The sequence below is a fragment of the Pipra filicauda genome, unplaced genomic scaffold (genome assembly GCF_003945595.2).
Source record: "Pipra filicauda isolate LSUMZ 115617 unplaced genomic scaffold, ASM394559v2 scaffold166_size2123106_pilon, whole genome shotgun sequence".
NCBI classification, from domain to species: domain Eukaryota; kingdom Metazoa; phylum Chordata; class Aves; order Passeriformes; family Pipridae; genus Pipra; species Pipra filicauda.
This window is the reverse complement of record NW_024104173.1, coordinates 130,213-274,391: the sequence shown is the minus strand read 5'-3', so window position 1 is coordinate 274,391 and position 144,179 is coordinate 130,213. Positions and strand designations below refer to the sequence as shown.

Sequence of the window (144,179 nt, the reverse complement as noted above, 5' to 3'; positions counted from 1 at the left end):
TTGCAGCCCAAGGCCTGAGGGAGATGCAGCGGTGGAGGAGGATGGAGAGTCGCTGCAGAAACTCACAGCCAGGGCAAAGACATCCACGTGGTCTCCGTCAGAGGTGGACACGCTGTGCAGTGGCCAGTCCTCCATCACCCTGAGCAGCGTTGGCAGCACCTTGTATGCTGTGGTGGCCGAGGAGGCGATGGTCCTCCACAGGATTGCAGCAGCTCTGTGGAGGCAGAGCTCTGGGTCAGGGGGTCTGGGTCTTGACAGCTCTGAGGGCCCAGGTGACAGAGCCACAGTGCCTTGAGGGGCAGGGAGGGCACATGGCAGTAGGATCGGGGACTGACATGCCAGGGCTGGGAACTGGAGGGGCCAGAGGGTCCTGGAACTGAGGGTCAGTCTGGCAGAGCAGGAGGGACAGGCTGGCCAGGGGGCTGGGTTGTAAAGGCTGGTGAACCCTGAGGCAGCAAAGCAGCTGGGCCCTGTACCTGTCACACGCTGGGGCACAGTGCAGGAGAGTCGTCACCACGTGGCCAGGGTGTGTGTGGGCCAGCCTGCGGATGGCAATGGGCGACCTGACCTCTGCAGACTCCTGGCGCGTGAGCCACTGGTGGATGGGGCTGACACTGGCCGGCACCTGGAGGGGAGTGGGGGACACTTGGAGAGCTGCCAGAGCCAGCAGGTTGCCCAGCTTGCCACGGAAAGGGCTTCCCTTCCCACCACACTCTACTGGCCTCAAAGGCTCAGGCGGCCACAAGACCCCTGTGGGACTCGAGCCCTGACCACAGGCTGCTTACTTCATTTGCACTGGAGACGGTTTTCTGCTCCAAAACATCCAGACTGGGAGCATCAGTCACACTGTGCATGAGCGTGCAGTCAGTGTTTGTGATGCCCTCAGTTGCGGCATCAGCCTTGGCCCCGACATCAGTTGGTGCAGTGTCAGAGCTTGTCTCGGTGTCAGCCAACACGGTGTCACAGGTGGCTGTGCCATCCATCGGTGCCAGGTCAGAGGTTTGTGTGCCCTCGACTGGTGCCATGTCAGAAGTTTCTGTGCCCTCGATCCATGCTGTGTCAGAGGTGGCTCTGCCATTAACCGGTGCTGTCTCAGAGGTGTCTGTGCCATCAAGAGGTGCCGTGTCACAGTTGGCTGCGCAATCGGTTGCTGCCACGTCGGTGGTCTCTGTGCCATCAATCACTGCCACGTCCGAGGTTACTGTGCCCTCAACTGGTGATGTGTCAGAGGTTTCTGTGCCCTCAATCTGTGACGTGTCAGAGGTGTCAGTGCCATCAACCCATGCCACGTCACAGCTGGCTGCACAATCGGTTGCTGCCATGTAGGTGGTTTCTGTGCCATTGGTCACTGCTGTGTCTGAGGTTTCTGTGCCATCTGTGGGTGCCACGTCACCACTGGCTGCACAATCAGTCGGTGCCATGTCCGAGGTTGCTGTGCCATCAGTCAGTGCCATGTCACCACTGGCTACACAGTCCATGGGTGCCATGTCACCGCTGGCTACACAGTCCCTCAGTGCAGTGCTGACATCAGCCTCCGCCTCAAGCTCGGCTGCACTGGTGTCAGGCTGTGCCATGAGCTCGGGCGGTGCGGTCGTGGCTGTTCTGCGCCGAACACCCATGAATTTCAGCAACCTCTGCAATAGAAAAAAGGGCAGGGAAGAGAGGGAAGTGGCATGGAGTGCTCTGACAGCAGTGCCAGGCAGAGCAGGGACAGCAGGCCCAGCCCAGGGGGGGATGGCTGCAGGTACCTGAACTGCCCTGCGCAAGCGGCCACGGGCGCGGTCCTGCTCTTCTGGGCGGTCCCGGCCTGGATCTGGCAAAGAGCGAGCGTAGTCAGAGCTGAGGGGCCGCAGGAGAGGCCAGAGAACACAGTCCTGCCCTGCGCTCCACAGGTGGGATGCCCTGGGATGCCCAGGGGATGGAGCACGGATGCCGGAGGGATCAACCTTGGGCCCTCTTTTCCCCTCCCTTTCCCTGGCCATGTTCAGAGGGGACGGCAAGGGGCCCAGCTGGCTGCAGCCACCATCCCTGTGGCCCAACTCTAGCACTCACTCTGCTGCAGTGGCTGGAAGTGCTGCACCTCCTCCTCTGCTTCCTGTGCTGGGCCAGCTCCAGGGCCTCTCCTGTTCTTCCTCTTCCTCCGGAGCAGCCGGCACAGGCCGAAGCATCCCCCCGCCATGGCACAGTCTGGTCTTGAGGGCACCTGCGGGAGAGAAACCTCGGAAAAACCCCTGGTGGCCAAGTGTCACTCAATGGCCTGTGGGGCTCCTGCCACAGGGACTGGGGATGGCTTGGAAAAGCCCCTGGTGGCAAAGTCTCCAAAAATGACCTCAAGGGCCACTGCCACAGGGACTGCTGATGGCTTGGAGAAGCCCCTGGTGGCAAAGTCTCAAAAAACGGCCTCAAGGGCCGCTGCCACAGGCACTGATGGCTCCTCGGAAAAGCTCCGGGTCACCAAGGCCCGTGGCCTGGCCTCGAGGGCCACTCCCACAGGGAGCGGGGTCACCTCAGAAACGCTCTGGGTCCCCAACTCCTGTGCTGTGGCCTCGAAGGATCTTATTCGAAAGAAAGCTCTCAGAAACGCTCCTGGTCGACGAGAAAGGAGTTGGCTGCGAGGAAGCTCCTCACAGCACCGCTCTGTCCCGTCCTGCCCAGTCGCCCGCTCCGAGCACGGTGGCGTGGCCGCGTTGCCACCAACACCTTTATCACCATGGGTCACAAAGGACACCATCCCATCCCCTGGGCGACGGCCACCGTGTCACAAAGGGCCCTGTGACACACTTCCATGGGCCCTGGGGCCTCCCCCAGCCCGACCAACCTGCCCCAACTTGGAAGGAATCCATTCCTGAAAGCGGCTGCAGCCACTGGGGGTAAGGCTTGGCATCTGTGCCAAGCCGACCTGCTGCCCCTGAACCTGCCCCTCAGCCCCATTTGCAGCCCAAGACCTGAGGGAGATGCAGCGGTGGGGGAGGATGGAGAGTCGCTGCAGAAACCCACAACCAGGGCAAAGACATCCACGTGGTCTCCGTGTATGCTGTGGTGGCTGAGGAGGGCCATGTGGCAAACATGTACCTTTGGTTTTACCTGCTCTGGACCCTCTGACCATCCCCTCCAGGCCCTCTGACCCAGCAGCCACTGTGGGGCTTCCAGGCCGGGCTGAGGGGCTGGGTTCTCCCTCTCCCTGCCAGTGGGAGCTGGGTGTGGGGCTGCAGGGGCTGTGACTGGAAGAGGAAAACAATTTGTTTGAAATACAAAAGTTTAAAGACCTTATTATGTCACCCTTCAAGGTGGGAACATAATTTGCACATGAAAATAGGGACATATCTGGAACTAAGTTAATTTAAGTGTGATAAAATTCTCTCAAGTGAACAAATAGAAAAAAACCAGCAATGAGAAACCTCTACAACCTTTTGCCAGTTGTAGTACAGAAAGAATTTTTTTATTTTTTTTATTTTAAATAGAGTGATGGATTACATCTATATTTTACATGAAAGTCATCTTGAGGCCCTAAGATTATCTCCCTGAACAGTTTCATCTTGCATTCTCATAGCCTAGCTTTCAAACACACTACCCTGAGTATTTTAAAGTTCTCTTGGGCAAACAGGTTCACAGGTTAGCATACCACTGAACATACCAGATGGACTATCCCCAGGCTACCTCTGAGTAGTGTGGCAATGAGAAGCAGTCGTTGAGATAGGATGTGATCACAAGGCAGGTGGAAATACTTGAAATGCTTACTGCTGTTGGTTTGAAAAATACTATTCAACTGGGCACAATTGTGCACCTGCTCCTCAAGTTACCATAACAGGACATAAACTAATTATATTTGGCACTCCTTGACTTTGAATTTAACTGAAATGGAGCTAGGAGATTTTTTGTTACTTTAGAAAAGATGGAATTTGGGTTTAAATTTGTACACAATTTATCTAGTATAACAGCATGTCATAGGGATGCAGTGCATTGTTGTATAAAAGCTAGCTGATATATAATTTAGAACTGAAATGCAAAGCTTACACAACCTGAAGTGTCATCAGCTGATGCCTGACCAGCCTAATCTCTTTGTTTTCCAAAGAATTTACACTAATTTCTGAAATCACTTTTAGACATATTGTGTTGGTGTTGTTTACGCCCTTAGTGAATTCATGGTATTCCCTGACTCGTTGCTATCATTGCTGCAATTTTGGTTGACAGTAGTGATGTGTGTTTCTTGTGGAGCACACAGCCAGTCCAGGAAGCTGCACCATAGGTCAAATCCCCAGTGCTCTTACTCTGCTTTGATTTTGAAATTAATCCAAGAAAAAATTGGTCTCGGTCAAGATTTACTAAAATATTGATCGCTACTTTGTAGTTTGTGGTAGTCAGTATACTCCAGCAGTTTCTTACATTATGATATTTTAACAAGAGCACTGGAAAAGTAACAAAATTTTAAAAAATAACTATAGATAGATTCATTTCACCTCTTACTTTAAAAAATATTTATGTAATAATCACCTATCTTTGGTATAAAACTGCTATTAAAAATATCTCATGAATAGACAGCATAGTCCAGCTTCATTAATGAAAACAGAAACTATCTTCTATACTCTTTATCTCTGTGGAATATATTATATATATGAGCACTCTGTACTTTAGATTTGGTTTGCTTGTTTGTTTTGTTCACTACTGGTTTTGGCTGGAATAGAGTTAGTCTTCTTCGTAATACCTTCTATGGTGCTGGTTTGGATACGTGACCAAAACTATGATGATAATGCAGCTACTGCTGAACCATGCTTACACAGTGTCAAGGACTTATGTGCTTCTCATGCTACTCCACCAGTAATTACTCTGGGGATGCACAAAAAAGCTGAGAAGGGACAGAGATAGGACAGCTGACCCCAGCTAACCAAGTGGATACTCCATACCATGTGTATGATTGTAGCATTAAACCTGCATTAGATGGGAAAACTGTTGTTTAAACATGTCTTAAAATGGCTCTTTGTGGTGTCCTTGCAAACACATGTTTCTTCTTCCCAACACCCCCCACGACAAGTGTTATCTCAGGAATGTCCTGGGAAGGTGTCCTGAGGTGTTTCCCATTGGACCTTGTAAACCCCTTCCTGTGATTGGGTGTTCCCTTGAGACTTCTAATTGGTTAACCTGTGATTCTCCCTTACCCTATAAATGTAACACCCCCAACAATAAATGCTCTCTTGCCTCCTCTCCACACCCGGTGTGCTGTCTCTGTGCCTGCCATGGGGCCACGTGCATGGGAGGAGGGGGGGGGCACCTCTCCCCTCCAGGTTCAGGACCTGAAACCCCTGAAGAAAGCCCTGGAGTTCCCTTTTCCCATCCTTCAAGACATCGGAATGGTTCTTCAGATGGAGATGGAACTAGAACTGGGCCTCCCCACGTCGTGGGTGGGAAAGGGATCCAGATATGATGTCCTGCTCAGCAATAAAAACTGGGGAAAGAAATGGGTACCTTTGAAGTTAGGGCATTTGTCTATACAGATAACCACTACGTGCAAAAGAGTCCTGCTTTCCTGGAGATGGATGAATACCTACTGCTGAGAAGTAGTGAATTAATTCCTTATTTTGCTTTTTTGCATGTTCACCTTTTGCCTTACCTATTAAACTCTCTTTGTCTCAATCCACGAGTTTTCCCGCTTTTACCCTTCCAGTTCTCTCTCCCATCCTGCTGTGGGGCAGTGACTGGGCAACTGTGAGGGGCTTAACTGTCTACTGGGGTTAAACCACAACAACTAGATAAGTGTTTTGCTCCATTGCATAAAGGTAGTTGAGCACTGACAGGGTCTAATGTGGTCAAGGACAAAATTTTAGATTCTCTATAGTAATAAAATGGAGATATTGATTATTGCCATAAGGATATACACTCACTTTAGTTGAAACGTCATTGCCCTCTACACGGTGCCTGCCTTTAAGCAACTTGTCAGACTACATGACATGAAAATGTTATTTATATATTCAAATAGAAACAGAGACTTGCTTTAGTCTATAATATGCTCAAAGGGTTCTGTCAAAAAAAGAATTTTGAAAAATGTGTACTTACCAAAAGTAAGCCACTCAGATTATTCCAGCTTTTGCTATAGATACAATAACCTCATGGAAGAGTTTACGTAGCCATCTCTTGGCACCACAAATTTGCCAGAGGCAATTTTGGGTTCAGAAATTATTACAGTTAATGTCTGAAAAGGGAGCTAAGACAATTGCCAAGTAACAAATGCTTGCCTGGAGATGTGTGAATGTAATCTCTAAAAGTAGTATAAAGAAGCAAATAAGTGGAGATTAGGAACTGAAAATAACATGAGGAAGGAACAGGAACAGAAGATGAAAGAGCCAACTGAAATCATTCAAAGTAATATTTCATTGCAAAGCCCATAACAAAACACTGATGATACAAAGCTGTCATGGTAAATCAAAGCTGATGTATGCATTAAGTGTGTTTGAGAGAGAGATGGTAAATGAGGTATGTGTGACAGTAAATTGGGATTCTGGCCTGTAGGAAGAGGTGGCAACATTCTGAATCCTCTGCAGAGTGACTGTGCCAGAGGAGGAGAACTTATCTCACATGAGGAGCCTCATATGTTCTGTTATTATTCATAACTTGTTGGGTTTTTGCTGTTTATTTTTGCTCAGAAAATTGGTGCTCTTCTATGACAGCATTACAGCATTGGTGGATAAAAGAAGGAGGGTCTGACATCATCAACCTGGACTTGTGCAAAACATTAGACACTGTCCCACACAACATGGTTGTCTCTAAAACTGTGACACATGGATTTGACAGGTGGACCGCTTCATGGAAAAGGAGTCATCTGGATGGAGACATTCAAAGAATTGTCAACAGCTTGATGTGTGGGTAGAGACCAGTGACAAGGGGTATTCCTCAGGGATTGACACGGGGACAAGTATTATTTAACATCTTTGTCAAGGATTGGACAGGACTATAAACTTGAGCGAAGGGATGCCATCCACATGGACCTTGACAGGCTTGAGGATTGGGACCATGGGAACCTCATGAGCTTCAAAAAGGGCAGGTGCAAGGTCCAGCACCTGAGTCAGGGCAATCTCAGACACGGTTACAGGCTGTGTGATGAGTGGACTGAAAGCAGCCCTGCAGAGGACTTGGGGGTATTGGTGGGTGAGGATCACAACATGTCTCATCAATGTGTGCTCACAGCCTGGAAAGCCCACTGTATCCTGGTCTGCACCAAAAGTGTGGTTGACAGGTCAAGGGTGGTGATTCTTCCCCTCTACTCTGTTCTTGTGAGACCCCACCTGGAGTATTGTGTCCTGCTCTGGGGTCCCCAACACCAGAAACACATGGACCTACTCTATCAGGTCCAGAGAAGGACCGTGAAGATAGAGCACCTCTGCTCTGAAGGCAGGTTGAGAGAGCTGGGGCTGCTCAGCCTGGAGAAGACCTTCTAGCAACCTTCCATTACCCAAATGGGGTCGACAAAAAATGGGGTCCCTTTATCAGGGAGTGTAGTAACAGGATGAAGGGTAACAGTTTAAAATTGAAAGATTTAGATTAGATGTTAGATATTAGGAATTGATTTTTTACTGTGAGAGAGGTCAGACACTGGAACAGGTTGCCAAGAGAAGTTGTGGATGTCTTATTCCTGGAAGCGTTCAAGACCAGCTTGGATGGGGCCCTGATAAACCTGATCTAGGGAAAGGCATGCCTGCCTATGGCAGGTAGTTTGGAACTAGATGATAATTAAGGTCCATTTCAACCCAAACCATTCTATGGCTGTATGATTCTACTTTGTTTTTACTGATTAGTTATTAATGATTAATTAATATTTTAATTAATCTGGGGCTAATCTATCTTTCTAGTATAATCACACTCACATTACCTGATGAACCGTCACAGCCTCAAAGTGATAGTGTATGGAAAAAGGAGTTGAAGGGATTGATAGCCAGCATCACGGCTATCATGTAACAAACATGGAAGCTAAGCTATCAGACAAACTGACACCTGTAAATATGAACAGAGTCACTATAAGCAAAAGGGTTTTTTTAAGTAAAAGGAGCATAAGGATGCAGGTCTACTGTGTAATCTAAGCAGAAATGTCTCTTTCAAGAGAAGTTTGAGTTTCTAAAAACTCAAAGGTAATAGAGTAAAAACTTTTTCCACTTTCCCTCCATGGTTCAAAAGCTGGAATTTGTTTTTCTTGAAGGAAGACTTCACTGTTTAGCAATGAGTTGTGAGTGTCAGCAAAATATTACAAGATTTATCTTCTTTTTTTGGAGGTTATCTTCATCACCTTCTCCATATATTAAGTGACAAGACAGAAACAGCAATAAAGATATCTTTCAGAAAAATAAAGAAATTTGCATCATGAATTCTGGTTCAGTTTTAGTGGCTTTCTTGGCATGGACAGGAAGGAAAACAGTAAGTTATGAAACAAGTCTGTTATGAATCAAGGACAGCTGCTATGCAACTGATTATCCTAGTTGCTAAAACCTTCTGTAGGTGTAGAATGGCAAAGCTCATCACTGACGTAGTAAGGAAGAACCAGTATTAAAGAAAAAGCAACACAGACTAACCTGAGAATCTTTAAAAGGCTTGCAAAAATCTGCCTACAACTCAAGTGTCTGGTGCAAAGCCTTGTAGAAACCTTTTTTACTGGGCCTTTGCATTAGTGTTCCAGGCTATGAAAATGACCATTTTCATCCAAGATGAGAATGATGGGGGAATTTGTTTGGGTCTATCTTCTTTTTTTTTTTCAATCAGCACTGTACAATTTGCTATATATACAAGAAAGACCAAATGGATGGAGACAGTAGCATCTTAGATCACTACAGTTCCATTTTCTGGGTGTTTAAGATACTACTATTACCAGGTATAATCTTCCTCCCCTTGTGATAAATGCGGCCTAAATTTTAGCTGTTGTGGCTTTGTGATTTCATTTGCATATTTAAAATTTCATCAGTAATGATAAATTCCGTCATTTTCAGCATTTCTGCAAAGCCAAATCGTTGCCATAATTTGATGATCATTTCCTATTGACGGTCATGTTTATTAGATAATTTTAATATTTAAAAAAAACCAATATGGCACACTTATAAACATTCAAAATTCTAATAATATTCAATTTATTTCATTTAGATAGCTGAATTTGTAAACCAAACTTGTAATTTCAGTACGAAATGCAATCAGCCTGAAAACTCGTTTTTCGTGAAATTACATCAAATGTCATTATTTATATTAATACTCTATATTTCTTTACAAAATAAACCACACATAATAATTTCCATAGTTTTGCCTAGAAACTGGTACAAGACTATCTAAATGTCACTGGAAGTTTTTATTGGTAGTACATTTTTAGTAACATGTAGGCCCAGATGTGTGCTGGAGGAATGTGGCTTCTATTCTGAGACACTTGGCAAGATTATATACGTGCTTTGGTTCATATAGTAAGCTGAGGGTCTACTTATGTTTTTACCTAGTGAAAGACACAAGTTCTTCATTTGCTGAACAGTTCTTCAGCTTTTTTCTTGTTTCCTGAATCTGGTTCGTGGGACAGAGCTGAAAGTGAGTTCTCAGGGCGCACTGCGAAGAAGAGATAAATTGCCGGTGTCACAAAAAGGGAATGGTCAACAGATCTACCACCAGAGGAATCTCTGCAAGTGTTGTTCTCCATACCTATGTTCAATAGTTTTAAGCAATTTGAGGCTTTCTAGCTTTAATTACATTTACATTTGTCAGGAGTTCCTACAACCCTTAATCAAAAGACAAATGTACTTAAGCAGTGTGGGATCCACCTTTACAAAAAAATGGTTATCTGCAATTAAATGCACAGATCTGTGCTGGATACCCTAGACACTGTTTGTCCCCATTTTTTAAGCAAGTAAATGCCACGAAGCTTAAGTATATTTTCTATGAAAATTCATAATTTATTTTAGTTTTAAAAGCCTAGCACTAAGCAAAACTACCTAAAAAGCACAATAACAAAACATTCACAATGAGGATCATTTATTTTGAAATTATTTCTGTATCACCATAATTTTCTGCAGATTTTCTGATGCTGATAAACTTACATTTCCATTTGTCTATGGTATTTTTCTCTCACATGAGTAATGCAAGTGAGAAAGTGATGAGACATCTATTTTGGCTCTATACCAAGACTTGAGAATTTGTGCTGTATGTCTGACAGCTTTTAATAGAGGCTGGATTTAATCCAATTTTATAGACTAAGAAGAAAAATGGAAAGTGTTTTTTTTGCTTGAGTTAGCAGTCACAAAAGCACAGTGTGAGCATTTTGGTTAACATTATTGGCCAGTGACTTCTTAATTTTACTCATACATCTAGAAGCAGTGGCAGTTCCAGTTTTGCCATTTGGCCCAGACTCTATTCTGGAGAAAAAAAGAAAAAACTTATAAAACACAGAGATGTTGAGCTATCTCAGAGGTATTGAGCTCATGGTCTCTTTTATGAATTTGTTAATAGGAAGACTAATTAAAAGAGTGATTCTGTATCAACAAGTCAAATAAATTTCAGTTTATATAGCTCCATCCATAATATTTTTTTTGCCAACTCCCAAATATTTTAATCTAAAAATTAACTGTATTGGCTCATTTTTCTTGTGACAGGTTGTTTGTAAGGAAGAAATCTGATGCAACCTCCAGAGAGCAGAAGTATTCCTGTACGATACAACAAACTAACAGAATGATAATATTGTTTTAAGCTTCTGTACAACTTTTAAGCATTACCCTGTATTGAGGTAATTGAGAGGCAAGGAGTACAATAATGACAGATGTATGGAAAAGGCTCAGAAATAAATTTTCATTACTGATACAAGTATAGGTTACATATTTATTCAAAACCATAAAAACTGTACCTCTGTCCTTGACTCTTCGCATCAAATAGAGGATGATTGTTTCAAATTCAAACACCAGTTCATCTTCTCCCCATCCCTTCTGGTATCTCTCTAAGTTGTCTCAACGGAATATCAACAAATTAGTCTTTTCAGTTTCCCAACTCAATCAGAAAGTAAGGACCAGACATGTTAATGGGAGTTAGCTATCACAATAACAATATGTCACAATATATTTTATAGTGTGGCCTAAAAGCTATATGTATATGTAAAAAGGTGATTGTGGCAAAGTATGGTCACTGGATAAATTCCTTAACTGAAAATGCCATTCAAAAACAAAGTCATGGACATTCTCTGTTACTTAGTAAGAAATTGTCATTTCCATATGACATTCTTATCTCCAAACTGGAGAGGTATGGATTTGAAGGTTGGACTATTTGGTGCATAAGGAATTGGCTGGAAGGAGTTGTCGACAAATCTCTATGTCCATGTCTTCAGTGATAAGTGGTGTCCCTCAGGGCTGTCTTGGGACCAGTGCTCTTTTGTATCTTTATCAATGACATAGATGTCAATAACGAGTGCACCTCAGCAAGTTTGCAGATGACACCAAACTGAGTTGTGTGATTGACACATCTTAAGGACAGGATGCCATCCAGTGGGACCTGGACAAGTTCATGAAGTGAGCCCATGGAGATCTCATGAGGTTCAACAAGTCCAAGTGCAAGGGTCGGGGCAATCTCAAACAAAAGTACAGTCTGCGACAAGAACTCATTACGGCCAGCCCTGCAGGGAAGGACTTGGGCATTCTATTGGATAAAAGCTGGACATAAGCCAACAGTGTGTACACTTACAGCCCAGAAAGCTAACAGTATCCTGGACTGCATCAAAAGAGGTGTGAGCAGCAGGTTGAGGGGGGTGATTTTGCCCCTCTACTCTGCATTCATAAGACCCCACCTGTAGTACTGTGCCCAGCTCTGGGGTTCTCATCACAAGAAAGATGTAGACTTGCTAGAGTGGTTCCAGATGTGAGGGGCACAAAGATGTTCCGAGGACTGGAGTACCTCTCCTATGAAGACAGGTCGAGAGAGTTGGAGTTATTCGGCCTGGAGAAGAGAAGGCTGTGGGGAGACTTTACAGCAACCTTCCAGTAGCTGAAGGGAGCTTATGGGAAAGACGGAGAGGGACTTTTTACAAGGCCAGGTAGTGATAGAACAAGGGGGAACAACTTTAAACTGAAAGGGTTCCTAATATCTCCGAACAAGATATTAGGAATAAATTCTTTAATGTGAGAATGGTGAGTCACTGGAATAGATCTCCCAGAGAACCTGTGGATGCCCCATCCCTGGAAGTGTTCATGCCCAGGTTGGATGAAGCTTTGAGCAACCTGGTCGAGTGGAAGGTGTCCCTGCCCATAACAGGGGCTTGGGACTAGACGATCATTAAGGACCCTTCCAACCCAAGCTATTCTATAATTCTACAATTTTATGATTATTCTGTTCTTCCTCATTATACTCTTCACTTTCCATTTTCCTTTCTATTTGGTCTTGTTAAGTTATACCAGAGGATGCATTAAAAAGATATTCAAATTATATCTGCACAGCAGTGACAATTTGTGACTGAAGAGTGATATGACATGAAGGACAAGAAATCCCAGCTACAGAAGTAAGACAAGCAGGCAGCTGGAATACCAGAGGCAGAAGGCCTTCCTGTAAAGGAAGAAAATTTCCCTCGGCAGTGGGACAAGTAACACCCCAAACATTCTCTTGTAGCTGTCTGTCAGAGACTGAAATGGTTAATGATTTATGCATTCTAGGATTGCCAGGGGACTTTTGCAGGCCAGGAAGAGGCCGCTGGGCCCATCCCCCCCTCCAGTGCTGCTGAAGGTGTCAAGTCCTGAAAAGGCAGGAAGAGCCATGTTTACCACGCCCTTCACATGGACTCTGCAGTGGGCTGTTGGAGATGTTGGAGGTTCATGGCATGGTCCATCAAAACCCATCCCCCTGCCAATCCTGAAAGGGAAAAACACTTTTACCATGTCCCTCGCAGGAACTCTGCGCAGGCCCAGGAGATGCTGGGGACTTGTGGCATGGCCTGTGACACTATCCATGGATATAATAACTCATAACTTCTTTGAGTGTGTGGGCTTCTCTCCCCCACCCCCAGTAGATCAAGACCACCACTTCAACTGACAGACATGGAAGCTGCAACTGCCAGGTTTCATCACTGGACCCTGTGGGCGGCGACTGTATACATGTTTCTACTCTCATCTTTTCTTGCTCTTACTCTCCCTTACCTTTATCCTGTCTTTCCTTTCTCTCCCTTATGCATTTTCCCTAAAGGTTATCTTCATACCATGAGAGATATAGATGATAACTCCCAAAATGGCAACATATCTGTTTACTTTTGAAGCAAAATGGTTCTAAAATAAACCCGACATATATATGTTTTCAAACACCAATTATTCAGTGTTGTTTCACTCTAATCCACCCCAAGGGATTTATTAATTATCATCATCATCATGGCTAGGCTTCGCGAACGAAGATTTGGGAAGGGCTCTACTCACGTTTGTTGCAAGTGCGTTGAAATAACAACTTGGGTTAATACCCACCCCCCGCCTTTCTGGAGCGAGTCATCCATTCCAGGTCCTGTCCTGGAATGGGATGGCTCAGAGACCACCTTTGGGCAGCAGAGCTGGTGCTGAGGGGTGGATCTCTAATGCAACACTCACTGTATCAGTGCTGGTGTGTTTATAAGGAATTGGCTCTTGACACATCTTTGCAAACTCTGTAGAACTGCTTATGGCAGTAGGACCTGTGCAATATACTGAGGTTTTTTTGTTTTGTTTATTTTTTTAATATACAGTTAAGCAGAAACATCTGTTTAATTTACCTCAAGGAGTACAATAAAATTCTCTTTCTTTCTTTGTTTCCCAGTTTCTTTCCATTTACTCTCCTCAAGCCTAGTTATTCTGAACTAGGATTCTGGAAGCAAATAATAGCTCTCCCTTCAATTCTTAATAAAGTCTGTGGATGTTCCAAAGTTAATTCCATCTTTGAAAATGTCTAATATTCATCACAATCATAACAAAAAATGCTTTCCATACTGACATTTGATTTTTGACACAAAAATTAATCTGATTTTTATTGTGCTTCAAAGTCACTTAAGTACAACATGTTATTAGTTAGATCACTTTGTTTGTGGCTTTGTTTCTTAATTTAGGATTATTTGGCTAAAAATATTATGAAATTCTAAAAGGATTTTATTAAGAACAGATAAAGAATTTGTCACAGATTATGCTACAGAAATACAAACAACTCCTAGAAACACAGTGAATTTTGTTGACTACATACTTTTTTTCTCCTTCTACTGTAGTTGCAATTCCAGAGAATTTTAATATTGTTGGATCTGTAGGCTCTGATCCTTAGGTTTTTACAATTCAGTCTATATTACTTAGGTATCCACCTATGCTTGTTTAGTAATTTTCATACCAGAGAGAAAAGAAAACTCCATATGCAGGCACAAATTTTCTCCTACATTTACCCAATGAAATTCTGACATCAGTTTCTTCAGGGAGGCAAGTGTTATAGAATGATGTATCAAGAGTGCTGTGGACTACCTGTTCGTCTCTTTCTTCTCCTTATTTTTTTTCCTTCTGTGTGTGATTTTCTTCTATAATCTTTTAGTTGTGTTTGTCTGTACATGCTGGGTGACAATGACCTAATCCATCAGTCATCCTGGAAGTAAAATGAGCATTTTTCTGAATATACCCTTTTTGATATTTCTGTTATTCAGAAGATAGACATGGTCTGAACTATTACATTTACAAATAGGCAAATTTAAATTAATAAAGGTTTCATTTGGAAAATACTGAGTTTAATCCTATTACTTCATAAGCAATAAAAAAAAGTAATTCTAGATATTGTTCATTGTTTTCGCAGTGGATAAACCAGAAAGATTCAACCTTCTAAAGTTATGCAAACAACATGTTTTATCATATTTGTTATGCTTGTGCTGTCCAATCATATGTACATATTTTTCAGGCCTTCTGAACACACACAAATTACAAATTAATGTGCTATACCAGGAGGAATAAACTGCAGGCACTAAGCACTTGAGTCCTTTCTTCTTTTCACAGATGTCTTCTCCAGAGTAAGTCCATATATGAGGGTTCAGAACATGGATGCTTTTCTCAGATTGTCTTTATTTTAATCACTTTCCAGTTATATATTTTTGTCTGAGCCTTAAGGTATTGCTGAAAAACCTATGCTTTCCTGGGATATTTTAACCTTAAGTTGGATGGTTTTCATTGGGTGTCATCTTGACATGTATGAAAACAGCCCCATCAACAGTCACAACAGTGACTTTATCTTCTTTTCTGCTGTCAGTCATAAGTACAATGGGAAAATAATATTTGCATATCTGTTTTACCTGTGGTCACACAAGATGGTTGGAGGAGCTGAGGTTTATTCTTAATGTTGTGAAGTTGTAATGATGAATAATAGTCAATTAAGTGTTATTGGTATTCTTTAAAATCTTAAGGGCATTTAATTCCTTGCAATTATGCAAATACAAACTTTTGAATGTGTATCTCTTAAATATTATAGTGTGTATAGTTTATTGTAACTCATTTATGATGCTGCAGTCCTTGTACTCAACAGAAAGGTAGGGCTTCTTCAATAAGGGGTTATTCTACCCATTTAGTCAGTTTAAAACAGTAATTTAAGCTTCTATTGTTCAGATTTGCCAGCAAATATGACAGATGACAGAAAATAGTACTCAGCAGATTTAGCTTTTATTTTTGATTTATCATTTTAAAGGTCTGTCAATGGCCACATCATTGCTTCCTAAAAAAATCTTTAATTTGTTCCAAATTATGACAATTAAGGAAAGGCTTTATAGCTTACGACTTTATAACTTACAACATTATATGAAAATTTAATTTTGATTCATAGTAATCTACTTTGATGTTTTCAAATTTGATACTTGTAGAGTATTTATTTTGTGTTGAAGTGGTAAAACTGTATGGTAATTGGTCATTGTTTGCACTGCTGTACTTGAAACATTTCACTGCTGCCATTATAATCCCAGTATTGCTAGACCTGTATAATTTGTCCGTGAAATTCTGCTTTGGGCTGAAACTTGACATGCAATTGTGTGTCTGTTTTCAGATTACATGAGATTCAAAAAATTTAGAGCTGTTATACACTTTTTTTTTTACCCTTATACTTGATAACTAAAAATTAGTCAATACCTGACATTTAGAAAGCTGAAAGACAGTTATAGCTCTGGGATCAAATCCCATGAAGGGATGCAAACTGAAAGTATATTTGCAAGAAGGCATGCATAAAAGCTTGTACACCCTTTATTGTGTAAAGCTCCCACTGTGTGAAAAATAGATTTAGTGCATGCATGATGCTGCATGCAAATATGACTGGTAAGCATATAAACAGTTCTCTGGTTATTTGAAGGTTTGAGTCTTCATTTGCAGCACTCTTTAGTGCTAGCTAATGATTTTTTAGTACCAGTGCTTTAAAAATGCATAACAAACAAATCAGTAGGATACTGACATTAAAAATCAATTATGGCAGAATTGCAACATCAGAAAACTTATATACATATATATATATCATACTGATGTTGAATCAATGACTTCCTATTACAACATAGATTTTAGGTGGTCTGTTTTGTCGAAGTATTACAGTTTTCTAGAAGATGTCACAATATCTTCTAAATCCATGTCACATTGAAGAAAGTGTAAAATAAGAAACAGTTTGAATTGAAAAATAAACCATTTCCTAAACTACCACAGAGACTTGTGTACTGCATTGTCCTCCAAACACCAGTAATATCAGTGCAGGACAATTCTGTGGCAAAGCCTAAGGTACTTCATTTCTTTGAAATGAAGCATTGAAGTGTATAAATTTACTTGCCACTGAGTAATTTGATATGTGTGCATATTTATATGTTAAGGGCCAGCTACAGACAAAAAATAGTAAGTATCAGCATAAGGGAAAATAAAAAGTGGCAGAACTTTGAGCATTTAACAGTGCTTTTATAAGTTTATCATAATTTCTTTTGTGATTTTTGGTTTTTTATTTTCTCTCCAAAAAAACCCCTTTATAAATAAGGCGCCCCGGTTTTCCCATTAGTCTTTGGCAGTTGACATATTTATCTCAAAATTAAAGATAAATCAATATCTGCAAAACTCAGCCAGTCTCCCTGTATCAGAATAACTGTGATCCCATTCAACATTATTTTTAAGGTAAGTTTAAAAAATAACTTCTAATTTGGGAAAAAAGGAGCAAAATATCAGATTTATCTGTTTAGATAATATCCTCCAAATTGGTGTTTTATCTCAACCAGTAACCATAAACAAATAGCTAAGGAAGAACATTGATGAAACAAGCATATATTGTAGTGAACATTCTTCCTGCCTCATATTATTTTCACCTCATGGGGAGTCCTGAGGTTAATTAGCCATATCTATTGAGAAATTCTCATCAGAGCTCTCTTCAAATGCTTATTCAATGCCTCTCTGAAACCATACAAATTGTTTATATCTACAACATCTTTTGGCAAGGAGTTTATCTTTTGCATTAGTAATGGCTGCTTCTACTCCCTGTGTGCCTAAATCTTACTAACATCTTGCAGCCTTTAAGAAAAGATAATAAATTTTCCTGTCCACTACCTTTATGCTACTCATTATTTTATAAACCCCTTTTTTTGTTTTCAGGCAGAAGGATCACTGCACTGTCATTCAGATACTATTGCCTGGTTTTGGACATCCTTTTTGTTCTTCTCTGAACATCTGCCAGTTCAAATTGTTCTTTTGATACAAAGAGACAAAAATTGCATATAGTGTTCTAGATGTCAGCAGAAAAATGAAAGGTATTAAACTGCGTTAAAAATTTTGTATTACCGATGTTTTGTAAGAAAATCACTTTGCTTTGAAGAAAACCTGAAATATTTGATTTGATGAGATGGTGCCAGCTCCTTTTTTTTTTTTTCCTTTTCACCTTTACATCACATTGGTTTCTGTAATTTCCACAAAACAGTAACAAGTGCAATATGTCCAAAGCATTTGATATTGTCCCACACAACATCCTTATCTTTAAAATGGAGACACAAGGATTTGACAAGTGGACCAGTCTGTGGACAAGGAATTAGCTGGATGGTTACACTCAAGGATTTAGGGTCACCAGATGGATGTCTAGGTGGACACCAGTGCTGAGTGGCATTTAAATGTTACTTACATGTTACTGAAATTTTAGATTCTTTTAATGTGGACTGAAAACAGTACGGAAGATGAAATAATAGCTCATCCTTTACTCCAAATAAAGTATATCGTGTATAAGGTGGTGAACAGAAGATTATTCTGTGTAATTTTTATTATCCTGGAAATACCCAGTATATTATTTGTCTGTCAGTACTAACAAAAAAAAGCTAAACCCACTACCACCACCACAACTCTTTGTTGGAAGATAAGATTGTTTTGATTGCTTCTATATTTTTAATATTTCTTTTAAATCATAAATCATAACGTAAGACTGGACAATGAATGTGATTTGAATACTCAAAATCCATAATTATATAAATGTGTACTAAACATCCTAACATATTGTAGCTGTAATAATTTCCTTTTAATATGTCTTCAATGTAAGAGACATTTTAAAAACCATTAAGTCAAGGATTTGCCCAACAACCCATGATGATCCATTATTAATGAAATATGTATAATCAGGATTCTTTTACGATACAACACAGATTGAGAAAACATATAATTAGGAAGCTATTAATTTTAGCAAGATAGAACCAATGAAGATTTCTGTATTCATATCTAGGCTTTACTAGCAAATGACCAGATACACCTCTACAATTTTTCCCATGTTATGCTCTCAGTTTTGATAAAAGTCATCCTGATAGTGGATTCAAAATGCTTATTTTCTTTTACTTATAATGACGTATTCTATGTGGTCAATTAAAAAATGGATAAAAAATTGATTTGTGCCTTTTCTATATTTTAAGACATTCAGTTCAGAGCAGGCCAACCTATTCTTGCTGGTTTATTGGTGGAAATAGTGAATGAACTCATGGTTTTCTACCACGCGACTCAACTTGAGGACTTCAACATGAAAATTTCAACCTAACAGCTCTGAATATAAATTTCTGTAAAACAGGTGAGCCATTCTACATGCAAGGGGAAATGAGTGATATTACCTGAAGGACAGACTAATCATCTATCTGAACTCTCATCTGTTTATTTCAAGCCCACTTGGAATCTTGTGGAAGTCACAAGTGATGTTGAATCCAAACACAGAAAAATTACATGAATGGAGCTTAACTACAGAATTTCTAGATCACGCAACTCATCAAAGGAGATGATAGATTTCTGTACATTCCAAAATAGTAACTGTTTAAAATTAGTTTATTCTATTTTCAGAGTTTAATTTTTATTATTTTTCTTCTGTTAGTAGTTTTAATAATTTCTATATCAATACATACTTCTTCTCTTAATGGTAAGCCTATTATAATAATACTGAAATAATTTGTGAGAGTCGTATCTTTTTAACTGTTTCACTAAAATAAAGGCAATGAGTTGTGTCTATTTTAGCTTAATGACAGGGCTATAAAAATACAGTTACACTATTTTCTAGTTACACCTGGGCTTGGGAGTCCTTTAAGTTATTTTGGACTGGATAGGGGCCAAGTTATTAAATTCTACTTGACTAAAATAATCTCCATGCAACACTACCTGAAGGATGAAAAGCTCAGTAAAAGTTGCTGCATTGTGGTCTCCTATACTTACAGCTATTATTTTGAGAGCAGCACAGCATTAATACTAGACTGTGTTCATCTGTGTGCTAGCATAACAATCCCTTCTTGGAGGAGGATGCGGTATGGAGTCATGTGAGCAATTGTACTTGGTCCAGATTTTGTTTAAGAAGGATTACAAACATCAACTCAAAGACAGATACACTAGACCCATAACTGCAATTTGTTCATGAGTCTCGGTATTAGCAGGCTGATTTAATTCTGTGGCTATACTTCATAAAATGGAGAACCAACCGTAGTAAATTTACTTTAAACACAATTTGTGTGTTGTTAGTGAAAATGCAGCCATTCCAGTCTCTTTCAATGCTGCACAATGCTTACAATGGTGATATTTAATGTAGTGTTAAATGTCTATGGTAAACTGAATGTAAATAATCTCATATTGTAATTGCTATAACAATTCTTTTCTCAGTAAAATTAGAAGAGAGTATTATTAAATTCAAAGTGAATATCAACACAGTAAATAAAACTTTATTAAGTATTTAAATGTGTCTCCATATTTATATTAGATCTTATTGACAGAGTGGGTAATGAAGATACCTATTACTCTTTTGTTGTATAGTTCACCGAGAAATCGTCCTTTAATTTATATCTGTAGATATATAAAGTGAATTGTAAAGCTTAAGGTTTGCAACTCAAGAAAAGCGTGTTTAACAGCTAAAATCAGTGCTATTTGACTCTATACATCACAGATCCCCCCTGAAATTTAATCTAACACACCTATACCAATTAACCGGTGAAGCAGATCCTATCAACTTCAATAAGATTTGTGTTAGATTTAAAGTTGTTTTGTTTTTGTGGATTTTTTAACAACCATGAGACCTGACTAGTGCTTAAAGAGATGTTTTATTAGAATTGCAGAAGGAAAATAGAAAAAAAAAAAGACAAAATAATGAGAGTAGAATCTTATCCATCTATAAGCTGAAGAAATGCAAAAGATGTTAGTAAAGAGAATTCTTTAAAGCAGAAACAGAAGCTTTATTCTTTATTTTTGCAGAAATAGACACGATAGAAATTACATACTTAAAAGAGAGTGTCTGGCATTTCATCCACAATTGCATATCTACTATGAGTAAAAAAATGAGAAAAGAAATACATGAAAAGTTCTCATGCCAAGGGGTCATTTTCTATGGGAATAGGACTTGGGCTTTCAGATGTGTTGCAAATGTAGTAAAACCAAACATGAACAAACAAAAAAGATGGAAAAGGAAAAAATAAACACAGGCAGGAAAGAAGTGAAAAGGAAGATGGTGAATCAGAGTAAAACAGAATAAATTACCTAAGTTTTTTAAGTTTGGCTATACAAAAATTTGTGCACTTACCATACAGTCTCTTTATGTACCTGTCAGTAATGGGATGACATAGACTCCCAAAAGATAAATTGTATAGTCTTTGCCTGGGGTTCTCCTACTTGCTTTTTTCTGGGTCACTTTGCCAGCTGTAGTTACAATGTCTGTATCTTACTCAAGTTGCCTAGCACTTCTCTAGGTAAGATCTTTGCACAGTCACAATACAGACAGCAATTTTGTGAAGGGAAAGCAGAAGGGTTATTTACATAACAACACTTTGAGTACTACCCAAAGTGTTGTTATGTAAATAATGGAGATATGATTTAGAGATGCACTGTCCAATGCTACTTTGAGAAAGGTTTGAAAGAAATTAACAGCCCCCAACATAAGATCCTAATAGGCTTCTGTGCAAAACCAAGGTTGGTCATAGTCATATAATCACATGTGAGTCATGTTGCTGCGTCCCTGATTGAGGATAATAGCTAAGTCAGACCTTGTAAGGAGAGGGAAAATGTTTATTACACTAGATAATATATCTGGAAAAAGCAGAGCTGCTTATCAGTTGAAAACTCTTCTACAGGTGTTATAAATGTATGAAACAGATATATACCTGAAACGGGGCTTTCGTGCATGAGAACTTTCTGGTTTCTGCTACTGGAAAACATGGTGTAGCAGACATCACCTCTCCCTATAAACCTGCCTAACAAAATAACTGACTTCATGACTGAATAAAATGACCTGCTTTTTTATCATCTGTTGCCTGGTGGCCAAAGCTTTCTATCAAAATGTCACTATAACATTCTATCTTTTCACATATAATCTAAAAGCTACATATAGTTGTAAAATGGTCATAAGAACAAGGTCTTCATTTTCTTTATAATCCTTATTTTGATAAATGGCTTAAAGAAAATAGTAGGTAGGTTTAACTCCTCCACAGTTTTATAAAAAAGGAGGGTACATTCAGAGGACTATTCCTTCACCTATCATTATCAGTGACTCATAGTGCCATCAAAAGCAGAGCCATATGGAAATTATACTGTACATACTGAAATAAACACATTAGAAATAGAGTTCAGCATTGAAGCAACTAGGCAACAAAAAACTGGGAAGAAAAATAACCCCTGTCTCTGAGAGTGAAGAAAAATAAGTGTACAGCATTGTTACACATAGAGCAGTTGCAAGGCTAAGAACTTTGGTGTGACAGCACAAACAACTGCTGTCTGCTTCTTAAACCTTTATGTGACTCTTCAAAGTGGTTAACACCTAGTTATTAGATCTTCAGAAAAAATAGTTAAGTGCTTCATGTTTCAGCTACACCTATAAATGGCACAGAAACAGTCACTGATGAAAAAAAGTGTTATTTACTCTGTTCATAAGTAAGCTTTAATGTGTATTAGGCTCGAAAATCCATGCATACTGAAAAGAGAGTATACTCTATGGAGTCACATTTAGCCATTATAGTCCACTGGTTACAGTCTTTCAAATGTTTGTGGATTTAAAGAAAAGAATGACCTCCATGGAAAGCCAATTAGTTGTCTTAGTCTTACATATTTTTCTGCCAAAAATGAGAAATTGTTCTCTACAAAACAAACAAACAAACAAAACTGCCACCACAAAACAAACCCAAAAACATCACACAAACAAACAAAAAAAACCCAAACAAACAAACAAATGAACAAAACCACCAAAAACCCCACCCACAACCAAGCCCAAATTCTGGCTAACCTCTGTTTTCATCAATAGATCAAAGTTCCTTTTGTACCTTTACTTTTTAATAACAAATTAAAGAAATATTACTTTGGTGTAATGCCAAACCACTGTATTCTGATTAGTAGAAAGTAGAGTAGAAAGCTGGATTGTATCAGGGAGACAATGGAAGAGAAAAGGAGGGAAATTCCACAGCTTTTCCCACTGCTCTCTGCAAGGGTGTGTGGAAGGAGACTGTCTGCTTCTTCAAGTATACCTTGTCAAAGGGGCTATAAAACAGAAAGTGCAGAGACAAACCTGACCAAGCCGCATTAATTGGTAAGAAGATGCAGACTGTGAAAATCTTTAAATTTTCAACTGAGAGGATAAAGATGGGGAAAGAGACAACCTAACCCTTCCTAACTTGACCGATTAGCATTAACAAAAAACCAGAAACAAACCTGGCCTGAGCAGGAGTGCCAGGAGGGTCGAAGGACCCTACTGGGGCTCAGGAGATCCGCAAATGTGCCTGTGCTTGTAAACTTCTCTAAAGCTCTTTGTTCAACCTTCTGGCATGCTGGGAAAAGAAATACTCTAATGCCAATCAAACAGTTTACAACTTCAGAAGAGACTTTCCAGATTTAACACTCTCAAAAAGTAAATGCTTCATCCTTCAGAATATTTTCTGGTCAACGTGTTTACTTTTTTTCAGCATTATGAAAGAGATGCACTGTTTGTAGATAATAGAAAAAAAATGAATCTTTCTCTATGTCAGTGCTGACTTCTGTCTTTCACCAGTCTATTTTCAGATGTGCTGTTAGTTGTTTCTAAAATTGTGATGTGGCTTGCAGATCTGAATTTAGTTTTTTGAAAATTATTGATATTTTTCCTGGGACCTATGAATGAAAAGATGTTTAAAATCCCCCTTAAGAAATTTCTTAAAGAAAAAAAAAAAAAAAAAGGAGGAGACCCTGTCCAAGCAAAAGGTTTCTCTTCTACTTAATTTCTTAATTTTGATTTCCTTTGGTGTTCTGGAATTACAACTGTTTAGATCAGACCTGAATATGTTCAAGGAAGACATTAGCTTTCAGAGGTTTAAATACATTCTTAAAATAATCTCCTTATAAAAGGATTTGTTTGTTTTTTTATTTATTTCTTGCATTTTTAACTGAAAGAAAATGGTGGTCTGGTTAAAACCAGGCACTGCATGATTGTATATAAACGATCTGTCAGAATATAAAATCAACCAATGTGGAATGTTTTGAGTATGCTTTTAACTGCTTCATAATGACTGCTTTCTAAGTTTGCTGAATAGAAAGCTGCCTCCTACACGTAAGATATTAAATGAAAAGATTTTAGGCAATAAAATGGATTAATTTGTCTGTAACCACTTTACTACTGGGATTATGAAGAAACTATGGTTAGGAATTATTGTTGCTAAACTTCGCAACACTGATTTCACAAGGTCCACTATCCATTAAATAACGTAATCTACCCCACTGCTAAAATGCCGCCACTACTCACCAAACTGCATGCCTTCCAAACCCAGGTCTAATCAGAATGCCAGAAGGAAAGCCAGTGAGAAGTGAGTTTATTTAATCCATAAATAACAAATTGTTTTGTTCAATGAATGTGTAATACAATGCATTATCTATATGAAAGATGATATATTGAATGCAATAAAATACCTTAACAATTATTAAGGTTGTAGAGTTATGTATTTAAAAGTCAGGAACAGTTATAATAATGTCTTCTAATGTGCTGCATATCTATTATATATATGTATGTAAGTATAAAAAATCAATCACCAGCATTTTGTGAAACACGTGTAACATTTAAATATACTGGAATTTGGGTCACTAGAGAGTGGTTTTAATGTATCCTGAGGAATCATTGTAACCCTGTTTTAACTATGCATAATTGCTAGTTTTTTTCCTTGTAACAACCTATTTGGACCAGACTGTAGCTTGTAGAGATGCTGCTATTTGTTTTTTGTCTTCTATGAAGTAGGTAGATAGGAAGGAAAATGAGAATGGACAGTGCTAGCCGCAAAATTTGCTAGCTGCAATTTTGTTATACTCGCCAGATAGAATGACTATGGGGAAACTGGAATAATACGAGGTTTAACAAAGGAGAGTGAGTTAACTTAGAAACAAATCTGAAATGTGATGTATAATATTACAACTCTAAATTATTAAGATTTTAATTCTGGGAAAAGAAGGTGAAAAAAGAAATTGAGAATCCTAAGACATATTTTTCCACCCTAATTTTTTCTCTATCCATTCTCTTTAACACATCTTAAGTTAAGAGTTCTTTATAAAAATAGAGTTTTACTTGCCTTCTCAAATGTTTATTCCTACTGTTTCCCCTGTGCTGGCACTGGTATTCTCATTGTCTTGCTGGGAGCTATATCAAGTAATAATTTGGCTGAAAATTAACCCTGCTCCTCACTTCCCTAAAATATCAGCTTTTAGCAGCACCAGTATACATTTTACACTGAATTGTGACTGTGGAACACAGAGGCTTATAGCTGAATGCTTGCAATCACAGTTTAGCTAACACATTCAGAGTGAACAAGTTCCTCTTTTTGCACTACACCATTAAACTCAAATTAAGAAAATCATCCTCACTTTATCAAGTAAATGTGGGAGAAACAACACTGGATTGTAAAAAGAAAAACTATTAGGCATTACAGCTGACTGCCTAAATACATTGCATAAAATAATGCCCTATTCTTCAACTAGCACCAATACATCAACACCCTGCAACTTAATCCTTACTTACAGCTGTTGCTCTTGGTTGACCTGGGCACAAATATTATGCCACTGTTTTCATCTCCCTCATCTGTAGCAGAAAATAAGGGAAAAGAAAAATCCTGTTTTATAGTAGAAGGTGCTCTATATGTAATGTGTAGGCAGACTGGAACAATGAAAAGTCAACTATGCAGTTGTAACAATTCTTAGCATCAGCTGCCTTTTGTACATACAGAGATGTGGTACAAATAAGGCTTTTCCACAGTTGTTTCTCAATATAGCAGGGAAGAGCATGTGACATCCCAATGAACTCAGAGGCAGAGATCAGTTTCTTTGAAGTACCAGTCATCAGAATCAAACTCACTTAGGAAGGTGTTTTATTCACTAGAATACAACTGCAAAATACCTCCCTAGATTTTCTTCCCGCTTGAATAGGAAGCACAGCAGTGCTAAGGGTGTTTGGTTCCCAATCCTAGATCATTCCTTCATAGAGTTACTGTTCTGTAACCTCTGAATCATCAGTCACAGGAGTTTTTACTTGAAAGATCTTGTAGTTCAGTTTATGTTAAGGAATAAATAATCCACAGGACTACTCAAAGGAACTGAGGTCCCTCATGGAATGATCATTGTTCAGAATTCAATTCTCCTAATCTCCAAAGCAGGTTGGCCACATCCAAACAATCTGTGTCAAATGTTCCCTAACCCAGAGATTCTTTGGGAAAGTACTAATTAGCCTAGACAAAATGCATGATGAGCACTGCTCTAAGTCCCCATAAGTACAGCACCTAATTTTGTCTGTCTGTCAGGAGAAATTTGGTAGAGCTGAGGTTCTTTGGTATTTCAGAAGTCCAGAAGATGAACCAGTCTGCAACAGCAACTCAGCTCTTGGTTAGCGCCAAAAAGTCTGGATGCCCTTGAACATTCACAGATCCAGGATTTTCAGAGTTTTCAGACTCCAAGACTTAGCTTGGCTGTAGATCTATAGTAAATCTGAAAATTTTTTCATTTATAAAAATGAACTGAGTTTATGTCATCCTCCATAGTGGAAATGTCCGAAAGCTATTAGGACCAGTTTCCATTCTACTACACTTCTACTGACATAAATATACTGTCATCACTGCAGTCAAAAATACAAAGGAGTTATAGTGAAACTTGCACACATATGATGTAAAGCTAGTTCAAGCTTTGCAAATACTGACTGCTGGAATATGTGAGACTGTACAAAAGGGAAGATTATTTGATTCTCTCTCCATATTTATATTTCTCATTTTCTATTTCCCTCTTCCTATTCAGCCACTGCTTAGAAATAGAAATAGACTTCTGGTTTTATCCTCTTCAGTTTGAACTTTGTACTGCCACTTACAGAAGTAGGCATGTAAAGACCTCTTTTTGCTTTATTTACAGTCTAATTTTAGATCTACTCTAACAAAGGAATGCAACAAGCAGTAAAGAATGGATGAACTGATGAAAGACAAAAGATACTTAGCAACCACAGCTGTTCAATAAAAATATGCACATCTAGATATCTACATTTTATAATAAAAATAAAATACTAAATGTATTTCCAAACAAACAACAACAATAAAAATCAAAATAGTTTCTCAGCACCTTATTCTTATTTAGCACACTGTAGGAAACATAAAATAAACAGATTATTTTTTGCAAAAAATCAGTGGTCTTGCTAAGCTTTTTCAGAATTTCAGATAATCAGATGGTGATGAATGATTTCTAGAGTTTCCTTTCTCAAATTATTTTCATAAAAAAAAAAAAACGGAAAAGTCATGTGAATTTATACCCAAATATATGACAGTATTTCAACTAGTTTTTAAAACTAAGTTACACAAAATAGAAGGACTAGACAATATGCCAGAAAATTAAATGACATATAACAAACTGGCAAATTTGAAAACCAGCAGTCTCAGCAATAATTTGACATATTTTCCTTTTTTGCATGTGTGTTCTTTTCCAAGTGAAGCAATACATTATTTGTATTTCCTCTCTTTACTCTCAGTTCTCTTCTTTCCAAATGAACAGAGGTCTCTCCAAGTCTTTTTGAACCCTTTTCCATGTCCTTCCTCTTCACCAAGGAAAGACTGATGACTGAGACCGAGAGAAAAATCTGTAGTTAAAAGTGCCTAACACTTTCCATTATATAAGTGCTTAAAAGTGTGTCAGACTTTCAGAGCTAAAATTTTTACTCCACAGAGGTTTAAGTAAACTACATTGCTTTTCCCATTTTAAAAAATATGATAACTTTGTTGAGATTTATTTTATGAACAGAAAAATTAGATACGAGGTCACCCTCAGGTTTAAGAACAATTTTTCTGTCCCTGTGAAAAAATCCTTCCACCTCTGGTATATACTTTCCTGAAGTTTCTTTTTTTTACAATTACTAGAGACTGACATGAATAACAAGGTTACTGTCCTTATGAATAATGTCTCTAAAGCTAGAACTGCAGTAGCAGGAAGAAAAGGAAGAAGTAACAAAATATGGTGAACCAGGGTAATGATACAGTGAGCAAGTACAGGATATGCTAGCAAGAGAAAAAAAACATGACAATGACTGACCTTAATGTATATGTAAGAGGGACACAGGATTCTTCCAAATCTAAAATACAAAGCAATATCTAGAAGTCTGAATCTGCAGAAAGTAGTATTTTAGTAGGGTGTGTTTTCTGCTTCATAAAATACATAAAATAATCATGAAAAGATAATTAGTCGTACCATTTAATACCTTAAATGAAGCAACAGAGGTTTTCACCTGAACACTCAGTGGCAAGCATTTAAGTATGGGTCTCAGAAACAATGGTTCATCTTTTTTTAGTTGTCTAAAATTACCGTCACTAGTAAAGCTATTTTTCTATGCTATCTTCTTCCTCAAGGGAAAGAATAGGAATGTCCAGAAGATAGCTCACACAAACTGTCATAGGCATCTATATTAGGATAAGATGCATTACACTTTGAAAATGTATCTCCTATGGAGTGTGGAGGAGATGAAAATCTACATAAAAATGTTTATTTGATACATTCATCTGTTTTGCTGTAATTTTATCCTTTTTTTTCTGAGAAAGTCCACATTTTCTATAAAACTCCATTTTTTCCTTGTCATAGGTTTCCAAATCCCCTAGCCCAATAGAGAACTGGCTGCTGCAGCTCTGTGCTTCCACATCCAACCATTAGCGAGTCTGAACATATATTTTCAATGGGCACATATGCAAGCACATGTATACAAAATGTTCGTAAGTATACACAAAATTACTTCTAAAGATCATTTCACACAGAAATGTTCAGCAATCAGAGAAACAGGAGGCACTGACCAATTCATTCTGTTCCCCACTCTGAATGATCAGGATGAATGTCCAAAAGTGAGAAATATATGCAGATGTAAATACATAAATACGGATCCTACAATAACTGATCTTAAACAATGCATCTGTCAAGTGGTTGGCCTTGGATTCTTTCACGTCCAGTTGCCTCTCACACTGTCTCTTAGCAAACCCCCAGATCCTACAGGCCCTCTGGAAGTTGATCTGGACATGCTGGTCCCTCCATTAGCTAAGTTCTCCATCTGTCTCACTCAGAGATACGCATATTTCTGGTCCATACCTATGGCCACACTGTTTTATCATTTCCAAACCCTGTATTTTACTTTCTGGGTAGTCCAGATTGATATTCACTAGTGATCACACACTGACTTACATAACCCCACTTTCTCTAGCTGCAAGCCCTGGAATGACCTGGACCTCTGTGACCTGTGGACTTATAGTTATTGGCGCTTTGACCTCCATATGTACACATGCACACACACAAGCACACAGAGAATAAACAGTCCCCTTAACAGGAAAATTGTTAGTAATGGAATTTAATTGACCATCAGTCTGTTTACATGCAACTGTCCCCTTTTATTCCCTTGCCCCTCCATTCCCATAGTTTTTCTCCAAAACTATCTTAATCTCTCCCTTTACCTGCCCTCATGATACCATAATAAATCTTGTGCAATCCAAAGAGGATATTCCCCTTTTCCTATGAGTTACATACTTTGGGCCATAACACTCCTTAGCCTGAAAGGTGATCCAGAGAGGTGCTTCTTGACTAATCCTGTTTCATACCCAGATCATAGGGGTGATGGCTTTCCTGTGACAGCCATGAGAGTAGCTGGGTGCTCACTTTACTGATTAGTTTATTCAGATTCTTCGTATCTGTGATTGTTCTTCCATGCTCCTTTTCATGTGCAGAGGTAAGCCTTTTATCACACAACCTAATGATCTCCAGTACACATATAGATATTTCTGTATTAATTGATCTACGTAGATGCCCACAATACTTACACAGTGGATGTCTGTTTTTGATAAACTGAGTACCATCCTAAGCACAGGAAATTAGGTGAGATTTTCCTACCTCCCTTTTCTGGAACTTCAGTCTATAAATCTTATCTAATTAGAATTCAGGTGACAAAACTGCTTATAGAATTCCTGCCCATGCAAATTTATTTTGAAATACTCAGCAGAATATGTTCTGCTATTGGCATCCCAGAATACGCAGCATTGGAGGAACAGTAAAAGCTGCTATTACACAATTCAACAAATTCCTTTGAAAAATGCATCACACTGTTATACATGTTATTCAACAACTGGTTCCAATGCATTTTCACTCTATTTTTTCTACACTGTCATGTTCAAAGAGTTCACTAAACCACAGTGAATGAAAAAGTTACATTTTCAATGTTCAGCATGTAATTAAAAATGAATGCAGTCTTCCCCTCTATACATCAGCAAGTGTATTGACTCTTGTGACACTATTTAGAAAATGAATGATTATTTGAATGAGATTCATCCACACTGACCATACTTAAAGATCAATAGTTGCAGTAAGAAAGCAGTATAATCATGATTTTTATTTTGTTTCAGTCTTTTCCTAAAAACCCTGTTGGAATCCAAGAAATTTGGTCACAGAAATAGTCCACTGGTTATTGCCTTTCCCTCAGTTTTATAAATTTAAAAATATTTCCAGTGACTGAATCTATTTGAATGCATTTTGTTTTATTTCTGAAAATGAACTGAGATCTAAAACAGAAGTTCTGACAGATCTGAGCTGCAGTAGTTTAATAACAGCTCCTGATAAAATCAGGTCATGTAGATCAGAGAGACATGTTCAGTGTGTCTCTTTCCTTACTTTTCATGTCTTCCTTTATCATGTATGGAAAATTCTAAAAAGGGAGTGTCTGCTCATCAACTACCTTCCACGAGATCATGTTTGATAAGATGCATGTTTGATCATGCAGGTCGAATGTTATGTTACACATAGATACAACAACATACAATATTCACAACTTTCATGATTATACAATTGTTGCACATGTGACACACTACCGTCTGTGATATGAAATGAAAAATAAAACTGATATATTGCACAAGACTTTACTGCAGTAGAACTTCCAGGTAGAGAAAATGTTATCATCAAGGAGGCAAGTGGTAGCAGATTTAAAGTGTAGAATGATCAATACTCAAATGAAGAAATAACAGGCAATCTCAATCCCGGTTGCCCTTCCTGTGAAAAATGTAGGAAAAATGTCCAGAATAACTTAAGGCATGATTTTCTGCATCAGGAATCTGAATGTGTCTATAATATGCAGAGGAAAGTGGCTTACAAAAACACACTAGTCCAAAGAATATATAATAAGTGATGCTATCTAGGAATCAATATATGATTTTTTTTTACTGCAATGAAAATAATAAAAGAAGAGGCAAACAAGAAAATATGTAATAAAATATGTCTGCAAGATGGTCAAAACACCGAACATGGGAATTTCAATTCTTGAGAAAACTGCATGAGTAAGTTTCATTTTCTTTAAGCAACTACAGGAATAGATTGTTTGAACTTCTTTCCAGCAAATGAACAGACACTATACATCAATGACAGTATCATTCAGTGATGAAAATATCATCAGTCTGAAAGTTGTAAATGGAAGTTATGTAGTATATAGGATGGACTTAAAATTATAGTATGTTAAAACAATTAGTTAAATTGAACTGGTTGCAAATGTCATACTTCTCAATCTGATTAACTTTCTGTCGTGGGTTGAGGTGGCTGGGTTTTTGGTAGCAGAGGGGCTACATAGGGTGGCTTTAATTAGAAGCTGCTAGAATTTTCCCACCCCATTGAAACCAGTGATAGCTGGCTACAGGAGGGACTTCCTGCTGCTGGCCAAGGGAGAGCCAATAATTACGCCTCTGTGATAACATATTTAAGAACAAGTTTGTTGCGCAGAAGAATTCCAGCCAGGGGAGAGCTGACTGAAGCTCCCGGGAGGCCCCGCCGCCTCCCCCACTGCAGGGGGCGTGAGGGGCAGCAGCAGCCCAGCCCGGACCTCTCAGCACCTAGCCCAGAGCAGGCAGCGGCACCCCAGCAGAGCAGCCCATGCTGCTCTCAGCAGTGCCAACCAAGCCGAGTGGCAGCCCCTGACTAGGGGCGGCTGGGGCTCGGGCTGGGGTGGCCTGCCACAGTGCAGCTGAGCCCATGCTGGAGCAGATGGATGCATGGAAGAAGGCCGTTACCCCTGTGGAAGGCCCAGGATGGAGCAGAGTCCTTCAAGAGACTTGTGGCCCGTGGAGAGGAAAATCCACACTGGAGTAAGTTATTCCTGAGTAGGACTCATGGTCCTGTGGGGTATCCACATCGATACAGTTCACTCTGTGAAGGACTGCATCCTTTGAAGGACCATCATGGTGCAGAGACCCCCCCTACACCCCATGGAGAAGTGACCCTCGGGACAGTAGACATGGAAGAACTACTGCCTGAGGAGTGGACGCACCTTGGAGGGGTCCATCAAGGGCTGTTACCTGTGTGAGGGACCCCATGGAGCAGGGGAAGGACTCAGAGCTGTGGCCCTCCTGTAGCCTGTGGTGAGGACCATGGTGATGCAGGCTGTCCCCCTACAGCCCATGGAAGAGTGACCTGTGGGACAGCAGATTTGGAATACCTGTTGCCTGAGGGGTGGACTTATCCCCCTGCACTGCTGTGGGGGGAGGAGGGAGAATATGGAAGGAAGGAGGGGTGGGTGGAAAGTGTGTTTAAGACTGTTTTATTTCTCACTCTTTCGATCTTATCCTGTTAGTAATAAATTTTAATATTAACCTCACGTTGAGTCTGTTTTGCCTCTGTGACCTCTCCCAGCTCAGGGTGACTTTAGTGGGTGCCTAGAATCCGACCAAGGTCAACCCACGACACTTTCTAATTCAGAAATACAGCAACTTCTATGTATGTGCTTTGGAAGAAAAGAGGCAAAAAATATTTCTAGTACTTCAGTACTTTGAATCCTTCAGTACAGAGGAGACACTTTTACCTGCCACAAAGAGAAATAGTTCAAGAAACTTGATGTTTGAGTTTCTGCCTTGGAGCTCAGCTATCTGTAGCTCTATTCAATTGTGTAATCATAGGTCTTTAATGCCTTTCACCTATTCCAGAATAATCCACTTGATCTTCTACCGCTGATCATCTCCTAAGATCTATGTGGTTATAAGAATAAAATAAAGCTGTTGCTAAATTTTCCACGAGAGTGAAATAGGATTTCACGTTGACATGGAAATAAAGATAATCCAAGTTGTAGTACTTTGTAATACTTTCACCATCACTACTCTGACAACACAGCTTGAAAAAAGAAGATGAATCTTCTGTGATTCATGAATTTTATTCATACAGGAAGGCAGTGATATTACCTGCCATTAAAAAGTTCTTCAATATTCATGGAGGGAAAGCAACACAAGCTAGGTAGTTTCGATATTGTTAATAAAGAGAATAGAATCGCAGAATCACAGATTCACAGAATACACTAAGTTGGAAGGGACCCACAAGGATCATGGCCCTGCACAGGACATCTCCAAGAGTCACATCTGTTTGTGAGGTGACCTATAATGGGCCAGTGATATTTCTATACTGCCTATTGCAATTAATACCAGTATATGTGCATATGCCTCACTTCAAAGATAAAGAAAGTAATGAAAGAATGCATTTATGATAAAGAGTATCATGTGCTCAGTAATAAAATGTAACAGAGTCACTGTTAAAAAAACCCCAAACAACATAAAAAATTGCATACACTGTAATAACATTATTAATATTATTGTATATATTTATGTAAATAAATATTTTAAAATTTATGTACAGACATGGTGTTAGATAACAAATAATCTTTGAGAAGAAACAAATGTGTAACAGAGACTTTTTGATATTTTGTAAGTGTCTTTACAACTAAACTAAGGGAACAATTGTTACGACCCACCCCAGAAAAAGGGAGGGGGTTAACCCAGGTTTTTATCAATAATTCCCTTGGGGTGGATTAGAGTGAAGCGACACTGAATAATGGGTGTCTGAAAACATATACTGGCAAGGTTTATTTTAACAATTCTGTATCAACAGGCATGTTGTTCTGTTTAACAATTCTGTATCAACAACACATTTCTGTGTTGTCATATAACAATGTGGCATAGAGATAACCTATTGGGGGGGGGAGAAAATGCATAGGGGACAATTTTGCATCAACAGGCATGCTAGCATTTCTGTGTTGTCATATAACAATATGGCATAGAGATAACCTTTTGGGGGGGGGGAGAAAATGCATAGGGGAGAGAAAGGCAGGATAAGAGTAAGGGAGAGAAAAGCTGAGAGAGGACAGATGTATATAGTCACCGCCCACGGGGTCCAGCGATGAAACTTAGTAGTTGCAGCTTCCATGTCTGTCAGTTGAAGTGGTGGCCTTGATCTGCTGGAGGAGAAGGAGAGAAGCCCCCACACTCCAAGAAGTTATGAGTTATTATATCCATGGTCAGTGTCACGGGCCATGCCTCGAGCCTCCAACCTCTCCCTGGGCCCTGCGCAAGAGTTCCTGTGTCTGGCCTGGTTCCCACCCTTTTCCCCACTGGCAGAGGGGGGGATGGGTTCCTATGGGCCATCAGAGGTCCTGCCCCTTCAGGGCCTGACACCTTCAATTGCCCATCAGAGGTACAATGCAACAGTCAAAAGCCTGCAAGCTTGGCTCTTGCCTTTTCAGGGCTTCACACCTTCAGCACTGGAGGGAGCGAGGGGCCAGATTGCTCATCAGAGGTATAATGCAAGTCAAAAGCCTGCAAACTTGGCTCTTTACTGGAGGGATGTATGGGCCCAACTGTCCATCCAAAATGCAAGTCAAAAGCCTGCAAAAGTCTCCTAGAATGCATAAATCATCAAACATTTCAGTCTCTGACAACAATTAAGAAAAGAAACTGCTGGATCTGTGTTACTCTTTCTTATGAAATCAGTAGAAGTAAAGTTTCTGGGAGTATTGAAGAATTGTAATATAATAACTTGAAGAAAACCATGGAGTACTTCAAAAAATTATAGATTAGTTATACTCATAGCAATCTGAAATTTTAGAAACTATTTTAGGAGTGCAAATTTGGAAAAATACAACTTGATTAACACAAAAATTTTTTGTGCATTTTTTTAGTTTATCTTTTTAAGGTAAAGGTTATGTCTTACTTATTTCAGCGTTAAGCAAGCTGTCAGAATGATGAAGATATGCAGTAAACTTTGCTTGAGAAGATTTTTTAGAGATCTCTTGTGAGGAGTCCACATCAAAAGCTAATGTTTAATGCATTGAATCATCTTGAAAGAGAAAAAGGTCTGATGCAATGGGCTATATTTTAACTGAAGCACAGTGAAGATACGGTAAGTATGAACTACAATCTTTTCAGTCTGTCATAAGAAACATCACAGAAGAATGTCAACATCTAGTTTACAAAATGAATGCACATTGAATTTAGACAATATCCTAGTAGTTGTTCATCTCTGCATCCTAAAATCTCCAAAGAGCAAAAAAGATCCTTTGGTGTAATACTGCTAAATAGCTGAGATACACCTGCCACTACCTTCATGGGTTTGTCTTATTTTGCTTGACCTTGCTATATTGGACCCTGCACAATTCAAACCTACTATATTACAGTTACCTTCTTTTAATTTGTTTTTGTTTAAGCATGGTACTGTTGCTGGTTTATCCACTGCAATACAGAGAAGAGCTGGAAACCCTGAACAGTTCCCTCTGTTGTACCTCCCCCCAGCTGCAATATTTCTCTTTTCCCTGGTAAAATGTTGGAACAAAACAGAGCACTGGGAAATCAGTGTGAAATCAATAAATATTAGGAGAGAAATTAATCTGTATCAGCATAGTGTTTCTCATACCAAAATAATTCCCTATGGGGAGACTTTCATGTTCCTGTGTAATGGTCTCCAGCAAGAGAGTAACAACCCCCAGGGGAAGTTCCAAGCTCCCATTCTTGATAAAAGATCAAATTATCTCTGCAGAAAAAGAGAAAGAAAACAAGTGAGTGTTAGTGAAAAAAAAAAAAAAGAGAAAGACATCTTCCCACTCACACAGGATCCAGAATCCTTCTAATTCGTTTTCTAATAACTTTGTAGCATTTTGAAACTAAATGGTATTAGGACATCAAAGGTTGACCAATATATGAAAGACTTAAAGAATGTCCAGTGTAATAAATATCTCACATACACTAAATTAAGAATTTCTGGTGTTGGACTGATAGAAAAGTTAATACAGAGACATTCTTCATTGTTTAGCTCTATGGTCCAAATTACAACCGATTATTGATTTTATGACTGTCACAGAAAAATGCATAACACATCCACTGTGAATGAAATGGAATATGAAAAACACAAGTTTAATCTGATTTTCTAGATTAGTGTATTGTTAAATCAAAGAAGAAAATGTAAGATAATACCATCGAACAATCAATACTTTGAAGTATAGATAGTACATGTGTAAACAAAACAATAGTTTTGTAAGAATTTATGAACTGATCAATGTGGTACCATCTCACAGTCAACAAAACCTAGATATTAGCAAGTTTTCTTTGCCCTAGTCTCTGTTTCTGTTTTGGACAAACCAACCGGAGAAATAGACCTCCAAATAAGCCACTCCTTTTTTGTTTCAACCTATCCCCACCCATTCTAACAATGAAGGGACAATACAAAGAGAGATAAATAAAAAATAACAAATTAATAAAGGAAATATCAGTAATTACAAAGACACAAAGGAAAACAATTTAAGCTAACAGAGGCAGAAATCATTTTCTAGCCCTTCTACCTTCCCCTCCCCCCTCACCCTGGACAAAACCGAAAGACAAAATGATGGCAACCATGTGGTTTCCAGCCCACACCCTCCATGATGATGTGATGGTATGAATATTCATTGCTAAACTTCCACCCCTTGGCTGTTTAACCATAACAGAAATGTATGCCTTTGCATTTTCAGGTTCAGGTTGTTATTTTTTTTTAATCTAAAAATTGTGAGCAAAGAAATTTTTCCATGCAGTTTTAATATTAAGTTATTGTTCTTGTAAGGAGAACATACATAGTAGATAATTTAAAACCAAAAACAAACCAAGCAACCCAAACAACTAAATGAGTACATGAACTTAGAAAAAAAAGTATTTGATATCTGCATGTGTTCTGTTGGGATTAAGCAGTGCCATAACCTACTCAAGTGCTAACTGCTGATTTAACTGCTTCTTAACTATTTGTGTACTACAGGTATATTTTAGTACAAGGATCAAATAATTCAAAGAAATCTTATCTCCAGTATTCCATAGACCACCATGAAACAACTCACAGCACTCTCTTCAGTTCTTAGAATATAATGTTTGTGGAAACAACAAATGATCAGTAAAAAACTGATCAAATGGGAAAAATATCTACAGAAATAAAAAAGTATTGATAAGGAAAACTTTTCTGATGAAGTGATCAGGATTTGGATGTGACCATAACTACAATTCTGTGTTTGAAGTATGCTTTTTCCTTTAAATTCGCCAATATTTACAAGGATATAAAGATTCCTTTCTGTTCTATATACCAGGATACATGTTTGCATCATGTAATACAGTTAGCTGAAGTCCACACTTGGACTTTTCTCTACCTTTCATTTAGGTGTTTGGTTCTTCAAATTTAACAGTGTCCTCTGTAAAAAAATATAGGACTGAGCCATGAAGTTAGCAGATGAATTATTTTCAGGAAAGGGAGAAAGAAATTTTTGGCCTTGACCACATAAGAAGTTTGTAAATTATACAGAGCTAGAGCCCTAAAAAGCAAACAGCAGGACACAGATCATGACTGTGTGCTTGGAATCTCTCATGTAGTGCATCTTCATCGCCTAAGACTTTCTTAAGCATAGTAACAATTAAACAGTGTCTGCCACAACAAGACAGTTCATGAATCAATTCTGTGACCATGATTCATTTACCAGATATAAGCCTCTAAGGTATCAAGTGGTGCTAATAGGTAGCTGCTGTATCATCTCAGAGTAATTTTGTATGTGAAATAGGTCTTGCTGTGAGGTTACCAAAATATGTGTCCTTTTGGTCAGGAATTGTGAAATAGGAAGACTTTGGTCCCATAACTTGTTCTGGTTTATTTTGTTTTGGTTTTTTAACTTCAAAATTATTTTAACAGATACAGAATAATATTTAGAATAAAATTATCAGATCTATGTGTTTTAGTCCTGTTCAAATGTTCAAAAATTCTTAGACACCATTTTCTTTGGTAAAAAAAAAATGTTCTAACAATGATTGCTCTTAAAGAACTGTTTGGTTATGCTTATATAGGGGAAAAGGTAATTGCAGTAACTATGAATACCTAATGTGCATCTGTCTCAATTAATGTGCGTGTCTGTGTCTATGTGCATGTGTGAACATGTGCATGTGTAAAAGGTACATTGGAACTGAGTGTGGGTTAACCAATAAATCTTGACTAACTATATGAACTAGATTAGGATTTCTCTTCCTCTTCTTCCCTCCCCAGCCCTTGGTTTAAGTTTGCATAATTTACTCTTTAACTTGGATGCAAAGTTATTTGTTTCTTAACAAATTGTTATGAAAATTACATGTGATAGTATCATATAATCCAAATTATCCAAATAATTTTATGTTCCTAAAAATTTTCCTGATATATTATACAAATATAAATGATGAGTACTGTTGGAGTAATATTAGTAAGTTTACACTTATATTAATTTTGTGTGTGTGTGCATCTGACTCAAAATTTAGTGATATTTATGTAAAGAAAAGTATTTAAAAGTGTTGCTTATTTCCTTGACCTCCTGCCAGCAGATGGAAGAGGCCATGCACACACAATCAATAGAAATTGCAAGAAGAGAAGAAAAGCCAATGGCGCTGGAAGAATGGCACTCATGGGGACACTAAACAGAAGCCTGGAATTACAAGAGCAATGTTTTCATAACAGCAGCTTGTGCTTGCAATTTTTTTTTTCTTCCTGGCAACGCTGCTAAAATATTAGCTTTGAAAAAAATCCAAGAAAATTTGGAATAGTAACACACACACAGAGAGAAATTATCTGTCTTACTAAATTACAGCTTAAAAAGACTGAAGAGATCATTTACCTGTTTTACTTTATTCTTTTCCATTGTTTTTTCTCCAAGATACAGCTCTAAGGATGGGGAAAATAAAGGAAAATGGAAAGATAATAATAAAAATAATAATTAATAATAATAGTTTGTTAAAAGAAATACACAAAGGATAGAGACACAATATATTAATTTTGGTCAGTATGACAGGTTGTTTATATACCCCTTTCTCAGAGAAGAAGTTATTAGTTAGAGAGGTAAATATGTGCTTTTCTATTTTTTCCTTGTTTAATCATATGTGTATAAATATGTGTATGTGAGTACACATACACAGAGACACAAAGAAACAGAAAACCAGGCAAAAAGAGAACATATTTAAATGCATCTCAGACTATGTTCCCTGTATATTTAGACTTTATATGCTAGAAGGTGACGTTCCATACTGTTTCCTTTTGTACGACACATGAAGCAATAAGTTGTTTTTTTCCAGATTATGCTTTAACAATTTGGATGACTCCTATCTATATTTTCCCAATGGAGATAACATCACTTGAAATGTCCTTTGTTCATAGTCAGGATCTAACTATCAGAAGTACGCCATGTAACAGCTGCTATGCTCAAATAAGCGGTAGAAATAGAGATGCAGTATTTAAGAGGAAACACTGAGAAATGTCTTCAAGCTGTTTAGTAGTAGCTGTCCAAGGCGGTCAAGTACACAGTGCTCTCCTGGTAGTGCTCAACTTCATTTTTTATTTGGCATTAGTGGGTATATGCACAGCTTCTCTTATCGCTTTTATTGTTACTTGTAAATTACTAGAATTATCCATCCAAAGAAAACCCAGCATTTTCTCTCCAGATGTTTTTAGGGCAGGATAGCTTTGATTAGGATAGATAGATAGATAGATAGATAGATAGATAGATAGATAGATAGATAGATAGATAAATAGATAGATAGATTTGTAAACGAAAAGGCTGTTTTTGTTCCTTCATTTCCTCCACATTTACCTAACTCAATATTTCTAGAGCCTGACCTAGCTAAAGGCAGAATATAAAAATATAACATAAACACAACATTAATCTGTAAAAAAGATTTTACATTTCAGTCACCATCCCAAGCCACTGCTGTGATGTTATTGTTTTTTAAGGTTTTCCCCTTGAGAATAAAATAGATGGAATGATAAACATAGTAAACAGCATGAGAGGCAGAGAGAGGCATGAAAAAAATACAATGCCTTGCTTTTTGGGAGTCTAATTCTTGTTCTAATGGAGATAATAGAGAGTGTTGACACTTCTGATGAAAACACAAGGAGTAAAGAAATGTTCAGGTTTGATTTAATGATGATCAAACTCAAATAGTACTTACACTTTTTCAGTTTTAAAGAGATTGAAAAACTTTGTAAAAAAGTACTTCTAGCAAAGCCTATAAAGAGTTAGGTGCCATATTATGCAGTATTCAGAGTCACGTTGAGTGTTTCATATTTTCAGATCTTTAGCACATGTCATGTCCAAGATGTAGCACTTCTGATTCCATACTTCCACTAGACTTGTTTTCCTAGTTGCATCCATTTTCTTTTTAGTATTGGACTATCTTCTCAGGTCTAGGTAGTACAAATGCTATCTCCTTTGGTCTCCAAAGTATTTCTGTGGCTATCCACATGGACAGTTATCCATATTTTCCATTTTGTCCTACAAATCCTCTAAATGTCCTCCTGTTTCCCATTTTCTAGGACTTTTAACAGTAATATTTTAGACCTTATTCTAGCTCAGTCCTGCTGTTCACTACAGGTTATCAAGTGCTAGCTCTAATCAACCTAACCAAACACTGATTCTAATCACAAGGTTCTTTGAAATTAATTCCATTATTCATAGAGTACCATACAGGCTGTCTGTGGAGCCTTAAGGAGTCGCTCCATAAAACTCTTCTGAAGTATTTCTTTATCTGACATTTCAGCTTTGCATCAACCAAATTAAGGTAGGATTATAAGGCTTTTATTGTGCTCCATGGAGGAGGGAGAAGGAGGGTAAAAATATTTGTGAATTACTAAGTTACCCAGGCCTGTATCAAAGGCCTGAAAGACCCTGTGAGGGGGGGAACAATAGATCTTTGTTTTGTAGAGCTGGATTACTTATATCTGTTTGTTATAATTTGATGAGATCATTAAAATTGTAATTACTGCAATGATAAATCGAAATTCTGTCCACATGACATGCTCCATTCCTTTCCACTACAGAATTTACATGTTTTTCAGTGTAACTCTGGTCTATTCTGTACATTTTCACATTGCTGCACCCTAAATTTTAATTCCCTTTATGTTTATGTCAAACATTGGTTTTGTCCTCCTTTAATATGAGTTATGAATTGAAACATGTTATGCATATGAGTTTAATGAATTAACTGAGGGTAAGGCATTGTAAAATTGGCTGTAGCAGATCACGGAGATCTGGTGTTCTCCCTTACTTGACATTTTAGTATTACAGCATAAGACAATTAACATGAAGTAGAGATCTGATTTTGAAAATAATAATAGATGATTAAAGCTGATACTTATCAACACTAAAAATCAACAAAATTTCCAGAAATGGTCCACTGCAAGTTCCTCCTTTACTAACATGTAACTTGGGTGATTTTTTAGATGTACATTGTGAATAAAAGTTAAAATTTTTGAGAAGTTTAATTAAAGTTTATTTTATTAGCTATTTAAAAGATTCAGAACAATTCTATTTAAGAATTGATATGTTAGAAGAATCTGAAATAAAACAGGAATTCAGTTTTAAATAAAATATATACTACATCAAAATTTATATAAATTGCAACAGTTACAAAAATGACAGTGATTACTCAATATATTCAATATTAGTGGTTATAATCACTGAAGAAGCTATGCTCCTGATCATACACAAATTTTTATTAGTTCCTAAAGTTCGTGAGACTTTTCATATGACAAACCAAAAAAGTAGGTGAATATGTTTCTTTTTCCCTTATGTCTCATATGCATGATTGAACTTTGTATACATAATTTTCTTTCTTAAATTTTATTTGGAAGCTGTATACAACTGGTAAAAAGAAGGTTTTATGAGTGATTTCTAGAGAAAAGTGGTGAGAAAGAGGAAAATCTTGTCAGGACATAAATTGTCTCTCTGTTATTGAAAAGAGGTTGTCCTGATGCAGTGTAGTATACTGCTATTTTCTGTTGCATGTGCAACCACACAGAGGAAAATCCAATTGAATCAGAGAATGGATCAGCTTGGGAGGGACCACAGTGGGTCATCTGGTCCAGCCTCCCTGCTCAGACAAGGTCATCCTAGAGCATATTTCACGGAGTTTTGTCCAGATGGTTCTTGAATACCTCCAGTGAGGCAGACTTCTGAAGTCACAGTGCAGAAGAGGAAAGGCTAGTGCACACGGCATCGTCCTCATAACACCACCAGTACTCCAACAGTAAATCCTTTTGCTTCATAAACCAATCTTTTAACTTCAGAGGTGTTTCCACTATACCTCTTTTGTACATCCAAACAATTGCTTCCTTCTTCAACATACTAAAGATGATCAGATCCTCCCAAAGCTCTCACTACCTCCTCAACTTTGTTAAATCATCACTGATTTAATTGCTTTCAATGGATCAAGATTTCATTTCTGTTCCTTGTGACTCTGCCTTCATTTGTCCCTATGGTATTCTGCTTGTCTCAAATATCACATCTTCTTTCTTATTTTCCTGATCAATTGAGGAGACATTTGAGTAGATTAGAACTTTATCTTCTCCATTTCCCATGTTATCTTGCTTTCTTCTAGTCTTCCCTTTACATGAGGCAGAAACATAACTATGATAAGTTCGTTCCACTGAAAAAAAAAAATCTATTAATTACTTTCAAGTCATATTTTCTCCTTACCTATTAGAAACAAAGTCCATTAATGGCTAATTTAGGCATAAGTGCCCTAAAGGGGGAAGGATTTCCCTCTGGTAGCTTTCAAAGGTACATCCTTTCTTCATTTACCATAACTTAGACACTTAAGACCTTTCTTTTTCCCCAGTGTACATACACAAGTAGGCACAATTTTGGTGTTGTAGTATGACATAGAAAACCCCTCTCTACTTTCCTATGGATAATACTAGTGGAAAATCAACTCTCAGAATTGCACAGGAAACAGTTTTCCTTCCAAGCAGATGTCTTTAATATTTTGGGAGGGGAAGGGGAGTTGTTCTCTAAGGTATGTTACTTTCCACAGGAAAAAAAAAGTAAAAACATAGAAGACTCAACGGCTTGTAGATTAGAGTACCAGATTACACTATCTTAATTTCTGAGGTGCTACCCTGACTACTTGCACTTTTTCTAATGATTTTTGCTTGGAATTTTCCATTTTGTATAAGTAATAAAATGTTAAATGGGCAAAGACTGGTACTTATGTTTTCTGCAGTTAGAGAAAATATCATATGTACCAAAGTTTCTTCAAAACTGATACCTTTCCATGAATAGTTCTCATGTCAACATATGACATTAACATTGATAATTTCTAAGCAACTCAAAACTTTATGTAAAGTGTGGTTATGCATTAGTTAAGAGGGACCAACTGATTCATCAAATCCCTGCTTGAGAAAACATGTACATCTATAAATAATCCTGAAAACAACTGGCTAGCAGGAAGACTGTATTTATTTTATTTACTGAACTAACTCAGTCTATTTGTGCCATACCAGTGGAACTTGGAGTAGAGAAAACATAGTCATGACTGGTCAGAGCTCTGCATTCTGTTTTCTGTGAACTGTTTCATAAAGAGTGTTCAGTGTCTGAAGGTAGCCAAGGGAAACCTCTGACATATTGCTGTTATAAATACCAAAATGATAGCAGATTTTCACCATTAACAGTAGGGGGGAAAAACCCCCAAACCAAAACACCCTAAGTGATTACATGCACAAAAGAACTTCTTTAACATTATCAAAACAACAGGAATAATTTTAGGAGATTTAATTGCTACCAAAAAAAAAAAAAGGCAAATCAAGAACCCGGGAAGAGAAATTAAACACATGTGCAATAGACAAGCTGTTAAAAGAAAATAATCAGGAAAATGAGGAAGTAGCCAAAGTCAAACTACATGGCTTTAAATCTCTGAGAAAATATTTCTCATTAATAGTATTGCCTACATGCATAACAAAGTCCTTATTGCTTGCTTAGCAGATCCCCTCACATACAGTATTGTGGATTGGTAGTGATGAAAAAAATGTTACTAAATCACAACATCATGACATGAAATGACAAGAACTAAAGCTAAAGTGAAAAAGGTTACTTTTTCACTGAGTTTTATAAAGGAATTTTAAATCAAGAACCTTTCACCCTGAAGAAAGTATTTATTCATTTCTTCCAGTTTAGAGACAAAATATGAGTAAAATGTGCTTCAGCAATATCTATGAGAAGTGGATATGTTGTGTGAATTTTCAGAGTAGCCATAATATCATTATTTCCAGAAAACATTATTTTAATGTCAAATAATGCTTTGAATTGTATGGAGAAAACTAAATACCTTAATAAAATACCTCAGTGCCATGTAGCACATGATGCAAGTGTGTCTGAAGCAAGTACATTAAAGGAGAATTTTACACTCAGTAAACTGAAAAGCGCTTTGGGGATAATCTTTTGTTGAGTCAGGTATTTTAATACAGATGTGTAAATAAACAAACATGCTTTCCATTGAAAAGTTTATTCATTGACTATATCTTACCACCTGTAAATTATGAGAGTCATCGTGAGAGTGATAATTCCTTTTTCCTAGCATTAGATTACACTGCCCTTTTGCTCATAAGCTTTTGAGGCTGAAAGCAGTTTTCTAGCAGCATAGTGTGAGTAACAAGTATCTAATGTTGGCAACAGGTTTTACTATAAATCCAATATGTTTTTGGATGAAAGGAAATGTGTGTAGAGCAATTTTAAGTGCATCTTGAAGAAGCATTTAATGCAAATCAAAATATTTCCATAAACAATGAAGACCACCAAATGACTAAGTCGGAGAAATGTGGTCATATTTGTGTTCTGTGCTGTTACACGTAACGTAAGATCCTCCCCCTCTACTCTGCTCTTGTGAGACCCCAGCTGGAGTACTGTGTACGGTTCTGGTGTCCCCAACATAAGAAGGACATGGAACTGTTGGAGCAAGTCTAGAGGAGGGCCATGAAGTTGATAAGAGGACTGAAGCACCTCCCCTATGAAGACAAGCTGAAGAAGTTGAGATTCAGCTTGGAGAAAATAAATTTGCGTGGAACTGTCGTAGCAACCCTCCGATATCTGAAGGAGGCCTACAGAGAAGCTGGAGAGGAACTCTTCATCAGGAACTTTAGTGATAGGACAAGGACTAATGGGCACAAATTGAAAGAGGGGAAATTTAGGCTAGATATTAGGGATAAATTCTTTATTGTGAGGGTGGTGAGACATTAGAAAAAGTTACCAGGGGAAGTTGTGGATGCCCCAACCCTGGCAATGTTCAGGGACAGGCTGGACGGTGCCTTGAGCGATCTGGTCTGGTGGGATGTGTCCCTGCCCTTGGCAGGGGGGTTTGGGACTAGATGAACTTTAAGGTCCATTTCAATCCCTTAATATTCTGTGATTCTATGTAGATTGTGCTGAAGAGTCTGTGACCAAGACAGTTAACTGCTCTAGAAACTTCACTTTCTTTCACTTCAAAAAAACAGTCCAACTGAGCAGTCTTGATAATGTTTGAAGCATATAGTTCATTTGCAATCATGATAACTTTCATCACTGTGAGAAGCACCCTGATTACAATAGGACTAGGAAAAAGCAAAATCTTTCTGGAGGAAAAGAAAAATAATAATTTTACTTTCAAATCTCATTCTTTAAAGGACTGAAAAAAAAAAACAAACAAAAAAACCCAGCATAAAGAACCTGTCTGAACTGTCAACACTAATAAAAAATCCTTTTCTATTCTGTATATGGCGGTTTCAGGACAGCAACTGAAGGGTAGTAATACCTATTGGAAAGTTTTTCATGACACTGATAGTAATGTCACTTGCATGAAAATAAAGAAATATTTAGGCTTAGGTTCAGAACTTTCTATAATCATAATGAGCTTATAAACTCAAGGTTTTTTAATAGATGTCTGATATTTCTGAAAATAACTCTGATAGTTTTTAGTAGACATCGTATCCTAAATGTACCTTTCTTTGCTCAATGACACATTACAAAAAGTATAAACTGCTTTAACACAGGTCAAACACTTGAACTAAAGTATTAAGGGAGTAGGTCTAAAAATAAAAATACTTTTTTTTGTGTCCTATTAGTACATCCTGTGATGTCTATTAGGAATCCTTTGTTTACTTATTTTTGTTACCACTGCTATAACTACTTTGGTGAATTATATAAAGTTAAAATACACAAAATAACAAAACAAAAACCAACCAAGAAAATACATAACAAAATATAATATTATGTGGGATTCATAGAAAAATAATAAAAAAGAAATGAAATAAGTGTGCGATCTTAGAAACACAGAAATATGCAAATGGCTACTACTCAGTTCCATTAAAATTTGTTTGCATCTGAAAATATTTGTAGGTTTACTTCTCTGAACATTTTGAATGGGTTTTGACTGTTCTTTCTAATATTCTTATCTAATGTGAAAATTTGCTGAACTAATACTAAAAAGCATGACTGTGGTCTTCCAGTTTTGTGTAACAGATTTTGGGGCAATAGATAGTTGGCTATCAACCACGTTTCTGAGAAAAAAATCTTCACAATTACAAGGTTACATGATCTGCCAATTTTCTGAATAAGTAATTCTTGTTTTGCTAAGTCTATCACAAAAATAAATAAATAAATAAATAAATAAAATTCAGAGCCTAGATCTGCAAATACATAAGGAGAGTGTTTTATAGTATGACATCCCTTTCAACATATGCAGTGGTACAAAATCTAAATGTATCTGTCTGCAATGTACTTTTTATACATAAACTGGGAGCTTAATTCAGTTGCCAAAACTTAAATGTATAGAGCCATCTGAAACACCCTGTGCCATGCAAAGTATCCACACAGAGCCTGAAAATATCAGATGGAACTTCTTGTTGCTTTGCTCTAAATTATTAGACTCAGTAGAGGTTAGGTCAATCATCCTACTTCATCTCCAGTTTAACTAAAAATTTGTATTCTCACAATTGAATCAAGTTCCTAGTCAATGCAGCAAACAATGTTTAGAGGGATTGTCCTCCACTCAATAGAGGTAACTAATTGAGGGTGACCTGAAGTTTTTCTGACTAATATGAATGCTCTGAGTGGATCTCATTGACTTTGTGTGTACTTAGACTTTTGTGTAAGCAACTATGCTTAGACAGACCAAAATTTCTCAGTTTAGAATGATTATCACTTTTTGCAAGAATACTGAGAGAAAATAAGAGGAGGAAAACATCCTGAGAGAGAGCAGATTAAGATAGGGTGCTATGGAATGAGCTGATGTAAAGAAATCTTGTGTTATCTAACCCTTGAATTTGACGAGGGAAGAACTAGACCTTTTTTTCTAAATGTTTACTATAGTCTTGCTGAATTTTACTTTTTCTATATAACCCGAAGCTGTGATTTTAGCCATACCTTTCTTAAGAACTTCCTTGACATTTAATCTAATGAAATGTTTTCTGCACTCCAAAATCTGTTAAATAAATTTTTGCCACCTTTTGCTTTGCTTTCTTTCTCAACTCACTGTTTCTACAAATGCACTGGCATTTGCTGATGGTGTAACTGTTGGAGTCATATTGTAAACCAGCTCAGTGAAAGGGTCTACATTATAAAATAAAAAGGAAAACATATTTTCATTTTCAGAGGAGAAAATGAATACGAGACTACATTATCAGTTATATTGTTCTCATGATTGTTCTTTTGTCTATATTATCTCTGTGGTACAATGTTAACAGACAGTACAAATATCTCTCCCTACAGTGAATTAATTAAGCAGGCAGCAAATAAAAGAAAAAAAATGTTGATCCCAAACTGTACACATTACTAATTACTTTTCTGAGAGAGCGAGAAAGCAGGTAAGCAGCTCCTTCTAACCTGAATACAAAAAAAATGTGTTTAATCTAAATCAACCATTTCAAAGGATTTTGTTGCAATTAAGCACATGCATTGGATAGAGTTGATGATCCAAATGGAGAGGTCAGACAGTGGTCTGGGGCAGAGCTTAAAACACAAACATGTCAGTTATAGAGATTAGTGGGAAATGGGGAAATACTAAGGAATTCATAGGCTCAGTGGTAAGAAAAGTGAAAGGAGCTATGATGTTGAAAACACAAGTGTAATACGACGAGACAGGAAGAGGAATAAAGAAGCATGGAGTGACACTGAGATAAAGATACTGTGGGAGAAGAGACAGGATTCTGTGATCCTGTAAAGAAAATACCGAAAGGGCACAAATCATATGGTCTGATACTACATATATTTAAAATACACTCTTGTGGGCATTTAAGAATTGATCCAAGACTTACTGACGAACTTGAACCTTAACCAATTCATGTGACTTTTATAATAGATGGAATATATAAAGATTTTTGTACTTTACATGCACACCAAGTGTCTATATACCTCTTTCTTTATATAGCTGCAATTCAGTGGAAGTTTTTAATACTCCAGGTAAAATAAAAGGTGGTTGAATATACTGAAGAATTTATTAACTGAATTTGATTCTCTGAGGGTTTGTATCAGCAAGATTCACTGACTGAGCTGAAAAATCTGTTCTGATATATTATGGCACAACACTTTTTTCCTGGATACACCTTCTAAGATTTATTTTTAAAGCTTCCTGCAATCTGGCATACAAGCCAGCAATATTTAAAAGACACCAAGAACTAGGAGGTGGTCAATTCTTATTTAAATGAACTTCCTCATTTTATCTTTTTCTTTTAATAATAATAAATCATATATTCTGTTAATACATCATTAAAAACACTGCAGAAACTAAGTGCTATTCTATTCTTGTGCTGGCACTTGGCAATAGAAGGTCCACTCTAAATTTCTCTTACTGAAAGGTTTTGGTCATTAGTATCTGTGGCATGAAACAGATCAAACAAAATGGCATGTTCAGGCTAACAGCAAAAAGCAAGCATTAGCAGGCATTAGCTGAAAGAAAAGAACTTTGAAACAGGAGAGAGCAAAAGGGGTGTTTGGTTTCCTTATACTTCACAACCCCAAATTTCTAATCCAAGAGGTAAGATTTAATTATTTCTTAATTATTTCTTATGCTTACTAATGGAAGAAAAGGTGACCATGGAACTTTCTCTTTAGCCTTAATGTGTTAAGGTTCATAATAATAAAAATTCATATGAACTTCTTATTGCTCATTTATCCTACGATGAGGTGGGAACATGAGGTTGCATGACTGTTGCTCACTTATCCCTCAACAAGAATTGTAGCAATTAGCTATGCTTTGCTACCATTAGCAGAAAACTAAGTCATGGGAAACTTGCACCCACTATACTCCTGCAGTTGTAAGGGCCTCCACAGTGTTCCTTACAAAACTGTAGGTTTGTAAGTCAGGGTGCTGTTTTTAGCTGGGATAGAATTAATTTTCTTCATAGTAGCTGGCACAGGGCTATGTTTTGGATTTATGTCAAAACCAGCACACTCAACAATATGCTTCATAAATAATACGTGCAAACTTTTCCATAGGAATACCTACCTCTAGGCAAAAGACAGAGACATCTTTGAGTTTCCTATCTGACATTTCAAACTGTATTTGCTTTAGCATTCAAAATCCTTCCACTCCTACTGCTATTATACAGCCACCTCTGCAGTGCTTAGTCACCCTCAGAAGATGTGAGTGGAAGATCTGTAAGGGTAGGTTTCTGTAGCCTTAGCACTCCAAATGTGCAGATTCCTAACTAGATTTCTGATTCTGCTTTTACCAAGTAGCTATGCTAGCTCTTAACACTTTCCATTTCTAACCTTCTTCCATCATGTTTTTGTTGTGAAGCATTCACCCTTTGAAACAAATTGCAAGCAGCACATTTGGAGTATCAGGAAGAATAAGCAAACTTTCAAACTTGACAATAATTGCATTTTCTATGACAGGCTTTGATATCTTCTGTATTCACATCTATCTTTAATAAAAACATCTAAGTAATGACTACCAAAAATAAGTCTTATTCTTCCTTCTACTCCTTATATTCTCTTTGGCAATCTAAAGTAACATACATAGCATTCACATTATTTCTCAACTAAGCAAAGTACACAGGAACAGCAAAAACATAAAAGTGCAAGATTTTTTTCTATATTTGAAGAGAAATTTTCAAGAAGTAATAAAGCACCTAGTTAATAAATCAACATTATGAAATAATGACTATTGCATATTTTTAATATAAAAGAATTACCATGACAAGCACAGATCAATAAATGTTGGAGAAATAGTGATAATAGTAAATTTCCTGATGTTAGATGCTGTAACAGCTCAAAAAAATCTGAAATTTGAATCAATAGATCCTAAACCAGTTCTACTTCATTAAATATACAGTGTTTTCCAGTGAATCAGGCCACACAGTAACACACATGCGCTCAGATACAATGATATCTTTTACCTTGTATGGGCACTTCACACAGGAAAAACCATTAAAACCGACTCAGACTGATAGAGAGCTCTACCAAATGTTATTAAAGCCCGGTTGAAGATTGTCCTCTGAGGACACCCTTTTCCATTTTTGTGAGGGAGTGAGCTATATATGTTGGTGTAAATATGTCAGACATCTTGTCAAGGATTAGTCAAGAATAGGTTGACTGTAAAAGCAGTTCTAAAACTCACTCCTTACCCTTTTCAACAATATTACCATATGGTGTAACTCTAAGGGATTTATAGGTTAGAAATCAGACTGAAGGAAATTGATAAACCAACAGTAAAAAAACAAACCCACTCTATTCTATGGTGAGAATGAAGCATCGTTATGAAGTGCAACTGTGTCTATAAAAGGATATGACTCCTCTGACTAAGTGTAAACATTTGTAGATACTTACATAAGAGTTTATGTTCCTGAGTTCCAGTTGCTGCTTAAACCTATGTTTCTAGCACCATCTAAGATACTTGACTAGTTCTAGTTTCTCTTCTGACCTCCTCAAGAGAGTGTGTTTCTGATTCTTCTCTGCCATTCTTGGACAGATTTCTGGAGACTGTAACGTGAATTAGAAAGCATAAGGTGCCTATACCAAGACAAATGAATTGAGCCTCTATGTTCTTTTTAGCAGTGTGACAAGATGTAGTTAACCCCAGGAATGCCATTGCTATTTATTAGTTAAAAAAAGAAGCCAAGAGTGACCAGTTGATACACAGTCATCCTTACTGGAGATGACAAATTCAGGTCACATAAATTCCTCTCTAGGACCTTTATGAAGCAACTCCAAAGAGATATTAACTAATGAACAAATATCAAAAAATGTATTTCAAGAGTTACAAGTATTTTTTTTTTCAAAAAATGTTTAAGTACTCTTAAAGAAAAACAGAACTTCCCCTGTTACTTATAAAATAATATTGGCAAAAATGAAAGTAATATGAAATAGAAACACAAATGAATTCAGAAATACACATTTATCCTTTATTGAAAAATAACAATCAGCCACAGTCTTAAGGTAACACAATTTGGAATGATGCAAGATTGACAGTGAATTTTGGTGGACTTTCACTAACACAGAAGACATTTTTTATTTCTTTATATGTATGTTTACTAAACACTTTTTTTTCTAAATCCATGTTTAGATAAATGATCTATCATAAATAAAAGCACAAAAGAAAATCATATTGGTGCATTATATCTTAGCAGAGGTCACTTTAAAACCTTTCAAGAAAAAGAGTAGTTCAGTTTAGATTACAGAGAGGTGGTGGCTACTGCGGTGAGGAATGTAGGAAGATTTGGAAGGAAAAACTTAGTGTCACAGTCTATTTATAATTTATATTCACAGATGGCAAGATAAGTGGTGTGACAAGTAGAAATAATCACTCTGTCATATTCACTAAACCTATTCTTACAGATGTGATGCTCACAATATATTTTTTCATCATTGTAAGAAGACAAAGTTATGGGGTTTTTACTACTGCTCTCAAAGAGAAACTTCCCAAAGGGTTTTGCATTATAGACTCATCTTATATTAAGAACTGAAATTTTCTGCTACTTAATACGCCAGTACTTTAATATTCAAATAAATTCTTGCTTTTCAGTCTTGCAAATATTACTCCATCTTTGATTGCTCCACCATGGTTGTCAATTACCAGCAGAAGACAGACCTCTCGCTCAGAGTAGTGACCTTTGTATTTGTACATACCGCACTCAAAACATGTTCTTCACTATTACTTGCAAGACATACACACAGAAATTGTAGTTTGTGTTTTCTTCTATAATTTTCCTTTCATATACAGGCAGCAACTTTTTAAAAGCTTCTTAAACTGTTGTTTTCAAAGATTGTGCTAAGCAACTTTTCAAAACAGTCCAGCAAAGATCAAATCTTCTACGGCATTATGAAACAGCAGCCTGACAGACCACAGTTCAAGAAACATTCCGAGTTATTGTAATCATACATATAGGATATATGCAACATGAAATGTTTTAGCTTTTAGCTATTCTATACTTTTTAACTACTCCATAGAAATATTCTACTTCTGCCACAGTGATTACTGTCTAGGTAAAAAATAGAAGAAACCATCATATGCAAACATAAAAACTATCACATAAATCTATATACACAGACTTGCCAGACCTTGACCAAAGTATCATTCTGAGATCTCCACATTGCAAACATAGATATTGACTGTAAGATAATAACATTTCTGTTCATGATGCTACTTACTACTATATGTTCATCCGGTGGACATCAACTGACTATTATTGAATCATAGAATCATAGAGTTGGAAGGGACCCACTAGGATCATCAAGTCCAACTCCTTTCCCTGCAAAGGAAAGCCCCAAGAATCACATTGTCTGCCTGAGAGTGTTTTCCAAATACTTCTTGAACTTTGTTAAGCTTGGTGCTGTGACCATTTGCATGGGAAGCCTATTCCAGTGCCCAACCACCCTCTGTGTGAAGAACTTTTTCTAATATCCAATCTAAACCTCCCTTGACACAGCTTCAAACCATTCCTACATTGCTCACCACAGTGAAGAGATCAGTGCCTGCTCCCCTTCTTCCCCTCATGAGGAAATTGCAGACTGCAGAGAAGAGTCTCCTCTTCTCTAGGCTGAACAGACCAAGTGACCTCAGCTCCACATACGGCTTCCCCTTAAGGCCCTTTGCCATCTTTGTTGTCCTCCCTTGGACACTCTCTAAGAGCTAAATCCCTTTCTTATATTGCAGTGCCCAAAAGTGCATGCACTGTTCAAGGTGAGGTTGCACCGTTGCAGAGTAGAGTGGGACAATCCCCTCCCTCGACCGACTGGCAATGATTTGCCTGATGCCCCCCAGGACAGAGTTGGCTCTCTTGGCCACCAGGACACTGCTGACTTGTATTCAGTTTGCCATTGACCCCATCCCTATAGAGACATATAAGACACCCAGAAACATATTTAGAGCACACTGAGACCTTATGTGCTGAGAACTGGTTCTACGTGTTATACCGAGGCTCCATTATAGAACATGTATAAATTCTATCATTTCATAGCAGTATATTGTTTTGTAAAGAAATCTCTAAGGTTTTTTTTCCTTTTTTTTACCTTTTGTGTACTTCAATTCTCAACAGCTAGTGTTATTGCATCTGTAATTTTTGACTTCTTATGATTTGTGATAATAATATAATCTAAAAATAAAATCTACTTGGCCTTCAACATGTTTGATCTTCCTTATAAATAGCTCTGCTGTTAATTTCCTTATTTTTTTAGATTCTTGAAGATAGGTTACATAAAATTCCTTTCAGTGAGGTAATTTTATTGCATCAAAATTTGTGTGTGATTTTCTATTATTGATAATTTTCTTTCAATATAAGCATGACAATTTTTACCCTATTTAATTTACGGCATTTTTATAGAAAATAATTAAGAAAGTCTTTAACACTGGATATAACTGCAATTTTTAGGAATTGTAGGAAACATAGAGCTGCCAATGGTCCTAGATAAAATACAATACCAAGGGTGATTCATGGTTCAGACCTTGTATATAAGGGGGAAAGAAGAGTAATACAGTATTTCAAGATAACACCTGAAAATACATTTTAATGATATGAATAATTAATTACTAGAATATCTTACCTTTTAGATCTGTGGAGAGCAAATTTACAGACATCAGGAATGACAATGACATATTTGATTCAGTTTCAAGGAAAGGGAAGGAAACACGCATCTCTACAGGAGGGCGAGGAAGAAATCAGAAATCGTTTCATGGGAGACCTGGAAGATCTGTGCTCCTGAGTCGAGGCACACTTCAGTCCCATCTAAGCGGTATGTCACACATGAATCTTCTTCTTCTATCCTTTTCTCCACCATCTAATAGTCTGGTGAATTTAGAAGAGATCCAATTACTATGCTGTAACAGACCCACAAAATTCAATGAGAGTGGATGCTGCAAGAATCACAGTACTGCTAATGCTAACTTTGGACAAAAAATCTTCTTCCAAGCAGATCCATGCAAAAAATATCTGACTGAATACCTTTCTACCCTGATTTTCAACCTAAGCTACTGTAATGTTCCTATCTTTTTGCTTCTCAGAACAGGCATTGAATAAATAATTTTCTGTACAGCATGTCTGCAGGTAGTGGGTAGTCATAGAGGTACTATGCTGCCAGGTGGAAAAAGTGAGTGTACTGTGTAACTTACTGAGCTGTGACAATGATCTTTACTGCAAATGCAACTTGCACTGAGGTATTTCATGAGTATTTTCAACAGCAGGAGCAAGTAAATTCAGGCAACATGATTGTACATTTCCTGATGCATTGTGGAGGAAACAGTGCCTCTCTCTGTATCTGTTGCATTGCCAAAAGGTTTCAGAAAACTTGGGTTGCGTGTACAAGGCTGCAGGTCAAGCAGTGAAAGTATAAAATAGGAAGCATGAGATTACTGCAAGTTCTGAAATACGTCCATGACTTTAGATTTTTATGGAGGATTTACATTTTTATTAGCATCCAGTGAGCCAAACTACACAATGAGTCTGGCAAGTGTAATAAATTTTGACAGACAGCCAGTAATTCCAGGGAACAGAAGGCACCTACTGTAATGCTCAAGTTTGTTTGTTGTTGTTTTTTTCATTTTTAATCTACTTGTTTCTTTCCTGGAACATGTTATGCATCCTATGGTACACAGATGAGGATTCATCAATGCTTTGATCACAACCAATGTGTGATAGATTCTGCCTTGTGTCCATCAGTATCTTTTGGTCTAAAGGTTACAGAGAAGCTCTGCTTTTAACGACCGGTATTTACTATAAAGAAGACAAATAGCATAATTGCCTAAAACTCTGTAAACACAATAAAAACAGACCAGCTCAAGAGTGTCTAAACATGTAGGTGAGTAAACTTACTAAACATGTGATCAACTACATGCACAAGTGTCAATTGTAAGTAAACAGATGCCCATGTTCCACCTTTTGTTTTACAGAAAGTGAATCATATGTAGATAACATACATGAACTCTACTGAGTTGTGACAGTGACATTTTATATAAAGTTGGGTACCTAGATCACAAAAATTTAAAGCAGTTTCCCTGTCTCCCTGTCTCAGTGTCTGTGCTCTCTGTCCTTTCAGAACAACTTGTTCAAATTCATACAAGTTGCTGTTGACTTGACAAACAGCACCTCCAGTTTCTGAAGATCTGTAACTACTAAACTCTCATTTTGAAGCAATTGTGATCAGTTCCATCTCCTCCAACAAGTTCTTATCTTCTAAGTACCTCTGTACAGAGAGCATCCTGGAAGCATGGAAATATCCAATGTTCCTGACTTTCCTGTACATCATCAGTTCTGCGGGGTGCATTGGCCACAGAAGCAGTGGCCAATCCTCATTGAGGAAGATAAAGGTCTGAAATATATAGGTGGGATCGTCCCTTAAATTCTATATATCTGTGTACGCTCCCTACCCTCTGTCTCACATCTATGTGCATGTGTAGGCAGATGATATTGTCTTCTCAGGTTCTAAGACTTTAATAATTCCATGCAGTGTTTAACTGACTTAATCAGACATATTGTACTCTTTTGATTATTTTTCGGTAAAATACAGCTTCTATATATCCACATATTTTGCAGAGACAACAGAACTAGCATGTTAAGTCCTTTCGTTTTGAAACTTAGCATATTATATATTACCACATGGTAAATAAACTTGTCAAAGGTGCTTCCTTAAGTGACAAGTGATAATATCTCAGTTTCTTATACTTAAAGAAAATTTTACTCATAGTGTTTAAGGATTACAGAGCATCTAAATCCTGTCTTAATGCTATTGGTTTCTACTCACAGCTTTTCTAACTTGGCTTAACGCTTTTGTACCACTCCTTTTCATTGAAATGAATACTTCTTTCCTCATTAATCATAAATAAATACTACCTTATCATTGGACTTCATGGAATTTTTGGAATTTTTCAGAGGTCCAAACTAAGACTGGGGTAAAACTTTACATCATGAGGTAGATGGTTTATTTTGGAGAACAACATGAGTAAAAACATTTAGGGATCTGAAAGCTGTGAAATAGAAAAAAACATTTTATAATAAAAATATGAGTGGATTCAAGATCTGTCTTTGTATATTTATCTTGAGAAGACTTTAATAATATGGTGCATATGATCAAAATGAACAAGTAAAAAAACATAGAAAGAAGAACACAAACATATTTAGAGCACTAAGAAAAGCAAACGGTGAAAAAAAATAAAAAGTATCAAGTCTCAGACAAGAGATTAAAAGAAATAGTTTCACATTAATTTAGGGATTTAGTTTTGAGTCTTTCCATAAATTGGAAGTTTATCTGCATTTCTCTGAACTGGCTTCAGAATGAAAGCCATTGTTCTGTGAAGAGTGTAATTATGCCAGCAGCCTAAAATATCCTGCTTATACTGGCATTCAACTCCAGTTCAGACTTATGTTCCCAGTACCTTTAATGAATCTCATGGGCCTTTCTGTTAACAACTCGCTTCTCAGTGGGCTAGGAAATGCTTGTCTGTCACAGGAGTCTATCATGTTCTTCGCCAAACCACATGGATACTGACAGTTACCATTTACCGATGAGAGATGAAAACTGATACCATAGTTGCCATGGAATAAATACTAGATGTGAAACAGTATGATCCTCATCACAATAGGTACATTGAATAGTTCAATGCTAATATGATCATATTTCCCAGAAAGCCCTTAATTTTCATTGTCAGATGCCTGTTATGACCTTCCAGATAGGTTTACAAAAAACTTTCTTCTTACTTTTGGAAACCTGGCCAAGCCTTGGATTTCTGCCACTTCATGGAGCTTCCAGCCAGTAGAAGCAGATGGCTCTCACAAGAAACAGGTTTTTCTTTACTAAGTTGGATTACAATTGTATAGGGTGATAGGACTAATCAATTTACTTGCACATCCTGGGTTATACACAGAACAGATACCTCAATGTGTGTGCAATAAGGAGTTAAGCATAGCAAGCTGCAAAAGGAAGCACATGCTTTGTGAAAGTCGTCAGAGGGAGATAGTACTCTAACAGTCTGCATTTAGATCATTTAACACAGCTAAACTTTCTAATGCTTCCTTTTACTCTAGTCCTCCTTTACTTCTGCCATTTATTTTCCCCAGTTTCAAATTAACACCTTTTTTGTCCTATGTCTGGTTACTTTTCATGTATTGGATTTTATTCCCCAAACAACATTGCTATTGTCCCTCTCAGAGGCTTCTTCTTCATCTGATCCCGAGTCTGGCTGAACTTACTGCTTCTTCAAGAAAAAATGCTACACCATTTCTCATCACAAGATGAGAAATTTCAAAATATCACGGATTTAAGGTCAAAAGGAACCATTATATCATCTGATCTCACCTCCTACATAGCAGAGGTTATTTCATGCTAGTGTAATTTTGTTTATTTAGTGGTAGTGTACTTTCATTTTGTGGATATTAGCACACTTTTTTAGTCTTCAACCTTAATCCTTCATGCCTCCATAAACTTTTTTTTTTTAATAAGATTTTCCCTGTGTAAAATCTCCAAACTGGCTATTATTTTTTCACTGATATTATCAATAAAACTGTAAGTGTGGAATTGTGCTTATTTTTCTATAGAGATTTCAAAGTTTCTGGTAATCTGGTAATCTACATTACTCTATGACACCTAAAGGACAAAATTTGAATTGACAGAATCTGTCCTTGGATGTTAGTCAGAAAGGATTTTATTGACAAATAAATAGAAAGAAATGCACAATTTTAAAGTCAGGAAAAATAAAGCAGCTAATCACCTTTTTTCTTTCAGTCCACCCAAACAATATCTAAAGACGGCTAAGAAATTCAGCTACAATATTAAATGGTTGTAAGCTTTTCAGATGAGTTTAAAAAAAAACTGCGCAGAGTAAAGTTTGGTTGGTGTTTTTTTTGGTAATATTTCTGTCTTTTTAAATGCTACTATGTAATATTCACTTCATTGAAGTTACTAGAATGCATACTTAGAGAGGAAAATTTGATTTTGAAATTCTTCATTACCTGTTTTTGTGTTTTCTCATAGCTTAATAATTTTATATCTTCAGAGAGAGAACTGTCTTCTGTAAATTAGTATATGGTCAGAAGTACTTTCATATAAACATTTTAAGATATACTATTCAGTTAACATAATATTGATGCATTATGAATTGAGAATGAGTAAAAATTTGACTTTTTTCTGACTGTCAAAATACGACATATTGAAAACACTAGCCCAGAACATGTGTATGGATCTTCTAGAATTAAATCAATGTGTCTGTATACTGTTTGCATAAACTGAAGTTCCTAAACAATTTCATATAATAACGACTATGGCAATAGGTCTTCCATAAACACAGAATTCTACATTTCTATTCTGGAAAGAGGAATAAAATCTATCATATCGTGAAAATGGTACAACAACATTTTATGACATGGCAGCTTTTAGGAATACTATACTTAGACAACAATGATGTTTTGTAATTATCTAATTCTCAGTTTTCTATTCTGGTCTGGAGAAAAAAGGAACAGACTTTTTTTTTGTAAGCCAGTTATAAAAGCTTTGAAACTCTTAACATGTGAATGCTAAAATATACCCAGATCTTACTGTGGTTTTGATTTAATAATTACTGGAACAGGTAATTATTTTCTTGTCTATAGCTGAGCAGTCATTAAAATCCAAAATCACACATTCCCAATCAAGTGTTTCAAGTCAGTGTTTCAGTTTGACTTTAGTCTTCTGGAAGAACAGGTATAAGGGTGCAAAAGTCACATTTCTTTGAAACTGCAGAGTTGGGCAACCATATTTCAAAGATAGGCAAATACATAAATAATTCTGAGGAGTTCTCATGTGTTGAACAGAAATGCACATATATAGACACTTTGATGTCTTCTATTATGTGTTTCATTATGATTAAGAAAGACGTCCATAATGGTCTCCTAATCCAGAAGCCAACTTGATATAGACAGGATATATGATCATTTTAAAGGTGACTGAGAGAAGTTCTAAAGGATATAGACATAGAAAAGAATTAGGAAAAAAAAATAAAATCAAGTTATAACATAACAAAGTAGAACATCTGTTCCATTTTTTTTTAAATACATAGTTTTCTTTCATTTTTCAATTCATTTTGCTAGACATAAAAAAATATTAGCATCTTCTAAAAATCAGCAGAAAACTACTAATTGAGATACAACTTGATAGACTCAACTAATTTTTTGCTAGGCAGCTACTCATAAGTATGCATGAAAGCAACAAGGGAAAAACACTGTCACAATAGTTTCAGAAAAGTACTGCCACAACAGCTTGGGTCAAGGGTTACGCAGATGCAAGTGAAAAACAAACCAGTGAATTGCAAATAGGAGGGGTCTTTAGCATTACAAAGATTAAGGCATCTGTGACACAGTGCGACAATCCACTATTTGATTTCCCCAAGGGAATCACTGTTGTTTAGGATACTGACCAAAGACACTGCTCTCTCAGCACTAAGTTTTGTAACCTGCTGTCATCCAGGGCAGTCTGCCACTCTGTAAACTGCTCTAGACTACTTTTGAGCTCAGAGATCACCTTGGATGTAATTCACACTTCCTGTTCTTTATGCTGTTACCAATGCACAACAATACAGTTTTAACCATAGAAAGTTATGAAACCATAGCAGTTATGAACAGTATTAAGATAGGATGTAATATAACAGTCCAGAAGCTGATAGCAGCCATCTGACAAAGATGCAATACAAGGGAGATGTACTTAAGGGGAGCTATTTATTTTCTAAGCACTCAGTTAATGGTTGTGCAGTGAGTCATTTCAGCATGAAGGGTGCCTTGATATGTGGTTGTGCACTGCTGCTGCAGTTTGTTCAACAACTTCTGTGTCACTTGCCAGAAAGGAGAGAATACATGATCCTGCACATCAACCTTGTTCAGGAAAGTCCCCATACATTCTGCTCAAAATTGCTGATGGATTCTGTTGTTCTTTGGCTTCAACATGATATCTGAGTATTATCTTTCACGACTCTACTGGCATTCCCATACTCCATATCTGGGGAATGCTAAATTTACACCATCCTGTCCCTAGGTGGGCACTGCACATATAGTGCCATTATCATAGTTTAACACCGTTGTGGATTATTCTAGAGGAGTTCATATGCTAGGGCACACAGTCCTTACAGACACAAATCTCTGAGCTTGATTATGAGTTCATGACATATCCACAGCCTTGACTGGCATTTTTTCAGACACTTGATGCCTATTAAATGACCAGAACTATCTGCCTAATTTCCCACCGGTTGCAAATTGGCATGGGGAACTCCTATTTCTTTTATTTCTCATATTTTTTTTCCTTCCTGGCAGTGATGCCTTCAATCTATTTGTATAAAGTTGCTCAGATTTTCTGCTTCCCTGTGCATTTTCAATGCCTTGCTTGCATTGACCTCAGAGTTTATCTACACTAGGCAATTAAAGTGCCTTCAGCCATGCCCTTACATCTTGAGGTGAAGCTATTGAATTTATTTTATTTTTGGCAACAGTACATTATTTATTTGTTGTTTTTCTGATGATTTTCAATGGCAATAATGAAACACTTCTGTACTTCTCAGCATACGCTTGTTTTCTCAACTCCATGCCCTTTGTAATATCCTTCAATTTTTGATCCCTGGTGAGGATACATGTTGAAGTTCCTCAAAGCTGAGAATATCTTGTAGAGAAGGAAAGGTCTTGCTGCATATCTGGAATATGGAGACAGGGCTCAGAAGTTTGGCCTAGCTTCAGGGTCAAGGAGAACAGGAGGGAAGAAGAGAGGGAAAAGAGAGCAAAGGAGGATGAAAGTAACCTTTCAGTTCCTGTAATTAAAGGGAATCTCATTGTTACTGATATCACCTGTAGAAAATAATGTAGTTACAATTACAGTGATATGTCAGGACTGACCTCAGAAGTTACAGATTCAGCTATAATAAAGCCACCCCGAAGTTCATTCAACACAACTATGTTGGGGTCTTTGGATGTAGCCTCAGAAAGAGGTATCTTACACTGGTTTTTACTTTTTTCCTTGTAATGCCTCCTTTCTTTTCTCCCCACTGGAGTAATGGATTGGAGGGATCTTATCAAAGACTATAAATGCCTGAAGTTAGGGTGCAAAGGGAATGGAGCCAGGACATTTTCAGTGGTGATGACAGGACCAGAGGTAATGGGCACAAAGTGAAACATGAGAGGTTCCATCTGATCATCAGAAATACTTTTTTTTTTTTATGGTCATGGTGACCAGCTACTGGCACAGGTTGCCCAGAGAGGTTTTGAAGTGTTCATCCCTAGAAACATTCAATAGCAATCTGGACATGGTCACCAGCAACTGGCTCTAGGTAACCCTGCCTGAGTAGGGGGTTTGGATGAGAAGATCTTCAGAGGTCCCTTCCAACTTCAACTGTTCTGTGATATTTAGATCCCCCATGATATAATTAGAAATCTAAAGATGTTTGCTTCCAAATTCAAATATTTTGCAGTATCATTAGCTATTTTGAGTTAACTGAAGTCACTTTCAAATGAATAACAGAAAAAATCCAGAAGACATCTTCAGTGTACAGAAACTTATACAGATAATATAATAGGTATCCTTAATTTGACATTTCATTAACTGACTACTTCATCATTTGATATATGCTAGACAACCTTAAGATGGTTTTCTGAAAGCTGAGTTGTTTTCTTCATCATAAAATGTTCCAGTCAGTAGCTTTTATGTTTGCTTAATATTTTTATAATTCAGCGTTGCACTTCTAATTACACGCAATATCAAAGCCACCAAAACAAGTGTAGCAAAGAGTGAACTATTCAAGGTATCCTGTCAACTAATAGATCACATAATTTTCAAATAATGAAAGTGACAGGATTCATACTGTGAAACTGTCGCATACATTTTCTAAGTAAGAAAATATTTAGATTGGGTTCAGCTTTATGCTAACATATAAAATAAATCTCATTTACAAATGAATCAAGTGTTGCGACTGACTAGAAAGAAATCATGTTTGTTTTTTTTTTAATTAGGGTTGAGTAATAATTGAAATAAATGTTCTTTGCTATTGCTTAATGCTTTCATCAGAGGTTCTCAAAAATTTTAACTACTGTTGATTAATATTCTTTTTAGGAAGTTATTATCTTATTTTAGGATGGAGAAACCATGGTCCAGAGTCATTTGGGGTTTTTTAAAGAGTCACACAGAAAATCTGTGATAGTCCTAAAAACAAAACTTGGATTGCCTTGGTGAAGGTAATATTAGTATTTTGTGGTAAAATGTAAAGAACCTGCAAAGTTTGACAGGATAAAAATTTCAGCCTCCAACCTCTAAACTTATATTTTCACCAAGTTAATTTTTCTCTGTAGAGGATTTTTGTGCTTTTTTGATGTCTCTAATGACTGTGCAATTTTATATACAATCAAATAACCTCATTTCTACAATGTTAGAACTTTTTTTAATAACAGAATCCACATGTTTTTATAAGGACAAAACCAGAAAAGGATAGTGCATTCCAGTTTTGCAAGCATAATTTTAAGCTAAATATTTGGTATTAGGATATTGATGAGCACAAGACTGTTTTAAATGTCATATCACATTTTTGGAAAGAAACGCGATGTTGATATGATAAGAGCAACATATGATAATAAAAACATAGTTGACACCAGAAAAAGATCACAGTTCTGATAAAATAATATTTAGTACTGTGAATGCGAAGGTATTAGCACATAATCATTTTAAGGGCATTCTTTAAACAGCGTTCAACAGCAGTACACATGCATTGCAGGCCTTAAGTAATGACCATTTTGTTTAAATAGGTACCCTCATGCTTTGCACAAAACAATCTCCTATGACTTTTCTATTTTCTAAAAGTGATACAAAAAGCATGTTTGTTAATCAATATTTTTGGTTTACATAGAAATCTCAAGTACAAATGTAAAACAACCTGTTACTGCCTCCACCCCACAGAAAACCCAGATATAAAAGGGACAACTAAAATGGATTCTGGAGATGAATAAAGGAAGAAGTCTTGCTTTACTACTCACTTCTGTGTTTAACTTTAACAAGATATATGTCTGGGGTTTTACAACGAGACTAGCTATTTCTGCAATAAAATGTTGGTGTTTAGAAACAGGGAAACCACATTGATAATTATCTTGATTGGTTTACTTCATTATGATTTGCAAATACTTTTATTGCAAGTTGAACACATTCAACATTAAATATGCAGTTCTCATAATACAGTACAGATCAGTAGTGTTTATTATTTAATACATACTAAATTATTGCCTATAATATTAATTTCCACTAAAATAGATTTTGAAAATATTTAAAATTTTGTCCTTATATATATTCATTTTCTTCTTATTAAAAAAATAAAATCTTGATGTAAATTAAGAGAAGATATATTAGGAAAAAAATCTTCTCAAACTTTGTAAGCTACAATAATTACATTCTATTTAGTAAAAAATCTCTAAATTCCCTGAAATTATGATATGCAGTTAGACTATTGTACTGACTTCTATTGTCACTAAGAAGAGGGTTTGTGATGGAAAAACATTTACACTAGCTCTCAAACTGAAAGTCTTCAGATTGTCTAATGATTTAATTCAGAAAGTGGCATTAAAACATCAGAATTCAGGACTCAATCCCTCAACTTTATGCATTAAAACATATACTTTTATCTCCAACACTAGTGAAAATGCTTGTTTCTGGAACAAAAAATCTGAAAAAGGATCCATGTTCAGAAACAGTCAAGAATACCAAGCGGAATAATAGAAATTAAAATTAAAGGACTCGGAGAATATTGCTATGCCATCGCACATATTTGTGGTTATCCATCTGTTGTTTACTGAGAGCACCCCTAGTCTCTTTTCCCTCTTTCCATAGGTGAAAAATACATGCAAGACCTGGAAAAATTGCATAGAAGAGCAGCAAGAACGACAAAGGATTGTGGAAAAGATTAAATAAGAGAAATTAATGATGGAATAAAAAAATAAAATGGGGCATCTTTGAAACTGTGAATGACATGAGGAAGAGAGTTGTTTACTGATTAAATACGGATTGAATGAAGACTGTAGATACAGGTTAAACATAAGGAGGAATCTTTTTATAAAATGCAAACTTTCATTGTATAACTTCTTACCACAGTAATCTGATGAGTTTAAAATGCTTAATGAATATTCAAGAGATGATGGACAACTCTGAGCTAAGGAAAACCAACAACAGATATTGAAAACTTAGAAAGCTTTGTTTGACAAGTTCCTCAGATGCAGGCTGCTGGTGGCTAGGAAACTTTCTGAGATGTATCACCAAGAGCTTACCTTACCCTTATACTCTGTTTCAATATACTCTGTTGTGTTGTCATCCAGTTTTGGAGACAGGACTCTAAACTAGACAGACCTTTGGACCCGTCTGTTACTCTTGATCTTAAGTGATGGTGTTCTTTTCTTTTCTATTCTTATGCTTGAACATTGAGCAATTTGTTCAACAGCCACAGAGAAGATGGCAACACATCACAGCGAACATAAAAAGGAGGAGCCAGAGCTTTAAACTCTTTTAGTTTTCAGTCTTTGTGAGATATATTTTTAAATATTTTTAAAACTTCTTGGGAAATAACCTCATGAAGTTTGAATTTAATTTATAACTTGGTATCTTTCATCTTCACTATCTACTTTTGTTTTTTCTTTGTTTTCCTTATATATTTTCTTAAGTGATTTTGAATACTTTTATATTATTATACTTCTGTAGATAATAACAAAACCAGCTACATACCTGCTTTCCATTGCAACCAAATAGTTCTAAAAGACATACATATACATATGTATACACACACACACATATATATATTTATATATATATACACACACCAGTGCTTCAGTGTTGTTTCACTCTAATCTGTTCCAAGGAATATTAACAAAAACCTCAATATCTCACCTCAGGGGTGGGTCATAACAGCAGTCAGATACTATCACCAGCAATCTTTGAACCTTAACCTGTCACAATTTTATTAATAAAGAATGTTATTTTGTAAACTGTTAGTGTGAGCCCTTCACAGGTGAAGCAGTTGCTGGCAGTGGGTAACATGCTAGAATAAAAGTGTGGAGACCTGGGAGGGGGTCCTCTCTGTTGGTATGTGACCACTGTTGCCTTAAGAAACCGCAGAAAAAAAGAACTCTGGGCCAATGTAGTGTAGGAGATAAAATAAAGAGAGTAGGTCCTTTAATCTCAGGCCTGAGGCCCAGGGAATACACGACGTGCCCGTGTCCAGAGGGTTCCACAATTTAAGGTATTATCCCAACCAATCTCAGATCTATCCACCCCCCAGATTCTCCCCCTGGCACACCCCTCTGGAAACTGAGGCAGGGGGCTCTGGGACCCACTCTTCCTCATCTTTTTCTTCTTTGCAGTACGTTCAGTCCTTGGAGTTCCTCCAAAGTTCCGGGCTTGAAGAATGCTTTGACTATGATGTATCTTGTTGTTCAAGCCAGGGTGCAAATGTTCTTAAACAGAAAGAAGGCCTACCTTGAGGGAAGTCTAAACAAGCTAAGGAATTTAGAGGGATTGATATGGAATGTTGTAATAGGTTTGGGTATATGTATCTGCTACGTTAAGGGTAAGGGATATAATACAGCTGCATTAAAATCTACATTCACTACACAACTACTTTTAAAATCTACGAAAGTTAAAAAAAACTAAAAGCTCTGAGGCATCACCACAAACAGGTCAGTTGAACTGCCCTCTGATCTAGTGTACTGCTCGGTGGAGTCACCATAACAGGATGCTGACAGACTGGTTGGACACAAAGGTTTTGGCTTTCCTAGTGACAGACTAATAAAACACAAAGGGTTTTAGGAAATACCCTATTTTCACATGACACTGTGCAATATGTTTGGAGGTTTTTTAAATTCTTACTATTTAAAAAAAAAATTATAAAGGAAAATACATTGACTGTGAATGTTTCTTCACTAAATGTTTAATTGACCAACATTAAAAAAAAAAGGAAAAATCACCTCAGCTATTATGAGAATATAAAAGCACAACTTTCGTACTTTGGAGGTACACCTTTTTTTTCTATGAAGTAGACTTCTCTGAATCTCCTGCTGTGTTCCTGGGCTAGCCAACAGGATTAATTAGTAATGGAGTGACAGCCTTGGCTCTCAAACAGTTAGAGCAGGGGGCATTTTAGACTACGGGGTTCATTTTACTTTAAAAGTCTTCTGATTTTCATTGGTTATGTTAATTAAGAAACTCTTGAGATACAATTTTCAATGTTACCTCTGATCACTTTTTGGATTTCCATATGCTTGTGCAACTTCTTCTAATGACCAGTTTGCTCTCTTCCTGAGGTCCAGAGAGATTTTAGAAAAGACAGAAAGTCTTTTATGGTACTTTTAGGTGTTGTGGGTTTGGAGTTTGTTGTTTTTTATTTGGGGGGGGCAGGGTGTTTTGGGTTTGATGGGGTTTTTTTTATTAACTTGTAAGTAGGAATTCATCACCCAACTTAAATGAAAGTTGAAAGTTGAGTAAATAATGTAAAACACTTCTCTGCCTCCAAATAGAGTAATTTATACCATCAGAATATAATTTATCCTGCCTGTCTTAGACACCCATTTTAGAAAGAGATTAATTTAATTTTGTATGTAATTACTTGTCTCCATTGGTTAATGAGGAAGCTTGATGACTAGACATGATGGGTGGAATTAATTTCATTTAACTTTATGTATCTTTACTGTATATATCTACATCTGAGGGAATCTCTTTTTCTAATATCCAACCTAAACCTCCCCTGATAGAACTTCAGACCATTCCCACACCTGTTTACTGATGGGAAGTGACAAATGAATTCCTTATTTTGCTTTCCTGTTCACATAGCCTTTGCTTTCCCTATTAACCTGTCTTAATCTCAACCCACAAGTCTTCTCACTTTTACTCTTCTGACTCTTTTCACCATCCTGCTGTGGAGGCATCAGTAAGAGGCTGTGTGGGGCTTAGCTGCCTACCAGGGCTAACCTACAAGATAATCTGTTTTGCCTTACTTAACTTCCTATAAACAGATTCTAGATAGTTCAAATGTAGATAACTTCATACATTAATTTTTCTAAATTCTTTCCCTCTGTAAGAACTGAATGAATCTCCACCCACATTTCTAGAGAGGTAAACATAAGATTTACTAACTCACTTTCAGATGCATTAAATGTATCTATGATTGTTTCAAATCTACGTAATTTATTATTTAAAACAAAATGTTTTGTGTACATTCTGATTTCAGGAAAGTTCTTAATCGACTTCCTCCAGTGGATTCATTACAGAACTCAAAGCTTCTCAACCACAGACACCTGCTTCCTCTACTCCAGAGCCTTTAGATGTAATTTCTAATGTCTTCTGATATCTTTGAAATCCACGCAATGGTCCAAATCTATTTTACTCGTTCAACTTTTATCTTAGAAATTACCATTGCTCACTGTATTTTGCCACTCCTTTTAGTTCCTTTTAGCGTTTTCTCCTTAGATCTTTAAAAGAGAATGGTCCTATGCTGACACATTGTTATCAGTATTTCAGATATTTTTATGGGGAAAAGGGGATATTAAAAAAAACCAACAAACCAACAATCCAGCTTTCTTAGTTCCCATGTAGTATAAAATTAATCTATTCTAAATCTAATATAGATATTTATGAATTATTTACAATTAGGGTTCATCAGAGGAACATTCACTGGGTTTAAAACTGGTTTGTAAAGAAGTACTCCTGGATTCATCACAGAGCAAAAAAGAAAGCTCACCTTTTTTGATTCCCATTTTTAACACAATAGAAAGGATGTTTTTCATGCACCTGTACCCACACTAACTATACAAAGATTCTAGGAGAGCAGATAGGTAACATAAATGACCATAATCACATTTTAAAATAGATAATTTTAAGGAAGAAACCCTCCCATCAAATTCTCCATAAAAACTAAACTAAGTGAAAACTCTAATATCCTACCTCACCTATTTAATCTCTTATTTTTGTTTTAATCATCATGGCAGACTTCTGAAATTTCTTAAATTGGGATTCAGTCAGCCAATCTTCAGTATTTTCAGTGGAAATTAATTTTTCATATCATGTATTAATAAAAAAAAAGTACTATAAGTGAAGTTATAGTTAATCTAAGAAAGTTATTCTCTTAAAAAGAATGTGTCCTATTGCATTCTTCATTCTTTGTAAGAGTGGTTTGTTCATTTCTGTCCTCAAAAACTGAAGGCATATCAATGTTCAGACATTCTGAAAGAACTTTGTTGAAACAAACTATCATTAATCTTCTGCTTCAATGATAGTTTCAGATTACTACAATTTAACCATCTTATTCTAAGAATCTTCTCAAAAGAGAGAAATTAACATTGGGGGTCTTTTCCCCATAACTTTGAAACTTCATATTCACCATTTTGCAGACAAAATTAAGAAGAAAATAAAAATTAGATTTTTTGAGCCATTTCTTGAGTTCCAGATAACATCCTTTCTGTTGGTATTAGGGAGAGCATCTTCATCAGTCACCTGGACAAGGAGATGGAATGCACCAGTTGCAATTTTTTAGAGTGATACTAAATCAGGGGGAGATGATGGTATGTTGGGGACCAGGTTGCTATTCAGACAGACCTCAGCAAACTGTAGGAATAGGTCAACAGACACCTCATTAAATTCTGCTGCAAAAAAATTCAAAGTCCTCCTGAGTCAAAATAACCTCATGACTCATTATAGACTCAGAACTGGTTGGACAGAAAGGGTTTTGGTGGAAAAGGACCTGTGAGTCCTCATGTAAAATAAGCAGACCATTAGCCAGCAGTGTGCCCTGGCAGCAAAAAGACTAACTGGGCTGTTTTAGTAAGAATATAGCCAACAGGTCAAGGAAAATATTACTGTGATCCATTTGACAATTGTGAGATGGCATCTGGAATACTGTGTCCTGTTTTGGACTCCCCAGTACAGGTAAAACATCAGTGAATGGGAGAGAGTCCAACCAAGGACACCAAGGCACTCAGGGGTCTGAAGTAGGAAGAGAGGCTGAGAGCAGGCCTTGTCCAGCCTGAAGGGAGAGAAGGCTGGGGCAGGGAGCTCACATTATTCTACCGCAACTCAAAGAGGTGTTGTAGATCTGATGGAGTCAGGCACTTGTCATAAATGCACAGTAAAAGGACAAGAGGCAAAAACCCCGTGGTTGCAAGAAGGGAAATTTCTACTGGAGACAGACATTCTTCATAGTGAGAGGTTAAGCACTGGAACTGCTTATTTCAAGAGTGTGCAGAATTTCTGTCTTTGAAGATGTTCAAAACTCACCTAGATAAGGCTATGAACAACCTGAACTAATACTGAAGTTGCTCCTGCTTTGAGCAGGATGTGAAACTAGGTGACCTTTGGAGGTTGCTTTCAACCTCCTTTTTTATGTGATTTTATGATTCTTTCCATTTTTAGTGCATTTCATCATTTTTTTTTGTTTGAGTAACCATTTTGAAAGTCTTATCTGTAGGCTCTGTATGAGTACGTGTGTATGTGTGTTAACCTATGGCTATATATACACATGTACATTATATACAAAGATGTAATATGCAACTTGCTAATTTTCCCGAAATCCTGTGAAGATAAAAGCCTGAAGATGTATAAGCTGACATGTTGCTTGTGTTAAAGCAGCCATTTAAAATCTTGGACATGCTATAGTTCTAAATTAAATTCATCTTTCCTCATATATATAGGTATAAATCAGCTATTTAACATTTAAAACCAGCACATGGCTTATAAGCATTTGAAAGGAAGCAAAGGAAAGGATATTGATTTTAGGCTATTGAACTTCTCTGTAAGACATTTAAATGGTTCTTTGGGAACCAGTTCTGATGTTCAAAATTACATGAAAGCAGAGTTGTAAGGTCAGGAAAACCATAAAGAGTGTGTGAGATTCTGGTTGCTGCTTGAAAATGAGGAGAGGTGGTATTAGTATTTCAATAACTTTCTGCCAGATCATTGCTTGGCATCCTTTTCTTATCAATTTGCACCATTGTTATCCACAAAATATTGTATACATAAAACTGGACACTGAGAAAGTAGATCTATTTCTCCAAAATAATCCAAGATCTTTGAGAGAGTGTGTGAAAATGGTGTTTAGAATTATTTCAAACATCAGTTGGGTAATCAGTTGATTTCAATATGTTTCAAAGACATCAGTTGCCTTGAGGAATTTACCTAAATTAGTCTTTACCTAATTTCTCAATATTAATTTAGATATTTAGTTTTAGATTTAGTTCCATGTAGAATGATAATGTGACAGAGTTCAGTTCATGTAATGATTTCATGACTTCTTTTGTTAGGCTGTGTTCAAAAACTACTTTTGTAAGCTTCAAAAGCTCGCGTATTTAATTGCTCTCATTCTAAGAACCTGTGTTAAATATTTATGTATCCACAATTTCTTCATTATTTTTCTTGTTGTGACTGCTAAAATATATTTAGTCATGTTTAATAAGAAAAGAAATCAAAAGCATATATACGAGTGATTATAGAATCAGATAACCTTCAGAGGTATTTAAAATTCTCCTCCAACCAATAAATCAATATAATTGCGTGATTGTATCATTTACAAGTGCTTCTTGTAAGGGTGCACACTTTCAAGAATTTGCAAAAAAACCCCATTGGCATCCAACAGCGAAGGAGGAAGCTGTTTATTTATTAGCACTTTTGAAAAGTATCAGAAATCATTGTTCCTTCATTTTACTGAAGAACAAAAGAAAAAATTCTTATCAAATTTGAACTTTTTCGTGCAACAAAAAAGAAGTGTCTGTAATGAGAGGTTGTATGCCAAGTCTTTGATGTAATTCCAAATGGTATGGTCAAGTTACTAATAACCCTGAGAACAGCAGCTTTTGAAAGAAGTTAACACCGGAGCTATGAAGCTGCTGACACCATTCTAAAATAACAATGTATCTTAACTGTGATTCCAACTGACCTCAGCTGCTTTGTGACAAAGTTGCTAGGGCAATTTGTTCCTTGTAAAATCTTCTGACTTTTGGTGAGAAAATAATTTCTACTTACCTATTTTAGCGATTCAGCCTTTTAAAGGTTCATAAAGGTTGTTCTTCATGTTCTTCCCCTTGAATTTTGTTCAAATTCCACTAAGTGTCTTAGAGAGAAGCAGAGGGATTTTCATGTTGTGGGTCATAAAAGTAGTCAATTTTTTGACATTTTCACCTTAAAAAAAAGGAAACACGATGAAAATTGTCTTTGTGCTTTGGATAACTTTTTACAAATCAGTTTATTAGTAGTCTATAGCTGTTTCAAAGATATATATGTAGGTGAGTATTAAAGTGCTTATTTCTGCAAGTCACAGAGACTGTAGTAGAAATCTAGACAAAAAATACTAAATATTCTCTATGCATTTTTCATATGTTATTTACCTTCAGTGAACACAAAGAACTGCCTTGCACCTGAAATCTGTTTCTAAAAAAATGTCAGCTTTGCTTTTTTACCTTTGATAAAAGAATAAGATGATCCTAGTATTTACTGTGTTTTATATATTCACTTAAAGGGTGAAGTAATTTAATACAGCTTCTAAAGGAAATACTGAATTTTGACATGTAGTGGCATAAATACCTTGCTTTTACATGGGTGAATTCTGCTGTGTTTAACCTCGTATTTATGCTTCCAAAGCAATATATAAGTTCTTTGAAAACAAGTTTGGGTGACCAATGTCACCTGAACATTTGTGCTTATAAAATGTATGTATCAAAATGTGTATAGATGTAAGCATTTAAATTTACCTGAATACTTTTGATAGGCAGAGATCTTGCTAAATTTCCTTGTGACTCCTTAATAATGTTCCTGAACACAAATACATGTTCAAACATGGAATTAGAGACACATGTTAAATATGTGTGAATGCAAGAAGAGTTTCATACCCCAGCACATATATTACTGGAGATGGCATGACAGCATTTTCAGCTGTCATTTTGCATTTCAAGAATTAGAATATGTGCAGGGACATAGATTCTAAGACAACACAAAATGCTATAAATCCACTGATTTCAATGTTAGTTTGCAAAAGAATTGATAGAAAATTCACCTCACAGCTGCATCGGAGTACAGGCAAAACAGATTATTGCCTAGGGCAGTGGATGGATGGAAGCAGCAGAAGCACTATGCAGCTGCTAACATCTTTGCCTATTCCAGTGCCCTGGAAACCCTGTTCAACTGCTGCCTCTGCATTTAGATAAGGGAGGGAATGAGTATGTGGGGTTTATTAGAGACAATTTTTTCCAGTCTTTTCCTCAGTTATTTTCACAGCGATGTATCTCAGCTCATCCTTTTCTGTATGTGTCTTAGTGTTTTAACCCCAGTTTCTGAATCTTGGGGCAGCAAAGTTTTGTTCTGTCTGTAACACTAGGAAACTATTAGCATTCTCTGAATACTCTGCCTTTTTTCTATGATGACAAATCTACCCCAAAGAACCCTTTAAATATCACATATTTCCCACATTTCTTCTGAGAAAGGTGAGGAATATACTTACTCTTCTACTGAAAAGATTTTGTCAGGAGAGTAAATTCCCCAAAGGATTGGTTCCATCATATCCCAGCTATTAGCACTTTGTTGCTTATTTCAGGAATGTCATCATTATGTACCACAACAGTTATTTCAATTTTCAGAATATTTCCAATTTTGCGATATTCCCCTTCACTGTTCTTTTTTCTTCTTCCCCCTCCTCCTTTTTTTTTCTCCAGAAAAAAACCACATAGTTTTCACAGTCTTTTGTTTTCCTACTTTTTATTCTTTCTGTTATTTCTTAGGACTGAATCTTCCTTGCTCTAAATCATAGCATTGCAAACTGTATGATAGTATTTACACAGGTCCAAATCAAATATACATTTAAGCACACAGATAATTTTAGGCACTGTTGTAATCCCATATAAACCTAAGAGATCATTCATAATGGTAGATGATTTCTATAATAGCAATGGCACCTTTGAGCTAGGTTGCTGAAAAAGATACAGTGCAGAATTGAGCTACTCTGAGAAAATTATTAAAAATCTCAAGTTATTTAGTGTCTCAAAAACCCAGATCTGCAAAATATTTTGATACAGACTGCATACCCTGGAGGCTGATGCACAGTAAGTGTCAGACTTTATTCTGTCAAGGTAATTATTCACTTGTTATATAACACTGCCTGGGTGTGATTATTGTTACCTATGGACCATTTTGCCTCACAACGACTAAATGGTTTTGTAGCAAAAAATGTCAAAGGTTCTGAAAGAAGTGTCTTCTAAGGAAATGTGAGAAGAAAAATAATTTGCAATTTTTTTTTGCCGTATTTCCAGGACTTTTTAGTACAAGCTTGTCTACATTCAAAGGTCAGTGGTTCCACTTTCCTCGAGTTACCCAAGGATTTCACAATTCCCTAGATACATATTGTACTTGTGTTATCTGACCATGTGAAAAATATCAGAAGTTAACCAAGCCCATTCAAATTACTATGAAGATGATTTGTTTATACTTGTTCACACTCAAGTAGAGACAAAGGAGCTAACAAAAAAGATTTGTGAAAAGACCCAAAGTAAATGAAAAAATAACTAATACAAAGTGCAATGCACAGAAGAAGGTTGACACGAACATTGATAACATGACATCTGATGACACTGATGACAACTAATGAACAGCAAATAAACAGAAAAAATCGTTGTTCCTCTGAATGTATGTGAGTTTTTATACTTGTGCATAGGATTTAGCAGACTTTTAACTAAGCTAATAAAAAGAGAAAGAATGGGGATGGAGACTAGCACATGACTTGACCCAGATATGTCGAAAAACAGGTTAACACAGGCATAAGCCTTAGGATTCCCCAATCCAGTACACACATTTAGCTCCCAATCTGCAGTCACTCCAGATTCAATGTCAGTCACAACAGAAGGAAAAAAGCTGAAGATCTTCACATAGTGTACAGTGTTAATGCAGACTTGGTGATGGATATACCCTGCAAGGGAGATTATTCCCGTCTTCAATACATGCAGCTGGAATACAAGACTTTCCCTCTGTTCTACAACAAGACAAACCAAACAGGAAAGTGGATATCTGAAGAGGTTCAAATTGTGTTACTTAAGTGGTAATTTTCTAAGTCCCAGTTTGAGAATGCAAAAGTGTATGGAAAATGTTGGGAAAACCACTGTGGAATAGATTTCAAAATAAGAAACAAATTGAAAAAGCTGTTGTTTAATAAAACTGAATTAACCATCAATTCCACCCAAGAAGAACTGACCTTAATGGCTGAAGAAACTAAAATCATAGAAAATAACTTTTGGTGGGACAGATTACTGCAAAAAACCACAGCACAGAACAACTTGCTACTCAGTATGCAGCTACTGGCAGTTGAGATACAAAGCCTGCCAGAGAACTTTGCTCACTAGCCTCGATCTACAGGTGACTATGGACAGCAGGGGCATTGACAAGTGGAAAGATAATGCTCCCACTATGATGAGGAGTTTCCACAAGGGAGAGCTGTGCAAAGACACCCCCTGACAATGGAAACCTTGAGACTGTATACAACCCGCCAATAGTTGAAGTGCAGACCTATCAGCTGGGCAAAACAAATTTGAGGGTTACAAAAAGAATGAAGAACAAGGATCTAATATACCATATATATACACTATATATGTAGAAAATTTGAATATAACATGGACTTGCAGACCTATGAATATGGACCAAAGTGCAGAGTAAGTTCACAAGCAAGAAAAATGAACCTATGCAGATCTGAGATGAAAAGAAAGAAACCATCAATATCACATGCCTCTTGGTGAAGAGCTCAGGATGTAGGTGACTCACTGTACTCACTCTGACTGAAGCCAGAGGTAGCAGAAGGATCAGCATAGTACCAGAAAAAGGAGTAGATATTAATATTTTTTAATATTTTTAACATTTCTGAAATAAGTAGATATGGACTGAAAATAAATCTTTGTTTAGCATGTTAATATTTCAGTTACACTCAGAAGAAATTCTTGAGCTTTTTTAATATAAAGTCTGATTGCTTTTTGCCTATAGCAAGATTTGGAGTACGACGTGAAAGATTTGTTCCCTAATCTCTAAGAGCTCACTTTTTAGTGCTTTGACTAGAATCTTGCAAAGAAATTGAATTAAGGCATAAGTTTTTCAGGAAAAATCAGGGTTTGCAGAGAACTTCCTGGGACCACACTGCAGACTTAGTCTGCTCAGCTTCCTTTTTCAGTAAAAATGAGCCTTCAGTCTGATGTCTTGGAGCCTCATTTCTCAATGTGTGTTCTGATAACAAAAACTGAAGACTGTCTCTAGGACACTTGCTGATGTCAGCATTCTTAATAGATAAAAGTTAATATTTATTACAACAGCATTTGATACTAATTAGTGCAACAAATACAGACAAAAACCCCCTGAAATAACAGATTAGTTTGAGGTACAGCTTTACAAATTCTCTTGGCTGTTAAACCCTCTGTGCAGAAAAAAAGAGATAAGAGAATCAAGGACTGCCAAGTCAAAAATGAAATATTTTAATGAATGTTGATGCTTCATTGTGGAGCAATAAACTATCTATCACTCATCCTGACATTAAAGAATGACTGTGCTTGATAGTTTCATTCTCTATATATTGTTTAATTTTGGTCCAGGCAAATTTATTACTCTCAGATAGGTAGTCCTACCAAACATTTTGAAAGTCTAGACATTCTTTTTCCTTATCATTTGCAAAGCAATATCAAAAGCCTAATTAGAAGTCCTTAAATAAAGAACTGGCAATTAAAACTTTTTTTAGGGAAAAAAAGGAAACAAGAAGTATTAATAAAGAAAACACATCCTAGAATTGTTTACAAATATAGCAAAGACAGGGATAGATTTAGCTCTTTTGCTTAAGTCCTAAATAAGCTGATCTGTTACATTTCTTGAAATGTCCCCAGGGAGGAATTTTCTATGAAATGTCCCCAGGGAGGAATGCCTGGAGTGTGAAACCATGTAAAACTGTCAAATTATTCTGAGGAGTTCTGATATGTTAGATTTCACTCATTACTTCTATTAAACCTGTATTTATTTCCAGAGTAAGGCAAAGTACCTCTTAAGAAAAGAAGACCTTTTACCACTTGATCTAGATAGAACCAAGAGATTGAAATTTATGCATTTTATTTACTGCTTTCTAAAATTTCATTTTTTATCTCCTGCTCTTGTCTTTTTTAATTCCCTCTAAATGGATCTTAATAGAAATGTTCAAATCAAACTTCATATCAGTTATATTTGCTTGAATATTATATCATCTTGTACCTCTCCACATGGGCCTGAAATAGTACTTCACCTGTGCTCTATTTTTGAGAAAGTTTTAATCTTATTTTTTTGATCCACCTTTTTTTCTTTTACAACAAATTTCAGGAAAAAATTGTCACATAGAAGTCTATTAATTATTTCATTTGTTCTCAGTGTTTGTACAGAAAAGCTGAAAGTTCATAGTTTTCAAAATAAAAATGATGGTCTCTAGCTCTCGAACTGAATGTGGTTCAGAAATAACTCAAGCCCAAGTCCCACAGTGAGACTGTCTCATGTGAATAGGATGGTGATTTGCTGACACAGGCACATTTAGGAAAATCTAATAGAGGGAATTAACCTTCAGGGTCTAATAAAGCCAGTGTTATTGAGTCATTATCAGATTTAGTTGCACATTGAGTGTAACTCTCCATAAATTATAGTGCTGAAGCTTGTGGTATATACATCTATCTATCTATCTACTCATCCACTCATCTGCCTATCTATCGAAATAGGAATGGATGTGGAACCACTCCCTCTGCAGTGGGATTAGCCACACTAATTGTGGGTATCTCTCTTGTTAATAGACAACTCGTGTAGACAGACAGTTGGAGCAATTCCAAAGTCAGAAAGGGAGATGATAATTGAGCAGTATGGATGCCGAGGAGTTCAATCATCATATGCAATCCTCACCCCTTTTTTTGTACAGCAGTAAAGACGAAAAGGAAGCCCATCTCATTTATCACCCATCATCCAGGCCCACAGTTCACCTTTTCCTCAGGTAGTGCTAGTCTGTAGAACTTGCCCTTTCGGGCTCAGTAATCTAAAAATTTGTAGCAGGTCTTATGGATAGGTGTTACTTACCCTTAATCACCCTTTTTTTCTCTAAAAATAAAAATGACATCAGGTTTGTTATAACTTTACATGTGATTTTTTTTTTTTTAATAAAGCACTATAGGGCTTTATTTTACAGATAAAATCACTTTCCAGTTGACCTCTTCAGTTAGGTTTAAAGCTTCCAGAACAATACTTGGGATTGAAAAGTAAATGGATTCTGACACTGAAGCTCACTTTCCCCCCTTACTAGAGTTCTATGGTCATGAATTCCAATACTTGAAACTATTCCGAATTATTTTTACCTTTGTATTAGATTTTATACATGAAGAAAGAGTACCTTCTACTAAGAAAGGTTAGTTTCACTACAATGAAGAATGATCCTGTATTTTCAGTAAAAAGAGACAAGAATTATTTTTTGGCGTTCTGCATTAATGTAGTTTTATTTCTTACATGTTCATTTATGCCTGTATGAGTAAGAGGGAAAGAAAAGGACTAAACTAGGACTGTTCAAAGGATCATAAGATGAAGAATCCACCCTCTTATCTGGAATCAATTGAATATGTATCTTCCACCTGTAACAAAAATAAATGATCTTTTTAACTCACAGCCACACAAAGATTATTCATAGAACAGTAATATATATTCTTGTAAATATAGCACTCCAGAATATACTAAAGAGGGGGAATCAGTGGTGATCAGTACAAGATAATATATTTATAACCTGAAATGGCAAAAGTTGATACAATGAAGCCCATGACTCTAAGAATAAAATCCAGCAACTGAGAGGAAGATTATTATAGTGTAGTATGCAGTGCCGGAAAATGTTGGCCAAATGTTTATTTTAAAGTTGACAATTTCTGTTAATTTATTCCAGTTTAGACAAATACCTAAATGATTATATAGATTCCTTAGATAATTTAAAACAGAGTACCTTTTATAAGGCTCAGAGTCAGGCCTCTATGACTTTTAAATTTTTCATGTGAAGACAAGAAAAATGTGTTTCAGCAAAGTTTCACTTGCTTTTCAATTTCTCAGTCTTGTAAATTTAAAAAAAACAACTAAATTCATTATGCCAATCTGAAAAGTATTGCATCAACTTCTATGAAATGAATTCATCATTCTAAAGCTTTACACTATGATAAAGGTTAGTCTATGGTTAGAGTCACACATTCAGCTGCTCCTAATAAAGTTGTATGATTCAATTTTAATATTATTCTGAAATGTTAGAAAAGTGACATAACCATATTATCTAGCTATCTGTATTCAGTAAATATATAAATATAATGTATACTACAAGGTCAGCCCAGCATTAGCTATAATAATTTGCTACTGGAAAAGTTGCAAATATTAAATTTTAGGTGTACTGAAGGGATCAACATTCAGAATTATTCTCATTCTCATTCAAAACATTGCAGTCAGTACAGAAAATTATAAACCCTGTATATGCAACATTTACTTTATTACTCTCTTTTCAATTATTCTTGAAACCCTACACCAGAACTGTATTCATTAACTCAGGTAGACCTTTAACACCGGTATCAAGATTACAGTTCTGTGCATGATATTTTTCCCACCATTAGTTATTTGTAGGGAAATGAATGCTATTTCCATTTCTGGAATTGAAAATAAATAGAAACTGAATATTCAATAATGTAAATAAGGTGTGAATTTAACTTTTTTTTTTTTTTTTTCTTTAAACATATGTCAGAACATAACTTCACCATGGGTAGGAGAAAACAGTACAGGTCCATAATGCACTAAATGCATATTTGATTTTGTGCCTGTAGATTTTTTTTACCTATGACAATTTAGAAACCATGACTGAGAATTAAATCATGTCTAGTTGTTTGGGAAAACTTTCAATAATATGGTACTAAGCTAACATAACACTGGACCTGTGGAGACCTATATCTTGATGGACTTGTGTTACTACCTAACTTAAAATTTCATGTACCTAAACAATTGCTCTCATTTTCCCTAAAATCACTTTGGCAATCAACTGTGCCCAACTCCTCATGAAAATTCAATTATATTCAGATGTATTTAGGAAGAAAAGTGCAGTGTAGAACTAATACATATGTTCCTAAGTGTTTTAACCAGCTTAAAACAATTCCTGAAACTCTGAAAGAGGCAGAAGTATCCTATGTAGATACCTAACTGTGAAGTCAGTTAAATAATTGTTCTGATGGAGTTCGAGTTAATTGATTTGTAGTACAGACGATAAGGTCAAGTCTTTATTGAGGATTCAGTTCTCCTGATGAATGATGGTAATAAACGTCTTCAGATTAGTATTAGAAAATTTCTAAATTATGGATTCTATTGATGTTTTTAAATGTAGATAAAATATTAAAATATTACCTTTTAAAAAGTTTAAAGCTGATGTGTATATTAGCAATGTGATGACTGTGAAGATTCCCAAATTACAAAGGAATCAAGTTTAATATAGCAAACAATAAAAACTGGGGAGTCATTGAACTGAGAGAAAATAACTTTCAATAATGGAGGAAACCAACACTTTAAATACAGAAGTATTCAACTGTGCTCAGTTAGGCTGCTCCCAAATTGCTCAACTGAAGTGATATATTATTTAAGTCAAAATTATTTTTGAAATTAAAATATGTGCTTCTACCCATTTTCAGAATACAAAATTTCAATAGAGTTTGACCAAAGAAAGTGTGGATGCCCTGTCAATGGAATTGTTCAAAGTGGACAGTCCTCATCAGACATAGTGTACCATTTGTCTTGGATTTCTGATGTCTACCAGCCTAAGAAGTCCTGATAGAATATGCCTAATACTGCAAGGATCATAGTTTTCTGAAGGAAGAAGGGTACCACCCCAGGTTGCTGGAATTTTTCTTTTGCTTACTGTATTTTCTAAGAATCTTCTTGTACAAATTCCTATTCAGAAGTGTATAAAGATGACGAATAACCATCCCTTATACAGAATGGGCAGAAGAATACAAAGGGAAAAATGAATACCTCCATATGTAAGCAACGTACCTTTAAACATGCTAATACTTGCAGTGATTTAATCCTTTTCTATCTAGGATAAAACCCCTTAATTACAGCACTGTCAAGAACAACGAATGCTAGTATAATCTCAAATGTCAGACACAGTCAACTGTCAGTTACCTGTGAGAATTTTCTCTAAGGATTAATTAAGCAAGTTAAACCATTGCCATGATAAATCACAACAACGTATCTGATCTCCTGTACCTCATGCACTATACTGTGTGCATTAATTTGCTAAAATTATTTCAATTGCTTCTGCTTATATTGGCCTATCCCTTTAAGAAAACTCTGTTAATAATCATCTTAAATGTCAACATAATAAATAAGCTTATTAATAAGCTTCTGAAAAATCTAAATGAAAAAATAGGAAAACACTTTTTCCCAATGTTTGATAGTGTTCTATTTTATTTTGAGGTGTGATTTGGAGAAAAACGAACACTTGAGGTAATAATACAAGAGACTAAAGACTTATTTGCCTCTTGAGACACAATATAGTGAAAATTCAAAAAATAAGGCTTATTTTCAACTTACATTTAGAGAATTCACAAGAAAATCAACTAAACATGGATTTTAGCTGATTAATTCCTAATTATATTGATTTCATTCTGTGGTTATACAGTTTATTAAATCCTTATAATACATTGTGCTCAAGATGACTAGCTTTCCATCCAATTTTCTGAATAAGTAGACCAATATTAAGAAATCTGGAACTACACGTACAGTTGCACAGACTGTATTTTCTGTCATTAATATTCTGTTACATCAGTAACATTTAAGTAATTTAATATATATAGGAATATCATTTCAATTTTTCAATATTTATTTTTTACATTTTTCTTATATTTGTATTAACTCTTTTTGAGCATACTTATCTAATGTTCTGTTGGCAGTCAATAATTTTGGGATCCTTCAATCCACTTCATGAGGTATTGGCTACAATGTACCACACCTGAAACGTTTCTACACCAGTGCACACAGCACGGGAGGAGCTCAGAGGAGCTCAGAGCTTTGGCGCAGTCCCAGAGATTTGACATCGTTGGCATAAGTGAAACCTGGTGGGATGAGTCCTGTGACTGGAGTGCCCTGTTGGATGGTTACAGGCTCTTCAGGAGGGATGGGCAGGGCAGAAAAGGCTGAGGGGTGGCACTGTGTGCAATAGAAGGGCTAGAATGTATGGAACTCACAGTTGGCAATGGCACAGTTGAGAACTTCTGGGTAAAAATCAAGGGGCAAACAAATAATGCAGATGTCGTCGTGGGAGTCTGCTGTAGATCTCCCAGCCGTGACAATGACACCGATGATTTATTCTTTGAGGAACTAAGGGACACTTCCAAGTCCCACCCTTATGGGAGACTTCGACTTGCCAGAAATTGACTGGGAGCATCACACAGCTGGTACAACCCAGGTCAGAAGATTCCTAAAAAACCTGGATGACAACTTTATGGAACACATCCTAAGGGAGCCAACTCAGAAAGATGTTCCTCTTGATCTGCTGCTTGCCAATGGAGCAGATTTTGCGAGCAAAGTGGAGATTGGTGGCCGTCTTGGCCACAGCAACCACAAAGCAAATGCATTTAAAATCTTTGTTGACAGGAGGAAAAGTGCCAGCAAAACCTCAGCTCTGGACATGAGGAGAGCAGACTTCAGGCTGCTCAGGGAATTAGCAAGTAAGGTCCCCTGGGAAAACGTATTTGCAGATGCTAAGGTGCGTCAGTCCTGTCCACTTTTTAAACATCACCTCCTTAGGGCACAGGAGCAGGCAATTCCCAAGTGTTGAAGTCAAGCAGGCAAGACAGAAGACTAGCTTGGCTGAATAGGAATCTTCTCATGGAAATAAGGCAAAAAAGGAAGGTGTATGACCAGTGGAAACAAGATCAAGTGACATAGGAACAATTCGGAGATGCTACTTGCTGCTGTAGGGAGCAAATTTGTGCAGCCAAAGCTCAACTGGAACTAAAGCTGGTCAGAAATGTAGTGGACAATAAAAAGAGTTTTTTCAAACATATTAATGTCAGTAGGCAGGGTAAAAATATCATTGGCATGTTAAAGGATGGGGATGGTCACCTCACAAACAGGGACAGAGACAAGGCAGAAGTGTTTAATACTTTCTTTGCCTCTGTCTTCAACATGGATGACAAATGATAGGAATTGTCAGTGTTCTGAGCTGGAGGACCATGACTGCGAGAATGATCAACTCCCAGTTGACCCTGAACTTCAGTGAGATCTACTGCTCCAGCTGGATTCCCACAAATCTGTGGAGCCTGATGGGATTCATCCTAGAATCCTCAAGGAGGTGGCTGATGTCATCACAAACCCTTTCGTGATGATTTTTGGCAAATATTGTCCCCATTTTTAAGAAAGACAAGAAGGAGGAACCCTGAAACTACAGGCCTGTCAGTCTCATTTCAGTGCCTGGAAAAGTTATGGAGAAGATTATTCTGGGAGGTATTGAAAAACACCCGAAAGACAATGCAGTCATTAGTCACAGACAGCAGGGCTTCCTGAGATAAAATTCCTGCTTATCAAATCAGATTTCCTTTTATGACAAGGTAACCCACCTAGTTGGTCAAGGGAAGACAGTTGATGTAATAATTTTGGATTTCAGTAAAGCATTCGATACTGTCTCTCACAGGATCCTTCCGGACAAAATGTCCAGCACACAGCTGGATAAACACATCATGTGGTGGGTGAGCAACTGGCTCATGGGTCAAGCATAGAGGGTAATAGTGAATGGGGGAACATCAAACTGGTGATCTGTCACTAGTGGGGTTCCACAGGGCTCCATCTTAGGCACAGTGCTCTTCAATATCTTCATAAATTTCTTGGACACAGGACGGAAAGAGATACTAAGCAAGTTTGCCAATGACACAAAACTGGGAGGAGCTGTTGACTCCCTTGAAGGCAGGGAGGTACTGCAGAGAGACATCAACAAATTGGACTGGGCAAACACCAACTGTATAAAGTTCAACAGGGGGGCGTGCCAGATTCTGCACCTGGATTGGGGCCACCCCGAATGTTCATACAGACTGGGGAATGAGATGACAGAAAGCAGTGCCATGGAAAGAGACCTGGGAGTCCTGGTCTAGGGAAAGTTAAATATGAGTCAGCAGTGCCCTGGCAGCCAGGAGGGCCAACCGTGTCTTGGAAGGCATCAGGTAAAGCGTCACGGGAGGTGATTGTCCTGCTTTGCTCTGCTGTGGTGTGGCCTCACCTTGAATATTGTGTGCAGTTTTGGGCACCACAGTGTAAGACAGATATTAAGCTACTGGAGAGAGTCCAGAGGAGGGCAACAAAGATGAAGGACCTTGAGGGGAAGCCATATGAGGAGTGGCTGAGGTCACTTAGTGTGTTCAACCTGGAGAAGAGGAAACTGAGGGGAGATCTCATTGCAGTCTACAACTTCCTTGTGAGGGGAAGAGGTGGGGTAGGCACTGATCTCTTCTCTGTGGTGACCAGTGTTAGGACCTGATGGAATGGCCTGAAATTGTGTCAGAAGAGGTTTAGATTGGATATTAGAAACAGGTTCTTCACACAGAGGGAGATCAGGCACTCACACAGGTTCTCCTTGGTCACAGCACCAAGTATGACAGAGTTCAAGAAGAGTTTGGACAATACTCCTGGGCACATGGGGTGACTGTGGGAGATGTACAGGAACTGTGAAGGGTCGGGAGCTGGACTCGATGATCCTTGTGGGTCCCTTCCAACTCAACATATTCTGTGATTCTGTGATATATGTTTCTATTTAATCCAACTAGTATTAGCTTATCTAATAAATTAAAAATATTATTTCTGGAAGAAGTGTCTCTATACACTCAGTGATTAAGGTGAACGTGAGCAGCAATAACTACAGGCAGTGTGTCTAAGTTTCAGCTGGTACCACCCTTTAATAGTAATTTCAGGAGCCTGGGGAATAATAGATAGTGGGTGTCACAGTCAGCAAATGTCCATAAATACTACCAAATTCAGAATCCTAAATTCAAATACCTATATTCCTAGGATGAATCCCACCTCTTAAGAAAGGCCAGGAATAGTGATGTCTTTTCATTTAATTAAATTTTCTACAGATGACTACAGGGCAAACAATAAACACTATTAATCAAAATAAATTAGATTAACCATTAAAAAAATGCATTATATGGATCCCATGATTGTACTAACATTTTCTTAATTTAAATGTTTTCAAACTAAATTTTTTCATTGTTCAGAATATCTATGTTTCACCCTGAAGTAATGGAAAATCCAGAAAAAGTTTGACTTTGAACTAATATGTCTGAATGCTCATGACCTTTGAAATAGGTTTTTATTATTACTATTATTATTAATATTATTTTAGATGAATATCTGAACCAGCTTCATCATGTAGCTCACTGGTAATTTACCGGGTATCGTCCTTTTTAACTCAACCTGTTCCCATCTACCAGTGGAACACAATTTCTTCTGTCCGCTTCTTTTGTAGAACTTAATTTTTTATGCAAGTAATATCTGCCTGACATGTTTCTGTCTGATCTGCCAGACAATATCTTTCAGTTTTGAAACAATCACAAAACACTAGTAAACAATTAGACAACTGACTATTGATCATACATGTGTAAAAAGTTAAAAATCAGCCTATCTGAAATTGAGGGAGTGAGTAAAAATGTGTCAATTACTTTGAATACATAACATGTAACTGTTCCTATAATATAACAACTTATTCATATAAACTCTTACTCAGAAGCAGTATGAAGGATGAGAGAAAAGGAAGATGCATGTAGGATTGGGTGAAGGAAGGGGTTCAGTTACTATGGTGATAATGAACATATCCAGGCAAAATGTCACTAAAGGAGGTGTTACCAAATGACTGTGTGATGTGTAATTCAGCAAGTATAAATGTCTTTGCATTTTGCAAAAAAACCCCAAATCATTATACACATTTTAAAATGGCCAGCACATAGTTTGAAAGTACGGAAGAAATTGTGGGGTTTTTAACTCTTCAAAGTTTAGCTGAGCCCCATTTACTAACATTTGAGTCCTCATGATGTCCGAATGTCATGAGACCACCATTACATTTCATTTGACGTTTCTTGCTTTTGCTCTCTCACCTGAATTCTGTGTATTTTTTTTTTTGAGCACAGTAAGAATAAATTTAGAAAACAGAAAGAAATGTGTATGCCTTCATATACAACAGACTGCAATGAATATCAGAGGACAAGGAAAGAGAATCATAGAGTTATAGAATCGCAGAATCATAGAATAGTTTGGGTTGGATGGGACTTTTAAATGTCATCCTTGTAATGAGCAGGACACCAAGTAGAACAAATTGCTGAGATCCCCATCCAACCTGACCTTGAATGTTTCTATTGATGGGCCACTTACTACCTCTCTCAGCAAGCTGTTCCAGTGTTTCACCACCCTCACTTTAAAATTTTCTTCCTTACATTTATTCTGAATGTACCCTTTTTTGGTTTAAAATCATTAGCCACTGTCCTATCACAAAAGGCCATGTTAAGAATTTTCCAGTTTCTTTCTTATAAACCCTATCAAAGTATTGGAAGGTTGCAATAAGGACTCTCCTCTGGACCCTCTCCAACATATTTTTCATGTGCTAGTGACCCTAAAGCTGGACACAGTACTACAGGTAGAGTCTCATGAGAATGGTGTAGAGAGGGTGAATCACTTCCTTCAATCATCTGGCCAAGTTTCCTTTTATGTAACTCTACTGGCTTTCTGGGTTGCAAGTGTACATTGAAAGACATCAAGGTGCTGGAGCTTGTCCAAATGGAATGAAGTTGGTGAGGGGTATAGAGAGTAAGTCCTATGAGTAGTGGTTGAGGGAGCTAGGGCTGTTTAGCCTGAAGAAAGGGAAGCTCAGGGTAGACCTTATCACTCTCTACAAATACGTGAAAGGAGGTTGTAGCAAGTTGGGGATTGGTCTCTTCTCCTTGGCAACTAACAACAGGACAAGAGGATATGGCTCAAACTGCACCACGGAAGGTTCAGGCTGGTCATCAGGAAGAATTTCTTCACTTCAAGGTTGGTCAGTATCACAGGTAGAGTGGGAACTTCAGACAAAATTTATTAGAGACACCCTCCTGTTGAGTCATGAGGTGCAGGAAGGACCCCATTGCTTCCTAAACTCCTTTACAGAGAGGAGTCAAGGTATGGCTGGATCCAATCCCAACCCCAGACTTTGTCAATGGTTTATGCCTAAAGGATTCTATAGGTGTAATGGAACCTTTATACAACTTTATCCCACAGGATTAAGGGTAGTAAATCAGATATATTTATATAAATATTAGAGTTCATTTTAGAATTAATAGATTTATTATGATAATTATTAGACAAAAGGTTTTTAAATCAGAATTATTTTTTCCACAGTATGGGAACTATAACAACTATTATAATACTATAAAGCAATAGTGAAGCAATTACATTAAAGCAATTTTATATTAAAGTAATTATATTAAAGTTAGCAAAAACAATTATTAAGTAAAAATTGATGTTACTCACCCATACCAATGACTGTGGGCAAATCTCTTTCACTCAGCCTTGAAGAATAACCTGAGGGACATCCCCACTCAAGGCTGGAATCTTGATGCATACATTCCAAGAAGGGATATGTTAGAAGATCCTGCCATTAAAATTTGGGACTGGGCTTTTATAATATAAAGTGACTGACAGTCATATGTGTCCAGACCATTTGTGTCAGCTCAGCAGCTTTAAATAAGTTGTCAGAAGCATCAATTTTTTGTTCCTTTATTTTGTTCAGTTGATACAATGATTTTCGGTCAAAACTTGGACTTGATGATCTTGGAGGTCTTTTCTAACTTTAATGATTCTATGACACTATGATTGCCAACTCAAGTCCATTTTTCCTTCCACCAGCACCCCCAAGTCCTTTTCTAAAAGGCTGCTCTTTAATCCATTCATCAGTATTGATACAAGGGATTGCCACAACCCATGTGTAGGACCTTGAACTTGGCTTTGTTGAATCTCATGAAATTCCCTTGGACCCATTTCTCGAGTTTGTCCAGGTCCATCTGGATGGAATCCCACCCCTCAGGCATGTTAGTTACACCAGTAAGCTTGGTGTTGTCTCCAGACTTGCTGAGAATGCACTCTATCCCACTGTCTATGTCATTGATGAAGGCATTAAACTGTACTGGTACAAATATGGACTTCTGAGGGACACCACTTGTCACTGGTGTCCATCTGGACATCGAGCTGTTGACCACTACTCTCTAGATGTGACCATCCAAGTAATTTCTAATCAATTGAATGGTCCACCCATCAAATCCATGTCTGTTCTTTGGCAAAGATGGCACAGTCCAAGAAAGAAGCTTTGGTGTAATGATTCCTAACAAAACTTCCTTATCTCTTTGTGGATTGTGCAGTCCAGGATAAGTCTTTCTTTTGCTGCTGATATACCTGATGCAGCAAAGCTCACTTGTAACCAAATCTGGCAAGGATCACGAAGATCAAAAAATGGCTTCTACAAGTACAACAGCAGCAAAAAGAAGACTTAGAAAATGTGAGTCTGTTACTCAGTGGTGCAGAGTGCATGACAACAAAGGACATGAAAAGGTTGAGGTATTCAATACCTTCTTCACCGTGGTCTTTGTTGTCAAGACTGGCTTTCAATGACTCCTGGTTCTTGAGACCTGCAAAAAGTCTGAAGTTGGGGAGATTTACCATTTCAACAAACTGGACACACACAAATCTATGGGACTTGCTATGATGTACCCACAAGCACTGAAGAAGTTGATTATCCATGAAAAGTAGTGGCAACAGGGTGACTTAATGACCTGGTTTCAGAAGACTATACAAAAAGCAAATGGCTCTCCTATCCTCCAGAGGAACAAGAAGGAGGACACTACAGGTGGGTTATCACCTTCCAGAAGCTTATTATCATGATCTAACCTTTGGAAGGAAAGAAAGGTGGGATACAGTTCGAGATAACCTGAATACCCGTAAATTAAGGAATGACATTCAGCTCCACAGTGTAGATCATTAAATGTTGATGACTGACCATAACGTTTTATATATGAATTGGGTATCTAAGCTTCCATTACAGTCAGTGGTGATGTAGCCAACATAGTCAGTCAATGGACACTCAAGTAATATCTGTACCTATATCTTCCCAATATCTACACAAGTAAGTTTAGGGATCTAAATTTTGAAACTAAGTCTGACACAACATAGAAACAAATTATTCTATACTTGATAGTTATTCACAAAGAATTAAAGGGCTTTTTGGCTAAGTAACTGCTATTTTCTATCTCTAAAATCAGTACAAATATACTATTTACACTGTTAGCATAGTTCTATCAAAGCTGAAAGCTTTATAGCACATTCGTCATATATTAAAAATAATTTACTTCTTTTGCATTTTGTTTTCCCTATCTTTTCGTCCTCTTATATTAAGCATAACTCTACTCTACTAGTAACTCTGGTTATGAATATGCATGTTGTCTGACAAACAAGCATATTCAAAAATTACCAGCTCCACATCCTGCTACAAACATTTGACTGAACACTAATTGCTTGGAATGAATATGCATGTGGAAAAACAAATACTAAAAGAAGTAAGTATGTTCAAATTGAAACTGACTGACTTTATGCATTTTCTTTAAATTTGTATGGGAAAATTATATGTGTCTAAAATCTCTGAGTGGTACAATCATTTAATTGTGACAAAGTCATTTTTTTGTGTCATTTTGTGTCATTTCTAGTGCAGTTGCTAAAGTGTACGTACAGAGCATGAAAAATTTACAAAGGGTATAATGACTATCTATTATTCGGAGGATTAATTAAAAAAATATCAATGATCATTTAGCTGTTATTTTGCACATGGAATCCCCACAGATTTCTATGATATAGCTTGAAATTTGCTTTTCAGTGTAACAGCTACAGTACAATACCTAAAGGATTGAGGGATTGGCTTTTGAATATTAGAATAGGTCAAGCAATGAGTCATCAAGAGATAAATATTAAAAGATAGTAAAAAAAAAGAAAAAGGAAGTTCAAGAAGTTTATAAAAAGCAACATATTTTTTCCATTTCCCCATTATAAAATAAGTATTCTGAAGGTATATGAAAAAATAAGTAATGCCAATTAAAGAAATATTTATCTGAAGATTGCATTTTCTTCTATAGGGAAAAGAATATAAAATGTAGAACTTTTGCTATCAAGCCTTATGACATTTGTAGGAAATTTGGGTTTAGTTTTGTGGGGTTTTTTTCAAAAGAAGAGACAGGAAAATTTTTTCAGTAAAGAGAGTATAAAATTAGTGCTAGGTAATAAATGATAAAATTTCTCTTCTTTTTAAATATATGGTATGAAACATTCAAAACAATTTAAATATTTAAGTTGAATCTGTCAAATTACTTCAGAAAAAAATGCAAGTAAAAAAGTTATTAGAATGTACTTCATGCTTTTATATTATATCCTTAAAAATATTTTCAAAACATTTTCAACAGATATTTCATAAGAGCAAAACAAGGGTTGTGATACAATCTAAGAAAGTAAGGGCTAAGGAAGAATGTGGAAGTGTTTGATGTCTCTTCTGTTTAGTTCAAAACCTCTTGATCAGGGTGAATCACTGGGGTGTAGGAAACCATTGGGTTTCAAGTTCATTTTCCATTCCAGCTAAGTAAACCATTGTTCTTATTGAGCATTGAATATGGAACCAGGTAACAAAATATTTGGAAGTACAAGGCTTTCAATCATATTTTGAAGGGTCTTTATTTGTAAAACTAATCCTCTACTGATTAAAGTAAGGACCAGAATGAAATGATAAGGCTCCTCTCAGACCTCTTCCATATACTTCTCTATAGGTGAGCTAGTCACTCTATGCTCCTTCTTTGCTCAGTGAAAAGAAATAAGTACATCTAGAGCATGATTCATTTTATCCTGAAGCAGATGTCAGAAACAGGTCAGGTGAATTTCTTCCTAAATAGTGCCTCTTTTTCTCTATTGACTATAAAAAGAACCCAGGGTGACTAGCTCAACTGTAGATGTCTGTATGGCAGTCAACTAACATAAGATAAAATTGATGCTACCCTGGATGTATCAGCAAGCAATACCACAAGAGTTAGATATCCAGTAACAGATGATCCTGTTTATGGATACACTGAGGGCCTAGGACTATTTTTCTGCATTACTTCTACCCCACTCTTGTATTACCCCCTTTTCAAGGAGAAAGGTAACTAGTTCTTGTCAAGACTCAAACAACCTTCTATTAGGCTTGAATTATTCAGAATCTCAGATAAGTATCTCTTCATGGAAAATACATGCAGAACTGCTTTTCATATTACTTTCACTATTCTGTCATGATCTGTAATACAATGAGAAAGAGAATTAAATGCTAATCAGAAGATATATGTCTAATAATGTGAAATCTTTGTATCTTAAAGCATATGTAAAAGTCTCTTGAACACCAGTAAATACTAAAAGATTGGTATGGCTGAATTATAACAGCATTATTATGAATAAAAAATTCTTTCAATTAACATTCTGATAAATACTTATAAAAATTACTTCTACATAAATCCTACATAATAAATTTTCATCATTGCATGAAGAACAACTTCAAGTTAGATCTATACCAGACATTTCAGTCTTTATGCAGTGTGAAATCCATCTGCACATGTAGTAAGTCTAATGCCTGGGATTTTCCAAACATCTGTCTGACCATTGTAGAATTAGTCCAACATATCCTGAATGAGACCTTCTATACATATACATATGACCTATTCATGTGCAGCAGGATCATTGGGAAATTAGGATTTCTGGTCAAGAAAAGATCAACTGTCTTTACTGAGTAGATTTGATCCTGATTATGTTAAATCTACAGGTTGTAAACCTTCCAACATTGGTGTGTCTGACTTAATTTCAGGACAGCTGAATAAAATCACTGACTCCTATCTTGAAAGTTATGATTTTATGAGTTGAACTTTGAGTTAAAGTATAAATATAGATAAATTAATATTTCAAATATGTAAATCCCTAAGGAAACGTCAAGAAAATAAAAAAGAAAATGCTGTCCATCATGTCACATCTGCACAGGGTTTAGATTAGAAAAATTAAATTATGTTTAAATCACCACACTAAAGTCACTAGTTTTACATAGTAGCTTACCATTTCTTCAACAAAGAGTCGGAAACTTGGTCTTAGTTTTCTTTCCAATGTAAGGAATTAAACGCTGCTGTTCTCGTAAACCATTCCCTCAGGGTGTCATTCAAAATTTTAATTATGAGCTGGTGGTCGCCCCTTGTACTTAGTCACTTGAGATCCCTTCACTTTCTTGGATCTTTGCCTATAACATTAAAAAAAAAAAAAAAAGCAAAAGCATTTTCTCTGCCTCTCTAAATGATGGTCATGCTGAGTTGTGAAATCATCCAGCAAAGATTTAGTCTCTCACCAGCTTTACAATGAGCGAAAGAGGAAGCATTAAAAATATTCCATAACCTTCTAGCTGCAAGCATACCTCCCCTTTCTGCCAATAAAAGGTAGAGACAGAGAAGAAAAATATAAGTCTCCAGTTTGATCTCTTCCTTAAAGAATATAGTGAGGGAAAATCTGTCTGTCTCCAGCAGCTTTAGTTCCTCTGCAGCCAGGATTTCTTTGACATAAATTTTAAAGATGAGTTCTTATATGGTCAGTATCTGCATTTCTTACACAGCCTAGCTACAAGGATCTGTTTCCTAGAAACATAAAACCACTGAAAAGCAGTGTTTTTATGCAGTAGAGGTAGATTGGCAAAGGGCAGATTACAGGGGGGAAAAAAAAAGCATTACTTCCAATTTAGAAAACAACATTGACCCTTGCTGTATATGACCCATTAGCCTCAAGAGAACTGAGTTTTCATACTTGATTGGCTTTAGAGTCTTTCCTATTCATATCTGGATTTTTAAATCAAATTATTACTTTCAAGGTACTGAATTATAACTGTAGCTGAAACATCAACAGAATGAGAGAAAATAAATTTATTAAGCTTTTGATTTACTATCTGATACTGTCCCCTTACACAGTCTTGAACACAAATTATAACAAATCAAGACTTATTAAGGAGACTTTCCACTCTATGAAAAAAGGCTCCCTAGGAAGGAATATGTAAAATTGGACAATTCAGTGACTCAAAGGGACCTAGGGCAGAGATTTAAATAGAGGACATTTGAAACCAAATTGTTAAGTGGCTTTTGGACTACACATTTTGGGAAGTGCTTTTTTGTCAATAGATGCCTAATTACATCATTCATTCTATTGTAAGAAAGAACATTAACCTAAATGAAGAGACTATGACATAATTCTATGAAAAAGGAAAATATCTCTTACTGTTCACAGGCTCACATTAGGATCTTCTACACAGTACTTTTACATGAATCTTGTTAAATCTTCGTGTTCTGAAGCAAACCAGAAGCCAGAGATTTTACCATCACAGTAAACTGATGTCAAGTTGTTGCAAGTGTGAAGTAGTCTGCATTCAGTAGTAATGTTAATTAAATTCCTTTCTTCTGGAATAAAGAGGATGAAAAGATATTCAGTCAAAAGTTTTGAGTGCTTTCTTAAGTGGGGCTTCTGTGAACTTCTATTTGTACTGAAGCCACAGTTTTAATACCTGAGTGTAGAAGAATTTTAAGTTATGCAGCTTTCAAAGTCAGCTTGAATGCAATCCACCTGAAGTACAGAGAGAACTAATGTATATCTGTACCCATCTGTAGACAGAAAGGGCAGTATAACCTTGAAAAAGTAATTGATCCACTATATGCACAAAGTGTACAAGTAGGAACAAGACCAAACTACAGAGCACAAGAAGCCTAAAGGTACATCCAAAATGATTAACTTCTCAGACTGCTCAAAGCATTTCGTAAAACTTCTAATCTCTAAGTACAGTTGGAGTATCAAGAAAATGATGAGCTCTCAAAGAGAGACATTCTGGTTATTCATGATTCCTCAAAAAGTATTATCTTAAGAGCTATCCAGACAAAAGTAATAGACAATTTTGTAACATGTGGTCTGATGTCCTATGTTCTCATAGTGACAAAATACTTATAGCAGTAGGCAGCAAATCAAATGCTTGCCGCAAATTCTGATTAGATTTGAGATGTGTCTCTTCTTGTTACCTAGACTAGCTCTTCAGCTCACTTTCTAGTTTGCTTCAAATTCTTAGTCCCTGACTGTACACATTGCATGAATACTAATTCATATCAGCACTCTGTTCTGATATACCTTTGGTTCCTTCAAATGGGAAACTAATCCATACCTTGTAAGAACTTCTTAATTGGAAATACAGAAAAGCACTTTGCCACATTTAACCCCATCTTCCTAGCACAGGCAAAAATCAATAATCCAGAGGGTCTTGGTCATTCAAACATCTCTGTTTGTTCTTATGCCATACCTTGTTATTCAATATCTGTCTTTAGGGTCACTCTTGCAAATGTCAGCACAATTACAGTATAGAGTGATGATCTCTGCAGCTGTATCAGTAACCAAACAAAAGGGTAGACAAACTGTGTATTTCTATCTAATTTTGAAATGAGAGAGACATCAGTAACCAAACATAGCTTTATTTTGGAAAGCAACAGGTGAAAAAGACCCCATTCAAAGACTGATTTCAAAATTAAAAATATCTTTGGCTACAACTTTATATCTGACTATCTGGTATTAGAAGTGAATCTAAATCTCCTGAAATTTCTGGTGAAGTAACAAATGCAAGCTTCTTTTTGGGACATGGTATAAAATCTGTTGTTTCTTTGAGGTTCTTTACTTCCACAATATATTTCCTTCTTACATAGACTGAATATTGACCTACTGCTCCTGTCTGGAAAGCAGACTTGATTACTGAATAAGGAATTTTGTTTCATTGTCATAAGGACATAGTAAGGACACATTCATTTGGGTCTTGTCAGCTACTGGAGTGATTTTAGAGCATATCCTCTTAGTAGTCCTCTATATGCTCTACGAATATATTGGTTAACAAGGCTTTGGCAAGCTACTGTCTCAAGGTCAGGAAAGAAATTTTTTATTCTTTCTACTTTTGTAAGAAAAAAGATAAGAGCACTTGTCAGAAAGTGGATAATGAATGCAGACATAGATTTCATTCTATCCACATCTCTCATAGTCCATTTGATACATATAAATTTGTATCATATGAACTGCAGCCCAGAAACTTCGTTGATGATAAACAGAGCTGATGGTAACATGTTCTTGCTTATATTCATAAACAGATTAATCATGTTTGTGTTACTATGAAATCTAAAAATTCCATAAGATTCATCTATATGCTGTAAATCTATTTCTGCAGAAAGCAACCAAGTTTTAATATATAGGAACAATAAATCATAGAGGAGGGAGAAGATGTGTGACAAGGTAACAGAGGAAGAGAAAATACAGGACAGAAATGAATACAAGTTACAAATTTTGTAATTTTTTTTTATTAGATGTATAAACAAAGACATTACAACCACTCCTTGTTGACTATTTTCTTCATAGTGTTGATTACAGTTGAAAATACATCTAATACCAGTAAAATTTACAACTAAATTAAGCCAGGGGTTCCCAAACACCTCTTTTTAATTTATGTATCTAGAGAGAACATGCCAAAGGATGGTCTAGTTTCTGCCAAGAGTGCATGGGTTTCCAATAGTCCTTGTAATTGAGAAAACCTGTAGATTTTTAAAACCTAATGCATTGTACAGAGACATTACTGTTACATAATAACTAAATACTGAATTCCACTCCCACATTTTGGTGACATCAAGATACAGATGAACAGACTGGTCAAAGAAACGCCAAAAATATGAATGTGCTTAAGTAAATATGCAATTAAGTTTTAACAAAGAATTGTTGTTAAATCCAGGGGGCCATATGCTCAGGATATTCACAAACTTCTGGCTGATGGAAATTGAGATGCTAAAGTATCAGAAAGATCCCCCTAGATTTTTTTATTCTACCTTTTTCTCGGGAACTACTGTTGCCTATTCCTAGGGCTGCATACGCCAAAACAGTTCTTTAAATAATTTCTATAGTAATGATACCAAAAAGCAGCAGAAACAAACACGTTAACTTTAATTTGTAGGTGTTAAAAAGCAGGCATTCTTTACTCAGCGTGCTGGATGCTTGGAGGGTAGCTCCTTTAATCAAGTATGTTAAGTGACAGATAAACAGGGCTTTTTATTACAATACAGAGTTATTGAATGTGATTTGAACATGAAACCCTTGGATCCTGAAGTTTAGTTCAGACAAATCAGTTGGAAAAAATAAGCCAAAGAGCCAAAAGACTTGACAAGGAGATTTGATACTTCTTTGATCTACCTCTTGCTCAGACTCGAAACAATTCTCACCAATATGTGGTAATATGAAAAGAAGGGTAGCAATAGGTGTTTTGAGACAATGGTATAGAGGGCTGACAAACAGAAAATCTGTTCTGAGAGGTAGCTGGACAGAAGATTGGATGTCCTGGTGCGTGACTGGTGGCAGTGGACTCCTATGCTTTGGCAACTGAATCAAGTTACTAGATAAGTTTAGATGTCTATAATTTGGAACTAAATACCATCCCCAGAGAAAGGGCTAAAGTACCTATGGAAAAAAGAAAATGAAATTGAAAATGAGAAAAAAATCTGGAGAGAGAGACCTCCACAAGAAAAATTGGAATCTTTCATCAAATGGTTTATCTGAAATATTTTAGTGATTAAAGATGAGTACATGCAATTATTCTTTCATTGGAACTGATACAATGACAATATTCCTATTTAAAAACATGGTAATGCTAAAAAGCTTTTTGATTTTTTAGTACTGGTTAGTCTGGTTCTGAGTCTTGCCTGGCATGCTTCCCTCTAACCATATAATTATGTTATTTTTGTAGAATAATTGAAAGTTTTCATTATTTTACCTTTGTGATTTTTTTCATTTCTCCAGATTCAGCCTTAATGCTAAACACATAACAATTGGTTTTAACTCATTAGTCAAAATCAATAGTCTGTCTTCTTTTCTACAAGTGATATAATCAGACTTAGTGAGATGCATTTGCTGACTGAATGCAAACATTAAACTGTTGCAAAAAGACTTAGGAAATTTCTTAGATGCTCTCTTTCTGTCCAGGTAATTTTAGAGTGTATGACAATGCTGATTAGGGTGGGTAAGTAATATTCTGGAACACTGCAATACACAGAGGCATTTATTATACACAGATGAAGACTCCTGCTTATGAAAACTTAAAAATCCATGTGAAATTTCAATCTTGTATCAATAATGTATAATAGATAAGGATGCTAATTTTTGTTTTCATTGGCATAGAAAGTGTCAGAAGGAGAGGGAAAATAAATTATGGGTTTACTTTGCGCTTTATTGTCCCTGATTAGACAGTCAGATATCAGACACAATGCAGAAGGTATGGTAAATAAAACAACCACTTGAATTTTGAGGTAGGAAAAGAGTCACTTCCTTTAAGTTTTACAGTTAAATACCTTTGTGAATCAGTTTATGATGATAAATCTGATCCAATAATGACTGAGTTCAGATAAAAGAATTCAGCAGACTTTAAAAAGCTTTGAAACTTATCCTATACATGTAGGAAAATAACAAATTGTGTCTCATAAATACATTTACTGAAAGCAAAACGCAATAAAAATTGTATGGTTTCATATTTAAAGAGTACAAAGTGCACAACAGACATAGGCCTACATAAATAGAAAGGGATGTCAAAAAGCCATTCATCAGAAAAAGTATTTCAAAGATAATGTATAAGTGTACTGAAAGCTTAAATTTATGATAAGTCAAAAGCAAAGATGACTACATTTTAAAATCTCGGTCTCTAAATGACTATAGGACATCCAAGCATTGACTTGGATTCCTATTACCACCATAGTCATTACACAGTCATAGTGCCTTTCTGATTTTACTGAAGTTATTAATTTTTAGCTATTAACTTTGTTATTCCAATAAAATTTATGTGTCACACATCTCTTCTGCTCTCTGTCAGTATAATGGTGCAGTCATACAGCAGGAAGAAGTGCCCTAGAGCACCTTTCAGAGCTACTTCTGAAATTTTTATTGCATTTTTTGAGTGCAGCATTTTAACTCACATTCAGCACATTTCTTCATTTGCAGAGAATATGTCTCCCTGAATGTGGAAATTAATTTAGTATGAAAAACTGCACACATTCTAAGTTTCATAAATGTAATGGATGTTTTCTTGCTCCAAACATTTTGAAAAGTTATTTTAGTGTTATTTTTTTAGGTGCTACAGGTGGATATATTGTAATCACAGGAGAGAACATTTATTAGGATAGTTATGTAAGCTAGGCACTCATTTTAAGTAATGAATATGGAAGATAAATGCAGCTGTAACATAGTGGGATGGCAATTTAGCTGCGTTAAACGTAGATATTTCAGTCGTCCAACAGAATCTTAGCAATATTTCTTTATATGAGAAGTTTGGCCCAACCAAACATTCATACTGGTGTCAGTAAGATTGCTTAATGAAATATTAATTCACATGTCAAATTCTAAAGAACTGAATCTATGTATTTCATTGCTATGTTGTTATATCATTGTGAATAATTAATCATGAGTAGCAGAAATGAAATCATTTAGCATAAACTCAAGTGAATATCTGGTAGCCATTTTCAGTCAGGGATTCATAATCTGGTCCTTAGTGTGTGACAGTTTTCTAGCATTACTTTGATATTGGAAAATATTTAATTTTATAATTAATAGATACGTCTATATTTTACCTACAAAAGAAATTTTGATAAAAGTAACATGTAACTGTAAGCAATATTGAGTCACATATATGTATGACTTTTTCATGTCTTTGTGGGCGAGACAGGACGATGCATGCATGGGAATCTGCATATGTGAATATGTATACATATACGTGTACATTTACATATGTGTATAATTTCAATAATATTTAAACATTTTCCGTATATTCCATACACATATGTCAGTCAATTGAGATTCATTTTTGCTGGAGGGTAAAGCTGAGAGAAGAAGGAAGAAAAGACCTGATTGTCAGAGACTTGAGTTTAGTCTTTCTTTTTATTAGACGATACACTCTGTTATTTCAGCTCTAAATGTCTCAGTGTGCAACCCCATCAAGCCTCCAGGTTAAAAAAACCCCACAGAAGACAGAAGTAGCAACTATATTGTTCCCATCTTCTACCAGACACAAATAAGAAATATCTTTTGGCTATAGCTGGTAAATAAAGTTCCGAAAATATTTGCATGAAGAAAAGTTTCAGTGTTCTTGATCTAAGAATTTTTTTTCTATGAGTCAAAGTACCTTAAGTAGCAGATAATAATGTTGCATTAATTTTGAATAGGATATATATGTTGGATAATTTTTTTTTTCTGGTTAGATTCTTGTCAGATTTTTTTTTTTCTTGGACATTTTTTAAACTTCCATTTTACTTCTCTACTCTGTGTCCTTTTCTGTCTGGATATTTTACCATCTTGCTTTTCAAACCATCTAACTTTCATCCCTTCCTCTGTCATATTTTTGCTGTCTCTCTTAATTGTAATACAATCAGTTAAACCAGAACTTTCAACTTCCAAAATCTCAGATGATGTATGAGTTATTCAGCAATGCTTGCAGGACATGTGACACAGGACAGAGAGGTATACGACTTTCAGACGTGTTTTCTAGTCTGCCCCTTGACCAGCAATTCAACAATACATCTCTACATATGCTGGAGCATCCCAATAGCTGTTTTATATCACACAGCAACTAGTGGCCTTGAGCTTCTGATATTACAGGAAGTTTTGCTGGAATGATGTAGCTAGAGCTCTTTTCATAATCCCTACATTAGTTACAGAGGAATAACTATTGAAAATCTTTGCTGAGCCACTGAGATAGCTCCTTGAAAAGCTATCAATATGCTGGCCTTATGGCCTGCCTTTGCAATGGTGAGAAGAATTCAGTTTCAATGCAAAGATAAATGATTCACCATTTATCTCTAGAAAGAAATAAAGTAGTATATACTTATACATAAGACTTCAGAATAAAAATGTAAATGAAAATAAATCACATTCGTTTCAGTATATTTTTAATTCCTTAAAGTAAAAATGTTACTGTTGTAATGGACAAGCAGAGTTCTAGTATTTATTTTTTCACTACCATCATTATCGTGATAAAAATTTAGACTGAAATTTAATGACAAGAAGAAAATAAAGCAAACATAACAGACCAAAAATCCAGGCAAAAGTACATATTCTTTTAGATAACAATCTGTTACTGTGTTATCTTTAAATATATTTTAAAAAAAGATAATACAAAACTAAAACCAACAAAGTAAACTAAAACCCCAGCCAGTCAAAAAAAAAACCCCAGCCATTTGCAAATATATTTCAGCTCACGAGTTTTGTCAAAGATAAACTTGGACAAAACTGCTAGTGGATATTTTAAAGTTTGTAATTTAAAAGAATTCAGAAGGCTAAGATTTCCAGAAAGACCTTTAGGGTAGCCTGACCATCTACACATCCCTAGTAAGGATGCTTACTAAAGATCCCTAGTTTGGAAGCGTCATGGTCTTGTGACAAAGGACAAAGGCATTCTACTTGTATCTCTTAAAAGGCTGATCCTTTAATCCTGTGTTGACTACTACAATTAATCTAATAATATTCAATGCATCTACTAGTAAATTAACAACAGGTAGTTCCAGTTTTTTTAGAACACCATGGTGGTAAAAGCAGTTTTCCCCATAATGAGAGCTTTAGCGCTGACATCCTCTACTTTTTTCATTGGTTCTTTAATTTTCATTGATAGCACATACTATCTTTGCATCTAACTTAGATGGTATGGATTGCCTCACTGAAGTTTAGAATCTGGGGTTTAGATGCTGCACTTTCTGTCCCTTAATCCTCAGTCCTTCATCTATTAGTAAAATACATTGCATTCAGAAACGTCCAAGGGACTTGATGAACATACAGTACTAGTTACAGCTAAAGGATGTTGTTTTCTTGTTTGATTCTTTCTTAGAGAATGCCTCTGATTATTCCCATCGTTTTTTGTAATTGCTATGTTCATTTTCTTTTCCTTTGACACTTTTTTTGGTGGTATAGAGATAACAGCCAGTTGCACATCATGAGAGCTTTTACTTGACCTGTGCTGGAAGAGATGGACTGAGCAGCACTGCATTAGGGAGTTGATGTCCCACTTCCAGGGTGCCATGAGGGCTGAAGGCTCCCTGTGGAGCAGGCACCAGAAGCTTGAAGAGAAGATGGGTCCAAGCCACCTCTGGGGAGCCCCAGAGGCCAGGTGAGCTTCGTGAGAGGCTGGCCAAGGTCATGAAGGACTGTTAGTGCCCTCAGAGACCTGACAGCCATTTGAAGGCAGTCACTGATGAGATCAGCTATGAAAAAGAGGTGTTAGACCATCAACTGTGTTCCCTATAGTAGCATAACGGAAAATAAATTTTCTGTCTTGGACTTTTGTGGAAATTTAGTCCAAGAATACAATTCTCTGTCATATCACAGTTCCTTCTTACTCTCCGGGGTGTGAACTGGTCACGCAATTCTCTTTTCAAAATTATGGCAGCACGTGGATTCTTCAGTAGGGGAGGAAGAAAAGTTGGCAATAGCAAAACACAAGAAAACAAAATGAAAACCCCCCTGGGAAACTTTGGGAAAGAGAAGTTGGGGAAAAAAGAAGTTAATATCAGCATAATACGTAAGTAGTATGTTGGCACAAGCTTTCAGTAAGATACTGGTGCATCTTTGTGTCCTTTCCAGAACTAGAAGTTAATTATGGCTTTGTTACAGTGTCTTGTAGAGCTATTGTTTTTCTGATAAAACATACAAAAAATTTGTTATTCAGAATTTTCCCTGAAGTAATAATCTAAAACCTCAAGAGTTATCTGGGGTCCATGAACAAAAAGATACTCCTACTGGTTCTATTTCATAACTGAAATAGTCAACATCTTCTTAGTCTCACTTATTATGTTTGCAAATTGAAGACATTTTTTATCCACTGAGATCTGCATTTCCTTCTGTTGGCATAAAATAACTGTAATACTCCATGTTTGTGTCAGATCTTTTCCCAGCTGCATATCCCCCTTGACTCTAAACAACTCTGTATGATATACATGCCATTCAATTTAGGAAGAACAAGGCACTCGGCAGGCATAACACAATCAGTTATTATATTCTGCCTGCTAAAGATTGAACAAGTTAATGTCCTGCAAATATGATTAGAATGTTTGCAACAACTCATTTTACACACACACAAAAGATAAGACAGACAGCTGTATTTTTCTTAAATCAGATTATAATTGACAATTACATTAACATGAGTAAAATTACATCTTGTTAGCTAAATTTGCATTTCAAGAAAAACAAGTGTATTGATTTAAGTAATTCTATCTTCCACATGTATAGATACAATTATTAGTCAAAAGTGACAGTTTAGAGTAGTTTGGTTGGCTGGTCTGTGTTTATTTTGTTTTTTTTTCTTTTACTTAAACAGTTATGGATTAAGAGAAAATAGCTGTGCAGTGGTGCAAGTTGTGATGTCTAAGACCAAACTTAAGAATAGACAACAGTAAATGTCGAGAAAAAATGAATCTTGAGGAAATTTCTGGTAGTCTGATTAAATAATTGATTCTATGACTAATCTTTTTTAGCATCAGAATCAAAACCAAGTATGAGTTAGTGAATTTTATGATTAAAATGTGAATGCATCAGGAGGTTTATGTCCAGCAGGAATAGATCTGACTGTTGTTGTATGAGAACCTGTTCACACTGAAGTCCTGTGTACCATTTTGGTGGTCCTTATTCAAGGAAGATGAACTCAAACTGATGCAAAGAATGTAGACTATCATAGATAATCTACTTTACTTCAGGATACCATGCAATTTATTCTACTCTAAAAAATAAAATAAAAATAAATTAGAAAAAGGTTAAGGTTGAGACTGAATTGTTCTGCAAATGCATCACAAAGTGAATACTAGAAAAAAAGAAGAGTACTTAAAGCTACTAAATAGCACTGACACAAGAAAAAATGTATGTAATTTGCCCATGAATACATTTTTAAAAGATGTTTAAAGAAAGTTGATAAGCCCCAAAGAATTATTTCCAGAAGAAAAAAAGTAGAATAATGGTTATTTAACAGTTTTCAGATGGAAGTATGAAAAATTAACAGAAAATACTGCATAAGTTGGTTACCAAGTGCTCTAAATCTACATTCTACATTTCTGTGGTCAAGACCAACATTATAAAGAGTATTTCTACATGGCAGCAGCTAACACAGGCAGGGAACCACTTCTAGGAAATATAATTATAATATGTAATAACTCATGCATGGACCAAGACACCAAATGGGTTGGTAACTGAACCTTTATTCAAATGAGACAACTACTTATATATGGGGTTTGAATAGTAACACATCACACCATGTGACCTTAACCAATCACACCAAGGCACTCCACTGCACATGTGTGATAGAGTACTTGGGAGACCACAACTCCCAGAGTGCTATTTGGCACCCTTCCTGTAACATGAACACCACAACCAGTATTAATATGCTTTGCATCTGAGAAATGCTTTCAGTATGCTAAACTGGAGTTCATCATACACGTAAACTAGAAACAACAAAGAAGTTCCCAGTCTTCTTCTCCTCAGTTTTAGCATTCTGCTGCTTACACCATTATACTAGTGTAAGTGCTTGCAAGGCTTCATGATGAACCAGAGAAGGAAATAGCTGCAAAATAAACAAACAAAACAGAATACATTAGTCTTTTATGCTCTAGCCAAAACTTGGTTCACTGCACAGCCTACAAGCACTGTAGTTCTAACATAAGACAAGAAGAAAGGCAAGAACAGAATAGGCAAACAACAGAAAAAACTTTTTGTACAGTAATGTTTTAATCATAGATTCATTAAATTGTAGAATAATTTGGGCTAGAAGCATTGTAAATTTTGATGTGGAATTTAAAAAAATTAACCACTGAAAATTAAGGAGGCTTATGTATGAGAAAGAAAATAATTTAAAAGCTAATAAAAACACTTTTAAAAATATTTTCCTTTACCTTGACTTTCCTTGCTTTTCTAAATCTTGGAAAGCCCTAGAGCAGCTTAATCTAGAAAACTGAATGAGCACTGGAATAAGAAGGTCTTTGAGATCAACTTTCCCTCTGAAATACAAATCTTCTGGGTATATGACAGGGCAATGTCCTTATTTCCATGAATTTGTGTTTTCCACAATGCATTTGAAATTGTCCCCATTTCACCTGGGGTTTAAAGACTTGAAAAGTGCAATTAATTTTTGGTAATCAATTAAGGAAAGCTTGTAACTGTTGGTTCTGCATTGATGTCTCCATTAACTCTACAAGATTAATTAGTGCTTTGCTTTTCTCATATATATAAAACAACATGAAGTTCTGAGAGTGAAAAAGTATTAAGGAGTTACTTGTATTTTGAATACTCTTTCATACATAAGTACTCTCTCCAAGAGTACATGATGATGAAGACATAAAGTAGGACATGTTGAATAAACTTCCAAGTCAGAATACAGGAGCTGAGCGACAGAAAATGCTGACACTTTCAAATGAAGAAATATTTAAGTCTATCTCAATAAAACTTGGATTTAAATCAACAGAAATATACATGAAGAGATTATGTGAAACATGATGACTAAATAAATTCAAAAGCAATATTTTCAAAATATCTCAGTGAGAGTTTTAGTTGATTTGTGTCACTGAACACTACATAGTCCATACACTTAAAATAAAAAACCTTATCTCCTTTAATTGCTATGCAAAAAGAACAGCAAAAGAATTTATTAGATGATGACTGCTTACTTTGGGACCCTATGAGTAAATAATCACATAAAGTGATTGAACATAGGCTATTAAGAAAATGGGACTGGGAAAAGTGGCATGTAGCAATTTGATTTTCACTTGAAAAGCAGGAACAGTAACATCCATGAGAGCTCTGTTGTCAACACAAATGAGGGATATGACCTTTTTAAGCACTGAAAATATTTATGTTTAAATTGCATTTTAGCAGGAATGAAGGGAAGAAAAATTCAGAAGAAGAAATCCTGTCCTAGAAGTGCATAGGTCTGATCTCATTTCCTTTTTTTCTTTGGCTTGGGGAGAGATGTTCCATAACGTTAGTCATGATCTCAGTTCCAACGACTGAGAAAAACAAACAAACAATACCCCACCCCATCACTGTATAAATTATTTTCCAGTTTGATTCAGTGTAGGAATGAATCCTGTCTAAGAGATGAGCTTTACTGTTTTACATAGCACAGAATGCACTTGCATAGTCAAATGATGAGAATGGCCTATACCTCCCATGCAATGTAGTCCCAATTAAGTGGAATAATCATAAATTATCTTTGAATGAAGAAAGAAACAAATAAGTAATTAAGAATCATCGGAAAACTATTTTTTATAACAAAATCATAGAATTAGAATATGGTTGAGGTTGGAAGGCACCTCTGGAGATCATCTAGTCCCAATCATGAGTATGTACCTCAGGGCACTGGATCAGTTTTATGGTTTAAATAAAACATAGACTGGACTTAAGGCAACAGAATTTAACCTAGGTATTTTTATCTAAAGTTAAGCAAATTATGTTAAATTTAAAATTAATATTGAATTTAAATACGAATGAGTATTCTTACTATTAGTTTATTAGTCAAATACAGAAATTAAGTAACTATGGTAATTAGAATGAATATTGTGCTATAGAATGGCAGTTAAAATTCATACTTTGGCTACACTTGATTATACAATTATACATTGTTCCTTGTTCAACATTAAAATATTTATAAATTTCATGATGGTTTGTAGTTCAATATTACCTTTAAAAAAGATGTGAGTCAAGGAAAAATTAACATTTGTTAATGATTGTTCTAGAAAAAAAGACTGAGGCTCTTTCCTGAACTATTTGGTGTATAGATAAGATTTTAAATCTTAGCATACTTATAAAAAATATTTTACTGTAATATAAAATATCTATGCTACCAGACACAGAGCAGAAACACAGCAAGGATAGGGAAGAAAGAGCCCTGGTGTAGGGAAAGGAAGAGGGAACAAGAAAAAGGCAGGAAAATTATCAACATCAGTAGCAGACTGTGACTAACTAAACTCCTAGGATTGCAATGTGACTCACTGAGTAAAATTCAACAGTGGAAGAAAGCTCATGTGGGCAAGGGTGATATGCCTGTACAGCTCAGACAATAATACAAAGAAGCCTAACTTAACCTAAACACAAAGGGGACCATAGAGTCACTTTTGTTATAGATAAATCACTATCAACAACTGAGTGGATCAGCTGGTGGTGTAAAGGTTTCCCTGCCTCAGTCAGACTGGAACAGGAGGAAGGAACATGTGGCTCAACCCAAAAACTAGACAACTAGCAAAATATTTCAAAGATGCCAATGACCTTGATTCAGCTTCAACCTGTATATTCCTTCCTGGTGACTAGGGACACAAACATATTTATGGTGAGCCTTTTATAGAGATCAGCCATGGGAATCACACTGGAATTGTGAGTGAACTGTGTGTTGCACTTGCTGTATTTTGCAAAGTGTCACTTACCTTTGTATTGTGTTTTCAGTATATTTTGTATCGCTTGGCAAAATCAATAATCCCGTGTAATGTCAATAATCTTCAAGTAAGTAAATTTAATATTAATCAGTTCACCCTCCACACATGAAATATCTCAAAGAACCTGGTCAGAAAGTACCATAAGTATCAGATTGACACAGAGTCTGAATAAACTCGTTGGGTCTTACCTGGTGACCTTAGAAGAAGCTGCAGTTCAGAGGAAGGCTAATCTTTGAGACTATTTTGCAGTTTCGTGTAAAGCAGATGGAGGGAGATAGGATATCATATTGATACTGTATCCTAAAAATGTCTCAACACAGATTTGAATCAGAGGGTGGTCAGATGACCATGCCTAGCATCTTTTAAAATGCTCCTACTCCATAACTTGGATTACTATTGAAAAGATAATCCAGAAAGTAATTTCAGAGAGTGGTTTTATGTATTAAGGCAACCGTAAACATGATGTGACAGTGTATGAGAAAGTTTAAAAAGTGTTAAAATGACAAAAAGTTACTCTAGAGAAAGAAAAAAAGTAATTTTGTAAAGTTATCAAAAGCTGTTAGCTAACACATATATAACTTCATTCTTTTGAGAATGAAAGTCACTTTATATGTTCTTTGAAATACAACAAATTATACCCTTTGAATCATACGAAGAAAGAAAACCTGGAGAAAAAAATGTAAGAGCAAAGAAAACTAAAGCTTTTATCAACACCTCTCTCCCCCAAAATAGTCAGTATATTTTATATTTTGGTCAGCTAATTTGCTTAAAGTAAATTGTAAATACAAGAAAATATGTCTTGATTACAGTTCATGGCTTCTATTTATAATTCAATATATTGAAATAAAAAGAGGGGCTCTTTTTACAAATTTATTCCCAGAAAAAAATAATGAACCTTTATAAGACCTTAAAAATGACGAGTGAAACAATGGAATGGTGTAATGGTATTATTTAGGAAGAATCAAGTATGCAGCATGTATGATGTGGATATTTGTCTCATCTTAATTAAATATTTCTTTTCTGTCATCCTAAACTGATTTATTTCAGTTTATTTCTGTGTATTTATTTAATACACAGACCTGCAGTTATATGCAATTTTCTTCAAGAAACTAAATTATTACCTCTTCAGTTAGAAATTAGGAGACTGAAAACTGTCTTTTTTCAGTCCCTCTCAGAGGACGAACAACAATAATTCACATGTTAAGATAATTGTCCTACTCACAGTCTCCCTTATAACACAGAAGTTACCATCTTTCAGAATTTTTTCGTTAGGGATTGCCTCCTTTATACATAACTCAGGCCATTAGTACTCAGGTGTGAGACCAGTGTGGCCTCTTCACCCTGGCTAAATTTTTTCCTAGGCTGAGAATACACTAAAATTGCAAAACCTAGTAATCCTTTCCAATTTTCTGATCTGGATACACATGTCGGACTTCACCTTGGCTCTAATTTAGCCCTAGAGTTCCTGGCTTTTTCAGGAAGGAACTTTATATGTTTCTTATACTAGTATGGGGTAAAATGCAGCATCTTAAGGCAGAATTTGCTGTTGGCATGCAAAGAATACAAATAAACAAAAATGTTGTTGTTAAGTTTTTAATAAATGGGAATTCAAAGGATGTTTAGTGTGGACTCTTTAGGGATCCATTTTTCTAAGATATACCTTAACCAACCTGCACAGATAAGATTACATAAAGCCTGAGTTCAGTCTGATGCTCTACTAAAGTTTCTAAGGACATAAGCAATGTTTTTTAATGTTAATTGATAAATTATAAGGAAAGTGTATCCTTTCTGAACATATGGAGGATTTTGAGTGGAGTACAGACAGTTCGTCAGTCTTGTTTGGATCTGACTATATTTGTTTTACTTGCAAATAGTTTTATTACGGTCTGTTATAATATGTTGATTTCAAAGGAGTAAAATGTATCTTGTAATTGGCCCTGCACCCAGAAATACCACACCCTGGGGGGCTACCACTTTCTAACTCTGGGGGAAAACACTTTTTACCCTAGGACAACATGGGATATGACATTTCTAAACTCGGGTTATAAACACAAATTCTCTATATATTGAGTGGGGATAAGTAGGGGTCTTTTTAAGCATTATGATAACCATTGCCTAACAGTTCAGTGCCTTAGAGAACCAAGAGGAAATGCCAGATAATGAAGTTTTTATACAACTCTACTATTGTCCCCTGTACAGGTACTATTAGTACTCACAGACTGAAGCAGCATTTGAAGGTGGATGCCTGCAGTTTTCCTTTGGTTATGGAGGGTGACTTCACCACACCTCAGAACCCAATTCCAAAGATGCAAATTGTGCAAATTCACCTTGACAAGGCAACCTGTTTTCCCTGGGCCTTGAGCCACAGATCCTTCCTCTCACCATACTATTACAGTGATTACTGCAATCCAGTTTAGTGGTGCACTTACCCTTTCTGGTGAAGCTACATAAATATGGGCAAACAATGCAGTTTGTTGGTGAAAGTGAAAGAGTAAGATGTGGCTTTTTAGTGCCCATTTTGAGGCTTTAACTTTGCATCTTCATATTTAACTAGTTGCTTTCTGTATGTTAAGTAAAATATCTGCTACTTTGATTACTTTGTCTTTCAGTAAGTTGGGATAAAGTTGACATCTGCTTTACCATGTAAGACTTCAATGATTTGGTGGTTAAGTATTGCCTGAGATGCCCAGCTTAGATTAAAAGAGGAAATTGCTGGCAGAAGGAATAGCAGAGTTTTACTAGCTTAGGATATTCCAATGACATAAATGCTCGGCATTTTTGCTGCTAGCCACATAAAGTATTAGAGACACCAATCAAATTCCCAACAAAACTAAAGCAGTGTTCTGAACTAAAACTTTGTTTTACAAAATTTCTTTATATTCTTTTGCCTTACTACAACATAGGAAAAGGCAAATATTTTGTTTTATAGTCTACCCCAAATTTATGTAGTTCTCTGTATGATTTCAAATGTTATTTTCAGTTATTTATTTTTTCAGAAAGAATGAGCAGATGGATTTATAACTGGAAAAAGAAGTGGCTATCAAGAAAACTGTTACAAAGTGAACATCTAGAAAAAAGCATGACAGATTAGCAGCCGATAATTATCAACGTATTAAAAGCTATGTTAATATTAGTAAACTTTAGTAATTTGTAACTAGAACACAATTGTTGGAAAACTTGTACTTTTCAGTGCAACCTGACTTCAAGAAAATGTTCAGAAAAAGTAAACCAAAGTAAACTTAGAATTGATATAAACTATGATATGCTGACACAGAATGATGCACTAACTCACTCTGATTATAGCTTATGTAATACCCTCACCCTTGAATTTCTTTTTCAATCCTTAATCCACTTAACAGTGTCTATTTCAGTAAACAAAAGGATAATCAAATGTGGTAGAAAGGTTGATTTGTTGGGGTTTTTTTTCACCAAAAAGAAGACATTTCTTAAACAGACTGAACTTATCTCATCTACTGAAATACTGTCCAGGACGTGCTATTCTAATACCAGAAATATTAAATTGATATTCATTCTTTGTCATATATGCAGTTATTCTGTAACAGAATAAAAATGAACTGTATGAAAGAATAAATATTAGATAAATATTAAACAAAAACCTCTTTCTTGGGATAGGAAAATAAAGTAATTGGGAGAAAAGAAGAGGTTCCTTAAATCACCTGGAATTTCATTATTGATATTATCCTCTGTTTTTCTGAATTACAGTATTCAGATGGATATAGATTCACAGATCAAAGACCATAAAAGATTGAGTATGAGAGATTTAAAAAGAAAGAAAAAAGTGAAACTCCTTTGCCCGAAACCCCCCCCCACTTGAATTCTTGTGTTGTATTTCAGTGCAATTAGTAACCAACATCACGCTAAGAGATGAGAGAAACTCTAGTTCTCAGTTTCTTTTATTGATAGGCACATACCAGCATATGTCTGGTGCAGTTATCAGCTTAATTTTTTATCTTCTTACAAAGCTGATTATAAAAAATCTGAAAGATAAAACTGTAATAAATCACAAAAGAAACTATGTAGACACAGACTGAGATACTTAGGGAGGGAAAGGCGTGAAGTCCCAGTAGAAACATAGCACTTAAAATAGTAACTAAAAAAAAAGTCAACGTATAGATGAAATGTAAGGTTCTGCTTTAACTTAAAAGGATTTTTTAATTTTCTCTTCTCCCTTTTTGTCTTTTTGAAAAGGGATAATGTAAGGGCAGCTGAGTGGGCAGTTGGCAGCTGGCCAAGGTCAACCAACCATGAATATTTTTAATTGTTAATCTTTTTAAATAATTATTAATATGATGAGATAAATCTGAATGTAGATGCTTATAATGTTCATTTCTGTACTTGAGTTAATCAACTTGGGTTTCCTTTAGATTCACTTTTAGGCTCAGTTCAGCTTATCTGGGAGTATGTGCTAGTTTATTAAGAAAAATTGTATTCTAAATAGTTAAATTTATTTCCATAAATTGTTCACGATTCAATATTGCCTTACAAAATTACGTGAGATTAATATCTGGAACTGATAGAACACAGAACTGTGTCTCTGCTCCCAAATTCCAGTGTTTAATTGCACAGCTTTTCTCCCCTTCATTCTCCTCACTGTGATCTGAGTAATTAGAAATGAACAGGGATGTCAATCCTTGCTAATGAAAAATCTTCATGTCTAGACTTAGGACACAGACTTCAGTAAATAATCTAAGATTTTAATTAAAGCTAAATTAGAAAACACAAATATTCTTAACAAAAATAAATTTCAGCTTTCTCAGAAAAAAAAAATCAAACTCTCAAACACCAGGTTAGTAGCAAACACTTTTAATGGAAAAAAAAATCTCTTTGTGTTTTCAAAGAAATGCAACACTTAATGCAGAGAAAAATATCCAGCTGAAACAGCGTAGCTAGAAAATCTCTTTTAGTCCAATTAACAGGATTCAGCCTTTTCCATGTAAGTCAATTTTCTGAAAAATTCTAAGAAGAAAAGTGCAAATAAATATGTGGCGAAAAGCCAGGTAAAAAATAGCTGAAGCTATATGATACATCTAACCAACAAATGATTTGTTTCTCAATTTAATTGGGGATGAGATAAGAAAAGGATTTAATTCCATAACAAGACGCGCGCGTACCCCCCGTGCCGCAGATGTTACAATTTATAATACTGCCTGTCTAATCTGAAGTTTTCCCACACTGTGGGTTTTGCCCTGATCCACCCCCATCCTGCCCCCTGGGAATTGGGGCAGGGGTTTTTTTGGGACCCTCCCTTCATCAATCATCTTCTTCAGAGTACAAGGGGTACATGGTGACCTAGTTCCTGATCATGTTCTGCGGTTTGGGCCAAGATGCAAGCATTCTTCAAACAGAACAGGCCTATCTAAGAGTGAGACTGAACATATTCTAATGGAATCCAGGGGTAGAATTGATATGGGGAGCATGGAATGGGGTAATAGGGTTGGGGAATGTGTGTAGTTTCTTTGCTAAGGGTAAGAGAATAAGTGCTGCTGCTTCTAAATCCACTTCTACTATATAACTACTTATAAAACTTACAAAAATTAGAAAAATAAAAAAAAACTAAGGCATCAAAGGTTTACAAGAACACAATGCCTGAACACAGCTCTGAGCATTCTGGTGCAAACTCAGATCTGACCCTTCTTTCAGGAGCATGGGACTAAAGACCTCTGGAGGTTTTGCATGCATAGTGAAGAGCTGGATAAGGACTAGTTTTGTTTTAAGAAAACTAGAAGTTGACAAGCAAGGGTGGACAGGAAGGGGGATAAAGAGAGGGATGGGGAAAGCCACACAAGAGGGCGAGACACCTGCTGAAGCCTGTGAAAGTGACACTCCTTCAGGCATCACACAGCGTATAACCCCAGGGTAGAGGCTAAGAGCTGCAGACTGCCTAGAGACTCACACTTCTTATAAAAGGATAAACCCCTGAAATAGGATATGGGGACGTGGAAGCAGGGAGAGGACTTCAGGAGGAGCACGCATTGAGCTCAGTGAATAAGAGCATCATAGACTGCAGCTATTAGTGCTGACGACACAGCATTAGCTCTATGATTTTGCATATTCACAGCTGGTATAGTATGATTGTTAAGGGAGGATTGATTTCATATGCTGTGATAACGATTAACAATGTGCAATAACTAATTATTTTCAATGTGTGATGTTAATTAATGTCACTCTAATAAAGTGTCGTTTAACAGTTTGAGACTGACCTGATTTTTCAGTCTTCTAAGCACTCCAATCACAACACTCTCCGGTTTCCTGATACACTCAAGCATTCATTTGTAAGAGGTGGCTGTGAACGGTTGTAGAATGCCTTAAAAATTCGGAGTGTTCTTGACTGTTCATTGAAAACATGATGAAAAACTAATACATATAATCTCGAAACAATAAAATTAAATGAACAATTATTTATTAAAAATATATGAATATTTTATGGCATGCTAAACTATAATCAGTCACAGACAGCATGGCTTCATGAGAGGAAAGTCCTGCTTATTAAATCTGGTTTCCTTCTATGACAAGGTAACTTACTTAACTGATCAAGGAAAGCCAATTGATGTCATCTTTTTGGATATCAGTAAAGTTTTCAATACTGTCTCTCACAGGATCTTTCTGGACAAAATATCCAACATGCAGCTGGATAAACACATCATGTGTTGAGTGAACAATTAGGCCGAGCACAGAGGGTAATAGTGAATGGGGGAACATCAGACTGATGACCTCTGGGTCTTAGTTCTTGTCAACGTCTTCATAAATTACTTGGATGCAGGACTTGAGGGGATAATAAGCAAGTTTGCAGATGATACAAAATGAGGAGGAGCTGTTGACTCCCTTGAAGGCAGGGAGGCCTTGCAGAGAGACCTCGGCAAATCAGAGGGCTGGGCAATCACCAACCATAGGAAGTTCAACAAGTGCAGGATTCTGTACCTGGGATGGAGCAACCCTGGATGTTTGTACAGATTGGGGAATGAGATGATGGAAAGCAGTGCCACAGAAAAGGTCCTGGGGCTCATGGTCAATGGCAAGTTGAGTCTGAGTCAGCAGTACCCTGGCAGATAGGAGGGCCAACCCTGTCCTGGGGGACATCAGGCAAAATATCACCAGTTGGTCAAGGGAGGTGTTAGTCCCACTCTGCTCTGCACTGGTGCAGTCTCATCTTGACTATTGTGTGCAGTTTTGGGCACCAAAATACAAGAAAGATATTCAGCTGTTAGAGAGTGTCCAAAAGAGGACAATGAAGATGGTGAAGGGCCTTGAAGGGAAGCCATATGATGAGTGGCTGAGGTCACTTGGTGTGTTCAGCCTGGAGAAGAGGAGATGAAGGGGAGACTTCATTGCAGTTGCAACTTCCTCGTGAGGGGAAGAGGAGGGGCAGGCACTGATCTCTTCTCTGTAATGACCAGTGACGGGACCCAAGGGAATGACCTGAAGTTGTGTGAGGGGAGATTTAGATTGGATATAAGAAGAAGGTTCTTCACCCAGAGGGTGGTTGGGCAATGGAACCAGCTCCCCATGCAAATGGTCACAGCACCAAGCCTGACAGAGTTCAATAAGCGTTTGGATTATATTCTCAGGCTCACGGTGTGACTCTTAGGGATGGTTCTGTGAAGGACCAGGAGTTGGAGTTGACAATCCTTGTAGGTCCCTTCCAACTCAGCATATTCTGTGATTCTATGATTTTTTCTGCCCTTTCCTTTTTGATTAATTTTTATTGTAGAAATGCATGAGATAGTTGCATTTTAAGTATAGTATGAAGTATATGATCTGTCACCTGAAAGAGTTTTATAAAATCACAAATTGAACAGAGGGTAAACGTGGAATATCCTTCAATGCATGAAATTAGGAACACAAAAAAAACTATGAGAGCAGGTGAAATTCTTAATGCAAACAAGAGAAATATATTATTCTACAATGAAACTTGTGAGATTTATGTGAGATTGTGGAGGTGAAAAGTGTGAAGAGCATCAAGTGTGGTTGGTTAAGTTTATTAGAAGACATGATTATCCCAGAATGCAAAACATATTCCACTCAGGAAAACATGTGGCCTTAGTAAACAAGAAGCTACAAAGGTGTATCTGAAAGTTCTAAATACAAACATATCCCTAATCACCCTCTTTACAAAATCTTATTAAAATATCTTAAAAGAGGCAGAATATATTCAGAATCTATAAAATATTGGTTGTAACTGACAGTTTCGTTGCTGACACTGTATCATGTGAATGTCTCCAGAGACTGATGATAGGGAAGCTAATAATTTCGTCAAGGCAGTGTTAGCATAGGCAGTAAGGGTAGTTCCATACTGTATGCATCTAATTTACATAGATCTGTAATGAAGATCTTTGCAGCTGAGGTAAACTTCCTAAATTTTCTTTTCAGTTAAAGGACAAAAAAGGTCCTTTTAAGAAAAGATTTATCAGCTCTATTTTAATGTCCACATTGATATTCATACACAAATGTAAAACAGCATCAATAACCAAAGCTGCATTAGCTTAAGTTCTGAGTAATGCATAAATTCAAATTGTGAATGTCAATGCATTTCAATGCAGATGTTCAAGTGTACAAATCCTCCCAGTACAGGACCCAGGGACCATTAAAGAAAATAATAAGAGCCAAGTTCAAACAAACAAATAACCCCCCCTCCAATAATCAGCAAATAACAGATATGTGGGATACCTGTCTAAAAGTCATCACCACTGGAATAAGTTCACATGGGTTGACGAGGAGACTGGAATATACTTGGAAGAGAGATTAACTGGAAGTTGCTGAACAGATGAACCATATTAGGATCAGGACACTCGCCCAGGAGGGCAAGTGCAGAGAGCTGTGTGAGAACTGTGAAACTGAGGGAGGAAGAAGTATCACATATGCTTGTCTTTTTAAGTTTTCTTTGTCCTCTTATGGCTGCTGTGGAAGATAAAACACTAGGCCAGACAGCACCCTGGTGTGAAACAGCTTTTGCTGTTCTTATACGTGGTTTTATGCAATGTAAATTCTAACAACTTATACAATGATCTATTTAGTTCTTGTTTCAGTTAGTAATCTGAGTGATCATGATTCCTCCTGTTATGACTATGTTAGTCTGAAAAACAGACCATGGGCTTAAGCATTCTACCCCAATACTGTTAAATTGTAAACATTTTATTTGGTTTGGTTTTGAACAATGATATCTGACAACCTCAAAGAAATATCCCAGTTATAATCAAAGAATAACACAGATCAAGATTTGTTCCTGATAAACAACATGAATAACACCACCATGTTTTAGAGAAGGTAAAAGAGATGGTATGTTTGGCTGAAAGCTAGACTGTGCTACTTGCCCTAAGGAGCCAATGATGGAAAATTGTTGCCTTTACTTCTCCAGATGTTCAGCTGACATTCTATTGCATTTCAGAAGAGAAACTTCCTGGGAGCCCCAGAGAAAGAGCATAGGGTTTAGACTAACTCTGCAAGTTTTGTTCAGAAGAGATTGTCCTAGAAGAGGTTTTTTCCCCTTGAAATGAAAGGGACACAACTTAAGGTGGACATGCCAATACACTGCATGCAAGAAACATGTATTCAGTCTTCTGTTCACAATCTTCTTCCACAGTACCAGCTTCCCACTTCTTAGTGCAGCACTTCTGTTTCTTCCTCTCTGTAAAGAGATCACTTGATTTGTGTTCTGCAACTAGTTTCACTAGGAGACTCAATATATATGCCATGGTTGAACTGGTATTGAAATTGCTCCTGTTTCTTTCCTAGTTCACCACAGAAGTCCCACAGCAGTCCCACTGCTGTAGCACCACAAGGTTGGAGGAGTGTTACCAATTTTTTTGCTCTATCAGCTAATTTACATGTCTGAGAAAGGAGCTGGTGCTTATGTTTCTAGCCTTTGCAAAGTGTGAATATCACAAAGGGGGCAGAATAGAAAAAAAAATCTGTTCTGGATCACTATTGTATGAAAGGTACTGAACCTTTGAAATAGGTTCTGCTCTCTGTGTGATAAAGATATGTTTTGATAAAACCAGGTAATGTTTAGAGGTGGTGATGTAAAGATTTTTTGATTTCCATGTTATATGGTATGTATAAAATTAGAAGAATGTCAGAAGATATTTCTGAACAGCAGCAGATATTTTGTTGAACAATAGTCTATTTTTCTCTTCACTGACCATTTATTAGCTAAGACATACTTTGTGTCCTAGAGATTTCTCAAGTGTTGCAACCACCATGAAAAGCAGATATCCAAAAGCACATACATAAAACCTCTCGCTGAGTCACACCCCAATCTATGAGTTGCACAGCCTGTTGTCCTAAACTAATTTTTTTTCCTGCTAGGTTTTAGCATAGAGTGTGAATTGAATGCTAGGAAAGTTAACCACAAAAAGTTTTGTCAGTATTACTATTTTACTGACTGTTTTGCAAAACATTTGATGAACATAATGTTAGAATAATTAAGATCATAATGTACAAAAATATGACTTTTTTTGCTGCACAGTCTGTATCAAATTAATTCAACTGTATAGCTGTAGAATGAAATTTGGAAGAATTAATTCTTTAATTTTTTTCATTTTATAAATGTTTTCTCTAACTAATTATTTTTTCTATGAAAATAGTTTTACAACTATGCAAGGCAATATACTTTAAAACATTAAAATGGCTTTCTAGAAAAATATTGAATAAGTGGTTTGAAATCTTTAAATCTTGCTTCACAAATTAGAAAAAGAAAACAGCAGGGAGTTACAATAGTTAAATTCAGTAGTTAAGCTGTTTCATTCCTAACAATTACATCAAGGCAAATGGTGAAGTCATTATTTTTAAAATGCATCCCTTTAAAACTCAATCAAATTCAAACCAGCTAGGAGAGTGACTTATGTAAAATTTAACACTATTTAACACTAGCCCAAATTCAGCTAGCTGCTCATAACAGCAGGCAAGGGAAAGGGAATATGAACATCTTGAGCACAAGACACTGGAAAAAATGGTCAAGATAAAGAAAATCAAGAAATGAAAAAGAAACAGTATTACTCCTACTAAAACCAAGAACAACAACAAAAATCTATTTTAATGAAGGGTAAAATTGAAGTGAAAAATTAAAGCAATTCTAAGTAACTAAAACCCAGACAAATAAAATAATCAGACTCTGATTTTAATTGTAATGAGTACAGGGAAAAAACCAGACATTTAGGGGTCCTGTGACTCTACAAGTCACTTTAAAAAAATTCATTGCTTGCTGTAAGAAAAAAGACAGATGCAACATCATAAAAGCTTTTGTATCGTTTTGATTAAATGAACCACTACAGAACATAAAAAGCCTGAATCAGTTCTTGTTTCTGAAAATAAGTATTAAGTTATTTTTAATCAAATATAGAAGAAGCATCTATAGAAAGAAAAAATATTATCTCCTGAAAACCAGAGACACTCTATGCTTCTCTGGAAGAATACAATGCTGATAGAAAAAAAATTCTTCTCTCCTGTTTATGCTCAAGGCTGTACAACTATCAGTTTGACTTGTGCACATTCAGAGTCTCTCATGGCCTCCTGGTTTCTGATTGATTCACTTACTGATTTTACTGTGTAGAACAGCAGAATTCATCTGTCTGTACTTCCATTGGGATGCTTGGTGAGGTTCTTAACTGCCTACAGAGCTTAAGTGGAATAATTTTGACTCTCCTTTTCCTCAGCTTCCTGCAGGTGTACACAAAATATCAGAGACACATTTCTCAGGCTGTCAACCTGGGCTTGAGAAGACAACCTAGGAGTTTGGTTCCTTGGAGTAGGGCAAATTGGAGCACTTATTTAATAAAAAACAGACACATTGTAGTCTACCTTGACTGTATTTCTCATGCAAACATGTGAAGCACTTAATAAACTCAATGTGAAAAGGAATGGTTGAACAACTTCCCTTTACTTGGACAACATAAGCCATCTAGAGACCTTCCCTGTGTGTGTCCACTAACATATTTTCCTGCCATTTTTTTTTTTTTGCTAATAGCAAGATGATGCTATAAGTGATTAAAAGTAGATTTCAGAATTATTAGTAATTAGAAAACATGAAAGCTGTTAGCTTTTCTCCAAGGGCTAAGCAAGTATATCTGTCTACACTACTTTTTAAAAAATTGTTTTGTAACTTGGTGCCCAGCAGGGCTGGATTCAGTAATGACAATAATTTTAGAAAAAAAAAAAAAATCATTATCTTATTATTATAATTATGCAATCCTATGTTATATGTAAACCCCAATCTTTCATATAAATATCAGGAGAACTGTGATTAAGATATCTGGTGAAGCATTTTCTCGAATGTGATATATGACTTTGATAATTTCCTTGGGGATTTCATCTATATCTATCACCTTTTCATTAATTGTGGAATGGTCAAAAAATTCAGATATATTTCACATATTTGTACCACCTAAATTTATTCCAGGACACAATATTTGCAGATAAAAATGTTAAGTCATGAGAAAAATCCCTCATTACCAAGAAAAAGCCACAGAAACAGCAGAAACTGTTCAACTTTCTCAAGTTTTACTCTGATTTTCCTAGGGTGCCCTGAGTACTCACCTGGTTGTAGAAGCTGTTGCACGCTAATGAAGATTTTTTCAGATTGCTTTTTAAAAGAATGACTGACTTCATAGGCTGTAAAATTACAGGTGGCAAAAGGAGAGAACAAATACAGTTTGATGACTTAATGATCCTAAGGGTCTTTTCCAATATAAATGATTCTATGATTCTTTGCAATAACTATGACCAAAGATTCCACAGAGACTGCCTCTATCTATTTGTTAGTGGAGAAACATAGGATGCAAGCTTGTGAAGTTTGCATTTTTCATTCAGGTCAGGATTAGGGTTCCTTTAAGAAAACACTATTCATCATAACAAGGGAATAAAGATATATCTTCGGAGTTTGAGGGTGGTGGTGGTGTTATTTTGAGGGTTATTTTGCTTTTGTTTATAAACTTCAAGATTTGTTACTCACTGATCCCTTCAAGATCAAAACTGCAAATCAGATAATATTGCAGTAGTTTCTATGGATTCATACTACTCACGCTTTTCTTCCAACAGACTTCATCAGGAGAAATGTCCTTCTATATGTTACAGATTCATGCCATACTAATGACTTCATTATTTTATTTCATTGTATTAGAGTGACTACAAGATTCCTACTTTAGTACGGGAACCTCAGGATACAGAAAGACCTTTTTGCTCAGAATTTCAAGCTCCATGCACAATCAACTTGGGAAGCTAAGTCTTACTGAAGAGGAATTTGCCTTTCTTTTAAATCTAGATAAGAATTTCTTTTTCAATCATTTTGGCTAGTATTTATGCTCAAATTCAGCGCCTAAAAGTTAACTTTTGAATTTAAGCTGTTAACATTAAAGCGTTACATATAAGAAATTAATAAACAAGTAAAAGCCAAAAAGAAAGTCTTTTCAGCACAAAATAGATACACCTAATTCTTTCTGTTAGCTGTAAAGTGAATCTAGGACTGCTAGTTTGTATTTAATTAGCTTAAATAACTGGGTGAGATAAGGCTGACTGTTCATTTAACAAGGGAGCCTTCTAGCTTTGAACTTGTTGGCTATTAGTCTTCCTTTCATTAAGGCTTTGACAGATACCTCTTACAAATCCAGCTGTAAGAAATGAGCAATTTACACTTTCTTCTATTTTCCTGGCTAGCTGCTGCTCCATCCCTCACTTGCTGCTGGCAGATGTCTTCAACACAGTTGCAAAGTCTATCAGCTTTAACGACACCCCATGATCACTGGCTAGCTTTTAAAATAAAATTCAAAAATTTTTACTGAAGTGGTTCATCCCCTTTCCTCCTTTTATAAAGGTAAATGCTTCTAGCATGGAGCCCCTCACTAAAAAAGGTAGAGAAAGATATGGAGAGCAGGTAGTGGACCTTAGAGTGTTTTGGCTAATTCGATGATTGAAAACATGTTATAATATACATGCATTTGAAATCTCATCATAACCATTCTTGCATTATACTAATACACCTATGCAAGCAAAACCAAGATGTTTTTCTTTATGTATATACTATATTCACTGTATTATATATGCATATAAGTTTTGCTATCTATATTTACTTTAATAATATTGCATTGCCAATGTTTGAGTATTTCCTTAAAATAAGGAAAGAATTCAAAAGGCTCATAAAACTCACTGGACAGGGAAAAAAAAAAAAAAAATTCAAGTAGAATTGTAGACCGTGTTCCAAGGAATCAGAAACTGAAAAATTACTGAATTACTGTCTTTTAACCAAGGACAGACAGGGAAAAATTGATACTGTCTTTCTTTCATTGTCATGTGGTCATTAGATGTATGGTATTAAGCAGAAACGAGCTAAAAAGATCCAGCAACAGGGATACATGGCAGACCAGAAATAAAGGGCTATGCCACAGATGTAATAACTTTGTTAACTGAGAAGAAGATATTTTTATTCAGTCATTTCTTTATTATCATCTTTGCTCTGTAGAATGAAAACAAACTTCTATTTTATTTATTCTATTTAAATAGGAGAAAAATGTGGGCAGATGTGTTCTTATGTGATCTTATACAGTCGTTCTGAGATATTTTCCCCATTTAATTTTGTATTGAAAACTCCTCAAATTTTATGTATCAGCAGAAAAACACTAAACATTTTAATTACAAAGAATGATGAGCTTCAGACATTGAATAAAATGGAGAACCATTTCACGAGCTCACTTATTATATACACAACTTCTGCTAAATATTCTGGCAACATCTAGGCAGAGTAAATCTGTTTTACCACTGAATATTCTATATTTACTGAAGTAGTTCCCTGATTTAAAGTGGATATTAATGGGAAACCTTAACATAACTGACACAGTGGAAATAACTACTGAAAAAAGAACTTTTAAAAGTACCATTGCCATATTGGCATAGTGCCAAATGTCACTGATAAATTTGGTATTATGTCATAGTGACATAGAAGCAAAGAATATTATGTGCTATAGACATTGACATACCAAAATAGTTGTCTAGGCTTTGGTGGTTTTTTACATTTCTAGTGTAATGAATTTCAGCCACTGCTGAAAGCTTATGCCATTCACTCTTTTTTAGCTAGATTTTGCTTACTAGGAAAAGAGTTAGCCATAGAAAATATAATTATATTTGCAAATGTAACTTAATAAAATGTATACAAAATATTTTAATTTCTGAGGTTTTAGAAATTTATTTTAAGTTAATTTTTATTGGACATAACATGCTCTGATAGGATGAAATTTAATTTTGTGAAAAATCTTTCTTTTGTGAGAGATGCATATTATATGTGAACTCAGTATGAAATGTCAATAAGATATTTCATAGTTTAGATATGTGTAGTATTGACATCATCTTGCATCAGACACAATTTCACATTACCAAAAAGCTTTAGTGTGTCTTAACTATCCAGTTTAACTTCTTGCATGTACTTATCAATCCTTTGTCATATTTTATACAAGCACAATTTTTTTTCTCATGGATGTCCAAAAATAGCTGTATTTCCTATACTTTCTTTTAACACAATTCATTATTTTCTCAGATCTATAAATCTTCCATGTCTTTTGATTTTTCTGTAAGTAACCAGGTGTTGGTCTTTGATACACGGATTAAAAATAGTCTCTAAGATCATTAGATAGCAAGAAAGCTGTATTTAATGTCAAACATATTGAATTGACTTCTTTTTTCATTATACAGATTGTTACATAGTTGAAATTTTTAATTCCTCTTAATCACAAAAATTAATTTACTATTGCTTTAGTTCTCGCTGTGTGCACTTTAGGTACATTGGTAGTTAGCAACACAAAGAACAGACGATGTTCTGTTGTTTGTCAGTTCTGAGAGTGCTGTTGTGTACTCTCATGATTTAATGAAAAAACAGTGGTCAGCCAGCATGTCTGGAAATCTTTCTTTAGTGCTTTGTAATGTTTATTTCCAAAGATATGACTTTAGTGTCTAAAAGTATTTGACAATTTGTGACAGTTTTAAGCTACAATTGCAAGTATAAAATCTACGTTTACATCTAGTAGGCAGCTGCACGTGCTATATCTAACTTTAATATGGAGTAGGTTTAATATTTATAAATCTTGTGCAAATCACAAGAGGACTGCTGTGATCTTTAAGAGTATCATGTTTGCATCATGGACTGCTTATCTCAGCATATTTAAGTAACTAAATACAACTATATAAAAAATATCCTTCCATAAAAAATTACTACACGCAAAGAAAAATGGGAAGAAGTAAATATTTAAGAAGAATTGTCTCCTAATAATCATAATGAGGTTCTCTTGGGAATGATCTGCTGCTTGGATTGCCCGATACCAGACTCAGAATATGTTTTCTCTCAGTTTGTTTGTTGCTGCTCTTGTTTAGAGTTCCATAGGTGTTTGAGAGGTGCAGGTACACAAGAACATGCACGCACACAAGTGAACACAGGTAATCACACATTTTTTTGTCTCCTATTTATTTATTTTTAAATGCTGAATCCTCCAGTGACTTTTCTCACAAACCAGAGGTCCTTATTATAAAGGTGACCGTGTACCCTTTCATTCCATATATCGTTCCAATTTCACATACACTTCCAACCCTATCTTGAGTGGTTGAAGTTGAGTGCACTCTGTTTGTTCAGTAGATAACAGAATAGTATGATTAAAACAGAACCATGGATTAACTACATGAAAATTCAATAGGAAAAAAATTAGCCAAATTAAAGGGGCATTCCCTTTCAGTTTGAAATGAGGAAATACATTATGAACTTAAGAGCAGAATGACCATAACCCATTACTGTGATTCAGCAATGAAAAACAACGACCCTAATTTTAGAATATATAAGATGAGATATTTCTGGCATAGGTAGTAATATAACTGTCTATCTTTGCTTCAATCTCTCCTCGTGGGATGACACTTAAATCGCTATGGACAATTCAGGTCACCTACATTCTAAAAACAGAATATATAAGAAAAAGACACTTCAGTCTTTTTAGGATGAGACAATAAAATGCTATTTTAATCTAATAGAAGGAGGACTGAAGTGGATAATTCTGTTCACTTCTAAAAAAAAGGTGTGTAAGCTAATGAGCAATGTTAGCACTAAAGTAAATTAATACAAAGTGGACATCAGTAAGTCCGTTAACTACCCCTCAGAAAGATTATTATATTTTAGAACCTAGCTTTCACATCAGAATAGGGAGAACAAAAATCTAAGTAATTTTAAGAAGATTCATTAATGATTCCACAACACTGGATTCCAGCACTGGATTCCACAACAGAAGATAACCCTTTTAGTCCTATATTTTCCTTGTTATAAAATGACTGTAAACAATTATCGGTGTCTCATAGACTGTCATTACATTTTTCTGGGACAACCTAGTGGGAGAGGATAGATTGATATTTGGATAAGCACCTACTCCTTCAAAGATGTTTTAAGCAGTGTCTCAGCTGTAGGGGAGATCAATTCTGTGGTGTTCCTTGAGCTCCTGATCCCTCAGAAGTTTGGATACAGGATCTGATGAGAAGTGATTCTTCATTTCACTCAGAAAAAGCAGATGGAGAGAAAGGGAAAGCACATGAATTCAGGACACAGTCAGGATATATACTGCAAAGTGCTATGAGTTTTTATGAGACAGCTGTAGTCTTTTATATTTGGTGAAGAACTGGAGAATAAGCAGTTTGTGTGTGTGTGTGTAGTGGTAGTACAGGTTTAAGACAGAGATAAAAAGTGTTTGAAACTGCAGAAAAGAAAATAGTTGCTTCGGATGGGACTTTCAAAAAAACAGTAATAAAAACATAATAAATTTGATTGAATTCTTTATCTTCCTTTACTGAAACCTTATTAGTAATATAGACTGTTTTTTCAGTTTCTTTATACCTTCAGAGCCGTATTTTCCTACAGAGCCCTGATTTTTATTAAATATCAGGATGGAAGCAGAAAGTTACAAGACCTGCTGACTTTTTAGAAACTCTGATGCTGGCATGTTGGAAATAAAAGTACAGTATAAATACAGCTGACTAACAGAACTTTTGTATATATTTATTTCTCTCATAACAAGGCAATAGTACTGCTGAAATCCAACCATTTTATTTCCTGTAAAACAAGAAAATGACAAGGAAAAGTCTAAAATTCTACTATAATATGTATGAATTACTAATTTCAGAAGGAATTTGAAAGTCTAGGAATGCTGAAATAAACTAAAAAAACAATCTGGTGTTTATAGCAGGGACTTTAAAGATCTGACATGATTTTAATAAATACTGCCAGCAGGGATTTAGGCATTTCTGATCTTAGTTGCAAATTGATTTAATTTGTGGAGTTAGAGTTTTTGTGTGCTAATGAAATACTCCTGCTACTTTATTTTTGATGTTGTGTACCACTGAAAATATTTTCTTTTAGACTACTGCATATTCTTCAGTATACAACTCTTAAAAATAGCTGAAACACTCCATTTGTATCTCACAGATGCTATATAACTATAGCAACAGGCCCAAGAAGAAAACCAGCAGGGGAGAAAATTAATCAGAAAAAAAGGTGATTCAAAATAGTGGATTACGTAGAACCTTTTCAAACCTACAGAATAATCTAAACAGAAGGATCAACAAGGCGTTAAATATACTTCCTCAAAATTATCTTGAAAGAAACTAGAAACCTCACAGAAGAGAAAACTATTCAGAGGAACAGGATAATCCATATATAACATGGAGAATATTTTAAAGTAGTATGGAATGAAGAGAAGTGTCAAAGCCATTTATGCAGTAAAAAAAAATATCGGAAGCTACTGATTACTTGGGACCAGATGCAACAGCCAAATAAGACTTTGTGATCTTAGGTATCACACAATATAGTTTTTACATCTGTGAATTCCAAAGTAAAATTCAGCTAGTGTGGAGTGCCTGAGCTCCTAGTCCAATGCACTGAAGAATTAAATCACTTAGAACGACAGAATTTATAACAATCGCTCTACAATTGCCTGAAGCAGCTGGGAGACTCTGGAAACAAGAGCTGTGACTCCAGATCAGTGCTTCACAGATGCCCAAAGAAATGGGCTGCCGGGAAATGCTATTTCAGCACAGAATTTACAACCCACAGGCTGTTCCTCACTTAGGGAATTTGAAAGACTGCAGCAAAGAATGTTTTCTTCTTTCTCTCATAAGACAATAGAGAGTATTTTTTTGAAAAAAAAAAAAAAAAGCTTTAACAAACAGCACACTTGTGTAATATATATGAGATTCTTGTTGCAGTGCTTTCACAGAACAGTTTAAATTCTACACTTTAAAGGAAGTGTTACAACCAGACCTATATGCTGTTCTACTGTGAACATCTCTTTTCCTGTCAATGCTGTCTACATTTGCAAAATAAATTACACTGAACAAAACCAATTTGTTGGATAATAGAGGAGATGCAGGAATCATTGTTAAGAATCTAATGCAGTAAAAACAGTTCTAATTTGAGAGAATAGAGGGTTATTTTTGCTATATGTTTAGGTGGAATTTCTCTATTTTATTCAATGATAGTCATGAGCAGAATCAAATCATAAGCTACTGCAGCACTAAAGGTGTGACTCTGGCACCTCAAAACAGCAGCAACTACATTGCAGACACCTTAGTCTTCTGCTAGCTCTATCCCACTCTGCCTCACTTCAGTTTTTATTTAATGCTCCTTGTGTGCTAGGAACTTTTTGGGATTTAATCTCAATACATTAATAATTTAAATATAATCATCACTTCATGGAACATCTGTCATTATCACTTGAGCTACCTTCAATTTCTCTGGTAGTTTATTAGCACTGCCAGTGCTAGAATGTTTGAGGTTCACAATATAACTTGAAAGTTGGTGTGAAATGAAGCTATAAGTTCAACAAACTATCACAGAGGATTTATTCAAGTCTATGATTATGAGTCAACAATATAAAAAACAGTGATGCAGAGAGGAGAAACATTTTTTCTCTTTGAAGTCCTTAGCTGTTATCCTTAGACCATGCGATAATTAGATCATGAGCTAATTGAAACATACAAATTAATTGCACTGATTGCTATTTATATGAGATGATAGTCTTTTCCTGACAAATTTGCTTTGATGAGGCAAAGGAAGCACTTGACATTTTGCCATTGAAAGTCAATTGCTATCCTGCACCAATTAAAATGACACAGTATTTGAACTCAATTGCTTAATGTGCTGTTCCAAAGGAAAAAAAGAAAAAACATAACGTAAGGTATCCATGCTTTTAAAGCACAGTGTATCAGTCTGACAAAACTTGTAATAAGTCTAGAAATCCTTTCGTTGCCAGTGTTTTTTGGCAGACAGTTCTTAATTTCTTAGGACAAAAAATTATGTCTTTCAGTAAACGAATAACAGGCTGCTGAGTCCTCAATGTTGGCAGTAACTTCGAGGGAAATTTCCTGTGACTTCCTAAACCCAGAGAAATTAAAACAAACAACGCATGTAACAAAAACTAAACCTGAGAAAGAGTCATGGGGTAAAGTGGCAAGTGGAACAAATGAGCTTTATCATGACTGTAAGCTATTATGAACTTTTTTCTTGATGTTCACCTTTCTTATAAAAGCAAGGGCTGTAGTACATCACAAAACAGCAGAATCAATGCTATTATGATATTATATTATGCTCTAATTTCCTCCCACACATCAGTTCCCCCTTTGTAATGCAATTCATAGCCCATCATTTATGATTCTTCCACCACCAGTCCCTTCCAGAGAAGAGCAAAACAGGCGCTCCTAGCCAAAAAACCTCTTCAAGTTCAACCATAAATGTAGCATTTAAAGTAAGAAATATTCACTTGGCCACAATACGCACCTTTTTATCTATCAACTCTTTATTATGAAATGTGTCAGCCTCTCAATAAGACAAGGCTAGAATCCAGGTTTCTATTTTGTACTGTAATAACTGATCTAGTTATTCATATACTTTCTTCATAGAAATTACTTTTCTTCTGTTGTGTATTGTTCTATTTTTAACACAAGAACTTAAACTTCTCTTTCTAGTTAAACTGCCTTCCACTTTCACCTTCATTTCTATCTGTGGTTGGATGGTCACAGTATTTTTCAAATGGATGTTAGAGGGAAGCACTTCTGGATGAGACACTGGCATGCACATGAACAGAAATTGTGTGGGGAGGGTTTCAGCTCTTCCTGCAGACAGAGACTAAAACAATGTCAAAATTCTCAACCACAGAGCAGACAAACCACTACTAACTTGCTGCCCCCTTCCTATCATCACTGTGGACACATATTTCTTTGACTTGATGGCCCGAAGCCATAAACAGATTTTTTCTTTCAGCTTCACTGAACACCATCAACTGCTTACTTGAATGCTTAAGGCTCCTTTTTTCATCTTAATCTGCTGGGCTACTGTTACGGGGTGTTGTTTTGTTTTTTGTTTTTTTTTTTTTTTCCCCCATGTTTGAACCTCCTAATAAGGTTTGTAGGCATTTTGCTGCTTTAAATAAGTTTCAAATGCCCCCAAAACACAGTTCCAATAATTATCTGCTAGGAAATACAAAACATCTGTCTTTCATTGTGTACTATTCTTTATCTTGTGTCAATATGCTGTACTTTATTTTGAAAGCCACCCATGATGAGCATCTTGAGTGATATCTTTTTACTTCAGAAATAAATGATAAAACTTCACAAGAGTTCTGTAACATCATGGTTTTCTACCTTGCTTTTTTACTTGTATTCAGTGTAATATCATATTAGTTAACCAATAAAATGCATTTATTCTCAGTAGTATTACACTACCCAACTATTAGGATTTAAAAAATACTGATAGCACTAGAATATACATTTTTTAAAAATAATTTCTGATTTCTAGCAATTATTAAGTTACAACAATTATTAAAAGGATAAAGAGCAAAAGATAAAATTAATATATTAGAAAACTTGTTCTATTTCATATTAGTCTTTACAGCTAATTGACTGTATTTTTACTGGAGTTGAACAGCTAAAAAAAATTAATTCTAGACATGTTAAATCATGTTTTGACATATTCTTCTTTATCACATTATTCAAGTCAATACATGCAGTAAAACTCTCCTTCAGACAAGATACTTTTTGATACAGCTAAAACCTTGCAAAATAGTAAAAGCAACTATGGTCATTCAGGGTAAAGAGTTGCAAATGTAAAACATCTCTAGATTGCAAACTACTAAAGGATATATTTTGACATTAGGTCTATTGAACTGTTTTGTTTTTTTTCTAATTGCATAAGCTAGCCAACACAGAAAGGCTGAATCAGCTTGTTTTCATTCAGCTATTCCTGAGGAGGATGAACTCTTGGTGGACAAAACCAGAAATTGATTAAATAAAACCCTGGCACCCTGCTCTTTTTTAATAAAACTATATTAAGTTTTAAACCTAGGAAACAGCTGACTCTTCAGAGTCTTTGCTGAAAATATATCACAAAAAAACAACAACACAGCTCTAGAAACATCTAATGAACTGGGCAAAACAACAAAAACATTCTAGAACCCACTAACTTGGAACTATTCAACTCACCTCACTCTCTTGTATTATTGTAAAACTTACTGTAAAAGGAAATAAAAAATCACCAAAAGCCTGTAGGAGATGAAATTGTGATTTTCTTGGAGTCTGATGAAAGTAGGACTCTGAGATCTAGGACATGAAAAAGAAGCTGCTATACAAAACATATTCCCCAATGGAAACCTGATGAAAAGGTGCAGCTAAAGAAAGCGGTAGCAACTGCTTCTACTCAGGCCACTCATGTTGCGTAAAAAGTCAAGTGTAACGTAAGGGTCTCAAAGAGAGACTGCCATGAGATGACCTTATCAAACTTTTACTTTTCCTCACTATTATCATAGAGGTTTATTTTATCTTGACCTTACAGTTTTATAAATTTTCATCTGGTATAATGAACTTCCTTGTGTAATTATTAGTAAAGTTAGTGTGATCAATAAGGGAATAGGGTTATTGACCACACCCAGTAAGATTCAGTTGAAAATAATAAACTTACTCCTTTTAATTCAGGCTGTCAAAGCTGGGAGGCAAAATCTTATTCACTACATACTTGTCTATACATTTCTTATATCCTTCTGCCATTTATTTGTATTAGTTTTCTAACACTGCTCCAGTGTGGGGTCCCTCCCACAGGAGGCAGTAGTTCACAAACTTCAGTGTGGGTCCTTCCCATGGGCTGCAGCTTTTCATGAACTTGAGTCCTTTCCATGGTTACAGTCCTTAGGAGAGACTGCTCTAGAGTGGGTCACCCATGGGCCACAGTTCCCGCCAGAAAACCTTTTCCTTTGTGGGCTTACAGTGGACTGCATCTTCTTTCAGGGTATTGCCACCTGCTCCAACATGGGGAACCCCACAGGCTGCAGGTGTATTTTTGCTCCAGTGTGGTCCTTCATGGGCTACAGGGTGACAGTCTGTGTCATGATGGTCTTCACCACAGGCTGCAGGAGACTCTGCTTCAACACCTGGATCACATCCTCCCCCTCCTTCTTCACTGACATTAGTGTCATCATTGTTTGTCTCGTAATACTCTTCTGTCTCACAACTGCTAAGCAGTGGATTTTATCCTTCCTTAAATATGTTATCACAGAGACACTACTAACATTGTTGATTGTCTTACCTCTAGGATCTGTCCAACATGTGAGCAGATTCTGGTGTTTTCTCACAGACACTAGACCATCCTGCTGTCAAAACCTTTCTACATAAACACAAATCTTCCAGAAAATGAACACTTCAAAAGTGTTCATATGGAGGATTGGTATTTGGTAATGTTTTCAGATTGTTTTATGTTTTCAGGAGTGTTGGAAAAAACACATTTCCAACCATGAGCAATAAGAAAGAAAAGGTAAAAAATGAAACTCCACAGGGCACATCATGATGAAAAGGGGTAGATGCAGGAATTTTAGTGACCTTACTGTTTAGTGTCAGACCTTATGTGGTATATAAAACTACTGATAGTAGTATGATCACAGTACTGAATAGTACCGGGATAATGATGGGTAATTGTACCTGCCTACATATTAACCTTTTTTCTATTCTACTAAAAGAACTTTCCAATTGAAAAAGATGAAGTTTCATATAAACTGGAAGTAAACTGCCTTAGAAAGAAAGAACCAAGCTGATTTTTCATTTTCCTGTGTTTGCTGCATAGCCATGCAACCTTCTCTAATTTTGATCAGTTCCTTTTCAGTACAGTTAAGATGTACAGAGAGCTGCAAGTGAATTTGTAACTTCAGATGCTGCTTGGAGCCATGAATCTCTTTTTTCAGTGAAGTCTCTCTGGAGGAGGATGCTCATTCTTCCTAACCCAGCTGTGGCTTTCAAATGCCTATCAGACTAAGCAGCATTTTATTATGAAAGTAAAAATACAGATTTTTGGTATAAGGATGTGATAAACAGAACAATTTAAACAGAGCATACAAAGCAGAAAAACAGGTCATCTGTTCTTGTTGCTATTTTTCTATAAACTTTTCCTCACCATTTTTCTTTTTAGCTTCATGTCACCATAAATATGTCCATATCTTCAGTAGTTGTATACTGAATTCTATGATTGCTAAAGAACTATTTTTTTCCTAGGTGCATTCATAAGTCATATCATGAGTTGTACAAGAGTTATCCAGTTATGGTTCACATGAACAATGGGCTCAGTTCTCTTAAACAGCCTGAGACCCCCTTTTCTAGGTTAAATAATCCCATCTCTCTCAGGCTTTCCTTAAAGGAGAGATGCTCTATCACTTCATAATTTTAATGACCCTTTGTTGAACTTTGTCCAGTATATCCATGTCCCTTTTGTACTGAGGAGCACAGAACAGGACACAGGACTCCAGATGTAGTCTCACTGGTGCTGAATAGAGGGGAACGTTCACCTCCCCTTATTTACTGGCAATACTATGCCTAACGATACAATTAGCTTTCTTTGCTTCAAGAGTACATTGCTGGCTTATCTTCAACGTGGTGTCCACCAGGAATCCTTAGTTATTTTCTGTCAATCTGCTTTCCAACTGGTGGCCTTCAGCATATATTGAGGCCTGCAGTTGTTCCTTCCCAGATGCAGCACTTCACACTTCCCCTTGTTGAACTTCGTGAGAATCCTGTCAGACTATTTCTCCAGCCACATTTAAAAAATATAAAAAATTATTCCATCCCAAACATACTGATGCAAAATTTCAAGATTATGTCATCAATAATATAGTTGTCATATGTTCAGGAAGACGAACGAGAAGAATCTGATACCTTAACAGAACGGTTTACCCAAATGACACACCTAAGGATGAATAGCATAAGGACAAGTATATTATGTTGGTGGCTTTACAAGGTGACTAGGAAGGGTATTCAGGAGAATTCTTCAGCCCAGACGTTCCTGAATTGTCTTCTGGAGAGTGGTGGAGCTTCCACAGGTAGGGAAAATAAAGGAGTATGGGCTAGCTTTCTATTTTACAGTTAGACCACTCTCTAAATCATAACATTAAAAGTTCATAATGCAGGAAATGGCCCTGGGTATCCCATGTTCTAGCCTATATCAGGATGTGGATAAAAACTACCACAACTCAGAAGACACTGGTTTCTATAACTTTTCTATAGAGCACCATTCTACAGATGTATGTGAAGTGCTCCAAGACTGGACACTTTACTCCAAGTCTCCAATGTTCTTAGTTGAGAAACACAATGTTCCTGCAACCTAATCAAGTTTAGATGTGAAAAAAAGTGCAAAGAAAATGTTGCAGTCCTGTTACAACTCAATCCTTCACAGCATGAAAGAAACATAACTTTGGACTCCTACAGATGTGCAAGTACCAGAAAAAAAAAAAAAAAGTGATAGAGTTTAGAAATTTTTGGGGTTCAGATAGCAACTGAGCTTGAAATCACACATCTAAGTTCTACCAATCTCCTACATAAGACAATAAATTACTTTCTGGCATGTGGCCTTCATTACCCAAGCAAATCCATTGCCCTACTTTAGACTTTACTGGAACTATTTTTAAAATAAATAATTACTCATAGTCTCTATCTATACTGGTGACTGTATCCATCTTAGGAGGGATGTCACCCTACTATGTGGTACAGTGATTCATGTATATTTGGCTCAGGACCAGCTACCTCCAGAGAAGATTGGTGGTATCTGAACTACAGCTCAAGTAACTGTGGGCAACTGGCGTTCCATGTAGCTCCCAAGAATTAGAATATTTTTCTTTTCCTGTTCAAAGTTTCTGACATACCGTGCAGATTATGCTATAAGAGGGTTATTTTCATTGTTTTTCTTGATTTAGGATGAATTATTAGGTAATATAATAATGACTTAGTGCCTGTTAGTATTTAAGTGTATTCATTAAAGTAGAAAGAACTGTCTGGTGCCATTTCACCTAATTTGGAGAGCAGCACTGAAATCAGCTTCTAAACCCATGCAAGGATTTGTTTTGGGGGAGTATATTGACTTACATTGACAAAGATACTAGGCAAAAATTAATATTTTCACAGTGTAGATGTGCAAAGACAGAATGGTAATGTGAGCAGCTATAATTAGTAGCCTGATTAGAAGGAGAATGTTAGTTAACAGAAGAAAATGTCTGTTGAAAAATACTGACAGACAAATTGCCTGCCAACCTGAAAGCTGTGAGCCTGGGAACTAGGCCTTGGAAGCAGAAACATCCTTGAAAAGTGCAGCTGGCATCTTTGAAATACAGCTGTATAAATAGAAACAAGAGGCATCCTGAGACATCATCAATAACTGTAAAACCCAAGAAGCTGAAATGGTAACTTATCATCTGAAAAAGTGGAATTTGTGTGGGAAAATGAAATTGGTCTAAAAGAACACAAAATGTCATCATGTACATGTTCTTGTGGGTGAAAAATAGAGATTGACAACATCTATTGACTGTTCAAAATGCTGGTGATATATGTGGTCATGTCTCTATGATACAGAAAGAACTTAATTTTCCTTTTTTAAACAGGCTGAATTCTCTGAATGAAATTTCTATGACATCTTAGACCCAGGCTGAGGATGCCTGGTTGATTCCAGATTCTGTGGTATAGGTCATCTTTGAAGACAGACTCAGTCTGACACTTCATTGATCCCACTTCTGGAGTTAGTTTGATTTATCCTCTACCTCTGAGATAGCTGGATTCCTTTCTGGTATCAATATGTCTGCCTCTTTGGAGTGGTTTCACTGCTTCTGAAATCTGTCTAATTCACTTGATACTGGTATTACATATCCATATAAATAATCTATTATAACTATAACTGTTATATTGTTGATAAGTTTGTTTCACTAATTATAAGTTTCTCGTAACTGGTAATAGAATGCATCTATTTGGTTGCTGGTTTATAATTGGTTATTGTTATATGATTGCTTGCTGCCATGATTGGTTTCTGCCATACTATTTGTTGATTCTATATTATTGATTGCTGATAATTTGTAATATCTTGATATATGTATGTATATATATTCACTTTATTAATCATAACTTTACTTGCTAGTGGTGATTTTGTGGTAGTATACCTGCTAGTGGTGATATGGGGAATATTTTTTGGTGATCTGTAATAAAGTGGAGACATTTAGAGGATTAAAGCCTCTGAGTCCTTGTGTATTATGGAATCCTAAGAACCCACAGTCACGATTTTTATACACCCACAGAGCAGGTTATTTTTTTGGCTGTGACAAATGGTGAGATAAGCTACTTGACAGATTTACCCATTTTAAACATGTTAGAGTGCAGTACAATTTCACCAGGTCCTTTGAGATATTCCTTGCGGAGGTTGTAGTGTTTAATATCAGTTTTACTTATTTTAAATATAGCTGATGTTTTAAAGGATTTCTGATTTATCAGAGTGATTCAAAATATACTGCATAACACAATCAAACATAAGTTACAGTTAGCAAAACACAGCAATGCAGTACGCAGTTCATTCACAATACCAGTGTGATTCCCGTTACCAGTCCGTATGCTCACCATCACAATGCTGGGTGTCCTCAGTCGGTGGGAAGTAATACATGGGTTGAAACCAGCTCAAGCCCTTTGCTTTCTCAGCAATTCTTGTACTAGTTGCTTACTTTTTATACTCTGTGTTGGGCTGAGCCTCATTTTCACTCCCCTCCACATTGGTCTGACTGACTCAGGGAGACATTTACACTTTTAAAGAACTCAGGGAGAAACATTTACACCACCAGTTGACCAACTCAACTATTTATCTGAAGTGAGGGGTACCCTTTGATTCCTTTTGTGTTGAGATCAGTTTCTTTATGTCATTCCTTGAGCTTCTTGGACACATCAACTTGACCCATTTCCACTAAAACTTCTTCCATTGCATGAGTTTAATGATCAGTCACAAAGTGGCATATCAGGGTTTCCATTAGGAAAAAAAATAAAAAAATCTTAGGGAACTCATTTGACTATCATTAGAAATAAAATATGAGTTTGTCTACTGCATCAATATTTCTTCCTAAATAGAAAGTTTTCTGTACTAAAATGGAGATTTATCCTAATTAACTCTAGATTATAGTCATGAGACTTTCTGTAAAGTGAACAGGGTAGCTGTGTGACTAGGCTGTAGCTCTGGCTGGTTGATTGTTTCAGGATCATAGTGAGTGTACAATTATGTTGATTGTATTGAGAAATCCTAGTCTTTTGGTAATCTGTAAATATTTTATTTCAGCCTGTTAGGTCATTGAACAACAGTTTACATATAGTTTTCCTAGTAGTAGAGATAATCATGCTGTACTAAATCACTAGCTAATTATTGGAGCAACCAATAACCACTAACCACCGCTTCAGCTGTGGAAAAACATGCATCTATTAGGATAACTCTTTCCAATATGTATCACCTCCTTGAACTGGCTTTTCAATATGATAAATTATTTGTGATTGTACTATGATGACATTTTAGGAGAAAATTAAGGCCTTGATATTTGTTTCCTGATAGGAAAGGAAAAAATCATTTGCTACTGGTGAGTAGGCAGTAAATAGATTTCCCAGAGGAATTACATATAATTAAGAAGCAATTAACAAACATGGTCTACAACAAAGGCTAAAAGAATATACTACCAGAGCGGACATTATTGAAGGAACAATATTCTTTTGCTAAGTATCATACAAATTTGTCAAATCAAATTAGTTCAATTCTGATAATTTCTAAAACTGTTTAATTATCCAGTGTCTGATGGTATTTGAACGCATGAAAATATACATCCTGAAAATATAATCAAATGACTGTTATCTTTTTGTGAGTTATCATTCATTGTTCATAGCTATTCATTTCACATTGATATAAAAAGTAAAAAACCAAACCAAACATTTGTGTTAAGCTTACGCAGCTCATTAATATTAAGCTTTAATTTCGTCTCATCTCATTCAGAGATGAGAAACTAGATCTAAACATGTCAAATCATAAGAACACAAACAATACATATTAAGAAAACAATTGACACAGATCATGCATCATTTCCTCAAAGAGAATGACTCATAATTATACTCATAAGGTTGGTAGGCGTGAAAGGGCAGGTTAGTGCACTTGAGATAGTCTGCTAAATTTAAAATTATTTTCCTCAAGTCAGTAAAATCCATAGTAAATAGAGACTTTTTAAGGTGACATGAAAAATCGTTATGAGGTAAGGAAATTTCCTTTATTGTCATACAGAAACAAGTAAGTATTTTCAATGTCTGGAAGAGAAAGCTATTGTCACTTAGACAATACATGATCCAAAATTTCACCCGCCAACAAATGCACCACACTTTTACTGAGCACAGGTGTTGCTTAAATAGATTATCCCGACCTTCCACAGATGTCTAGTTTTCCACTCCTACTGGGTCTGATCAGTCATTACAACCTTCTTGCATTACCCAGCTTCTGTACTCCTTCCTGGAATGCAACCCTGAATATGTCTCTTAAGAAAAGTAGCTGCCTACTCACGATTTTGCTGGAAGATCATTCCAAAGTATTTCCCTTTGTTTTCCCATTGTATTTGAGTAACTGTAGGCCCCTCTGAATAAGTAATTCATATTGCCTTTTTTCACCTCTTTACATTTCCTTCTGAGCACCTTCTGTCCAAGACTGAGTTTCATCACTGATTTACATAAACTTCTTCTGCTAGCAACTAAACCCGGGAGTGTCTCTTTTCTAGAATCTTACCCAAGGACTGGTAATGAATTACATGTTTCTTTTGATCTCATTGTCTTTAGCTGGGAAAGGAAGCTAAAACATGGAAAAAAATCCCACTGAGCCTTAATCATCTTGAAAGGCTACACTGGAGGAAAAAAAATTACAAAAATAAGTGCAATTAATAATTGATGACTAAAATTCAAAACTATTTGTAGCAAAACAAGAATTAAATTGTTTTTTACCTCTTCACATGAAACTTGTCTATGAAAACTGATTGGACTAGAAATGATACATAGCATCACCTGAACTGATTTATTAATTTTTAGAATGTCCCTGAATCTGTGTACCAACCAAGGCAAAGTAATAACATTCTGGCAGAAGGGAAAACTCTCACTGCTTCCATGTGCAACTTGTCAATTCCACATCCTGAGGCTGAAAAGGAAAACTAGGTTATAGCAAAACTGGAGCAATGTGTTAAACTTCTATTGCTCATTTTAGTCATTGTGAAGGAGCACTCCCAGTACACATCTGAATACAGAAGACTTGCAGTTCTGGTCCAATGCACACTGTGAAGAATAGAAACTACATCTAGAACCTATGAGGACAAGATGCAAGTGTCATGTATTTTTAACTCATTGTTCATTAAATAAAATGCCAAGTTAAGTTTGCAGTGAGCAAAGAGGGCTTGCCAGCAAGTAAAAATGTGAAAAAAAAAATTAATTCTTCAAGCTGAAATTAAAACAAGAAATAAAGCAGACAAACAAAACAGATTCTAGAGTAAGCACATAAATACAACGATGACTTGAATTATCATCCCATTCTTCTTGTGCACGTATGCACTATTACGGAGAAGCAAAACATACCCTATTCAGTGTTGGTGTTATTCTTCTTCCTTATGTCACACTGGAAGTACAATGACATATTTTAAATGATAGTATTGTTTTTAAAAATCCTAATACCAAAAGACTTGGGAATAAGAATGATATTCTGGGGGACTCTTAGCTTTATATTCTCAGTAGATTTTTCCAATGACACTATGTAAATTCCTTCTTTTTCTTTTCTTGTCTCACCATTCTTTATTCATTCCTTGAAGCCCCACATGATTTCATTTAGAACTTCTTTTGACAGCATGATTTCTTTGATCTACATTTTTGTGAGCTTTTAATGACCAGTAGGTATGAAAAGTATGTCTTACTGATTCTCACTGCCTGAAAAATTGTTTTATTTATAATTAGATCCCTGGACTCCATGGAGTTGGCATTTATTTCATTTATACTGGTGTAAATCAGCAGTAAATTACAAAGGCAAACTGTAGATAAATCTGAGTAAAACAATACCAGAATCTGACTCTACTGTACACCAGTTATGTATCTGATAGCTTTTTTTAAGTTAGGGACAGACCTGAATTTTAATCTTATTCAAATATTGCATTTTTCTTGCTTGACAGCAAACCAAACTAAAACAAAATACATTAAAAGAAACCACAAGAGGAGTTTAAATCTAAATTTCCATACTATTATCATTCTAGAGATATTACCTTCATCTTTGACTTCTGAAATTGATAGTCTGTCCTGCATTTTATACAGATTTTAATTAGACACAAGCTGGTTCTGACCAGTCAGTCTAGACTGAATGAGAAGAGGAGAAACAGGACAGAAAGAGCTAGGATTTTTATTGCTGTAATCACAAATTACATGGTCACTTGAATAAGACTAAAAGAAACATAAAATAGAAAGACAACACCTCTGTATTCTAGTCATCTTGAAGACATGATTATACTGATTCAGAAAAATTAAAATATCTTTTAATATCTGTGTTACTTCCCAATTAATTAAAAAATTATTGCTACAAGAACTTCATATAAAAAGATATTTTTCTTCTCTTTCCATCAAACATATCTGTCACAATGCATTTGCTGTCGTGTTAAAAATGTAATATTTCTGGAAAGTAGCACTTGTGTACCCTTAACATGGTAGCTGGCTAATATTGTGACTACCTGGGGGCATTGCTTCTAGGTAGTTTGAAATATTTAATTCTACATAAAATAGTTCTGGTATGGTTCTGCAAACTTCATAGCATATTAATCTTGCAGTTCTTAAAAAAAAATCCAAAAGCAAAAAGAAAGAAACAAACAAACAAAACAAAACAAAAAACCAAAACAAAACCTAATTTTTTCTTACACTTGTGAGTTGACACTGAAGAAGACAACACTTTTATTATTTATTTTAGCGTCTGAGAGTCTACAGTTTAAAATAAAAAAAAAAAAATAAAATGTTCATGGAGTAAAATTCACACAAATGTCTGTTTTGAAGGAAAAGATGCTTTGATAATTTAATCTTACTTTCCTAAAGATATTTAAATTCTCCGAGAGACAGGGAAGAATATTAACATTCTCTTGAGATCTTCTGGATGATGCCAAAAATTTGTAGAGTCACAGTACTAATTTCTTAGTCTTTTTGCTACTGTCAATTTTCAGAACAATTTCTTGGAGTGTGTGTGAATCATTCTGAAAGCATTAAATTTGTGAATTAAATTTTAACAACAAAATATATATTTCCATTTCCCATTGATTTACATTTACAGAAGGAATAGGGTGTTCTGCAAATGAGGAAAGATCCTTTCAGAATACTGAAAAAAAATTAAACAAATTGATTTTCACTTTAGAGAATACTGATATTAAAAATCTCCTTTTTAGATATCTCTGTAGGACAGATTGTGTTGAGCAGCAAGAAAGAACATTGAGTCAAGTGTACGACACAAAAAAAATAATTTGCAAGCTTATTGAACAGTACAAGACAGTGGCTTGAAGATTTTGTAGTCTATTTGAAATTAGCAGTGCAGCTCTTTAGGGGGAAAGACACTCAGAAGCAAGCAAAACATACTCATTGTCCCTGTGCTCATAATGAGTAATGTAATTTTAACTTTCTTAAGTGGTGCTTCTTCTAGCACACTGCTAGCAGAGTATTGTGAAAACATGTCCTGTCCTTTAGATAATGAACAAGTGTTTTCTACAAACTGTGTTTCATTGTGAATACAAATAGATATTGCTGTAAAGAGATTTCTTGACTTAGTTGCTATATCTCAATGGCAGAGACATCACTCTGAGATTCAGCAAATAGCTAGAATTTAATAATTAAATAATTAACTTAGAAAGAATTAAAAATGTTTCCTTGTATTATTGTCTCATGTAAAAGACAAAATACCTTTCAAAATACCTGTACCACTCTCTTTCTTAATGGATGTGCTGAGAGGAGCCTTAGAGTCAAATGACCAAAAAAAATGAAAAATCCAGAGCAAGAAAATCCAACAAAAAAACCCCAAATAAAACGGGAAAACAAAACAAAGAAGAAAAACCAAACAACAAACAAACAAACAAAAACCCCCACAGGAAAAAAACCAAACAAACAAAAAACCAAAACCCAAACACACCAAAAAAACCAAACAACAAACAAATAAAAGAAACAGATATCCTGAGATGTCTACTATATACTCATTGACTGTGTTAGATGTCACTTTTATATGAAATCATAAAAGGAGTTCCAATCAAGGTTTTGTATGCATGTAAATAAGGATGTCCCAAAGGATCAGAAAGATTTTCCTCAGTTACAAGAATAATAACTTTCTGATATTTTTCCTTCAAAAAATGGATACAAATTTCTTTTAGGCTACACCCTGTCCCTAATTAAATCCTTCCAAATGAGAAAAATGTGAAGTTGAAGAGAATAAGGAAGGAAAAGGAACATCTAGACCTTAAGCATCAACTAGAACCTGAAACTCAAGGCTTTTAAGGAAAATTCTTTCCTACAAACTTTGCATACTTCTCTCTCTGTCTTTTTATTTTTTTTTTACTCTGTTGTTTCACCATTCACATTCTTCTTTGCACAATTTATGTCTTACTACTGTGTAACTTCTGTCTTTAGAGCCAAGTCTAACTGCCTTATCACACTCTGCATACAGGTTGATATCTCAGTTTCTGCTTCTGCTCCTTCGAAAATATAAATGGTGTTCACATCTATCAAAACACACTCCTACACTTGAGACACCATGCCAAATCTGGATATACCAGGTTTACCCCTGATACTGTGAATAAATCTCAGAAGACCTTGTAGAATATTCATTATAACTTTATGCTATATCCTAACTCAGAGTCCCTCTACTTTTGTTACCTGCTAAAAAACCAAGTCATTCTGGGCTGTAAAATGGTCCTTTCCATTCCACTCTTTTCTCTGTCACCATCATAGATTTTTAGAGGAATGGAGTACCGGTTCTTCAGAATATCTGTAAGAAATGTACTGGTTCATTATGCTGAAAAAGGAATAATGTTTCCTTTTTCAAGGGAACAATGTTAGTCCAAGTTTGAATTAAGATAGCTTGCTTACACATAGATCTAGAGGTAGTCTTTGAGAGTGGATTTTCACAGATACCTATAGTACAAAAAAATTCAATGTGGTACTTGCTAATCTCAGGGATCAATGTCAGCACTCCATATCCATAATCCAGTGTCAGAGCAAAAACACTGGGCTCTGGACTGTGGGGAAATAGATTTTCTGCATATGGTTACTCATGTTGCTGGGAGAAGAAATAAGGAACGATGGATAAGACATTCTGCTTTAGAGACACATTGTATAATGCTGAAATTAGGTTGTCAGCATGGAGGACCTCTGCAATGCAACCTTGTCTCTCCTGAAGGTTTAGCCTGTCAAAGAGCATCATCAGAAAATGTTGTATGCTTCAAAGCAAGTACAGCTACCATCATACTGTTGAGGTATTTCCTGTCAGCTTAAGTATTTTCATGCCATTTTAAAATCAGTAGAAAATCGTATATTTCATATTGATAAAAAAAGCAGCATACTAACTTTATATTATATTTAGTTTGAAATGGAACAAACCCTATAAAGTATTCCAATAGGAAAAACGATATATTTTAGTGACCAGTTAGCATGTTCAGGATAAAAGGTTTGTCATGAGACTTTATTCAGATAAATCAATTAACCTGAAAACTTGTTGTGTCACATTTGAAAAGATAACAGAAGCGACCCCAGTTGCTATGATGTCAGCTGGAGTGTGTGCTCTCACTTTATTAATAAAACATGTGGCTTTGTTAGTTCCTCTGTAATTCGTTTTTGTAGAAGAAAATAGTCACGTTCATTGCATGCTTCTATATGAAAGAAATATCTGCAAGGCATACACAGATCACGAATGTAGTGTCTCAATTATGTAATGCATAAATTCAAAATAACAGATTGTCTGCATAAGAAATTATTCTCGACAGCTGCGTTGTCTTGCCTAAGAAATTTTTTCTCCTATAATTCCTGAAATGGGAAGAAAGCATGTTTCAACAAAACTTCTTTAAGCATGTTTAATTTATGTGGTTTCAAAGCATGAGTTCATCAATTGTCCATGAAAACTATACTTGATATTAATCACAACATTTTATTTAAAAAAAATAATTGTTTTGGTATTTCCCAGGTTGCATTTCTAATGTTCTTATTTCTTCAAGGGGGAACCAAAAACTGTTTCTATAATTAGAAAAATATAGCAGAGTATAGGATAACTGATTATGTTTAGAGGAGACACATGGGAGATTTTGTCTTTGTGCCATAAAAATTAAAAAGCTTGTCTATTTAATTTCAAAAACACAGTAAGGTTGATTTGATGAATTTATCCTTGCAGTAACTCAAATTTTTAATTCTGGGGTTTTTTTGGTATTTTTTCAACTGATTATTAAATTATTACTTACTGGGAGTTTATTAATAATAAATAATCTTTCAGCTGTTCCATCCAACTCAGCAAGAACTAAAAGCTGTTTTTATCTAATTAATTTCATGGGTTTATACGTGAGAGATTTTCAGTTTGAGCTCCAGTCTCACAAACTTACCACCATTTTGTCCCCAATTGCCAGACTCCTCAGAAAGCAAGAGCTTCAAAAACTCCCTTAAACTGAACTCAGTCTTATCTACCTCCTTTATAAGGGTCAAGCCTGACTAAGAAAGCACATGTGGTGAGCAATCTTTGTTACAGACCTGTGAGCACGCAAATAAAAAATCTTCTGAAGCTGTCAGGATGAAACCTCTCAGCCTCACTAGCTCTACGTCATACTTTGAAGTTAATAAAATAGGTAGGTTGTAAGTAACTTAGCTGAGGAGCATTTTCTTAAGCATATTGAGAAAAATAGTCTGTCATTTAAAATTAAGCATTTCTATGTCCACTCCCAGCACTGAGGACAGCTAAAACCTTGAGCCTGCACCACTGCAGATCTCCTTCACTACTGCAGATCTCCTTCACTACTGCAGATCTCCTTCACTACTGCAGATCTCCTTCACTGGGTCTTTTTTCTTCAGATACCTTTACCATACACAGAGACACTCTCAGAGAGACAACTTAATAATTATTTATTGACACAGCAATTATTTATTGGCAAGTATATACAATAGATAGCTGAGGATAGTGTGTTATTAAGCTAATATTATATTAATATGCTCAGCACTCTGGACGAGACATCCGATGGGGCTCTGCTGGCCAGGCATGTGCCAGTTAGGAGAAATATGGTTGTTTCTTTGGAACAGGTTGATCCTTGTTGTGGTTTTTTTGCTATTCTATTTCACCTAGGCTTTATATCCTTGCATGACAGTTACTTTCCTAGTACAACTTTAAGCTATTATTTTTATCTACTTAATAACGCTTCTGTCATTGTTTTCACTATTCTTGTCTTACATGGGCATAGTTTATGCAGTACTTGAGGCCTTAAGCCTCAACAACTTTCTGAGCAAAACTGAAGTTACGCAGCTGGACTGCACCAAACTGGACTTCAGGTCTCAGATCTATACCTTGTCTATTCTATCACATTCTTCTACTATTTAAACTGTATAGTTAAAAGCTTGGTGGATAACCAATAGCGTTATCAATTAAAATCCTGAATGATTAATGGGGAGTGTTTGGAAGAATGATGGGTGGCCCAGGCTTAGATGATGTTGAGAATTATTCTGATATGTTAGTCATAGAAACAATTAAGTTCCAGTGGCTCTCACTGTTAATTTTGTAATGCCCCATCTCTTACCAGCCCATGTCTGTTCTCTTCTATGCTGCATCCTGTCTTCTTGTCTCAAGGCCTCTGACATCATTCTAAGCCTGTATTTCTCTACATTTTATCATTGTGTTAGGGTTGTAAATATTTCGTTCTGCTGATGCCTATTAGGAGCTAAAGAAAAAAAACTCCGGAGCAGTTAATTGAGGATGAGATAACAAAAGGGTTTAATTTGTGCCTAGGCATAGATGTTACAAGATGCACGCCCAGGCCATGTTCAGGTGTTACAATTTATAATACTATCTGTCCAATCCCAAGTGTTTCCATCCCATAACCTTTGCTCTGGTCCACCCCCAGCCCACCCCCTGAGAATTGGGTCTTGGAGCTTTTTGGGACCACCTCTTCGTCACCTTCATCATCTTCAGAGCACAAAGGGTACATGGTCACCCAGTTTCTGACAGTGTTCTGTGGTTCAGGCCAAGATATAAGTGTTCTCTAAAGAGCATAGGCCTTGCCTTGACAAGAGACTAAACATTTTCTACTAGAATTCAGGGGTATGATTGATATGGGGAACATAGAATGGGGTAAGAGGGTTGAGGAATGTATAAATTATTGTGCTAAAGAGTGAGGGAGTGAGGGCTGCTGCTTCCAAAATCTACTTCTACTACATAACTACTTATAAAGCTTATAAAATTAGAAAAATAAGAAAAAAAAAAGATGGACCTTACGGCATCACTGCCTAGAACAACTGCTTGTTACTGTTACTTATATGAAACTACAGTCGTAACACACAATATATATAGACACCTGATAAATTAGAAATTATGCTGTCAAAACTAAACCAAGTAAAACAAAATTATAGGCAACTCAAAATAATCTCAGATAAATCTCAAACCTGTAAGACCTCAGTCTTGAGATCTTGTAAGCGCAGTACAATATGCAACAAAATGAGAAAAAAATGGTAAAGGATTTCTTATACTTTCAGACTATTTTGAAGGACCATTTATTGTTTCATCATTTTCTCACTGTTTATTGTTTTGGAGATGCAGTAAAAGTTGATCAGCAAGAAGTAACGAAA

General features: G+C 36.1%; 1 protein-coding gene and 2 long non-coding RNA genes across 3 annotated transcripts in view; all 3 read right to left on the bottom strand.

Moving 5' to 3' along the window:
* The window catches only part of LOC113995308 (maestro heat-like repeat-containing protein family member 6), a 5,692-nt gene extending 3,057 nt beyond the window's left edge, over positions 1 to 2,635 (bottom strand). The window contains exons 1-5 of the mRNA XM_027735227.2: positions 2,053 to 2,635; positions 1,749 to 1,813; positions 786 to 1,634; positions 477 to 625; positions 67 to 214 (exon numbers count right to left, since the gene is read on the bottom strand). Of these exons, the coding sequence (XP_027591028.2) occupies positions 67 to 214; positions 477 to 625; positions 786 to 1,634; positions 1,749 to 1,813; positions 2,053 to 2,179 (1,338 nt within the window). The 5' untranslated portion in view covers positions 2,180 to 2,635. The remainder of the gene's footprint in view (positions 1 to 66; positions 215 to 476; positions 626 to 785; positions 1,635 to 1,748; positions 1,814 to 2,052) is intronic.
* Positions 2,636 to 34,149: 31,514 nt separating this feature from the next.
* Positions 34,150 to 38,855, bottom strand: LOC120322897. The gene is made up of 3 exons (XR_005562850.1): positions 38,824 to 38,855; positions 35,595 to 35,711; positions 34,150 to 34,583 (listed from the first exon to the last, which is right to left on the bottom strand). It is a non-coding gene; the product is annotated as an uncharacterized LOC120322897 (long non-coding RNA).
* Positions 38,856 to 53,204: 14,349 nt separating this feature from the next.
* LOC120322896 lies at positions 53,205 to 92,037 on the bottom strand. The gene is made up of 5 exons (XR_005562849.1): positions 91,874 to 92,037; positions 91,591 to 91,768; positions 71,416 to 71,571; positions 53,989 to 54,230; positions 53,205 to 53,277 (listed from the first exon to the last, which is right to left on the bottom strand). It is a non-coding gene; the product is annotated as an uncharacterized LOC120322896 (long non-coding RNA).
* Positions 92,038 to 144,179: the final 52,142 nt, after the last annotated feature.